Raw genomic sequence first — 144,179 nt, forward strand, 5'->3', positions numbered from 1 at the left:
TCAAATTTGGAGACTTATGATGAATGATTGGATTTAAATCTTAAAAACTTTCATTTTCCCCTCACTTTCCCTTTCTCCATCTCTCTCTCTCTCCTTCCGCTCAGCCACGTCTTCCCTCACTCTCACCCGATCTCCTCCCTCAAGCAGTCGTGCGCCACCATGCGGTGTCACCGACCACGTCACCGGCTTCCCTCACACCAGCGACCAAACCCTACCGTCGAAGTCCCTTGGCAGCTCCTCCCTTAGCCGCACGCGAGCAACTCGAAATGGGTCTCAACGCACGGGTTCTCTACCCTTGCGCCACCGCGGCTCAGCTCCTGCTCCACTAAGCACCACCACCGAGTTCCCCTCACGCTGTGGATCACTTCCATGAAACTCACCACCCGTAGCTCCTTCCTAGCCCCACCACGCAGCGCCTCTACACGCATGGGTTTCTTCCCGTAGCGCCGCCATTAGCCAAGCCCACGCCATCGCCACCGCCACCGCACCGCCACAACGGCCTAGATCCGCCGCCTAAAGCCCACGACGCCACCACCAGCCTTCCACGACATCTCTCATGCTCCTCCATGCCCAGCCCTCTACCTCTCCCATTTTGTGATTTTATAAATTTGTACATTTTGTGATTTTGTAGAATTAGGATGATTTATGGTGAGTTTGCAATCATCCTAAGGTGATTTTGAGATGATTTCAGTGAGTTTGGTCTGTGCTTATTGTGATTTTGTGATCTATTGTTGTAGTTTTGTGATGATTTTGTATGGTGATTTTGTGATCTGTTGCAATGATTTTGTGATCTATTGTGGTATTTTGTGGTATTTTGTGAAGAATATTAGATTGAGGATATAGAGAGGGACAAAGAGGAAAAGCGTAAAATAAGAGTATTGTTCATCATACTGTTCATACTATTCATAATGCGATAGATGCTTTTAAGTATAAGGAGATATATATTTGTATACATATTAGGGAATGGCCCCGGGTATGTTAGTTCTGGGGTGCATCTGATATAATGATTTAAATAATAAAAATAAATAAAAAAAGTCAGTATCTTATTTGTTTGGAAAAATAAAATACAAGGTTAAAGAAAGATAAAAAATAAAGATTAAAAAAAATCTAAATTTCAGCAAAGTATGTGCATTAGTCTACATTATTATCTATTTACTCTCTATATAATAATAAAATATTATTAATTAAATATTTTTTTAATTTTTATTTTTATCACATTTTATAGTTCTACTAATTAAAATATTAATAATAATTATATTCTAATCAAATTAATAATATTCAATATTAATATTAATAATAATTAAATTCTAATTAAATTAATAATTAATATTATACATTGAGTGTTTTAAGTATTTTATTAGTTAAATTTACTTAAAGTTGAATTTTACAATGAGAATGCTCTAAAGTGTTTTTGTTCTAAAGAGTAGAGTCATTTTAATTTTTTTATTTAAAAAAATGAAACAAAAAGAAAGGAAAATGAGTACACTGTCAGAACAAAAATGACATGAAAAAGAGATGTCAATTCATGTGCGTCGCGGGGCTATTAAGGGCATTTTATGATTATTCATTAAATTTTATAAGAGAGTTACATGTCAAATGATCAATGATTATAAGGGTCTTCTGGTAAAACAGGACTTAATGGAGTTAATTGAAAAATAAGAAAAGTTAACAGAAAAATAAAAGTTACTATTCACAGTTAGATAGTCACTGATTATAATAGAGTAGATATATATATATGAGAAATTTTATTTGTAGTCCTCATTTAGAGATCACTACATGTGCAAACTTTTCATTAAATAAAAAAAAATATCATTTTGATAAAGATATTATTATAATTTTAAAAAAATTTAAAAGTAAAATTGACAAGTTTTACAATGTAATCATCCCATGTGGGGACTGTACGTAGTATTGTTATATATATATATCAATCATGCCAGCAACAAAGTCGTCACTGAGAAGATATTCATGCCTGAAAATTAAGATATTTCCAAGTGGTTTTCATATTGAAAAATGACAATTAAGTTGCTTATTAGCCTTTGTTTTTATAACTTTGTTTGTTTTATAAAAAGAGATATTTTGTTACAATTAAGTCGACATATAAAATTACTTATATTAGTGCACCATTTAAGCAATATGATTTGAGATTACAAAATCATTTCTCTTATAAAAATGTACCTTTCATTCAGAGAGTGTTGTAAAAGGAGTTCTCTCTCTATCAAATTAATTCACAGCTAGTACGTACTCAAAGTTAGTAATGGCATGATCGAGACACCCAAGGGTTACAGGTCCTCTGCTCATCAGTCGTCGGTATCACTGCAACCTCCAACTTGGGTTGGAGTAGTACTGGAGCAGACGGCGTTCAGCAATAATGACATGAAAATGCTGTATCATCATTGTCTACGACCGCCAGCAGCTTCTTAACTGTCATGATCAATTATTTCATCCCAACTAACAAATGCTGATGCACCACAACTCTCTCTCTCTCTCTCTCCTTTAGCTGAGTCGAAGAATATGAGACTTAAATATTCTCTTTAGTTTATCCCTCAATTTTCGAGCACTGTTATCATTGTCATGGAGTTTTTTTTGGAGGCACCGTATTTACCCTCTTATATCGTGTATTTAATTTCAATGCATGCATGATCTTTAATTTCTCTTAAAAAAAAGAGAAGAAGAAACAGATAGTGATTCTTTAATATTTGCACAACAAGGATATATATAGGAGTTTATAAGCTTGGAAATAAATGCTAATAACCTTATGATTCGTTTGTTGGCTGGGTTTATAATATTTAGATCTCAACTCAATTCTTTTGTTATCATTGACTCTCTAAACATGATCCATTCCATCTCATTCTACTTTTGAAACCATTTCATCTCATCTCACATTCAAAATACTATTCAAATATAAATATTTTTTAACTTTCTCAAATCTCAAAAAAAAAATTATATTATAACCCTCTTTTAATTTTATAATTTTTTATTCAACTTTTTATCTTTTCTTTTACAAAACCCCATAAAAATCTTAATTCAAATCATTTCATTATTATTCACAAATTCTATCACTACTATTGACATATTTCTCATATCATCTCATTTGTGTAATCAAAAGAGGCCAGGTTCAATCTGACAGAACTATAAATCTGGGAAACTATGAAATAAAGTTTGAGCTGATCGGGCATACATAATGACAATGAAATATACACACGTGCGTGTGTATGTACATAAACATGATGCTGGCCTATTTTCATGTGATCTCTGTTAATGACATGGTTGCGATATGTTCTGTTTTTCTAATCAAGCTGCTTAATATTGAAATGTAATTATAAGAGGTACATAATGTCTCATAGAGGGTTTTTGCCATTGACAATATATAAGAAACATCTAAGAATAGTATCAAGGAGTATACTACCAAAAGTTAAATTGATCGCTATCCATTGCACCACAGAGTGCGCACATCGATTTTGTTATCAATGAAGATTTTGACGGATGTCATCTATGATGAGAGTAATTTGCCGTATTGGTGAAGGCACCTCATTTCTATTTGTTTCTATGACAAATTGTGCATCACCTTCGACTATGAATGGGCTCTTTTGGAGTTGTTTTGCCAATTGTGGTGCTAAGAGAGCTATTAAGGCTTCGATTATGAATGGATTGGTTGTTAGAATTTCTTAGGTCCATATTTCCAATATATTGCCTTTTGAGTCTCGACACACTGCTAAAGACGAAGAGAATGAGTCTCTTATTACTACATGAAAAGAGAAACTCCATTGGTTCAGTGGTGGAGGTTCCCAACTTAGCCTTTGATGGACTTTTGATTTGTGCTCACATGCTTGTTTCTAGGCTTGGTATATATTTTCTAGCTGGATTTTTCTTTTCCTAAGTGAAAGGACTACATGATTGTGAACAATATCATTTATTTGCCTCCAAATAAAATCTAGCACTATTAATGCGAAAATATGGAATGGATATATTTATGTGGCATTTAGTCCCAAGATTGGTGCTATATTGATTATCATTTGCATCTAGTCTCACATTGAATTTTTTGACAGTAAGGCAAGGTTTAGTGGCCAGCTGCTTTGATGCCATAGTAAACGAGTGATTGGGATATACGAGTTATTGGACATTCAATGAATAGATGGATCATTGTTTCTTCTTTTTCATTGCACAGGGGGACAATTTCTAGGTTGAAGATTTGGAATAATGTTACTTAATCTTACCCTGGTGGGAAACATGTTCCATATTATTTTCCAAAATAGTAGCTTGTGACATCTGGACCTTTTGAAGTTATGTGGTAGGTAGTTTTCATGAAAAATTTCCCATTGTGGTTCGGATTCCAAATTATTGAGTCTTATCTTTGGCTACTCAAAGGGAGAGACATTTTATGGATTCCTATAATGCTATCTTGCTCAAATAGAGTTAGCATTTTCTCAATATTCCAAGAACAATGATTATTGGTAATGATATCAAAGACTTTCAGGAGTGGGTGTAGCTCATTCATTTGATGGAGAGGCATGGTTTGAAGTTTTCCAATGTTGGGATCTAAGGTTCTGACCATATATACGTTGACTAATAATCCATTGAAGATTTGATAACACTTGCCTTTTAAAAGTAGTTCTCTTGTCTTGAGAAGTCCCTTCCATAACCATGAGTTCGATGTTTTGGTTGTACATTCCAAAAATCTGTTGTATTGAAGTTTTTTTTTTTTTTTCCCAGAGGACCTCATGCCAGAAACCAATATTTGTTTGGCTCATTTCTCATCCCGTTTTTGCTAAAAGCACTAAGTTCAAATTCTCCATTGATCTCAAACCGTGCCCACTTGAATTTTTAGGTTGATAGATAGGTTTCCATGACTTCAAAGTCAGATTGTGTTTCTCATCTTTGGGGAAGCCCCACCAGAAATTTCTAAAGCTTGTATTCAACTACTTGCACATTGATTTTGGCAGCATAAAAGACAACATTTGATATGAAAGAATTGTACTTACCATTGATCTGGTTACCACTGTCCTACCTGCTTATGAAAGTAATTTTGACTTCCAACCCTCTAAATATTGTTGATTTTCTCCATTAAATCTTTGAAGCTCTCTTTTTTGGCTCTATTGAAAGAGGTTGGAAGTCATAGATATTTCATTCTAGATGAGGATGGCTTGTATGACAGTATTTGAGTGATTGCAGCTTTGATTGTGGGATTGGTTTTTCTAGTCTTGTTGAGATTGATTTTTTGTCCTGGCCAATCTTGATATTTCCCCAGATTTTTGGATATTACTTGAGCACTTTTTTCATTTGCATTTCTAAACATGATTAGATCGTCCGCAAATTATGATAGATAATAGATTGGGAGACTATTTTTATTTAGCCTAATACTTCAAATTTTCCTTGGACCTCTAATCTGGTTATTAGTCTGGATAGCACCTCCGTGCTTAAAATAAATAGAAAATGCAAGATGGGGTAACCTTGTCTGAGATCCCTTTGAGTTTTGAAAAAAACCTTTGAGTGATCCATTAATAAGGATTGAAAATGATGATGTTGTGACACATTCTTTAATCAAATTGATCCAAGTATTACTAAATCCCAAAACTTTCGTCATTGTGAACAGAAAGTCTCATTCTTTATAAACGAAAGTTTTTTTCATATCAAGTTTTTTCCATATCAAGCCGTTTGAAGAGGGAAGATAATGCGGGGAAGGGTGGTTTTGAAACGGATGGCGAGAATTTTAGTTATGATTTTGTAAATGACATTGGTCAGACTAATTGGTCAATAATGATAGGGTGAGCTTGGATTGGGAATTTTGGAGATGAGAGCAATATTTGTATGATTAATCTATTTCAAAAGTTTACCATTTTGGAAGAAATTTTGCACTGCATCGATGACTTCACTTTTGATAATAACTCAATAGTATCTATAATAGAGAGCAGTCATTCCATCTGGCCCTAGGGTTTGTCATTTGAAATTTATTTTAGAACCGCAAATATTTCATCTTCACTGGGTAGGCACTAAGGAAGTCATTTCCTGATCTATCACTTGCTTTTCGAAAAGATTTTCAAGTTGGCCCGTGGCTGTCGGGTTTGTACTAGCATATATGGACCGAGAATAACTAATGAAAGTAGATTCAATAATAGATTGGTCCATCGACCAATTACCTAGGCCCAATTTGATGGAGTCGATCGCATTGCTCCATCTTCAGATAGTAGTTGATAGGCGATAAAGTTTGGTGTTGAGATACGAGGTGGTTAGCAATGAGATTCTGAATCTTTAACGCCATAAGATTTCTTCGTTCTTCAATTGTTCTTGGAGTTTTTCTCTTGCCAGATTTTGTGAGGATGGGGTACTGCATTATACTTCAAGATGCTCACTTTCAATTTTTTGAATGTTGACTGGAAGTTTTTCAAAATGGACTTTGTTCCAATGTTTGAGTGCATCTTTTATGGCCCTGATTTTTTTGCAGAGTATATAAGCTAGAGTTCCTATGAAATGTTTGCTCCATGCTTCTTAAATTATTATTTGACTGAGTAGTTTATGAATCCAAAATTCCTCAATCTTAAAAGAATATGCCGGTTGCTTGTGAACTGTAGTTTTTAAAAGCAATAGATGGTGATCCGATGTCGAAGAAGTTAGATATTGCAATGTGTCGTCTGAGAATAATAGTCTCCATTATTGGCTTGTGATACCATGATCCAGTCTTTCACGTATAAGTATACTACCTTGTCTATTGTTAGTCCACGTAAATGAAGGGCCTATGAAGCCGATATCAATTAATCTATGACTTCCCATAAGATTCCTCAATCCTTCAGTAGAGGTGGATGTGAAAAGGCGCCCCCAAATTTTTCAAATTGGTTGAGTAGGTCATTAAAGTCACCTATACTACACCATGGTCCTAGGAATGCTTTGAAAATTAAATCCAAAAGTTTCGAAAAGCTTGCTTTAAAATACCACTGAGCAGGGGCATATACAAATGTAACTACCCAAGGACGATAGAGAGGATAAGAGTAAATCAAAATAGAGATAGTATTCATATTAATATTAGCAAGTTCAATATCTATACCTGGAAGCCATAAAAGTTAGAAAAAAGACAATTGGGCTCACTGTGTTGGGCCGAGAGATGATGGGCCTTGTGCTTGCCTTGTTTTGCCTGTTACACTAGTACTGCTGATGCATCCGTCTCCAATGTGAACACCAGGCAGGCTTCTTTGTAGCTGTTAAAGGAGATAAATTCCCTTCCTGAGGTGCCGAATTGGTTAGGGCATGCATAAAGACTATAATTAGCCCCCTTTGATGGGAGGTTTGATCTAAATCCTGCTCTGGTCGAGCTAAGGATGGTTGGTGCCGATGGATTGATTTCAAGTGAGTAAATATTGTGCAACAGTAGATCATTTCCACGTAAAGTTGAAAAATGCATCGGAATTGCCAAGTGCCAAGAGGTTTCCGACTATTGAACTGACGAGTGGTTCTTAAAAGCAAACCCGATGCTTTCATGGCTTTTTCCACAAGTGAGTTTCGTAGAGTTAATCACTGAAAATTTGTCATTCAATACATCTTGTGTATATTCCACCATTTTCCCTTTTCCCTTTGCATTTTGTGATGAAATTTGTTGATTCTTGATCTAAATGGTTGCTCTAGTTAAATGGGTCTACTATGAGGTTGGGGCGTTGAGATCCAAATGATTTTGTGGAAAGGGGCTATTGTGAAAAGGGGTTGTTGAGATCCGATTAGTGGAGAGGGACATATGTGGTCCTTCTGCTTAATTTGGGATTTGTGGATTTGTATGTGGGGTTTGCTAAGATAGGGACGAGTTGGGATTGTCAGCTTGAAGCCAGGTGCCAAATGGAAGATGTATAGGAATGATTTTTAGGAAAGTGCAGAAAAATCGAGAATGGCCAAACCTTCCCTAAGCATAGCAAAAAATCGACAACATTTCATATTTGAATGATACCCATGTATCTATGTTATAGGCTCTTGGGAGAGTGAAACCTTGTTTCAGTGGAATGGTGATGTCGATCTCAACTTTAATTTTGATAAACTTTCTGCATGTAATCCCAAATTGGGTGTCTTCTTCTACCTCTAGTAAGTTGTCCAAAACTTTCTCAATATGCGTAGCATTGTCATATGTCATATGGTCAAACGGGAGGCCATATATTTGCACAAAGAAGGTTGAATGGTTCAGAACAATTTCCTACAAAGTAGATCCTGGTGGCCATAGTTTAAGAATGAGTAGGCATCTTTTGAATTCCATGGGGCTTGGTTGAGAACTTTGTTTTTGTCTTGTGGGGACCGAAAAGTGAATAAAAACATATTTGGTTCCAGGTCTTCTATTAGAAATTTTTGTATGAAGTTCCATGCTGCTTTTATGCTTGCATGAATTACAAATTTGTTCAATGGACATGTTGCCACTAGACGCCCCACCAATGTAAGTTCTGATTTTTTTTCTTTTGCTTCTTCCACTACAAGTTCTAGGTTGAGATCCTGCCATGAGAGGGCTTTAGTTTGTGATATTATGGAATCCATTTCCATTCAGATGGAAATTGTAGCTAAGATCTTAGTTGAGATTTTAGCAGTGTAAGAAAGACTCCATGGAGGAGTGGGGATTCACTAGGGAGTGAGGAGAGACTCTAGAGAGAGTGTGGTTTCAACCACATGGCTACAGTATATAAATGGCAACTCATCTTTGTAATTTTGATTTCATATTATCTTTCAACTAAAAGATTTCTATTTATTATATTTTTAATTATTATTTCTTTCATGTCATTAAATGATACATGAATAAGTAAAAACTAATAAATAAATTTTTAATAATGGTTAAACATAAATGAAAATACCATCTTTAGCTAAACTTCAGTCTATACAATCATATGCAATTTGCTTGCTGAGCATTCACATTGGATTAGACAAATATCAAATTTAGCTAAAATTTAACCAATCTACCCATTAAAAGTCCTCCACATTGGATTAAGCATTGTTGTGTAAGTTTGGTTATGAGCTACAGTAACTCATGAATATATTTGTTGAGCAACAATAACTTAGCAATTGGGTTTTATATTATTTCTCTCTCTTCATTTGAATCCTCGCGAACAAAAGGCTCATCCCCGTGAAATCGCTCCCTGCTACAAATTCCTCTCCCAAAACCTTCCCCATAAAAACCCTCACCCTTGTGAAGCCCCTCTCGAATCTCTCCCCCGTGTCCTTGCCCCCGTGAAGCCCCTTTCCCAAAACCCTCCCCCTGGCCCACATGAAATCTCATCTCCTTCCCTGTCGTTCACTCCAACGTTCATCGACGGCAACGAGTCTTCATTCTTTGTTTTAGAAAACAAGGCTCTCCCCCTCGTCGACAACAACTCTTCTTTTTATAGCACCTCTTGTTAACCATTCATTGAGTACTTTATCTCTTCTCCCATCTCTCTCACCATTTCTTTCATCTTTTGATTTCATCTCTTTCTTCTATTTGATTAAAACTAACATGGTTATTTTTGTGATGTGTAGAGTTTCTTGATTATTTTCTTGGTTATTAGCAAGGTTATTTTTGTGATTTGTGGTTTGATAGCATCTGATAACATGTGGATGAACCCAGTTGCTAGGATTAGCCCAGGCCTTGATCGTGAAAAATGTCATTTTTAGGCCTTTAGCTTGGGATTTTCTTGCCTAATAGTGGAATGCCAACGCCCACCACACCAACAAATAGAATAATTGCAATTGAAATCAATTTATATCTAAGTGCTTGGCTTCTTTTGGTCTTTGTGGCCTTGACATTGTAGGTACAATCCCAAAAACTATAGTAGGGAGGAAAACTAACATAAAAACAAACATCTTTAAGATGTTAAAACAAACTCCATCTTTTGAGCATGGCACGAGAGAGAAGAAAAGGTAGTCACCAAAAAGAAGTAAATTATGATGGTGCAATTGTGCAAAGATGTTGGAAATGTTTGTTGGTGGATTCTTTGAGTAAGGCTCTAGTACTTGTGTTGTTATATAGAAAGTAAAAAGTTGCAAAGTAATGGGGTTTCTGTTTGGAAACATTGATAGGGCCTTGCATAAAATGCTAATGGCCTTGCATATTAATGGGATTTTTGCGAATAAAAAAAAGGTAAACTATAGCTTTGCATAAAATGCTAGCTTCTCAAGTTGGCTATGTGCGTGGTATGCATGTGGGTTATCAGCATATATATGAAGTTGGATGGCCTAACAATTAAGGAATATAACATTATGACATATATATTTTCAGGAAACTCAAAATCACTATGATTTTGCCTAAGTTCAATGGTTGTCATTTTGAAACTAAAAAATCTATAATTTTGCCTTAAGTTCTGTGGTTGTTGTTTTGAGTGCTATATCTAAAACTTTGAGTGACATGTTTGAGTGCTATAGATGTGGGAAAGCATGTATGAAAATTCAGCAAAGTTTGAGTGCTATAGGAAAGCATATCTAAAATTGTTGTTAAACTTTTATAGTGGTTGTCTACCATATGTTGATTTGTTATGCATGCTTTTTTTTATATAATATTTTGTGGGAGTTTGTGACTTTGTACAATGTTATTTTGTTGAAGGATGAACTCACAAATTGATAAAGATCATTTCTTCTCCACTGTCTTGCAAAGTGGTGGAGAAGGTATTAACAACCCCCATATGGCTAACAACTCTCCTATGGCTAGTGTCTTACATGATAATGTTGAGATCGAGAAACCTGAAGGGGAAGTAAGAGCATCAATTAAGAAATCCCAACAGGGTGTGTCCTTCATCGTAGAGGATGATAATCTCCTTGTATCAATTTGGCTTAACATTAATATAGACACTATCTAGGGGACTGACCAAAAGTCCACACAATTGTAGACAAGAATATATGAGTACATCAATAGATTTAAAAAACCTAACTTGAACGTTCTATAGTCTCGTTGACTAATCGATGGCCAACCATCAAAAAACGCACGAATTAAGTTTTGTTCTTGCTTGGCCCAAATTGAATCAGTGCATTCAAGTAGTACTATTGAACAAAACAATGTATGGTTATAATTATTATAAATTGCAATGATATACATCTTTATATATTCTTTTTATTATTTTTTTTAGATTGAGAAGGCAAAGATAATGTACCGATCCACACAAAATGCCACCTTTAATTTGGACCATTGTTGGAACCTATCGAGGCACAACCAAAATGGCAAGTGCATATGGATTATCTGTCAACATGGAGAAAAGGAAGCTGCTCTAGCATTCCATAGTCTATACAAATAGGAGATGCCAATATTTGCGAGAGCGTCTTTGTCAATGTCGAGAGACCACCAAGCAAGAAAGCTGAAGAAGAGAAAGCAAAATGAAACACAAAGAATCGTCACCTACTAATTTTATTGGTGTGTTAAGTCACATAGAAAGTGATAAGAAGATAATGATGATTGAAAGACGAAAGCGGTAAGCCAGGCTGATAGGGATAGGTCTGAATTGATACACCTTAAGAAGAAGAAGATGGAGATGGGAATCATGAGTTTGGATATTGATAAGATGAATGCAGTGCAACGAGAAACTTCAATACTCTTTAAATGTAAATCCTTGATAAGCAAAAGAATAGATCATTATCTCAATCTTAGTATATTTGGTGTTTATTTTTGTACATTGTAGTGGCTAGAGTAGTTTTAACTTTTGATGTCTTGATCTTTTGATGCATGGTTTGAGGTGTCGTAACTTTTGATGGCAGGACAGATGTGAAGTTTTTTTCTTTTCTGTATATGCTAAGTGTAGTGGCTAGACAGATGTATATGCTGATCTTTTAATGTATATATTGAGCAGTTATTTGGGGCAGCAAGTTATTTGGTTGATTCATAATGTATGGATAGATGTTGAAATCTATACTATTGGATATGAAAGTTCTGAGTTGATTTTCTATATATTTTGATATTTTGTGTTTGAAAATGAAGTTAATATATAGTTGTTTGATAGGTTTTATGTATTTTGATGGGTAGATTGTTGAAAAGAGAAATACTTCAATTACAAAGAGAATAAATAAAAATAAATTTATAAATTGACATAATTTAATTCAGTACGTTAAATTATAAATTTGTTTTTAATATAAAATAGATCTAATATATCATTTAAATTTACGTCAATTTGTAAATTTATTTTTATATAATTTTTTATATTTGTAATAGTTATACAAATATTTTAAAAATTAAAAAATAATAATACTTACCTATTATAGCTAGTGATACGACAGATCACAAAACACGACATCCTAGAGAAATTCTGACAAATTTTCACGTTATCTTTTCCGCTTGGTAGAGAAAAAGCTGTTTAATTCTCTGTTTTTTTTTTTTTTTTATTTAAAAAAATGTCAGTAATTCTCTTTCTTTCCAAAAGCGTCATTAGTATTCCAAAGAACTCTGTCATAGAATCTGACAAAAATGGCGCAAAATCATTTATTTGATGTGTGGACAAACAAACCTCAAGAAGCCCAAAAAGCATCATTGTTTTACTCTTTTGAGGAAAACATGCCCTAATTCACATAAAATACAAAATTGTTATGATTAGATAAAAGGCTAAATTCTATTCAGAACTTTAGCTACAGCCCACATCAATGCTAATGCAGGGCTCTCTCTCTCTCTCTCTCTGTGGCTGGTTCGACTTCGCTCCCCTCCAGGAAGCGTAGAACTGCAAACACGCAGATAGCGTGCTGTCCTATCCATTCATTCATCGTAGAAGACAGAAAAGTGAAATGACATGGATACTTTTTCACCTGCAACACAGGCACGCACTTTCCGCAGTGCAATCAATGAAAATACTCTCTCTACCTTTCACAAGCTGGACAACAGGAAGCTAGGATATAAGGCCAGCCATGGCCGCGCAAAAAGAGAGGGGCAGTAACAAGATGCCCATTGTTCATTAGTACACGATCATAAACAGGCCTGGGGTGACCTAGCTCCCTCCCTGAGATTCTGAGCCCACTTCATATTTTTCATACTCAAGCTAATGTATTACGTAATTTCTTATGTATTGATTACCTCGGCACCATATTTACCTTTTTTTTTTTAGTTTCTTTTATATCTCTCTTCATTACAATATCAACCTTTTCACTTCAGCTATAATGATCATTCACTTACCCAACTCTTACATATCTACTACGATGATATGACCATTTGTTGCATAAAAGACCCTTTGATTTTCATTTTTCAAAAATTATTTCAATTCTCACTTCCCAAATGCTCCTCAAGTTCTACTTCAATGGTAGTTACAGCATAAAAATCAAAGACTTATTTATTATTTACAATGATTTCAAGAAACTTTTTCCGCTCGAGGTGCTAGCATGTATAGCAGCTCAATCCAAGTCCAAAAGAAATGAAAAGCTAATGTAGCTGACAGTCTTTAACCTTTGCCAATTTGCACTTGCCAAATAGCAACATTACAGTTCTAAAGCACGTCTATTTACAATCACAAGGAACAGAGACTGACGTAGTCACCCCCCCCCCCCCCCCCCCCCCAAGAATATATATATATATATATATATATATATATATATATATATATTCAGTACGCTCATATCACGGTGACTTACCATGAGTCCTATTCATCAGCAAGCTCTCTCACTTCTACACCGCAATTTCCATGCACCGGTATTCACAAGATTCTCTAAGCCTGGACTCTCTAGCTCCCCCCACTACAGCATAATCAGCACTTTTTAGTTTCAAGAAGTTAGCTCTAAAAAATGCACTATCAATTAGCCAATATGTCCCCCCCAGCACCAAAAATATCGACCCACTTGCAAACAAACAGACAATAATAACGAACAGGAAACAACAAGTCACGGCCATTTTTCAGTTTTCTGCAGAATCCGAGCTTATTACAGTCCCTTCACCTTCTATAGACGACACGGGCAATTTACTTCCTGGGCTCAGCTTCTTCACGTCCAAGCTGGAGCAAATCAAGATTCTTCTCACCATGTTACAGAATTCCCTGGAAGACGGTAACCAAATAAAAAAGGCTAGATTGAGGAATGCGTCATAAGAGAGAATTCCATAACACCACATTAGAATGAATCATACTTTAATTTTGTGACCGAGAAGAACATTAGAGGAAAATGTAGTTTAGAAACTTCCAAACAGTGACAATATTTTAGTGTTATTTTATTTTGGAACAGATAGTGTTGAAGATAACTTACCGCCATGGATCATCTCCCATGAGCATCATATCACCTTCGTCATCAGTATAGACAATTTGCCACTTGTCACAGGGGCGAAGCTGTCCCTTGATGTCAAACATGTCCTCAAGTTCATCTATAAGCTGACTATATCCTTCCAACATGGTTAAGTCCACAGCACGACCAACAGCAACCCCCTGCATTTGAACCTTTTGCATATTTGAAGCACAAACACGTTCAGAAAATAGCAGAAGGGGCTATTAATCTTAAATATATTTATCAAATGCTTAAACAATTTCCACTCAGTACCTTGGTGCGACTTCTGGTTGAAGTAGAGCAGTTTTGCTTGCTCTCTTTTGGCAGTAGTACTTGCAGCTGTCCCAGTTCCTTTTCTTGTGAACATTTTGAGAGATCAGACTTATGGTCTGAATCAGTAGCTGATGGGGTACTACGTACTTCACTGGATCCATTTGGCATGCTAATTGGTTGTGCAGTTGCCTTCATCATAGGAGTTGAGCTTGTAGAGTTATTAATCAGCTCAATACCAAACAATCGGCACCCAGAAGCAGTGTCAGCTCTCTTCTTCGCTTTCTCAACAGTGTCAGGCAATGGGTCATTGCTCAGCTTTGATGAGTGTGCAGTTGAGAAGCCTGAGAGAGAAGGCCAACCAGACACACTTTTGCGAGCATCCACCGCATCCTGAAATTGATGGCCGGTGACAGATGTATGAGAAGAAAACCAGCTTCCATCAGTCTGAGTCCTTGAAATTGGGTTGCTGTTGTTAATATCTGTCTGCTTGTGATGCCACATAACATGATTTTCACCCCTTTTGCCTTCAACCATAAAATGTGTCATTTCATCAGACTGCACCAATGCAGGATTCCAGAGAGTTGATCCAGTCAAACTAGTATCATCTATAAGTTAGAGAGAGAGGACTTTAGAATGTCACCAACTCAACCTAGTACAGAATAAACGGAATGAGAGTAAAGAACCAAAAAAAGGTTTATCTCACCAAGATTTGGAATTTCAATAGGTGTTCGAGGCCTTTTGCTCTTTGCCGGAGAAAGTTGAGCCAGGCTTGCAGGTACTGAAGGCACAAAGGGCTCTATCTCCCATGGTGAAACCCGATCTGGTCTTGGAATCGATGCTGGTTCATCCCATTGAACCTAAAAAAATAAAAATAAAAAATTGGATTTCCATACTAGTTTGAAACAGTGGACAACGAGGGAATAAAGAAATTACTTTTAGAGATCGCCATCTCGAACCTTCCCAACGAGAAGAAAAACCTTCAATCCCAATTATTGTGCCCAAAAACCTGATCAATTAAAAATGCAGGACAAGAATATTTGAGAAAAAGCACACAACAAACAAACAAACAGCAATTGCATATTGGAAATATACTACCTTCTCTCTGGGGAATCCTCTACCTCAAAACTCATCTTAAATCTCATGCCAACTCCAAACTTATTGTTAACAGCTTCCAAATACTTATTCAAGCTTATTATGAACTGGCTTGTCCTGATCATTTTAAACAAAGCAAATGAAATCAATGATAAGATATCTTACAATAATTTTTCTACATAAAATTCTATTCAAGCACGTCCAAAAGAAGGAACATATCACACATACCTTGGCTTGTAAAATACTACAAACATAGTTTGGGTTGCAACAGCATGAGATGCAGTTGCAAGCACTCCTAAGTGCATGCTCTGACTTGAAATCACCGATGATGGCATGCTGCTCTGTTGACGGGCAAGACGCCTCACCCCAACGCGCAACTCCCCATTTTCTCCCCTAGACGAGCAATTCATCGATGAGTTACATATATTACATTGGAACTACATTTTTTTTATGACATGGAATCTCAACATGGCAGGATCCTTTGGACCCACCCATAGAGAGTAAACCTCGGATATATGACCCCAGCCTCCAAAACCATCGATTAGGTAATCTAAGGAAAAAAAAAGGCATTTACCTCAGAAATACAAAGGAGTCCCCAGCAACTAATCTCTTAGATGTCACAAAAACACTCCATCCCGTGGTAAGCAAGTGTCTCCGTGGTTGACCTGTTCATTGAATTAGAGACAGAAGAAACATGAGTGAAAATAAATTATATTGTTTGATTTTATTTTATTTTTTTCCAAGCAGATGAATAAATTGTTGCTCTGGGTTGGTTTGAACAACTCGTAATGAGTCAATGAAACCCCCATCTCTTCTAAAAATAATGGAATCTCATCCCAATCACAAGGGAAAGAGTAATAAGCTTAATCAATTACCTCTGAAAATATGCTTAAAATGCCACGCATAACCATGAAGATCCTTAGCAACCAATTCCTGAGTTGGGGTCGACTGGGTCATGTCCTGAAATAGATCCATAAACGGAAATCAAACATTGAAACGAAGAAATTAAAAGCAAACCTATTAGTACAAAGAAAAACGTTACCAGAGGAGGAAGGCATTCTGTGGCATGTTTGCGTAGAACAGAAAACCCGCCATGGGTACTCGTATCAGAAGCTGTCAAAACTTTGCAGAACGAGTGAACCGTAGGTCTTGGAGGTTCAGGAAGGCAGTGATCAGGACTTGTAGGCTCAGTTTGCTAGACATATTTCAACAAAATTGAAATCATTCAAAAAATATAAACGCAAAACAAAACTCTGTGCTGCCCAAACATTGAAGTATGTAGAAATCAGAAACAAACACCCCTGCTGCTTACATCTGCATCTGGAACTAGAGTAATTTGTGCATAAACCTCATCTGTTTCTTGCTCCGCCTAAAAAAATACAGATAGAAACAGGAAAAATAAAATGAGTTTTCCTATGCAGCAATTTTCACAATTTATTCCAAAGCTCCGTTTGGTTGTTGAGAAAAGGCAGGAAATAAAAAGAAAATATGATATTTACGTTGGAATTTTGGGTTCCAATTTCTTGAGACCCCATAAAACTAAAATCCAATTCAAATGAGCCAAACTCAACTAATAGGTCCAGCTCAACTCGGTTTATCATGTTTAATAAAACACATCGAACAGAAAAAGTTATAGCCCTGACAGCTACTTTATTTCCTTCATGTTCCCATGGCCAAACAGAAAAACCGAAAAATAAGGGTAATAGTAAAAAAAATGACAAATCGAATAGAGAAAAAATACCAGCAGATCAACGTTGAGAATACGACAGAGAATCTTCGAGGGAAGTTGAAACAGTGGACTCCTCTGATCCAGCTCCTGATTTGTGGATGCCTCCAACTACAACCACCGGAAAAACAGCATTTTTCTTTTCAGAATTCAGAACACACTCAAAAAGGAAAGCCTCAGCAGATACCAACTACAATAAAAACAAAACTAACTTTGTCTCTCGCTCTCTCGCTTCTTTTTTTCCTATCAAGCACCTTTTTCCAGGAAAAGCATTCGCACACTTACTTGTTCCATGTGCCCCTGTGGAAAATAGAAAACCCTCTCGCCGGACCGAGGCACGTCCACGAGGGGGCCCGCGCAAGCCTTCCATAACTCCGCATACAGATCATCCCTTCCACAACCTAAGAAGAGATCAAAGGAAGAATCTTCACATTTTACCAGTAAAATAAACCCCAAGAAAATTTGAAAAAAATAAATCCAACGGCCATTTCACCTTCCGCCGAAACATTTGACTGCGAAAACGACCCGTCCCGATACGCCATCATTGAAACCCGAGTCAAATACACAAAAGCTCACCTAAAAATCTTTCCGACACCCTGAATCCCCTCACTATATACAAATAATAAACCTCGATTGCACCACTAAATTTATGATCACTCCCAAGCCGTTAGCACGAATTATTACAAAAGCTCCGACTTTTCGCTTCCAGCACGGCGCTTTAAAACTGAGTCACAAGCGCTCTCTCTCTCTCTCTGTCTCTCTTTTTCTCCCTGTAACGACTGCAATCGAAACCGTAAAGCAAAACCACCTTCTACACCCTGGGAACCGTTACGAAACCACCTTCGGAGCTAACAAAACCACACACTCTCTAGAAACTCTCTCTCTCTCTCTAGAAACTCTCTCTCCCTCTCGAACGCAAAGCACTCTGTGTCTTATGGAAAAAAACGGCGTTACAGAGAATCGTCCAATACCGCCTTGCGCGCGTCTTATTATACGCGACTTTAGTTGCTGTAAACTGTGTATCTCTCTCTCTCTCTCAGCTTTGTATCTCTCTAACTTAACTAACCGTAGTAGGGATATAACCGGAGGGGGCGGGTAAACGGGACGGCGAGCGTAACGGAAGCTTGGGTCTGTCTAACCCCCAGGTTCCAGTCAGTGCCGTGTCATAACGGCTGGGCGGGTATTTTTAAATAATTTTGTTGGTGGGTACGGAGCATTGGGATGCGTGAAATTTGGGGTTGACGGAAGACGTTTACTGCTCACGTTTCCGTCACCGTTAGCTGCCGTCCCTGTCGTTGTCTGCTTCGAAACAGGCAACAGGGTTGGCTCAACCCCAACCCGGCAGAGTTTCTTTTTTTTTTTATTTCGGAATTGATAGTTTTATTTGACCTGCAGGTTTGGTTATAATTACGGTGGTTTGCCATTGGATTACAGGGACCACACAAACACGTGGTAAGCGTTGGATCTTCGTCCTCGCTTTTCTCTCTCTGCACCAAACAATCCGCTTGCGGTCCCCGTGGTCGTCGTCTGCCCACGTCAACTTAGTACCACTTGGAGGTCCACGTGGTTAGGTCTCGTGGCGGCCATAGCCACGTGTATGGTTGATTACCGCCTATTAGCCTCCACGTAGTGCTTTTCCTGCTTTCCTCGAGCTGACCCAATCATGACACTTCGTGGGACTGTACAAGAAGGGGAGAACCGATCGAACCGTCTCAAACCGGTCATCTAAACTCGAAACCGGCCGAAACCAGCGTAAAACCGGCCGACGAGCAGTTGAATGTGCCAAAAATCAATGTCCAGCAATTCAGTCATGGCTTGATTATAGGCCGAATCGTTGAACCGACCGAATTAATAATTTTTTTTAAAAATTATACATATATGTAACGACGTCGCATCATTTTAGAACTCGGTATTTGAAAAAAAATATAAAGACCCAAATAGCGTCATTTCCCTCTAGGGTTTAAAATTTCAACTTTCTTTCTTCTTCCTCGTTTCTCCTCCTTCTTCTTCATATCCCACACCGCTCCCATCGTCTCTCTCTCTCTCTCTCACTCTCACATCGAGGCTTCGCAGTTCGCACACAATGGTAGGATCACATTTGTCGCAACCGAAGACGCCGACGAACCGACCATAGTTACGCCAAGACCGATATCGATGGTTTTCTCCCGTTCACCGACAGGTTTCGGTCGAGATTTTCATCATTTTAAGGGATCGGTGCGGTTTCGGTTTTGGACCAAAACCGCACCGATACTTTCGCTTTTCACCCGTAACACTTTGAAGAAACATGAATTCTATTAGTTTTAAATAGAGAAATTTCTTATTAAATTTTATAATAAAAATATAATTTACCTAAAATAAAAGTATAAAAAAATTTATTTTTTATTAATTAAGCCACTTTTTTACAAATAATTTATATGAAATTTATCTATTTAAAATTTATACCTAGCATTATACCTTGAAAGTTTTATTGCAACAAAAATAGTATATATAAGTATTAAATCATATTATTTAATTTAAAATATAAATTTTAAAATTTGGTTTTTATCGATATAGAAGATATGTTCTACACAGGATTTGATAATAAAATAATGTTCTACACAGGATTTGATAATAAAATAATTCTTACTATTATTTTAAATTATCATCATCATCATCTTGATAATTATCATCATCTTTTTATTATTTTTTTATCCAAAAGTTATAAAAAAACAAAAAAAAAACAAAATAATCATAGTAGATTTTCTCCCATCCTATATTTTCAACTAAAAAATTATATTCATCATTTCTCACACTATATATTACATTTTTTTTATTTTTTTTTCTCTCTTATCAAATGTATAGTATATAGATAATGAGTAGAAAAAATTCAATTAATTTTAGAAGAATAAAACTAAAAAAATTAAAATAATAAAAAAATTATGATATATAATATGTGAGAATAATAAATAACAAATCTAAAGTATTTTCACGCAAATTTCATGAGCTTGGTAATTATGAAAAAAGCAGGGTCCTATTCATAGATTCAGCCATGTGTGGAAATTGGAAGGTAGGTCTTTCAAATATTGTAGTTATCGAGGTTTCATTGGTGGACCACCTCCAAATTAAGTAGATTTTCGTGAAAACATAAGTAAAATATATGTGATAATTTATCATACATATATATATATATATATGTATGATCATGCGATGTACAAATGTGCACATGATATGTGATCCACATTGACTTTTTTAAGAGGTTTTTATCATGTAAACTCTACTAACTACGTGCATCATCATGATCACTTTGTATGCCTCTTAATAATTACCCTTTTTGCTTGAAACGATATGATTGATGTTTAATCTAGATCAAATACGATGTATTAATAGTTTTCACACAAACGATAATACTATTTATGCTAGAAGTTCATTGTTTCATGAAGTTAGTTCTTTTTAATTGTGAATTTTTATTTATTAATACCATAAATTTATAAACAATTTCAATAATACTCTAATTTAAGATGAAAACTCGATATAATTAATAAGATAAGATCGAGTAAGTCTATTTTTTATCTAAATAAAAATGATATGATATATATATAGAGAGAGAGAGCTTTTCACTCACGTGCCTTACACTCAAATATTATCTGCTAAATTAAATAGTTTCGCATCCACCGTGATATTCTTTGACCGAAAAGAATATCCATTTTGAAAATAATTTAAGGTGACGAAGGTGAAATTTTGATTTTATAAACTTAATTAAAACAGCTAGCTATATATATAAATATATATATATATATATATGTCTCATATGATCACATGCTACCCTGTTTATATTGTTTCATCCATCTGGTTTTATACGCTATATGCACCGACAGTTATTTAAAAAAATGGTGAGATATGGTGTACGTACGTGTAATTGCTTATCTATCTGGTTTTGTACCGTGAAGCACCCTTAGTTATAATTTATAAAATTAAACACTTTAGGCACTTTTGTTTTTAATTTATTTTTAAATGTCTAACATGACCAGTCCTCTGCCTTGTCTCAACAATTTTTAAATCTTGATGCGATGAATATGTTGAAATGCATGCATGAGTAATTTGTTAATTTCTTCTATTTATAATTACCTGTGATTAATAAAATAAAATGATAATAATTAATGTCAGGAGAAGTACGTATATATGTGTATATGTACGTACTTAGATTGTTTATGTAATTGATATATATACACATACATACATATATATATATATATATATACACATATCACTATAAAAAATATTATTTGTAATAAATTATTTGCAACAAAAATAATTATTTGTTAACTTTTTTTTAACAAATAATCATTTGCATTGCAAATAATTGACCATAAAATATTATAAGCATTTTTCTTAGTGTTACATATATATATTCATGCATCATCGGTTGTTCTCCAACTTATAATACGTTTTGTTCTATGTTTCTTAGAGTTTACGATGATCACGACATGTTTGTATCGTATTATACCCACGCTTTGTGTTGGTGTTTGTGCTTTCACTACACCTATATATATTATATAAATTAATAAATAAATTTATAAGCACACATAATATAATATAATTAATACTAATAAAAAAAGTTAATCAGGGTTGCTTGAGATGATCAGCCAATATAGGAAGTAGCTAAACTCGTATATATAGAAAATATATATTTAAATTAGTTTATTATAAACACATGAGTCCACGAACGTGCAAGTTGACCATATAGTAAAATGTACGTAAAACCAGAATATATATATATATATATATATATATATATATATATATATATATAATAACATTATACGCCGTCTTACGTCGGATTAGGTTGCTTTTGCCTCCTTCTGTGAAGAATACCATAAAGTAGTAGTGTTGATTCAACGAATTTGGGACTGCAAATTTAACAGGCTATTTGAGTTGTTATTCTTTGTACTTGTTGATGAGTCTAGTCGGGATTAAGTAGAAAATTGTAAGAGTATCGAGTTCAATCAATATTATTAGATACTAGCAACACTCCCGCTAGCTCAAATTATACTTCATTGGAGATTTATTATGCGCATCAATTACTATTTACTCACATACTCTACACTTATAACTTTTTTATAAAATATGAATACGTTTTTCATAAGATGTGGCAGGAGGTGTTTTTCATAGAATATGAGGTGTAGGATGGTGAATAGTAATTGATGAGAATAATTTTTTTTGTAAAAAATATCGCTCGCGAGACATCACAACATCCAGTTAATCGCATTGCATAAAGAATTCGTGAGCCATTTAACTCAAGCGAAAATTGTGACATTACTTTCGTGGAATATTGGCTCGATCGAGCAATTACTATCAAAATTGATCTCGGTCTCCTACCAATAAAGATAAAATTTGTTAATCCAACTTGAGATTAATTAATGTAAGGTTTCGGCCTATCCCTACTTTGCATCGTTCTACCTTAAGCAACATGACATTGTCCCCTACAAAGAATATATGATATTTTTATACATGATCGATGGATACCTACCCCCACCACTTTTTATAGTCGATGTTCTCTCTCATAATTAGTCACCCCATTAATTTAATTAAAACTTAGGGAGATCAATAGTACTTATTAGGATAAGTGGGATTGAATTCATTACAAGAAAATTACTTATTTATGTCCAACTATTTCTGTCAAAATGAATATATTTTCGTCATAAATAGTCATTATCGTTGCAAATAATCCTTATCTAATGTTGCAATTTTAAAAAATTATATGATTTATATTAATTATAACTAGGTCCTAGCTAGTAGCTTGGTAGAACATGTAGAAAACACATGAGCTATCAAGGAAGAAGAACGTTGTATACTTTCATGGAAAATCTCTCCTTTTTTTTTCTTTTACAAGTAAGAAGAAAAACTAATTTGACGGAACATCTTGAAAAAAAGAAAGGAACAATTAATTATAAAAAAAAATGAAGTTTCATATCCATGATGGCCGGCAGGCCAAAGAATCCAACAAGCACACCACGAATCAATATTAATTTTGGAAGAAGATGCAGAAGAAGAAGACGAAGAAGAATATGCTTGACCGTACAGATCATGCATGCACCATGCATATGTACTTATACTTAATTTTGGGTTTAATTATATATAGAGAATTAAGTTTTATTCTAAGTTCCAGTTAGTTGGAACTTGGAATATATAAAGGAATTAGTATTTTATTTTATTTTTTATTTTTTCTCTCTGAATGATGAAACGTCTTTCATTAATTCGAAAACAACCGTAGCACAAGAGAAACAGAAAGCAAACTATTATTAGAAAATACTAGGGACGTAGAATTAGTAAAGGAATTAGTAGTTATAGATAAGAATATTCTAAAACGTTTTCATTAATTCTGTCAAATATTATTTTTCATATTGACTTCTGATCCCATCTTTGTTTTTCATTTATTATTTTTCATATTTTTAAAAGGCTAATTAATATTTATTTATTTATTTTCAACTATTGCACATGCAAGTTGAAATGATCAAGACACAGTTGGCCGGCCTCCTACATTGTATCATGCCTTTAATGGATTTATTATATATATATATATATATATATATATATATATTTATATGATGTCCTTTTATAACAATGCAATTAACCAAACGGTGCTTGATAATTAGTTTTTAATTAAACAAACAGGTGGCCTGTCCTACTACTTTATTCACTTTTCTTTAAAATAAATTAATGTGTAACGCATGAAACAGCACTCTCAATAGGTTCTTCATCCTATCATTTAAAATATATCACCAAAATTTATTTTTTTCTATTTTATATATTAACTTTTACAATATATCATACATCAGCTTATTTAGTTTTTCATCATATCATTTAAATATTATATTTTTTAATATTTTTTTATTCATTTCAAATATTTTCTCTAACTATCAATAATATCTTCACATCTTTTAATATTTGTAATATCTCCCCATATACACAGGTGCAATATCACAAGTGTTTTTTGCCTATGTCAAATCCTCCTCCACCATGTTTGAGACTCTGAAGCTTTTTCTAGTTATAAGAATGCATCATTGGCAAATCATATTTTAAAGAAGAAAAATACGTGACCATCCTCATCCCTCCTTAAATCTAACAAAAAATTCTAAGTATGCGACTATTTCCAAATCTGAAGAAGAAAAAATTCCAAAAAATATCAATATGCTCAAAAATTTAAGATTTCATCTACTAAAAATTATCACATAACTTATTCGAAGGAGAATAGAGAGATTGAGACGGAAGAGGTTGAACCATACCCAAAACCCACTCGGAATAGGAGTTGCAACAGAGATAGATGGAATATGATCAGAAGGCAACTGTGGAATGATGCTTGCACTGGAAAGGAAGCAGATTTGAAGATTAGCAGAAGGCAACTCTTGTGCGATGGAAGACGAGCAGAAGGCACCTGTGAGGAAGGGAAGGCGCGAAATAACCGGATGGAGTATGAAAATGGGCTAAAATGAAATAAATTAAAACACGATAGGGAAGGGAAAAGTACATAGATGAATGAGAAATAATTAAAAATAGATTTACAACTGTGAACAGTTACGCTAGATGTAGCGGTAACACTGTAGAGAAATGAAAATTACGGATGAAATAGATCATTCGTTAGACGGCCCTTTTTTACTACTTTCTTCAAAATATATAGAAATAAGTGATTTAGATAAGCCGTTGGGAGTGCTCTTAATTTGTAACTACGAATGATCTGTAAAATGAGAAATGATATTTATAATTTTAAAATGTTCAAATTCTGCACATTCTATTTAAGAAAAAGTGGATAAATCTTAGATCTATGTGAAAAATTTATTCTTTTAATGGTGAATCCTATTTTTTTAAAAAAAAATTAGCAAAAGATTATATATAATATTATTTCAATAAATTATTCGATGTCCCTTTTCATCGAAGTCTTGGTATGATTTTTGGACAACAATAAAGAACATTAGAAATTCGTTGAGTCCATGTCAGCAAGGTTCCTTAAAAATAAATAATTAATTAACTTTGTTCCAAGCGTTCAACTTTTTATTTTTTATTATTATTTTAGCATTTAAATCAGAGAGCATGGAAGAGAGCTAGCTAGCAAAGTCAAATTAAACCAATTAAGGCGGGGTAATGTGTGTGTTTGCCTGTCCCCCGTGCATAATTAGGCTCCATATATATATATATATATATATATATATATATATAGTAGATTTCTTATACATATATGATTACTTTATAGTCCGACATCTGTCCATTATTATTATTATTATTATTATTTTGGATACAATAATTGAAGTATTGCTTTAAGGTAATGGGATAGAATTAATATTATAAAAACTATATATTAGGGTTAGCATAATTTGGAATTTTGGTGAAGGGGTGAAAAATGAGTGGTAAACCAATTATTGGGGGTCAGGATGCAATTACTATATACTTAAAACATGAATTTCGGATAGAGAAAATATATTTGCATTCGTGACTTGTGCAACCGTCGCATAATCGCTTTAAAAAAAAATGAATAAATTATGAGACCCACATAAAAAAATTAATTTTTTAATAATAAACCCATCTTTTTCAAAATAATTACGTAACGTTTACATACTTCACAATTATATGTAAAATTATTTTTCAGATGTTGGTGTAGCTTATAATAATAGGTTTTTTAGGTACTAAAATTTGCCTAAAATTAATTACAATATTCAAATGGAAGAATGAATTCTATAAAAAAAAAAAAAAAAATCACACTTTTTCTAGTGAGAAATGTTCTGAAAATAATTTTATAAAAATATATTTATAAATTAATGAAAATTAATGTAGTATGTTAATTATAAAATTATTTTTATTATAAAATAGATGTATGTATGACATAAATTTAAGTCAGGTCATGAATTTATTTTTTATAAAATATCTTTATAATTATAATAATTTTTTAATATTAAAATAATATATAGCTTGCAATCTTGGGAGCTGAAATTGAGAAATAGTTTTAGAAAAGAGTAGAAAAAATAAAATAAAAAAGACAAGGCTGTTCTTGATCCCTCAACGATCACCAATGGAACATGCTACGGATTGCCCCCACCATACCCTCAGACCTGGAATGCTTTACTGTCGTCACTACAGACTAAAGACAAACAGTCTTTTCACCAAACCAACAAAAGAAGAGAGAGAAGGAGTTATTTAACAATTTCTTTTTTCTAGTAAGAATAGTTTAACAAATGAGTATTGCAACCTTTATTTATATTTTTATTTATAAAATTGATTTTATTAGTTTTCTTTTAAAATTTAAATTTTAAATTTCAATCTTTAACGTATCATTAACTAAAATGGGAAAAAGTAAATTATTTTATAATCTTTTTTAAATATATTTAACATTTTTCTTAACAAATAAGCAATAAAATTAATGAGCATTGGTCCTTGGTGGGGACGAGTGATGTGTGTATGCAGACACCATGCGGAGACCAAATTGCAGGTGGAGGTGGGTGTAACTTTGCTGCTTACTCTAATTAATCTGCACAAATTAGAGGCCTCATTTGCATGAGATTATAAATAAATTAACTTTGCAAATGAAAGAACCCCAACTAGCTAAGATGATTTTGAGCCACTGATCTCTTTCTTCCTTTGCCCTTTTAATTTTACCCATCTAGGATTAATTTGGCATTGTTTAGGCAGCAGTCATGGCATGTAGGGTATCCCACAAAACTTTATTATTTCTAAAAGCATGCCCGACTAATTAAGGATAAGGAGTAGTTTATTCTGGTTGGGGTACCTTCAAAAAAAAAAAAACCCTTAAAATGAAGCATTTTGGGTTGGAATCCATGTGAGGACAATCATGCTCAAAAGGGGCAAAAAAATAATACTGTATTGCTTGCTTTATGGTCTTAGAGGCTACCCTTCACTTCACAATTGCCTCCGGGGTGGCTGAGTGGGACTTTGGTCCCCAAAGGTAGAATGATTTTTTTACTGTCTTTTGACTCATAATGTTTTAGCCTTTGTAAGCCGTTGGATGATCTTATGATTAGGAGTTTCTTTGCTTGATGATGTCATGATGTGGACCTAGTTTTTTTTTCATTTCATAATTCCTTTAAGCTTGAGAACTTCTGGACAGGGTGGACACTCATAATTTCCCTCCTTATACAATTCCTCTGCGGAAGAAAGGACACATCTTTTTATTAGAGACCAGATGGGTTCTTGATCCGGCACCTTATAACGTCCACATTCTCTTCTTCGTTTTATGGGTAGGCGTAGGACCACAGCCCAATCCGTTTTGGATTTACAATTCATCTTAACTCATCTTAATTCATCTTATTATTATTCATTACTATTCATCAACTTTAATTCACAAGTCTCACTACTATTCGCAATCCTTTTCATTACTATTCATAATTCATCTCAACTCATCTTCGAATTCAAACGAGGAAGGTTCATGCATACAACTTACAAGACTGATTTTCCTATGATCTAGTCCTGTATGCATGCTTGGATTCAATTATATTAGGTTGTCCGTGTTTGCGGAGCTTACGACAACTAAGACATTAGAGATATGCTTTTTTTTTTTGTATTAGAAAAGAGTAATGCTAGTAATTACAAGTCGATGTGGAGAACACAACATTCGATATTGACATGTCATAGTACTTTGATTTATAAAAAAGATTTAATTTTAAGTTTCTATTATAACTGATCAAACTATGTCAATAATGTAGAATATTCTACGTGTGTTCTTTACACCGGCTTGTAAATATAGTTTTCCTTGAAAAACACACAAAGATATACTTGAAAAATATATATATATATATATATGAAAAGTTTATATATATATATATATATGTAAATTAGTCTTTTATAATTCAATCTCATATCGTGCAAAGGGTGTTAAAGAATCCCTCGTCCATTGAATCTTAATAATATATATATATATATATATATATATATATATATGGCAAACGTGCACATTGGGAGATGGTAGTTTTGTTATAAAAATAAAAATAAAAATGTGATATATTTTAAATAAGTAATATTAATTAGAGGTTGTTAGCATAAGTTACAGTACTTAATATAAGTGTTACGAAACAGCCTCGTACTGTTAAATCATGAAATAATTCAAAAAGGGTTGCCTTTAGCCCTAGCTAGCAAAAACCAATATATATATATATATATATAGAGAGAGAGAGAGAGAGCTCCATTACAGAACCTGATCATCGATCTGGGACATCCCAAGACAGACATGACTAGGTTAAACTAGAACCCATTTCTTTCATGCATGCACCCTCTTGCTTTTCTGATCATAATTAGGTACTGGGACCCTTCCATTTTAGATGCTAAAAGAAAATGAAAAAAAGGTAATGCAATATATCTTAGGATAATGTTGATGGGTAGCACATGTTTTTCTTTTTAGTTACTGGTACGTACGTAATTAGTTACTAGAGTTTCAAACGGGATAAAGCCGTATATTGTTATATTCACAAGTCGGAGTGAAAAACACTTCATTCGTATTATTAATGTATCACGATTTGATTCAAATAAATTTCTCTTTATTGGACTTTTTTTTTTAATTGTAATCTTCTAGTTTCATGATCTTTAACTTTGTCTATGAATTTTCAGAGTTGTGTAAAGAGCATTTTAATATATAATATCTCTAACTGTGGTGTCTAATGTATTAATGCATGGAAATGGCTCAAATAAGAGGTTGTTTCCTTACAAAAATTAATACGAAACAAATAATATATGTTTGAGACAGAAAAAGTGGAAAGTGGTTATTATAAAAAAAAAAAAAAAAAAAAAAGTTAAAAAAAAAAAGTGTCAATTTTTAATTTGCTAAATGATGACCTTTATGTAAAGAGTTAACAGTAGTTACAACATTATTAATTAAAAGTACATAAACTCTTGGTGATCACTATGTGTGGTGTACAAAGGATGCGTATCATATCAAGTGGATTAATTAATTAATTTTGTCCTAATACAATTCTTAATTAATTTAGGTGTTAAGTATTGAAAAATACTAAATTTACAACACTGAAAAATACTATATTGCATTCAACATTCCACCTTCAAGTTGTTGGGATCGATATATGCTTAGTTTCTTTCTCAACTTCTGTAAATCTCTTGCTGTTTTTCCGAGAAAATCTATGATTCCTTCCATGGTTGTTGAAGCTAGAATGTTGAACAAAGAATTCAGCTTGTTGTACGTGTTGAAATTCAGCTTGCTCTCTTTTGAGTTTGAAAAACCAATTATTTTAAGCAAATCTGGTCATGATTGTGATTTAATATTGTAAACAAAACTTCTCATGTTGTCTTGTCGTTAGAACCAAGGACCTTACGAAGGTATGCCGTGGGGATGATGTTAGCAAATGTTGTCTCAAGCATGCAAGGAAATAATTCCATCATTTACTTGGACTTGAATAATCAATCTTTCGGTCAAATTGAGGTTGATTGCTCAGCTGTCCATTAAGCATTGGACCAACTAGGCAATTTCATGAAAAGGACTTCCCAAGTTTCAATTGGGAGTTGAAAACATCTTGCAATGGACATTCTGTCATCTCCCTCCAATATTCCATTTGTTTTGTAGTTTCTGAAGCTGAAGGCCTGAATGAATATCATGATCATGATCTGATTTTCTTTTTTCTTAGATCTTGTTTGTGGGGTCTAAGGTCAGGGATGTATTGGTTTCTTCAGTACGTATTTTGTTGGGCAGTGCAAGTGGTGAGCTTTTTCTTTGTAAATGGACACATATTCTAGAGGTATTGTGATGTTATTATATCCCCCCATGAACCAATGTCGTTAAATTTAAACCCCTGCAGTTGATGTTGAGCTTAGTTAATTTGGTAGGTTTGCTGGTCCTCCACTAGTACCTTGTCGTTTTATGTTCCTCTATTAGCCTAACAGTTGGAGCAATTGTGAAATTAGGATTTTCAAAAGCTAGTAGCTCAACCAGCCTAAAGCTCTCTGCTTTATTTTTTTAATGTTTGCCTTGGACATGTTCAGTAAACAGTTTACTTCTGTTCCAGCTTCATTTTTTTCAGAAATTTGTTTGTTGAATCTGATAGCATAGCAGCTTTTTCTATGCTTCACCTTCTGTAATTTGTGGCCTCAAAAGTAATTACCGCTAGCATAAAAATTGTTAGAGTAATGTTAAATACAGTTTTAAAGTCGCTCATTTTGAAAAAAATTGGATAAATCCGGGACACACATGAAAAACGTGAATAAATATGACAGAGTATGCAAGCTTTGCACACTTCTCTTGAAAAAAGTGAGTAAATCTGGGACACAAGTGATATGCTTGGTTTGGGTTCCTCTGTTTTCAGACGCAAGTTCCATAGGTCTGAATCAAGTTGGTTTGGTTTCCCATTTGGACTGGAAAGGAAAATCCAAGGAAAGAATGATTCATAAAATAACAGTTAGCAGACTGAAGTATTCATGCATGACAGAAAGCCTGAAAAGTCAGAAGAGAATATATACACATCATGGCGTAGAATTGCAGTAAATAAACTCAGTATCTTTCAAAGGCATATTCTCACAATTTAAACATCTGATTATGCACCAATATTGTAACAAAGCACATGATCCTTCAGCTTTCAGGACCCTTTTAATGTGCCCAAAGGATGAGAGAGAAAAAAAAAAACAAAAAACAAAACACATTAAAAGTCATGTCCCTAATGATGGCCTAATCTATTGATATAATCATAGTATAAACATAATTAGAAGGAATCTAATTATATTATAGATCGAAAGAGATGATAAGAGGAACTAAAGTTGCCAGTGTCCCAACATCAAGCTCATTCATTGCTGGGTCATATTCAGCAGTCGGTACAGTAATCAGCACCAATGCTAGTGGGTTTACTAACTTTAATGTCCACCTAAAGAGCTGGATAGATTAGTTTAATCTAGTGCTCCGCTATCAACATGTAGAAGAAGCTAAGCTAGCTCAGGAGCAACTTCAGCCAGCAGAGGACATTTTTCTTCAAGAGTGAGCCTTTGACAATTCCTTTTTAATTTGTGGGCAAGTTGCAAAGGTTGGATTGCAAAAGTGGAACTTGCTGGGATGCAATTCTCTCTAGCACAATAACATACTTTCTTAAACAATTGGTAGTATCTGAAATCAGGCAAAATACACTTTGTAGCGAAATTTCGAGGTAAGCAAAGGACAACACACAAGAATGGCCAGAGAAGTTTTATTGGATGATAGTGCTTTTATCATATATTTCATTTGTGTTGGGAAAAAAATATGGATAGCTTCCAGATTATAGAAGGTGGAGAGATCGTGTGACGAAAGCTGATGGAAGATGATGGCAGATTTCAGGAGGAAATCGTTAAATGTAACTAAAAATATACTTTGAACAAGTTACTCCAGCATAGCTTCAAAAGTCATCCTTGTACCGATTCCAACTTCAAAATGCCAGACTTTGAAGTCAAATTCCATGAACTCCCCTGGCATTTCCCAGAAAGAATGTCGAAAGAAGCACTATGTTGGGACCCTCTTTGACTAATCTCACAATGAACAAATAAGAAAGTCAAGCAAGGGTCTTGGACAAGGCATAACACATTTGTAGCAGTGAATTAACTGGATCCAATCAATGATATCTTTTACTCCATACAACGGTAGTCACATCTCTATATTTCTGAGATAAATGTCAAGAAAAACGAAGAGAAAAATGGCAGCACCTTTTTATTCACTGAAACAATTACTAAATCTGATTCATCCAAACAATCATGAAATCTATAAGCAGAGGTAAAATGTAAACATTGCCTTCAAGACTCGTTCCGGTGTGTGCTTGATTCCAATACAAAGACATAACCCTCCTTTATGATGATTCCAATTAGCTTTAACAACTCAAAATTGATGATTCCAACAATGAAAGGTGAAGAGAAAAGGCTAAGGTTAACTTTTTTCAGGGTGTGAAGGGGGCAAAGACAACCACCGAGTTGTGCCCGCCAAAGCCAAATGAGTTGGAGATAGCTGCAGAAAAATTAGAAATTTTGATCGGTCAACCTTTGGATGGATGTACCATTATGTCATCATTCAGATACTAAAAGCAGAAATTGTTGAAAAAAAAAGGGTTTCTTGTTGCTCTGAGCAAACACAATTCCCCGGCAACATGTGTATATATATTTATATATATATATATGTGTGTGTGTGTGTATTTCAATTTTAATTATTTAGTTTTGACCCACATATATATACGTTTATATGGCAGTAGACATACCAACATTAACTTCGTGCTTTTTCTTCATGTTTGGGACGGTATCAATTGTGACAGCAGGCTCCAAGTTCTACATGAGTAATATAAATATATAAGCATGAAATGCATTAAGAAAACTGTTGGAATTAGCTAAAAGGAGGCAAGCGAGCGTGAGAAATGAAGGACTAAGATTAGTACATCTTGGTTAATAGTTGGATGCACCCAGCCAGTTCTGATGGCTTTTATAGTTGCGATAGCCTCTAATCCACCGGCAGCACCAAGGCCATGTCCAATCATTGACTGAAACAGGAAAAAAACCGTTAATAAGCTATGTTGTAGTTACACCACATCATTTGGTGAATCAGACCTCATTGAAATTCTTGAACTGGTTTGCATGGCATAGGATTTAGGTTTCTTGCCTTAGTCCCATTCATCTTTATCTCCGACGTGTCCTTGAAGACCTTCTTGATGGCACTAACCTCAGCCAAGTCCCCTGCTAGTGTAGATGTTGCATGAGCATTCACATAGTTCACCTACAAGTCAAATATTGAGAATGTTTTATCACATTTCTAATCTCCCTTATAAATGGTATATCTGCATATAAATATGATGAAAACTTTAGCCTTGAGATCAAGGACTGCTTTTACCTCTTCAGGGGAAACTCCAGCATCTTGTAAACTTTTCGTTATGCAAGATGAAACTCCAAGGCCATCTGACCTAGGATCAGTCATGTGATGAGCATCACATGTTATAGCACCTCCCAAATACTCCGCATATATTTTTGCTCCTCTTTTCATTGCGCTCTCCAAGCTCTCCATAATCTTTTTTGGTTTACAAAAATAAGTATTCTTAGCAATATAAGATTGGATAAATTATTGTTAAGGCCAGAAGAAAACTAAGCTAAGTCATGTTATACTTAAAGAACAGTAGATTCTATAACTACCAGAACTCCAGCTCCTTCTCCCATAACAAAACCATCACGATCCTTGTCCCATGGTCTGGAAGCTTTATGGGGTGCATCATTCCTCTGAGACAAAGCCCGGCAAGCTATGAACCCACCAACCCCAGTAGGAATGACAGCAGCCTCGGTCCCGCCAGCTACCATGATATCTGCCTCACCTCTTCTAATGTGATTCGCAGCTGAAAAGAAGCAGTAATTTGCAGTTGCACAAGCAGTTGAAATGGAGTAATTAGGTCCCATCAAACCAGTGTCTATAGCCAGCAATGCTGACCCCATGTTGGTGATGGAATACGGAATGAAAAATGGTGTGATCTTCTTATATCCCTTTTGGATTAGAGCTTCCACTCCAGCGGAGAAAGCTGTTAAGCCTCCCATGCCTGATCCCACTAGGACTCCAATTTTTGTTCTGTCCATCTGCAGGGCAATAAAAAGTGAAAATTGTTATGCTTAATGTAAAGACTGGTGAATTATAATGTGCTGCTTACAAAATCTGACCAACTTTTTCAAGAACTTCAGTTCCAAGGTTGGCATCTTCAAGGGCCCTCTTGCCAGAAACTAAACAGTACCGCCAGGAATCATCAAGCCGGCGATCGTTCTTCCCATCAATATAGCCTTTGGAAGAAAATTCACGAATCTGACCTGCAAACCGGACGGAGAATTTTGAAGCATCAAACCTGTCAATTAGGTTAATCCCACTCTCTCCCTCCAGAAGTTTGTTATAGAATGCATCAATGTCACTGCCAAAAACCGACACAAGGCCCATTCCTGTTATGACAACACGTTTTTTAGGATCTGTTTCTCGTTTGGGAGCTGAAACTGTTGAAGCCATGGACTTGATTGTTCTGCATTTTGGAGCTGAGAATGGAAAATCAAAATCAAGCTAGTATTACCACAAATCAAGATGTCAATGTTGTATTATTGAGTACTGTACATACTTAGCCATTTAGACAAACTAAAAGAAAAATAAATCAAAATCAGCACTTGAAGATATAGCAACAAGTGACATCTAGAGAGAACATTAAGGGATCAATAACTGAAAATCTATGTTGCTGTACCTCCTGGGTTTTCACTTCTGATCAGGACAGAGGACAATGTTATGGGTTTTACTCAATATCAGACACATGTTAAATTACATAATTAGAGTGGTATATAAGTTTCACCTAGTAGACTGACCAAAGTACAATTCAACAGGACCTTAAATTTTAACAATGTATTAGAGGAAACAACGCATGAAATAAGATATCATCCACTATAAACTATAACAGCCCTCACGCCTAACAGTTTGGCTTTAACCTCAGCCCGGATAAGGGGTAAAATCATTCTCCACGGCAGCTTCCCATTGCCTTCTTTTTTCTTTTTCTATTTTGAAAGGAGCAGGCTCATTTGGTTGTTAGACTACACTCAGCTCAGCTGAGTTCAGTTTAAATTTAGACCTCTTCTAACATCTAAATACTCAACTCTCAAATTACTAAACTCATATCAACTCAAAATCTCTTTACACGGGGACCCACAACTTTTTTCAACTTCTCACAAATACATCTAAACTCATCTTAGGTGGGCCCCACAGAACTCACTCCATCATCTAACATGCCTAGCTGACCACTTCAAATAATGCGCAAGTCGAAGTTGAGTATCATTGATAACCATTGCTTTCTAAACAAAACACTCGTACACCCAATCATTTCTTATATTTGATATTAAAAAAGAAAACAAGTCTTTAGGGCCAAAATGAGACTTCAGATAGTATTACATCGAGTATGCTGTGTACCATATTCTAATCTCACTTTTATCCAACTGTGTTGATATGACATTATCCATCAACCTTTGAATTTGTTATTTTAAACGAGAGTTTATTAATGGTTGATGGACAATACCATATCCGCATAGTGTGATGGGAGCGAGATAAGATAAGAATGTGTCATATAGCATAACTCTTTGTATCTTTGTCATGGTGTGTTTATGTTTGTGTGCAGAGTGATGTTAGGGTTGTTGACTATGTTTGTAATCTTTTGATTTCTTTTGTTATTTTATTTTCAGTGAATTTGGTGTTGTTTTAGTGTGCTGCAGATCTGGAAAGCGTTTGGGTGTATGAAGAGCTACACCAAAGGCTAATAAAAGGCCTGAATAATTCATGTGCAATGATAGGGTGCATGAGTTACTTTATAGAAAACAATAGGAGTCTGACGTGTTACCCTCCATTGATTGATGTAGAGATCGGCCTCTTAGCCTCTAGGATGTAATCTTAAGATAAAAGAATAAAAGAACAAAACCAATACAATAGGCACTTTAAAAGGAAAGGGAGAAAAACACAAGGCACCAAAAGTTACAACATTCATGGAAGTCTATATTGGTCAATTGAGATTAGACCCGGAAAGGAAGGTTTGTAAGCCAAAGCAAACTCGTTTATATCTTTTCAATAGCTTCCCTACTTTGAAACATTATAACGTTATACATTATAACATCTCAGCCAAAATTCTAAAAACAGGAGAATCATAGGCTCTTACCCGGAGTAGAAATGAACCAACTTGATCTCTGCCTAATTTGAGCAGTCTGCATACTATTTCCAGGTCTGAGCCCACTGTATTGAACAAGAGAAGCTCCATTACCTCCTGATTCCCTAGCTCTGAGCAGCACCCCTGAAGAACAAGTACCAGCAATGCCTGCCATCTCTCTCTCTCTTCTTTTTCTTTTTCTTTTTTTTTTTCCTGAAAGCGGTAGGATTTGACAGATATAAAGAAAGTGAGAGTACTTTGGGTTGCCAGTGGACTTTTCTTGTTTTTGGCTTTGTAATTTGTTTCGTTGGAGAGTCCGCCCCCTATTTTTTCTCCCCTTTTGTAAGGTAATGAAACAAAAGCTTGGCGATTATAGCAAAGGAATAATAGGCTTTGAATTTCCCTCATTTTCTTTCAGCCGCTGAACTACCCCCAAACAACCACTTGGTTGCAGAGAGAGAGAGAGAGAGAGAGAGAGTCCCACGATGGCCGTTGTTCAATGCACCCAACTGTTTTTGAGGTTCCTTAACTGTCTGTCTACACGTTAAAGTCACTTCTAGACTTCTAGTATATAAGGTATCCGTACAATTGAGCTTTCCCAAATCCCACGTATATACGATTGACCCGTCTGCTATTCTGTACCTAAATGGTTGGGCTTTTATTGGGTGCCAGGTCCACTAAACAATTGGAAGAGGGGTTAGGGAATTAGTTTTATGTATTCTGCTATTTACATATTATTTTTTTATATATGTAATTTATTATAGTAAATCAAAAAATTAAGATATTAATATTTTCTTTGTATTAGATGATGTAGAAGCGTTTCAGGCTAATACTGCATTGAGTGTGTCAATAAATAAGTTTGTAAAATAAATTTAATGCAATATGTCAATAAATATGCTTACAAATTCTTATTTTGACTTATTTAGATAAGTTTGGATAGTGAGGTGAGATAAGATGAATAGAGATAAGTAGAAAGTGTTTCTTAGTCCAAACCTAACCTAATATCTTAATCGAGATTACAAAGGAGTTTCCCCCTACTATTAATTAACATATTGTTCATGCACTGTTCATACTTCTTTTAGAGATCTCCCTTATGCATAGTTTATGTTTTTCTAGGATCCACCTTCATTTCATTTTAAGCTAAGATTATGGTGGCCTATTTGAGGATTGAGGAGGGAGTTTAGATATCCTCAAAATAGCAATCTCCTTTGAAAGAAGTAAATCGAGTCACTTTCTTGAATTGTCACCTTAATAAGGGTGTATATCAATTTACAATATTATCTCGTTACAAGAATCACTCTCTCTCTCTTTCTTTTTTCTTTTTAATTTTGTTTATGTTGGGGAATCTCTTCAAGGTAGGGCCCTTTGGATCCATCCCTGCAGAGTGAACCTCCCTACACTACACTCTCGAAAGTTTTCTAATACAAAACTAGTTAAATCGCTGACTTTTCACTAAAGGTGTAGTCTAAAAAGATTGTTTGTACTCATGAGGTGTTAAACTTTAAACTTTAAAAAGAGTGATACCCAAGACAAAGACCTTCACCACTTGTATCAATCCCTTAGGATTTGTAACAGGAATTACTTATCATTACGTAACTATGAATAGTTATTTGTGCTTTTTTAAAGGAATTTTACATATACAAGAGAGAATAATTTTTTGTTAGTCTATAAATACAGAGTCCCTAGATCTGGATGAAAGAAAGTCCGTCACGAAAGAATTTTCTGTAGGTGGGTTTGAAGTGGGCTGCGTCGGTTTGAAGGAGATTTTGTGAAGAGAAGTAAGTTGCGCCGATTTGAAGGAATTTCCTGGTTGCAGTGGCAAGGTCTGTCGCGAAGGATTCTTTTCTTTTTTGTAGGTGGGTTCCCAGTGTTTCATCTCTTCCACTATGGTGTGATGCAGTTCAAAATATTTCTATGGGTTTAGCTGACGTGTTAGCTTTTTATTGGCTTCCGAAAAACGCACAATATAGAGGAACTGTTAAAACAAATCATCTCTACGATTTGAATTATCCAATAAACTTGGTTGGCTAGGGAAGAAAATTAACCACCTAAAAGCAAGATTATAAGTTAAATCCACCATATCTCTATTTGCATCTTTCATTTTCAAGCAGAGATCTAATTAGAAAATGCTCACATTTGCATCTTTCATTTAGCTTTGAGTTTGATTCTGACTTTATTGACTTCCTAAACTAAGTTAAAGAGAGCTGTCTTTAAGATTAGGCTCGAAACTGTGTAACTCAGGAGTTCACGCCCAAAAGCAAATTTACGAGGCCCAAAAACTAACTGCGTAAAGGAAATCGACGATGGAGTGAGTGAAGGTGTTTTTCATGGATTTGAGTAAAAGTAATGGTAGATTGAATCATAGATTATGAAATTGTCATGCACTTTTTTTTTTTTTTAAAAATGTAAGATATATTATTAAAAAATTAATTTTTTTTATTATTAATTTTTTTTAAAGAATATGCTACACTTGCATACTTTATAATTGTAAATATTATTTTTTAAATTAATTTTTTTATATGAATCTCATATTTATTTAATTTTTTAAAAAAGAGTGTGCACCCCTTACACATTATATGATTACAAATATAATTTTTCATAATTAAATCGGCAAAATTACCATTAGGGATAACTCAAATGGCGAGACCATGAGAGAGAAATTGTCTTTCTTCTACACTTGATCTTGACGAATTCCCCCTTTATCGAGTTTCTCTCTATTGTCGTGCGCTTGCTTGTAGCTGTTTGATCAATACCATAGTTATTATCATAAACATTAGGTTTCAGCTTTCACTTTCTATATTCGGCTTAACGGGTTTATGAGTGAGTTTATTTTATAAAAATAAATTTATAAATTGACGTGATTTTAGGTGATATATTATATTTATTTTATAATAAAATTAATTTTATAATCTAACATACTATATCAAGTTACTTCAATTTATTTTTATGAAAAAAAAATTATATTTGAAAGTCGGTGCAAAGCACGCACTCCATTTTATTAACATAACAAGACTTGATTTGTTAGAAAAATTTAAAATTTAAATGTCTTACAAATCAAATCTTGCCATGATAATAAAACAGAGAGTTTGCTTTGCGGACTGACTTTAAAGTAAAACAACTAATTTGTAAAATCTCAAAGTATCTCTTTATATTTTAATCATAAAAATAAAAAGTATTATATACTAGGTTCTCACGTATAACACTTATGTCTATTCTATATTAAAAGCGTCAATGTTAAAAGGAATAGTATTTTTTTTGTCTTCCTTTTTGTTCCTATTTTACCCTTGTTATTTTAGTAATTTTGCCCACCGCCTTGCTCACTTTCTGGAAGTTCAAAGGCTTCCACTGGCTTATTCAGTTTCTGTAAATCATGTTTATGCTTTCTATTCTTCTTCATCGACTCTGTGAAATCGCCGAGTGTTCTTCTGCTACTAGGATTTCGGTAAGTGACTCTTTCTATTATTTAGATGATTTATAGACTATGTAACTAGGCCAATAGTCCAGATTCAAATTCTATGTTTTTGAATTACTTCGAAGGCATATATTCATAGAATTGGACTATGTTTCTTTGAATTGGGCTTCCACGCAGGTTAGCCCTAGTTTTTTTTTTTAAACATATTCCTTTCACATATTTTCTCTAATTTAAATGATACCTATTATTTTCACATACATTAAAAATATTATTTTTACATACACTAAAAATATTATATGTGAAAATACATAGTATCATTTTCTTTTTAAAAAAACTTTTGGGAGGATGCAGAGAAATAATTTTTCAGCTTTTGGCCATGCTAGAGTCACAGATGATATCCATCAAACACTTTTACCAACTGTATATAAATATGTTGTTTTTTTTTTTTTTTTAAACATGTTGTTAAATTTCTTAAACATTTTTTTTTATTACAGAGTCATTAAAATGCAATTCATTCACCATTAGGTAAAATTTAATTTTTTTTATCTCTTCCAAATTAATATTATTTCATTATAAATGTTAGTATATTGCATGGATTAAAATTTCCATAAATATTTAGTATTTTTAAGAAATTATATATATTAGTATAATTGACTTATAACGTAGGATTTGTAGGGGTATTGTTTTCAGAATAAATAGAACAAATATTTATGCCGACATTCTTGTGACCCATCTATTTGAATGACTATTTATTCACTCTTTAGATAGTGAAAATATTTTATTTTAATATTATAAAATTTTTAAATTTTTATACAAAATATAATAAATATTTCTTTCATATTAAATCCGATAATTATATTTTTTAATCTATTTTGTGATATTTTCTGCTTCTACAAAAGATTTTATATATTTTAGTAGATTTTTTTTTTTCCCTTCCAACTGGGCAAACGTGCGTTTGATCACCACTAGTCTATTCTAATACATCGATGTGACAGTGATTATTATTTTTGATCAGTTCTTATCTTTTCAAATAAAGAACATTACATCAATCTAATTATGCACATATAAATCTAATTATGCAGACAGTCTCGATTCTGAAATGGTCCATTAACAAACGTGGCAAAAGAAGAGGTCGTGTGTTCGAGAACAGTCTGACAAAAATTGGGCCGACAAACCCAAGTTCCTCCCCACCCCCCAAAACCCAGTCTATCTCTCACCCTATATCCAACTGCCACGGTGCCACCTATTACTATTCCACACTCTTGACGCGTCCTCTCTAACCTTCTTCAAACTCTTCGTGCTTAAGCAAAAGAGTAACAAAAGAAATCAACACAAGTGTGAACAGAAAGGCAGACAGGTACCACCTAGACCTTCTAGAAAGCGCACACAAAAAAATCCAGATGAAGAGTCGCACAGTGCCATCCACTCTCTCACCGAGTCACCGTTTTTCCTTCTTAGAAACGCGGTTTGCCGTCATGATCACGACTCGTATTCGCTCAACTGAGGAGAAAAAATAAAATAAAATAAGATCAAAACCCTTTAATGGACTTTATTTGTTAAATTGCTCCATGTTTGGACATTTCTACTTAGACAAATTCACACGCCATCCCGCTGTGATATTTTGCCCCCTTTTTCCTCGAAATTTCCCTTTTCTCAGACCGTAATCCCTTCCTTTTATTTAACTGCCTCTTCCCCACCCACTTCTACCCTCACACTAAATTAGTTCTTCTTCTTCTTCCCCAACACTTTCAGCCTAAATTTTATATTTTGAAGTGTGTAAATTTTGTATCTTGTAACATCCCAGATAGAGTTTTCTCGGTTGTTTTGAAGGGATTTGGGGAGATTTTTGAGTTAGGATGGAGAATAACCAGCAATCTTTTTGGCAATTCAGTGATCAGCTTCGGGTACAGACCTCGAATTTGGCGAATCTCTCGGTGAACGATTCCATTTGGAGCTCTAATCTCGGCGCGAAGAGGCCTGAGGAAAGGAAGAACTTTGATGTAAGGGTTGGTGGAGAGGTTAACTCTCTGAGCAACTTGAATTCGAACGGGTCTGACTTTAATGGGTTCAATGATGGGTGGAACAGTCTCAAGCCTAAGGGATCTGATTTCAATGGATTCAATGATGCGTGGAGCAATCTGAAGCCAAAGGGGTCCGATTTCAATGGAGTCAATGATGGGTGGAGTAGTCTGAAGGCGAAGGGGTCCGATTTCAATGGATTCAATGATGGGTGGAGCAATCTGAAGGCGAAGGGGTCCGATTTCAATGGATTCAATGATGGGTGGAGCAATCTGAAGCCGAAGGAGTCTGATTTCAATGGGTTCAATGATGGGTGGAGCAATCTGAAGCCGAAGGAGTCTGATTTCAATGGGTTCAATGATGGGTGGAACAGTTTCAAGCCAAAGATGACTGATTTTAATGGGTTTAATGAAGGGTGGAAAACGGGGGCTATCAGCACTGGAAATGGTCCAGTTTTTGGTGGATCTCAAAAGAGTGCTGGGATTAATGGTGGGTTCACCAAGGGTATTTATTCTAAGCCTGGGAATCATATTTATAACAACAATAATATTAACGTGAAGGGGCACAAGAATGGTGGTAAGGGTGAGGATGATCATGGAGGAAAAGCTGGGAAGAAGAATAGTAATGGTAACAAGAAGAATAATGGTGAAAATAATAATGATGGTAAGAGTGCTGTGGACAAGAGGTTCAAGACACTTCCACCATCCGAGTCTCTGCCAAGGCACGAAACCGTTGGCGGGTATATCTTTGTCTGCAACAACGATACTATGCAAGAGAATCTCAAAAGACAGCTCTTTGGTATGTAGCCCTTCTCTTTCTCTAGTTTTTGCTGCAGAGATTTGTTTTGATTGATTTTCTGTATAAATTTCAATTTTTGCTTGCCCCTTTTGTCAAATCAAGTTTCTGGGTGCTTGGTTGAGTCTGTATATTCACCTGATTTTTAAATTTAAGATCCACGATTATGAATTGTCTCGAGCACATGAATTCTGATCTTCAAAGAGAGATTAGAGAAGTTCGAAATTATTGGATCACTGTCTGTGTCTAGGTTGCAAATGAAATTAAATGAATATCCTTTTTCCTTGGGTGAAAGAATATCCTTTCATATAAATGTTATTTTACTCAAATCAAATTGTAGGAATTAATCCAGTTTTTTCTCTTATCTCTCAATTACAAGTTTTTTCTTGTATTTTTGTAATTTTTTTTAAATATCATATCAAGTTTGGAGGCTTATTTTTTTTAATTAGCTTTTTATTTATTTGGTTCTAAATTTGTGCTCCAAAATAATTCCAGGTCTTCCTCCACGTTACCGAGATTCAGTTCGGGCTATAACTCCGGGCTTGCCACTCTTCCTTTACAACTACTCCACTCACCAACTCCATGGAATTTTCGAGGTTCGTATCTCTTTTATTAACATGAAATAGTCAAATTCATTTTCTTCTTGATTTTGGGTTTGTAATTTTGCCTAATATCAATGTGTTTTTTTTCAGGCTGCAGGCTTTGGAGGAACAAACATAGATCCAACGGCTTGGGAGGACAAAAAGTGCCCTGGTGAATCGCGCTTCCCTGCTCAGGTATGAACAGTGAAGAACCCCCCATTTGCATGGTTTTCTTTCTTGATTGCAGAATATGAAAGATATTTGGTTATATATATACATGATATCTGATATTTACTGCTATATGTATATATACGTTTGTGACAGGTTCAAGTTCTTACAAGGAAAGTCTGCGAGCCATTAGAGGAGGACTCCTTCAGGCCAATTCTTCACCATTATGATGGCCCTAAATTCCGCCTCGAACTCAGCATTCCAGAGGCTCTCTCTCTCCTGGATATATTTGCAGACCAAAACGCTTGAGCAAAGGATTACTATATATATAAATATATATATTACTATATATATAAATATATAAATATATAGATACTGCTACACGAGTAAAGTAAAGATAGTGAAAAAAGAACAGCAGAAAAGAAAGCTGGTTGGCTGTGTTGTGTTGTATCTTGGAATTTAAAGGGAATTTTGGAGAACAAATTCAGTTTAGGACGGTTGAATTTGATGCAGCCGATATATATATATATATCTGTGTGATTTGTAAGCTGGTTTTTGAATAGAGGCTGTTAAATGTCTGTCCTTTTTTGTTGTTCTTGCAATTTTAGTGTATAAATAAAGCACAAGTGATCGATACAGACGAGCTTTATATATTATTGGGTGCTCATAATATTATATAGAGGATGCTGCATGCATTGAAGCTTTAGTACGAAAGTTGAGCTGCTGATCCATTTGCATATGAAGAAGCTTGAGGAAGGACAGAGAATTTGGATGGTGTTTGGTATGATGCTTCTTTTTTAAGGAAGAGTAATGCTAGATGTAACTGCACACCTCAAGAGGAAGTGACGTTTGAGCAATTTCTTTACAAGCCAAAGTGTTCCACCTTTGGTGAATTGGCCATGCATTGCTAAGTAATTATTTGCTTCTTAATCATCGATAATAAAGTCCGTTTAGAGTTTAGAGTTTAGAATTTGAATTGAATTGAGATGAGTTTAATTTTAAATATTTAATTTTTAAATTATTAAATTTATTTCAATTCAAAATTTATTTATACATGAAACTCATAATTTATTTTTAACTCAATCTTTAAGATTATACGTGAGACTTACGATTTTTTTTAACTTTTTATAAATATATTTAAATTTATTTTAACATATAAAAATCTAAACTTATGTGGGTATATAAAATTCACTTTATTATCTTAACTAAGCTAAACATAACAATCTATTTTTATGGTATTCCATTGTCAATCTTTATATACGTGTTCAATACAAACGATCTCAAACATTTATAAATAAATAAATATATATATAATTAATTGTTAAGAAAATTTTCACAAAATTCAATGAATCCTATCACGTTTGAAAATGTCAAAAAGCTTTTTCTATTTTTTTTTATCTGTTTATAATTTGAATATATTTTAAACAGGTCTCACCATTTTCACAAAAATCCTATAAAATTTGTCTTTATAATTTTTCTAAAAAAAACTACACACAATTTTCAAGAAAAAACCTAGTCAAAACATGCATCTACTAACTTAATTAATCCAAGAAATTTTAACATTTTTAGTAAATTTCTAACCATTTTGATTGTAACCATTGGCAGACATTATTATGAAGCTACTTTTTCATGGGATACCTTTTGCTTCGAGTCAAAGGTAATTAATGAAACTTTCACTTATGGACATATAACCCGACAATGCTTTGAGCTAAAAACACGGGCGCATGATGACTTGTGGGTAAACCAAACTAAGATTATCACCGAAAGGAAACCAAATAATGAATTAAAATTTAAAAACAAAATGACTAATGTGTTTTTTTTAAAAAACTAATGAATCATTGTCATGTTTAGATTGAGAAACACTCTCAATCAATTCCATCTCATCATTACAATTTTTTCAAATTCTCACATAAAATATAATAAACTATTCAACTTTTTCAAATTTTAAAATAATAATAATATTAAAAAATAATATTTTAATAACATTTTATTCAACTCATCTAAAACTATCTCATCTTATCTTTATCTCATCTCATTATACAAATGACCTCGTATCATTAACTTTGTATATTATGTATCGATCGTATTTATTGCTATAGATTATTCCATTTTCAATTTCGTTCTTGTTTTCGATTTATTTATTCCTTTGCTGTTCATATATACCCTAGTCGATGCAAGAAAAATTAAACTAAATTGTTTTCTATTCTTAAATCGTTTTAATTTTAAATTAAAGCATTAGTTTTAGAAGTCTTAAACAGAATAAATTATTTTAATATGAGATGCATCAATTAAATTATCGGAGTTATCTACACATAAAATACATTAATTTATATTGAGAAAATAATTAATTTGTTCAAACTTATATCTTGTTCGGTAAGATAATAACAACCACATGTCCGGCTACTTTTTGGATAGGGATAGGTGGGAAATATGAAAAGCTCTTGTAAATTTCCTACCAAATACTTTGAGAAAATTCTTTTATAAGTTTACATGTTTTGTCAAATTACAGATGATTCCTGGGGTTCTCGTGTTGATTGTGTCCCTTTCTCTCTCACTAATATATATATATATATATATATATGAGTAATGCTACTTATCATTTCAACTTTCATCATCGCAACTTCTATCATCTTATGATGTGACATTAAGTGATTGAAAATTATTTATTACATTTCACTTGTAAACCTGTCATCTAACGCCACATCATGGGATGATAGAATGATGATGAGAGTTGGGATGATGAATAGATTTTTTTTATATATATATATATGAATAAATATAGATAGAAGCCACTATTGGAAGCATCCATTTTGCACACATGATGTGGTATCATCTAGACCACATATCTCCCCAAATGAGTGTTGGAAACAATCAACTAGATGCAGTAATGCAGTGAGTGTAAAGTGTGTACTGCTACAATGACTTCTCTCTAACATTACTCTATATATATTAGTCTGTATTCTAGAAGTCTCATCATGCCAGCTTCTCTGTGGGTGTGTCCAAACCCCCCACTTGAGTCCGTGCAGTGTGTAGTCCATTTTCCCAATTTGACTCATTTAATCATTATCACACACTCACTTTATCACCCTTCTTTATGCTTCTACTTCATTTCTATGGTTGTCTTTCAAAACGTAGCTGTTTGATAGTAAGTTAAGAGGAGGAAGAAAAACCAGAGGAACCATGACTGGCTTTCTATTCTTCAACGATCAACTCTCAAAGCGTACGTCGATTTTCGGTCTCCATTTGTGGGTTGTGCTTGGTATAGGTGTAGGAGCAGCCATTGTTCTCATACTTTTCCTTATATCTCTATGGTTCACGTCCAAACGCAAGAGTTCTTCTCCTTCTTCTGCTATAAGTAAAAAGAAAGCAAGTTTAATTGTAGAACAATTAGCTAAAGAAAGAGGAATAAGAAACAGAGGGAGATTTGAGACTTCGTAGGAAAGAAATTCCATTCCAATTTCTATATCTTTCTACTTACAAGGGGTGGCTGCTTATGTACAGCAAGGGAATAACTAACTCTAACAAATCAGAGAATAAAGGAATATACAGCTACGTAACAAACTGTAAAGTTACACAAATGTACATGACAATTCAATTACAGAAGGCCCTTTTGGTAATTCAGATGGGACATTGTTACAAGCTTGTGAGTGCATATTGTAATGCATGAGACTGCAGGTCAGATGTCCTCTTGGTGGTGCGAGCAGTTTCATCTTTGATGATCTTGAGGAATGACAGTAGAGCTGTGCTGATAATGATGCTCTAATATCCCCCCACAAGGTAGAGAATAGATGTTGTTTATTCCCATATTGGATAAATGAGAAGATAGAATGTATGAAGGGAGAGATTTAGTGAAAATATCAGCTAACTGTAAATTAGTAGAAACATGTGTAGTTCTGATACTTCCTACAAGAAGTTGATCTCGGATTAGATGGCAATCCACCTTTATGTGTTTTGTTCTCTCATAGAAGACGGGATTACTGCTATGTGGAGAGCAGCCTGATTGTCACAGTACATATCAATAGCTTGAGGATGAGGAATTGCAAGATCAGAGAAGAGGTGCCTCAACTAAGTGAATTCAGTGCATAGGGAAGTCATAGCACGATACTCTGCTTTAGCAAAGGATCTTGAGACCATGGTTTGTTTCTTTGAGCACCATGAAATGAGAGAATTGCCCATGAAAGCATAGTAATCAGTAACAGATTTTCTAGTGTCAGGGCATGATGCCCAGTCTGAGTCACAATACCCTTTTAAATGAATGAATGAAGTAGAAAACAGAAAAATACCTTGGCCAGGAGCAGTTTTAAGGTACCTTAGAATTTTATGAGCTACTGCAAGGTGAACATTGGTAGGTGCATCCATGAATTGGTTGAGAACTTGAGTAAGATAATTGATGTTTGGTCTGGTTAAAGTAAGATAGAGAAGCCTGCCAATGAGTTGTCTGTATGGGGTTGGGTCAGATAAGGGGGAACCAGTGGTTTTGCTTACTCGATGATTTTGATCCATGGGAATTTTGTAGGGCTTAGAAGCTAAGTGACCTGCATCAGCAAGTATATCAAGTGTATACTTTCTTTGGCATATGTGGATGCCAGTAGGGGACTTGGCAACTTCGATGCTTAGAAAGTATCTCAATTGACCGAGGTCTTTAATTTTGAAATGATGATTCAAGAAGGTTTTTAAGGAAGAAATAGAATCAAGTGAGTTGCTTGCAACCACTATGTCATTTACATAAACAAGCAAAGCTGTGAAATTTGAACCATTGAGACAAGTAAAGAGGCTATAATCAGCATTTGATTGCGTGGAGCCAAACTGAATAAGGAAGGTAGAGAACTTGTCATACCATTGTCGTGAGGCTTACTTAAGTCCATAGAGACTTCTAAGCAGCCTGCAAACTTGTCCAAGGTTACCCTTTTGATAGCCGGAAGATCTTGTCATATAAATCTCTTCTTGGAGTTCTCCATTGAGAAAATCATTGTTGACATCAAATTGGTGGAGGTGCCAACCTTTAACAGCAACTAAGGCAAGGATGGTTCTTACTGCGAAAATTTTAACCACTGGAGAAAAAGTTTCATGGTAATCCACTCTTTCTTGTTGAGTGAATCATTTGGCAACTAGTCTTGCATTTTTCCTTTCAATAGTACCATTGGGGTTGTACTTGGTTTTGTAGACATACTTGTAGTCAATTGGAGTTTTACCATGGGACAGGTCAGTGATAACCCAGGTTTTATTGAATTCTAATGCATCAATTTTAGCTTCCATTGTCTGACACCAACCAGGGTCCTGAACAGCTTGTCTATATGTTAGTGTGTCTTGTATGGATGAAATGGAAGTGGAAAATAAAGAAAAACTGGATGATAGACGATCAAAAGAGGTACCTAATGTCATGTCTTTGGATTGAGAGGGTGAGATGGAAGATGCTTGCTGGCAGTGAAACTCCTGGAAGTAGTGGGGAGTTGTTTTGTTCTAGTGGACCTTTTGAGTGGTGGTGGTGGTCCTTCTGAGGGGGTTAGAGGTTCAAGATGCAAAGAAGAGAGGAGGGGAGGTTCAGGAATCTATGATGATGGGGAAGGAAGTTCTGAAGGAAAGGAGGGGGTTGAAGGTTCAAGAGGGAAAGGAGAGGAGAGTGAAGTTTCAAGAACCTGTGAGGATGGGGAAGAAGAAGGAAAAATAGGTAAAGGTGCAGAAGGAAGAGTTGATGGTGGTGAAATGAAAGTAGGCGAGTAAGATGGAATATGTAAGGATGTGTTTGATGGTGGGGTGGAAGTATGCAATGGCTAGGATGAATGATGAAACGGAAAAGGTGCTCATAAAAGGTGACATCTCGAGAGAGAAAAATTGATTGAGTGTTGAGATCAAGTAGCTTGTATCCTTTTACCCCAAAAGGATAACCAAGAAAGGCACATTTCCTACCTCAGGGATCAAATTTCTTTTTGTTTTGGAAAAGAGTTGAGGCAAAACAAAGGCAGCCTAACACTTTCATATGAGAATATGTGGGAGAGACTTTGGAAAGGAGCTCAAAAGGGGTTTTATTGGACAAAACAAAGGTTGGAACTCGATTAATAATATATGCTGCAGTAAGGATACAACCAGTCCAATATTTATTTGGAAGATTGGATTGTATTTTAAGAGCTCAAGCTATATTTAAAAGATGGTGTTTCCTTTCGGCAACCCCATTTTGTTGGGGTGTTTCTACACAAGTTCTATGATGGATAATTCCCCTTTTATTAAAAAATCCTTCATTTGAAATTCAAGGCCATTGTCACTTCTAAGGATTTGAACCTTTGTTTGAAATTGTGTGTTGACTAGATTACAAAAGGACTCAATGCAGTGTATAGTTTCTGATTTAGCTTTGAGTAGGTAAATCCAAGAAGTTCGAGAAAAGTCATCTACTATAATTAGAAAAAATATGTGACCATCATAGGATTCAATGGAATTGGGATCCCCTATATCACAATGTATTAGTTTAAAGATGGTCTTACTTTGATGGTTGCTTACTAGAAATGAGAGTTTATGATATTCAACAATGAGACACACATGACAAGGATTTTCATGAGAAATGGTAAATGTGTGATTCTTAATTGAAATATCTTGAATTATATTTAGCTTTGAAATGGGTGTATGACCCAATCTACAATGCCAAATATCTGAAATGTATTTGGCATTTCAGATAAGAGAGAGAGAGGAGCGTTGGGTAGAAAGGGAAATGAGAATAGAAAAAATGTGATTAGATACATGCATGCCTATTCTCTCATCCACTAAAACCAATACGTGCCAGCACCTCATTCACTGGTATAAAAATGAGTATCACACCTGACCGGCCCCAAGCGTCTCCATAAAAGTAAATTTACAAACTGATATGGCGTCATATGATATCTTAGATTTATCTTTACAATAAAATTAGTTTTACAATCTAACGTATCAGAGCAAACCATGTTAATTTGTGAACTTATTTTTATAAAATGTTTTTATAGTTAAAGTATTTCTCCAGTTTTTTTTTTGTAGACCAACGACAAAAATTCCAAAATAATGGATCAATTTATTACAGGATTTTTGAAAAATATTTCCCAAATATTTTATTCAATACATTTTCCTAGCCAAATAACAAGTGAAGCAACATTCACTAGCATTTAAATAAAAATGAATTTTTCTATTCATCATCTCACATACCACACTTATTTTTATTTATTTTTAATTTTTTTTTGTTTTATTCCTCTTAAACTAATTGAATTTTCCTACCCATCATCTATACACACACATTTCATAAAAATAAATAAATAAAAATAAAAAAGCATGTTTAGTATGTGATGTGGAAATTATGAATATAATTTTTCAATAAAAATTGGGCAGCAAAAGTGAGTTAAGATCTTTTAAAAAATAAAAAATTATATTCATTATTTTCATACACTACACGTCACATTCTTTTTCTTTTACTAAATATGTAGTATATGAATAGTAAGTAGAATAATTCACATTAGTTTAAAAAGAATAAAACTAAAAATAAAAAATAAAAAACTATATTATGTTGTATGTAGAGATAATAAATAACGAATCTCTTAAAAAAAAAAAAAAAATGTTAAGGCTGGGTCCCTTCTCCTGGTGGTTAGAGCTCCCAGAAACGTTGACCAAACTACAATTCTACGAAGACTTGGTGGTGTTGCATTTTTTCAACGTATCTTCACGTGTTGAGAAATCCATATAATATAATTATATATGTATATATTAATATACATGGAAAAATATTATTTCCACAGAAATTTTCTATGGAAAATTTATACCGAATTGTATTTTATTTATTTTTACCTAATAATTAAGAATATATATATATATATATATCCTTTTCTGACCGTTTATTCTCCAACTTGGCCAGCCGGACTTGATCAATTGTCGACGTTAATCATGTATATTTCTTTTTATAAGAAAAGAAGAAAAAGAAAGAATCGATTGTTTCAATGAAGATCGGTTAAATTAATTTGGATGTCAACATCACTTCTACCTATCTCAAACTAATTATTGAGGAGATTTATTATTATGTTAATTTTTTATAAAAAATTAAATTCATATCGACTTATTTTATACATTCAAACATATATCTTAATCTATTTATAAATAAGATTTATAAAATATTACTATTCACGTATCAATTCCAATCATTTGAAATTACATCACCATCCAGTTTGCAGCCTGAAACTCAGCTAGCAACTCCGAAACCCACTCTCTAGAAGCACCCAAGCTATTACTTGCCCAATCTTCTTTATTGGTTCGTTTCGCAGTACTGAAAAAGACCAACAACTACATCGCATTCTTCATGTACTCAATCTCAAATGTCCATTTGCCTATAAAATAAAATAAAACAAAATAAAATAAAAAGAAAAGAAAATTGTTCTAATACCAGTTTTCTGATGATTAGCCTTATTTAGGGTTATCTGATGCATGATGGCATAGACAGGGTTAAAAGTTTTGTTAGGGTCTTCTGGACATCGGATGGCTAGTAGCACACTGTCAGCACTTTTTCATTCCCCTTGCCGACCTGCTGCTTGAGTAAGGGACGAGATAAGATCATTACTGTGTTTGGATATTAAGCTGAATTGAGTTGAGCTGAACTGAGTTCTTTATGAATAGTAGTAAGTTGAGATGGTTGAGTAAATTTTGTGAGATCTACTTAAGATGAGTTTATGTGTATTTGGATGTTAAGATGAGTTTAGATATATTTATAGGAAGTTGTAAAATAAATGGGTCTCACTATTAAATTTTACTATTCATCTGACATGGTCTGAGTAACTGTCGATGCCAAAACCTGCGAAAAAAAAATCCTGACAAACTGCACTTGTAGCCAGACCAGCCAAATAGAAAAGTGATAAACAATTGAGTTGGACCCCACGAGAGATGGAAAAGTTGTACACAATGGAGAGAAAAGTAAACTGATAGAGATGAAAAAGTAAGATCGAAAATTAATGTTTGTCAGTTGTGGATCTTGCGGATGAGTTCAGTTTTGGACTCTATTTAACCGTGTAAAAACCTGCGTTTAGATGTTCAACTCAGTCTAAAAATGAAGTACACTAGACTGAGTTCTACAATCAAATGGGGTCTAAGAAGATGCAAACTGTGTTCATAGCCCCAAACAATGTGGGGAACATGGTTAATTTTGTCCTATACCATAAATCACAGCTTGTATTTTGTCTTAATACTCTCCCTTACACGTGTGCTAGATTTTTCTAAATGAGTAGGTCAACACTTGAAATATTTAATTAAATAGATAGAGAGTAGAGTGAGAATTCGAACTCATAACTTCTGTTTTGATACTATGTGAAATCACTACTTGTTCTAAAAGTTTAAACTTATGAGAATGTATAGATTTAATTAATTATATTTTATATTAACAATATCAACAAACACATGATAAGATTTTCCGTTGAAGTACATCCAGATCAAGCTTTTTACATTAAACCTTGTGCATTTCATGCATTCATAAATAACCTTACATTTCATTCGAATATGTACAGAACGAAGTACTTAAACCTACAAAGATCCTGAGTATGAGCTAAAGGAAATAGTCATTTTTTATTTTCCTTGATCAAGGCCCTTGAAAAGTTTAGGCAAGGTCGGCCTCCAACCCATTCCCCAAGCCCAAGCACCCGTCGTCTGCTTTGGTGTTGGGCTAGCAGAGCTTGCAGCCATCCTCATTCTCTCGATCAAAGCCTCAGTGTTCACTTGCTCCGACAGTATTTCCTCCAACTGTTTTGTGTCAATCACCAACTTCACTCTCCAAACTCCATCTTCAACCGATGGCAGCACCTCAAGAGCCGATCCATCTGCCAAATTCTCAGCAACATCCGTTGCTGCACTCATCGACCTCTTGGCTTGCATCCACTCGGCCTCTAATTGCTCGATCGTCTTTGTGTTCTGCACTTGTTCTTTGACTTCCCTGTTGCAAAGCGCACACTCCTTAACAAGTGGAAGTAGATAGTACAATTGGCCACCGATTAGGCAATCGAGGTCCTGCACGGGTGATGACGCATGACCCTGCCGGAAAATGCCATATCCCGGGTGATCGTTAAGGATTTCTCGAGCTGTAATAGGGCCTCTGAATTGTAATACAGCCCCAGTATCACTCAGAACCCTTATAGAGTTGCAACAATCTCTTGTGACCCCTTTGACAGAGCAATTCCCCATTGCCAAAAACTCCTAAACTTTTTAGGCGCAACCCAAGTTTTGAATTGTATTAAAGTTGTGGAATCTGAGAATGCAGCACTTAGATCAGGAAATACAATTTGGGGTGTCAGAAGCGACACATGAAGCCTGCCATTTTTTTTTTTCAAAAACTGGGATCGGCGCCACGTGAAACTGGACCGTTGGGACAATTGTTTAAGCTAAGTTGGAATGATCCAAGGTAAAGGAACAGAATAAAAGGTAAGCTAGCAAATTAAATAATTGCGAGGAAAAGACATTTGAGAAGCAGATCCGTATATATATTCAAATTTATTGGCCAAGGGTCGTGCCAACTTGTCTCTGATAGATTCCATTCTAATCCAATAGCTAGGCATCTAAGTGTTATTAACTTTACTCATAGGTTCGATGCATCAGCATCGATCTACACTAAACTTCAGATATATTATATGTACATACATTCACCTACAAAAGTTCACGTTATCAGCAGTAGGCAAAATAAACTGAAATCACGGGGTACACATCCACAGTACTTAAAAGGGTGTCTTTTTTAACTCCTAAAAAGATGGCTATACTCATAACCCAAGGAACTCGCTTTCCACCACCTCTAATGGCTGGAAAGAGGCATGCTTCTGCTACCACGTAAGATAGAATGCTTACGTGGTAGCTGTACTTTGTATGGTTCAGATGAACAGTGGGCAACCTAAAGCTCACGTGAAATAGAGTGATATGTGGTCAAAGTGTTCAGATTCCATGCAAGTCCAAGCCGTAGCAGGAGTACTCTAGCTAATTCCATTGTACCAATATGCAAAGAATTAGATTAATATCAGGAATATGCTTTATCATTATTTGTGTTTTAGTACCAAGTTAGTGTATTTTGTTTAGGAAGTCACTTGTAGTACTTCTTTGAGGAGTAGTACTCTAGAACTCTTGAGAGTTCCAGAAGTATTATTGGGAGTTTTGGGTCTATAATTAATATGTATTTTCTAATTAATAATTAATCTATGAGAATCATTATTTTCCAAAGTGTGTATATATATATATATATATATGCCTTTTATTACTAAGAAATAGTAATTTCTAGCAAAGTGAGTCAGAAATATAATCATAGCTTGTTACAGATCCCATTGAAGTTGATCCGAAGAGGCGAGACTCGATCGAGCAAAGCCAAGGATATAAAAGGCTCCGCCCCGCCCCCCCCCCCCCCCCCCCCCCCCCCCCCCCCCCCCCCCCCCCCCCCCCCCCCCCCCCCCCCCCCGAACATAAAAGCCATAAAAAAAAAAATATTTGAGAGAACAGGAATGTTCAAACAATAATGCTACAAACAGTGCATGCGTGAATCCTTTGCTGTTGACAAAAAGAATTTATTCATTAATTTGCCAGTCCCAAGGTGGCCGACTCCTTGGCTTCATTTCAAGTTGTTTACATGAGAAATTCGAATTTAAAATAATTGAATATTCAAAAGTGTCCCTAACAAATTGTTAGAGAATGCTAAACTAACCATGCATCACACTCAATGTTGGCCTACATAATTTGAACAAAACTATCTATAAGCTTGAAGCCTCTGTCAAATATTCTAACATGAACATTAATAATCAGATCGTCAATATATATTCAATAATCCACGAGAATAGAAGAATAACAGTTCAAAGACGTACCTTCATCTATCACATGTCAATGAAAAATTTGACCTAACTATGAGAGAAAGATCATCTTAATAACTTAACCTCACAAGTATCTCCCGATGGCTAGAGGTTACAGTAATGTTATAGGTGAGAACCTTTAACCTCTCAATACTATTTATAGATTTTTGGACATCAAGAAATCTATAGACTTTGTGTCTCACTGTGATTAGATATAGAGTTAATCTTATCCCATTGTAACTCATCAATTAAGTGATAAATATTAAACTATTCTAAACCCATAAGGATATGTGTGTGTGAGACATAGAGTTTAAATAAAATTCTTACATTCTCCCACTTGGCCCATCCACCTATAAAATAATATTTTCCGTTCATGAGTTTATTACAGGAAATTAACTATACTGCGCAAATCCATTTTCAGAAAACTTTCATAGCTCAAAATACATTGCATGAATTCTGAAATATCAATGTCAAACCAGCTACCAATGTAGGTCATAGCGATCCTCTGTAATATGACCAACAAATTCCTCTCCATGTACCGCAACATCAATAACTTAATTCAATACGATCTTTAATTAGGATGATTAAGGCTAATACTGTAATGCATTAGGTTCCAATTCATGTCTATTGTAGATATTATCTTGTCATCATTCATCCACACCATTTAATGTGCATATAAAGTGGAAAGGTAAGAAAACAAAAATAACCATAATAGATATCTTTCAATGTCTATTAAGAAAATTCTCAGCATATCAATGATCTCTTTAACATATTTACATAATGGGTATAAGCATATGACCCATCTTTTCAACATGTTCTTTAAAGTATAATCATTAACACACTATTGTTATTGACATATTTGTTTCTGTACTTTCTCTTTAACACTCAAGTATTTAAATTTTCATTAAATACTTAATATTAGAAAAAAAAATATTCTGAGGAATTCTTGCAATACTTTCTTAGCGGCTTGGCTATAAGTTGACAATTCTTCGTCTTAAAATACATTTCCTTAGTAAAATACCATACATTGTGGCCTTAAAGCATACCGCAAACTTAGTCCCCATTGCACATGAAGCAATAAGAGATTTGTCTCATATTTTTCTATAAAATAAATTCACTAAATAGAAAAATACATAACCATAACTGTATTTTTCATCATTAGAGCAATCCCACAAAATAGGGTCTAAATATCTAATTACCTTAAGAGTATAAATTCTTCTTAAGATAACATTATAGTCTTTAATTTCTTGCAAATAACCTTGTACTTTTTTTCACAGATTTTGGGTCAAACATCTTTAGGTTACTTTGGCAACCAAGAATGCCAATCGAAAAATTGATATTCAACCTTATACAAGTTTATGCAATTATCAAATTTATTATAACAATCATATACATAATTTCCTTAACAACCTAATCTATTCGAAGACACTGTAAAATACTAAGCATGTTGCATTTTATTTTAAAAGCATCTATTGAAGAATAATTCTTCATATAAAATCTTCCAAAACTCTATGCAACCATACTAAGACAATCCTAATAGTCATCGTCTTGGTATTAAAATTCAATCTCAATTACGAATGATGTTTCATTCATAAATTTTATTTTAAAAGTTATTTAGATGTTAAACTACAAACCACAGTTCATATTGGCCAAAAAGTCGTATACATGCATGACCATAAATATAAATATACTCCCATTGATCTTAGGATATATACATTAATAATAAGTATTTTTCTTAAATTTAAAAACAGTATTGGCATTATCAAATTTCAGATATCAATTTTAAAAAAATCTGTTACCTTTTCTAAATAATCATTTTATTCGTTTATTGTAGACTTCAAACTTTCACTCTATAATTATTTCCACATCTATTTGATGTAACTTTATACTATAATGAGCTACTAATGCCATAGTGATTCTTAATGAGTTCTTTCGGGTTTATTAGAAATCTATTTCTAATCAATGCTCAATTCTGAATGAAATCCTTAATTACAAGTCTGACTTTATATCGTTCAACATTACCTTTAAAGTCAAGATTTTGTCTTCAACACCTATTTACATTCGATTTTTTATACATTTCAGACAATTTAGACAAAATTACAGATTTTACATTAATTTATGAATTTCAATCACTCTTTTATGCATCGATTTTTTACAAAATCATTTATTTCTATAACTTGTGAAAAAATATGTGAACCTTCATTTATTTCAATGTCAAATTCAAATTTTGTGAAAATATACCACGTAATCTAACCAAAAACCAAATCAAGAAAATCACATGAGGTTACCTGTTCTGATGTCTCCATGGCCAATTTTTTAGTGGTGTTTCTCTGATGAGGTAAATGATAATTTGCTTCTTGTTTCATGTTATCATTAGGATGATCATAAAATGAACTATAAGCATTTTCGAAGTACAAGAATGCACTTCACAACAATCGCATCTCTAATTTCTATACTCCCATTGATTTTGCCAACCATTAGGAATTTGATATTTCAATTTTCTCAAAATTCAAATTATGAATAGAGACAGTATAACTTAAATCATTTGGATTTTTCTGAGTAATCAATAATGTACCCATTAACAATTATATGATCCAACTTTCTTTCATTTGGATTGTAAAGTCTTACTTTAGATTGACAATTCATAGATGTATATGCTTTAAATCAAGTATCCTATCACTCCACAACTCAAAAATAGGTCTTTGAGACTATTTACTAGGACCACAATTTAAGATATATACTATTATTTTTAATAATTTTAATACACATCTTTTTAAGAAGTTAACAAAATATGTCAAGGTTATGACCTGATTCATAATACTTTTCCTGGTACTCACTATTTTAATTTAATTCGATGATTTTCACCTTTTTACCTGGTTGCATTTCCTCCTCGTGAGAAGTACCTTAAGAATTACTAATGGCATGAGACTTTTCATGTAATAAATAGATACATCTATACCAAGAAAATCATCTATGAAAATAATAAAATACTTATATCTATCAAACATTATAAAGAAAATGTTTACATGCATCTATATGCATTATCTCAAGAAATTCTTTATTCCTTGTGTCACATTTTCTTGATATGTTTAATTTGTTTTCCTTCTATATAAATCAACACACATCCTGAGATTAGAAAATTTAAATGTAGAAAATATTTTATTTACTAACCTCTACAACTTTTCTTGAAAATATTCTCCAAATTTTCATGTCACAAATTATGTTTCAAATTCTATGCTACAAATTGTAAAACTTTTTCATAAATTTTTTTCATTTGGTTCCAATACAAGCCTCATGAGTGAAAGAGAAAAACTTCTAACAAAATCACTATTATGAAGGCATGACAAATAAAAATTTTATTGGAATGAAAAATAGAACAAACATAAATGGCATTTTGAAATAATTTAAAATTTTGAACATTTGTTCGAGTTCAACCACTAAAATAAGTATAAAAATTTATAGAGTTTGATTTGAAACTTATACAAACAAAATAAATATGAACGTTTGCACTCAAGCTTAATCTAAAAATAATGTATAAGCATGTATAAGATCATATTCGAAACTTATACTAAAAAAATTTACCCTTCCCTTCGAATCATGTCTTATGCTTAGGGCACCTTCATGTATCATTGTTTCTTTCAAAATTCAATTGATATAATTCTTATATTTTCATTATCATCATTTCCTTTCTTTTCCAAAAGATACATTGTTTTTTAATACAAATTTACAAAATCATTCTAACAATCATACTACGAACTCGTTCATATCTCATTACTTTAATGAAATAATAATGCATATGCACTAAACCATTATGTACAAAACAAGAATATTTCATCATTTCCATTCCTAAAGTTCAAAGCTTGATATGTAGTAATTAATTCCATCTTCTTAAACATTATGTCTTTCTAACCCTTATCACTATTCTCAATAATAATTAATTTTAGACTTAAAATAAGTAAAAGATGGTCTAGGAAAATAGTCATTCCCAAACAAGACCATAGTGAAAATCTGATATGCTTATATTTCTCTAAACAAGAGTCCATTATGTATAGAAAATCTTATAAAGATATTTGTATACTTACTGCAAGAAAAACATTTTAATTACATTAATGCTTTGAGTTCCGCACTCATAAACAATAATAGAATTTAAACAATTATGAATGAACTAATAGTGTCATCGAGATCCCTCCTTTGTGAGTGAATCCCAACACAAAAATGTACCCTCTAATTTTAAATTATGTGGATGAACTAGTTGTCTCATCAAAATTTTCATTTTGAAGTAAACTCTGACATACAAAGTGTTCCCTTCAACCTTAAATTATGTGGATGAACTAGATGCATCACAAAAATTCTCATTTGAAGTAAACTCTAGCATACAAATTGTTCACTCTAACTTTACTTTAATGAATGAACTAGCAGTGTTATCAAAATTCTCATTTGGGAGTAGATCTTGATACACAAAGTGTTCTTACCAGTATTAAATCTTTTGGATGAATTAATTGTATCATCAGAACTCTCATTTGGGAGTAAACTCTGACATACAAATTGTTTCGTCTACCTTACTTTGATGGATGAACAAGTAGTGTCATCAAGACCCTCATTTAGGACTAGATCTTGACACACAAATTGTTCATCTCAACTTTAATTTCATGGATGAACTAGTAATATCATTAAAATCCTCATTGGGAAGTAAAACTTGACACACAAATTTTTCACTCCATCATATCTAACTTACTATGGAATTAATGTTTTTTCACCAAAATTTAAGAAAATCTTATACTTTTGGGCCACCAATCTTTTATTTAATTTTGGTATAAATTATTTGCCCCATATTGGATAAACAATTATATCTGGCATAATAACAGTAATTTAAATAAAATCCAAAATAATTCATACATGTATTTAATAATAGGAACATGCATATAAAAGGAAAGTAAAATTTCAGATTTTTTTATAATTAAATAATATTATAATAATAATATTATAATCTGAACTGAACCGGACCGGTCTAGTAAACCAGGCTAAGAACCGGTTCAGTTCATTGGTCAAACATAAGTTGACCTGGGTCGGGCCTACTGTTCAGGCCCGATACCTTCCCCTACTTTTTTTTTTTTTTTAGTTTTCTAATAGGCTTGGCCCGTTTCTTTTCTCTTAGACTGGGCCAAGGCCCACGACCTTGGCCCTATACAAATCAGAAGAAACCCTAAACCCTAGGGTTTCTTCTTCTTCTTCTTCTTTCAAAAGTTTCAGCACCGCACGCTATTGGCCTTCCCAGCGCCGCACGATGTTGGCTTTTCCACAGTTTGGACGTCGTCGGTGAGGGGGATGGCAAGATGTCTCCGTCCTTCTTCCGCCACCGACACCTTACTCACTTTTTCCTTTTTTTTTTTTTTTAAATATCATCATGCGGTGGCCACTGGGCTTTAAAGCCCTTTGTGCCGCCATTATAGAGGAGTCGCAGAGGATCTCTATCCTCCTCCCTTCGCTAACAACCCTCATCCTTGTGCGGGCTTCAAAATTAGGCAGGGACAACGCTGATTCAGAACTTCACAATCCCTTTGCGCTACCCTTTACGCCGCCAAGTTGCTAGCAAGGTGACACGGCCACCTTACGCTGCACGTTGCCAACACACAGCGACTCCACCATTATCCATGCACGACAGTTTCTCAACCCCTTTACCCAACAGAGACACAATACAATAAAAGGGAGAAATAAGAAAAACTCAAAAATGAAACTCATACATGAATCACTGTGTGATTTCTTCGGATGGAAACACATAATAGTTGCTCAAAAACCACCATCATAAATTTATTTGTCAGACTGAAAGAATATAGTGTTTTCAGTCTATCACAATATGATAAAATCAATAGAGACACGAAGGCACATATAAAATTAAATAATCATATATTTATTGTATATTTTATTGAGATCATAAAATATTTGTAACCTGGTGCTCTGATGCCATGTTAAATATTCTAACATGAATATTAATAATCAGATATTCAATATTCTATAATCCACGATAATAGAATAATAATAGTTAAAAGACGTACCTTTATCCATCACATATCGATGAAGAATTTGACCTGATTATGAGAGAATGATCACCCTAGTAACTTAGCTTCACAAGTGTCTTCCGATGGCTAGAGAAACAATAATGTTGTAGGTGAGAACCCTTAACTCCTCAGTACTATTTATAGATTTCTGGCCATCAAGAAATCTAGAGACTTTGTGTTCTACTATGATTAGATATAGAGTTAATCTTATCTTATTGTAACTTATTAATTAAGTGATAAGTATTGTGTTATTTTAAACCCATTAGAATATAGGTATGTGAGACATAGAGTTTAAATAAAACTCTTACAGCCACCTCTCTTATTATTTTGTGTTCCATACATGAGACACACATATTTTTCATATCAATTCTGCTACATGTACTCGGCATTGGGTATTTGTTGGGGAATCGGCTGACGTGGTACTACGTCAACTGATATTATTTGAAAAAAAATAAAACAAAACAAACAAACGATTTTAGAAGTAAAGGAAACCCACCATCCCAGCCAGCGCCAAAATGGGTCTCAGAAGCAAATCCTTCATCCAGGTTGTATTATTTGGGTAAAGTCTCAGAAGCAAATCCTCCAACCCACAATTATGCAAAGTGGCTACCTTCTTCCAATTTTTTTATTTTTTATTTTTTATTTTTATCTTCTATGGCCTAGTATTTGAAACCACAGAAAGCCATGGACAAGTCAAAGAGTTTCATTCAAAATCTCATCAAGGCTGCAGAAGATTCAATCTCAGGCGACAAAAGCCCCATGTCTGTGGAGAAACTTGCTCCCGAAGCCGAATATGTTCTGTAGGTATATGAAAGGGAGTGCTGCGTTTCAGATGAGAAGATGAAGATGAGAAGCAAAGGAGAAGATGCAAAGGAGAAGATGAGAAGAAGAAGATGAGAGGTACCGAATTTGAATGAAACGCCCCGTTTCATTTTTACAATTTATGATGAGTGAGTCCCATTTTATAATTTATGTTGCAAATCAAATGGGAGTGCTGCGAAAAAAGTGAGAAGAAGATGCGCAATAGATGCAAAGAAGAAGTGAGACGAAAAAAATGGGTCTGCACCCAGAACCTGATCTTCGTGTTCTCTGTAAGAAAGGAAAGCTTGCTCTCAAAGTTGTGCTCCTTCGGTCCTTTGTTTCATCTTCGTGTTTAAATCAAATCGTAGTAGTTTTGGGTATAAACGAAACGCCCCATTTTATTTTACACACGTGGATGGCCGTGTACTCCGGGTCCCCTAACCCCGCGTGCAAGTAGGTTTTTTCTTTTCATATTCCCTCATAAAACTCACTAAAATCAAACGGATCAAACCAAAACATCCATGAGAGGGACAGAAATTCATCCACTAACATGTCTGAGCCCAAATAGATCAGACCGAAATCAAAATTTCAGTCCATCTTTTAGTGAAATAGATCACGGTTATGACAACAATCTATTTCATGTGTAAATAAATAAATTTATAAATACATATTTTCTTCCGATAAGATCAATGTCGCATTGACATCATTGGCTGGACATGACTACATATTAATTTCCTTCCATCAATTTTATACGATTGCGTAAACATTTTCTAATGACCACCACCACTCTGGGGTTACTTGGTTGGAATTTGACAGACAAAATATCCATCACCCTCAGTATCACCTCCAAGCTAAAACCAGCCACGGCCATATATGCAAGCAGCTACCCAAAAAAAATATCGAAGACACACGTGTCCAAGACTCAACTTGCATGTTACAACGTGGCAACTATCTAGAGGTACACGCCTCGCAGTTTCATGTACCACCACAGAAACATCCCGAGGCTTAGAACACAAGTCTCTTCTTATCCACCATCAAAGCCACACAAATTGTGCTTTAACAACATTTTTAAAAAAAAAATTGCCTTAAAAACACGTTCGCGCCTACTATATTCATCTACACGTAATCCCACCAACAAACCCAGCGCCAGAAAAATGGGGTGTGCCTCCTCGAAACTTACCAAGGTGACCGTCGATGATATCTACCGCCCAGCTCCCGCGAGCTTTGCGGTCTTCGACGTCAACGCAGTCGAAGAGCCTTGGCTCAAGGTGGACCATATGCAGCAGGAGCACGAAGAGAAGCCCACGCACGTACCGGCTCCGATTCTGGAGAAGCTCAGTAAGTTCGAGGCCGACGCTCCTCACTCCTGGGAGGAAGTCAGCAAAGCCTTGAAGTTAGAGGACCTCAAGAAGCAAAAACCCACAATTGTCGGCCCGCCTGCAAAGCCGGAACCGGAAGCAGTTCCCCCACCGGTGCAGGATAGCACGACCACCAATAAACAGACGCCTCGTAAGAGCGCCTCTTTCCACACGCTCGAGGAGCTCGACGCCAAGCTATCTCCGAAGCCGACTAAAGAGTTGAGGAAAGCGGAGACGATGCGGACCGAGTCGAGAAGAACCGAGCCAAAGCAGAACGAGGCACGGACCGAGTCAGAGTCGGAGGGTTTCAGGCCCAAGCCCCTGAAGGAGAACATATTTATATTGAAGGACAGGCTAGAGAGGGAAAGGGAAGGAAAGATGGCAAACTTCGATAGGATCAAGAGGGACCCTCTGAGTGATTTTCAGGAGAAGTGCCCGCCGGGGGGCGGGGCCGACACAGTGGTGCTCTACACGACGTCACTACAGGGGGTCCGGCGCACGTACGAGGACTGCAACCGGGCGAGGGAGGTGCTGGAAGGGCACGAGGTGGTGTTCGACGAGCGGGACGTGTCGCTGCACGGGGAGTTCCTGAACGAGTTGAGAGAGCTGTTGGGGGAGACGGCGAGAGTACCGAGGCTGTTCGTGAAAGGGAGGTACATCGGGGGAGTGGAGGAATTGGTGGAGCTGAACGAGGCGGGCCGGTTGGGTAGGATACTGAAGTCGGCCAGAGTGGAGAGAGGGGTGGGAAGGCAAGGCTGCGAGGGGTGCGGGGGCATGAGGTTCGTGCCGTGTTGGGAGTGTGGTGGGAGTTGTAAAGTGGTCAAGGATGGGTCGGAAAAGAAAGAGCGATGTGGTCAGTGCAACGAGAATGGCTTAGTGCACTGTCCAGCTTGTAAATAATTATAAAAGTCGATGGAATTAAGTACTTCTGTTTTTTTTTTTTTTTTAATCCATTTTGGGGAACTTGAGTGGAAAGTGACTATGTTCTGCATTTGAGTAATGAATTTTTTATTTTAGATTTTGTTATTTTTAATCATATGATCAATTAATGTAGTATATTTTAAGTGATTTCATATATGTAAAATCACTTGGAATGTATTACATTAATATGATTGAAATGATAAAATCTTCAATAAAAAGCATTTATCTTTAGATTTTGAGAGTGGGGCATCCTTGTATTATCTATTCTGTGTTTGGTCTATAGCTGAAGTTCAATATGTATACAATTTGAAACATGATAATTAAAAAAAGCTCTCTAATTATCTCTTTTCCGTCATTCGCGCAATATGACATCAAGTATATATTTAGTAGATAAATGAAATTCACCAAACACGCCTTACATACACATTTTTGGATTCTTTTACATGGATTACCGTGCCAAGAATGAATACATAGGGGATTTTATTGGAAGCAAAATTGAAAAGGTAGAAGAAGTTGATATTGAAGAAGGAGAAATAGCATGTGGAGAATTCATGCGAGTGCGGGTCATAGTTGATATTACGAAACCTTTACTTAGAGGAAAGAATATAAATTTTGCAATAGCTGCACCAAATTGGATTCATTTCTTCTACAAGCGACTCCTAAACTTCTGCTACTGTTGTGGCTGGCTAGGCCATGGGCATAAAGAGTGTGAGCTATAGCAGACGACACAAGGTACTTTTGAAAAAGATGGATTCCCTTACGGACAGCGGATGAGGGTAGTGGGTAATGGAGGTAGTGGTGGGGAATGACATAATCGAAAATTTGAAACTGGACATTCAACTCCGGCAGTTGCTCCGGTGGTTGCGACGAATGATGTGAGAGGAATTTCAGTTGTACAATCTCAACCATCAAACATTTTGGGTGAAGTTGTAACAAACATTTTAAAAAATGTTGGGCATATCCCTAAAGGGAGGGCTGAGATAAAGGGAGTAAATATTCAATTGATGTCAAAGGATCTCGTAGAATCTGGAGATAGTCAATTTGAATCTCAAACTAAATGGTAAGCTGATGTTACATAGGTTATGGAGGATGTTGATGAAGGAAGGGAGAATTTTTCGGAGAAGGTGAAACATAATGTTGTGCCTTCCATGATGTTAAAAGAACCAAATATTGGGCTTCAAGACCAATATGGGCTTGTGGCTTATACAAATATTTGGGTAAGAATCCAAGAAGCCTAAGTATGCAAAAGCCTTATGTAATGGAAGCCCGAAAATGGAAACGAATTTCTCAGTTTAGCAAGTCCTTAGCAACCCAGAAATAGACATGCTACCAGAAGACAACTACCAAGAAGAGAAAAGAACATAGCGAGTTGGAGGATGGGAAAGGAAGAGTTTCTAAGAAGAACCAATCCCACAAAAAGCTTGATGGGGATCAGAGTGATGTGCAAAAGATGATATCGATGGTGGCTAAAACTCAGTCCTGCCGGGAGCCATGAAAACACTCAGTTGGAATGCCCGTGGACAAAGTAAGTTTAAGCTTGGCTTTGTTAATTTTTTAGCTGTTGATTGTGAAGGGAAAAGTGGAGGAACTGCTTTATTGTGGAAACAAGATGTAATCTTACCATCTTTAGTTACTTTAAAAATCATATTGATGCTTGTGTTAAAGATGAAGTTTCTAATAATAAGGAAGTTTTTTGTTGGTGTTTAATGGGTGTTTATGGGCATCCTGATACTAATTATAGACACATGATATGGGCATTGATTCATTCTTTATGTAGAAGAGAGGAGCCATGGCCCATGGATGGTCTTTGGAGATTTTAATGAAACCTTAGATTGGAATGAGAAATGGGGTGGTAGAGATAGGCCTGAGAAACAAATGTGTGATTTTAGAGACATGCTTAATGATTTTGCTTTAAGGGACTTGGGTTATTGAGGGCCAAAATTTACTTGGTGTAATGAGAGAGAAGGGAAGAGTTGCATCAGTGAAAGATTAGATAGAGTTCTAGCTAATTCACATTGGTGTGCTTGCTTTCCACAAGCAAGTGTTATTCATGGCTCTGTGGCCTTCTCTAATCATCTCCCAATATGGTTAGAATTAGTAGGGGGTTCTACACAAACACCAAGACAAAAACTGTTTAGATTTGAAGCCATATGAATTGAGGAGATAGGTTGTGAGAAGATTATAGAAAACTCATGGAGACAAAGTAATAGGAGGAATGATATGGAAAAGGTTAGGGAAATGATTACTAATTGCAGTAAGAGATTGGAAATATGGAATCGTACTACATTTGGAAGGGTCCATCATCAACTAAGAAAGGCTAAATAGAAACTTCAACATGTCCAGGAACGAGATCTCACTTATGGTGATAGAGATGCTCATATCTCAGCAAGAGCAGAGGTTCAAACTTAGCTGGAGAGAGAGGATATCATGTGGAGGCAAAGATCAAAAGCACTGCGACTGAAGGAAGGAGACCAAAACTCAAGATTTTCTCATAAGAAAGCTTCACATAGGAGAAGAAGAAGCAGTATAAAGAAGTTAAAATATGTAAATGGTGAATGGCAGGAAGGGGAAGCAAAAGATAGTATCATACCGGGCTATTTATAGGATTTGTTCTCAGCTTCTAAAGAGAGAGGTCCTATTAATTTTCTGGAAAGTTTGGTAGGCAAGGTGACAACTTCTATGAATGAAGAATTATCAAAGCCCTACACTATGAAAGAGGTGGTCGATGCATTGAAAGAGATGAATCCTACAAAGGCTCCTAGATCAGATGGATGGCCCCAATTTGTTTTCAAAAATTTTGGCATGTTGCTGGCAGATCAGTTATAGCAACAGTTTTAAAAGTTTTACAAACTGGTTAGTTTCCCACTATATTGAATCACATTTTCATTACACTGATCCCAAAGAAGAAAGTTACTGAGAAGATTGTAGATTTTCGTCCAATCAGCTTGTGTAATGCTATTTATAAGTTGATTTCAAAGGTTATTGCCAATAGGTTGAAGAGAATGCTTCCATATATTATCTTCGACTCTCAAAGTGCATTTGTGCCTACTATGGGTTTTGAGAAGAAGCTAATCAATATGATTATAAAATGTGTGACTACTGTGACTTTTTCAATTTTAATTAATGGAGAGCCAAAAGGGTCAATTGTCCCTAATAGAGGGCTGAGACAATGAGATCTTCTTTCCCCTTATTTGTTTTTACTATGCATTGAGGGTTTGATTTCCTCATTACAAAAGGCAGAGAATGATCATAAGCTCACTGGTATTAAAGTTTGCAGAAGGGCTCCTCAGATTAATCATATGCTTTTTATAGATAATAGTGTGATATTTTGTAAAGCAGATCTTGAAGAAAACATAATTGTTCAAAGGCTACTTGATACATACGAAAAGGCATTAGGATAGAAGATTAACAAGGAGAAAACATCCACGGTTTTCTAAGGAATGTGCCAGCTGCAGTGAAGGATAATATCTTGCATTTGTGGGGGGTTAATAATGCTCAACAATATAAGAAGTATTTAGGCCTACCTCCAATTGTAGGTTAATCTAAAATAAGGGATTTCTCGGAGATAAAACATAAAGTGTGGCACAAATTGCAGAGTTGGAAAGATCAACTTCTATCTCAAAAGGGTAAGGAAATCCTTATCAAAGTTATAGCTCCCTCTATTTCCACATATTCGATGAGTTGTTTCTTATTACCTGATACTTTATACAAAGAACTAGAATCTATGATGACAAGATTTTGGTGGGGTTAAAGAAAGGATGAGAGGAAGATACATTGGATCATTTGGGAGAAGATGTGTGAACCAAAGTCTAGAGGTGGTTTAGGCTTTAAGGATTTGCATACTTTCGATCTAGCCTCATTAGCTAAACAGGGATGGAGGATCTTGCAAAAAGAGAACTCTATGCTCCACAAAATCTACAAGGCAAGATATTTCCCATGAGGCAATTTTTTTCATTCTAATCTCAGCCATAATCCTTCATACACATGAAAGAATATGGACAACAAAGAAATGGCTACTTCAAGGATGTAGGTGGAGGATTGGTGATGGAAAAACTGCAAATTTGTTGTCTGAAAATTGGGTCCCAAGACATCCGAAGCTACAAAGGGATGGCAATGCTATAAGGGCAGAGAATGAATCAGAAACAGTGGATAACATTATTGATAGTAACTCGAGATGGTGGAATGTGGAGAAGATTAGAGCTCTATTCATTCCAAAAGTTGCCACAGACATTTTGAAAATTCTTATTTGTCCTGGAGAACAACCAGGTAAATGGGTATGGGCTTAAGAAAAAAGTGGAAAGTTAAGTGTGAGAAGTGCATATAGGTTAATAGAGGACTGTTCAAATGTAACTCAGGTGAGTGTTCCTCTGCTGGCAGACATCGATCACTATAGAAGACTATATGGAAGATGAAAGTCCCTCATAAAATTAAGGTGTTTGCATGGAGGGCTTGTAAGGATGGCCTATCCACTCAATTCAATCTTCACAAGAAGAATGTCCCAACAGAAGAAAAATGTTTTTTTTGCAATGAAAGAGTTGAAGACCTGCCTCATGCATTATTTTACTGCCCTAACATAAAGCACTACTGGAGTAGTTTACTGCCTATGATGGGTGAGATGGGAAGAGAGTTGTCAGTTATGAATGTTACTATGAAAGTGAAAGAGACTGGAAGAGATGAAAAACTAGCTGTACTTTTCCTAATAGCATAAGGCTTCTGGCTTAGGAGAAATAAGTTGGTGAATGACAAGATTCATATTGAGCCTAGACAAGTAGCTGAACATGCCTTATCTTTACAGAAGATGTTTATTGATATTAAAACTATGTCAATCAGTTAGACAAAAAATTATTGTTGTTGCAAGCCTCCTGAGACAGGTTTTCTAAAACTAAATGTGGATGGTGCATTGTTTAGTAATCTACACAGAGCAGGTGTTGGGACTGTCTTAAGAGATGATAAAGGAGACATTGTTATGGCTGCTAGTAAGGTGGAGAATAAAGTTGAGGATCCAGGACATTGAACTCTTAGCCATTTTCATAGGCCTTCAACTATGTGCTAACATGGGGATTCATGAGCTTATTATTGAGAGTGATTGTCTTTTGGTGATATAGGAACTTCAAAATGCAGCTGCATCATTGTCAATGCTTGGTAATTTGATGACAAAAATGAGGAAATTATTATCTTTGTTTGGTGAATACAAAATTCAGCATGTTGGTAGGCTAGGAAATGTGGCCGCCCATAGACTAGCTAAACATGCTTGGAATGTTGAAACATTAGAGATGTGGTGAGATTGTATTTTAGATTTTTTTTTCTCAAACTATATGGCTTGATAGATGTCTGTAATGTGTTTTTTTCATAAATGATATTGTTTTCCATTGAAAAAAAAAAAAAAGATAACATAAAGGTTTGAAGACAAAAGATTTCTTGCTATTTATGATTACTAATTCAATAGTTTTCATCTAAAGGTAGTTTTTGATTTCTCATTACTTGTCTATTTTACTTCCCCATGCACTACTTAATTCTTCTATCATTTTATTATTCTTATTTCAATAATAATAATAAAAGAATATTAATCTTTTTGTGGTAATTGACTCTTCGTTACCCTTTTAACTTCCTCTTCTCTTAATTATTCTATTTTAGTCATTCTTGTATATTGTTCGAATCGACTTACTAGTAGCAAGTAATTTTTCAATCATTCAATGTCATGGTGAAAAATTAAATTATGAAAGATGATTACAAGATTTAAGAATAGTAGGGAGAATTTTAGTCTGCGTTTGGATGTTAAGGTGACTTTAGATGATTTGAGTTTATATGTGAATAGTAGTATTTTGTGAATCCTATTAAGATGTGCTTGAATGTAAATAGGTTGAGATATGTGTTTCATGAATGTATGGTATGAAGTAGGTTGAGATTGATTTAACTTTTGAGTAATACTATATATAGTCATGAGTTGTGCAAACGGTACGCAATACTCCTTTTGAAAAAAAAAAGTAAGATTTACCATTATAAAATTAATTTTTTCATGTGAGTCTCGTATCACTACTATTCATTACTATTTCACTATTATTTATAAATTATTTCATTATTAATATTCATAAATGATTTGAGACAGTACTATTAACATCCAAACGAATTAATATCCAAACGTGTCCGTCATCTAATGTTCACTTAATTTGCTTCGGACGACATCCTACGTTTTCTGAAAGTACTCTTAAATATTCACACGTCTACGTATGTAGCAGGAGTTGGGTTTTATTACAACAGTACTTACCGTTTCCGTTATTTATTCCTACTTGAAGACAAACACGCAAGGTAGTTGTTCTTAACTACAATTATGATATCTCATTTAATGGTCATGATGAGATCGATATATTAACCTCAATCGCTAGATTTATTTTTTTATTATTCACATAAAGAACGTACACAAGATTTCCATATTCAGAATTCATCATCGTCTTCTTCCCTCCCTGTCCTCACCTCCTCTAGTCTGTTTATCTCAGCTTCTTGAAAATCGACAAGATCAGAAACATGTTATTTTTCTTCTCCTTCTCCTTCTTCTTTTTCCTTTGTTTTCTTTTTCCTTGTTTGGCCGGACTGGACATAATTAATATATTAATTCATGATTGAACAGCTTGTTAATGATCTTCTGCATGCTTTAGGGAAAGTTCAAAAGGAAAAGGGATAAGAATGGTTGCCGGAGCATACTACATACCAAAGAAAAGACCAGGCTCCACAACTGATCAAGGCGAGGACGCCTACTTCCTCTGTGAAGAAAAAGAAGCCATTGGTGTGGCCGATGGGGTGGGTAGCTGGATCCTCCAGGGCGTGGACTCCGGGGAATATGCCCGGCAGCTCATGAATAACCCTTTCGAGGCTATCCTATCAATGGAGCCAGACGACGGAAACGTTGATGATCGGATCATGAAAAGAGTTTTGGATCAAGCTTTCTCAAACACCAAGGCCAAAGGGTCATCAACGGCTTGCATAATCAAACTTATAGACAATGTACGTCATGTATAATTCAAATAATATTTGCAGTCAGCGTAAATATAAGATTCCCAAGAAAATATTAACTTTTTTAACGACGAATCCACTTATTTTTTAAAAAATTAGTGTGTTACGCTTACACAACTCATAACTATATCTATCATTTCTTTTACTTGTTTAAAACATAATGCTAATAGGCATATAAATGTACTAGCTTGCTTGGTATTTTTTTTTTTTTTTTTAAAGGAAAGTAATAACAGATAGTGTTCTTGTTTTATGCTGCAGCGCTTGCATGTAGCGAACTTGGGAGATAGTGGATTTTTGTTGATTAAAAAGGCAGGAGATATGCATAAATCGGAGATTCAACAACATTATCCCAATTGTCTATTCCAGCTGGGACAAACAAATGATACCCACGTTTCAGCACTGGTGCGTACATCCATCCTTCAGTTTCCTCACTCTATTTTAGTTTTATCATTGAATTATGTTATGTATACGTTTCACTTGTCACGAGGTTTATTATAATTATAAAAAATTCAAAACATGAACGTACCGATATATATATATATATATATTTATGCAAAATGATATGGAGTTCGCATCATTAATGTCCTTGGTGTGTATTAATGAACAATGAGTTAAGTCATGCACAAAAGAACTTCGTAAAAGTAAACTCATGAAAAACTAACGTATTTAATTTGACGTGATATGTAAGATTATAAAGTTATTTTTATTATAAAATAAATCTAACTAATCACATAAAATTACATTAGTTTGTAAATTTATTTTTGTAAAATCTCTTTCTATATGCTGTAATTCTCTTAAACAAGACAAGTTTTCTTTATGATTTATGCTCTCTCCAGTGAGATGTAACGTTGTAATAGTAAGTTCATTTTGGTTTATTGAAGTTGGAAAATTTATTACTGGTTTTTCCGTGAATGGTTTAGGAATAAAATAGGCACTTCAGCTCCAACTATCTGTGATTCCTCTCTTTTTTTTTTTACCTCTCTTGAGCTAGGTCTATGATCTGGTGTTCCCGATAATCAGTAGAGGAATCTCGTTTGATTACACAGTTTAAATGAAATAAGTTAAGATGTTTTGTAGAAAGTTAAATAAAATATTATTATAATATTATTTTTATTTTGAAATTTGAAAAAATTAAATTATTTATTATATTTTGTGTGGAAGTTTGAAAAAATTATAATAATTATACGAAATAAGATGAGATAATTTGATTTTATGTAACCAAATCAACCCTTAATATAGGAATAATTGGGCCTTATTTCTTTATAATGCAGATATTTACGATCGAGATAGAATCAGGAGACATCCTAGTAGTCGGCACGGACGGGCTGTTTGATAACATGTTTGACAAGGAAATTAGGGATGTTGTAAAAATGGCGGCTGAGGCGGGATGCAATCCATGGCAGGTGGCTTGGGCGGTAGTCGAGCATGCTTATGACAAATCCATGAACAGAACAGCCTATACACCATTTATGCAAGCTTCTTTAGCCTCTAGAAGAAGATTTTTAGGTGGCAAAGTCGACGATATAACTGTTATCGTTGCTAATATTGTTGATTCTTAGGTTTTTTGCTTTGTATGTATTGATATCTTCCAATCATTGGGAGATAATAGCAATGAAAATTCTATAATTAAATCGGTATCAATGTTACTCTTAAACAGTACTGCCTGAAAATGAGCAAGAGTTTCACCATTGGAATGGAATCTTGCCATAGGGATTGAAATCCACTGCTAATATCAACATAACATATGTTTCAATCTTTGGTTGCCAACACACAAAATAAGGGGTAAAAGCGAAGGAACAAGAGGAGAGACAACAGAGATTGCTGATTCATTTAAAGCTTTAACATATACTTCATAATTCAGATTGTCTACATGTCCAAAACGTGCACAGGCACTATAGCAGTTCCAGTTCTGAATAAAATGTTCTGCCACCTTGAAACCCAGATTATGCCTCAATGGCAAAGTTGGTTCAAAAGAACATACTGATGACATTTTCACATGATCCTAGACTCCATCTTCCTAATGGCTTTCTCGATGTCAGGTACATTCTTCTTGAAGGCTGACCATTGCTCCTCTGTCAAGCTTATTCCTGAAAGGACAAGAGAAGCAGATATTTTGTACAATCTTAGAATATTAACCAACAAAAAGAAAAAAAAACTTGAATTTCCAAAGATTAGAGGAAGAGCACACCCAATCATTGCCTGCAACTTAACGTATCACATAAGCAAGAAGTAAATAATCAAAGATGGTACTAAAAAACACAAAAAAGGCAAAAAAGGAAACCAACCAAGGCAAAATATGGGAAACAAATAAAAAGATTGCGAAGGACCAGACACATGCATGACTTATGTTATGCATTGAAATTTATATAGTATATAAATGTGACATGAGTCCAACGAACACCTAAAACCAGATTAACATTCCCAAATCCTCCAAACTCCAGTGACCCTGTTTGCTATTTACAAATTTCATAATTTATTTTTTTATTGGCACTGAGTGTCCAGAACAAAATCCCAACTAATCCCAGGAGTGCATAGGCCCACCACACCAAGGAGCTTCCCGCAAGTGCATCTCAGGTAGTTCAAGGGGAAATTCCTCCAATTCGATGGCCCTTAGAAATTGTTTACATCCAAAGGTTCAGGGAGCATACCACCAAAACCAGGGCTCTTATCACTTGAGCCAACCCCAAGGGATTACAAATTTCATAACTTATAACCAGATATATAGTTCAAGAATACCACTTTTAGCCAGAGTTGGTTCAAAAATCTAGGTCACAACAAAAGGTAGGAAGTCTTTGTTGACCTTTCTGTTGATCCTCTTAATTTCCATCATCAAGATATAGCAAGTGCTTTAACCACTAGCAACATAAAAGCAAGGTCCCCATCTTCTTTGCCCTAGCCACCATTTCATATAAAACTCTGCGATTCACTTCTATTGTTCTTCCAAAAAAGTATCAACATCAGACAACAGTTGTGCAATGACCATTTAGAGGACAACTTCTATCATTTCTACCTTCATAACCACGACCACCAACACCAATACACTCATTCACAGTAGAAATCCTACCTTGTAACCAAGGTAGCCAAAATGAGCACCAACACTAACACGCCCTCCCTTCCCTCCAGCACCCACCCTCAATCGCTTCAAAATCACAATTACACTATCACTAAAACGTTAATACGATTAGAAGACACAAAAGTTTGAGGCCTCGTTTGGTTACACATATGAGATGAGATGAGATGAGATGAGATGAGAGTTAAAAGTTGAACAAAATATTATTAGAATATAATTTTTTTAATATTATTTTTGTTTTAGGATTTGAAAAAGTTGAATTATTTTTTGTATTTTATTTGGGAAAGTTGTACTGATTAGATAAAATGAGATGGTTTGTGAAAACAGACTAGGCCAGTCTTAAGAATTTGAAAACATCTCCATTAGCAAATACAACTATAAGGAAGCTCAAAACCCCAGCTATTTCCACCTCCCCATTGTCCACCATAATCACCAAAGTCTTGTCCAATGACTCAACAACATTTTTTCTTATATAAACTTGTTGTTTAATAACTTGTTTTGCATACAAGGCATCGGGAAAAAATACCAATATTTCACGAAATCATAAGCAAGCCCAAATATAAAGATAACCGCCTAAGTCTTCCAATTAAACAATGAGTCCAAATTCTCAGCGATGGTTTAGAACGTGAAAAAATAATATAGCAACGGAAACAGCAAATTTAACCATATAAAAAGAACCTTTAGAAGTAGGAAGCTCTTTGCCATCTTTTTTGTAGTACTCCCTAATGGACACCAAAGTTTTTCCCCGGAAATCTTGGATCGTTACCCTTCTCTTCTCTGACAACTGAATCAAAACCCACAGACAAATTATTGAAATGATGATAATAATTTTTAAAAATAAAAATATAACTTGTTTCACTTAATTTTCTCTTTTCGTACTCTCTCAGCAGACAAACAGAGCATTAGGATCTTCACAATCTCACCCTACAAATGATAAGATCGCCATCATCATCGTACTCCTTACGGCGCTCTCCTCGTTCTTCTTCTACTTCTTCCTCTTCTTCTTCTACTTGTTGCTCGAGGAAGGACTGGACGATCTGCTTGACAAATGCCTTGTAAGGCGGCTCGGAGAGGTCGAGGTCGAGCTCAGCCGATGCCTGCTTGCGGATCTTGTGTTCCGTCATCTCCTCCATGTCGGACCCTTTGAGAATCCTCCGAACTGTATTTTCGATTCGCTCCTGGATTTCGGGCTCCATTTTTTCAAGGTCTCTGACAGCGCGAGAGAGAGAGCTTCCTCTGACTGATGGAACTGTGGATTCTAGCTTCAATACCGGGAACTTTGTCTGTGTTTATCCATGTCCAAGGGGAGAAGGAAAGATACAGTGTAAAGGGCCTATCGTATGTGATGGGGAACATGTAAAGAGTATCCTCCGAGAGAAGGCAAAAAATAAATTTTACAAACTGATTTTATATAATTATTTTATAATAAAAATAATTTTATAATTTAACGAAAACATAAATTTATATCAATTTATATAATTATTTTGTGATAAAGTATTTTCAACAAAGATTAATTGTTTTCTTAAAGGGGCATATCATATTTGAAAGAGTAATTAATTGGTAAATATAAATCTTAGACGAATAAGTTTCATGTCATTTTTTCCAACAAAATTAGACACCCTACAAATAAAATTACTATGTGACTTTTACTTTTTTAAAAGGATTTTTTATGAGATTTGTACGCTCTAATTTTAATAATTTTATACAACTTTCTTTATAATTTTTTTATAACCAATTCATATGATATATCCTTCATTAAAAATACTAAGTTTTTTATTTGAATTCTTAATTTTTAAATAAATACCACGAAGTTATAACAAGAGTGTAAGAAAGGAATATATATTAAGAGGCAAATTAAATTAGTTTATTTTCGGCTTAAACATCAAAAGAGTAATGGCAACTTTATTTATTTTTTCATTATCTTCTCATTATTTTATGATGTGATAGTAGATGATTGGAGACTATTTATTATATTTCAGTTATAAATCTATCATCTAATACTATATCATGAAACGATAAAAAATTAAAGAGAAAATAAATGATGAGGAAATTTATTATTTTCATTATAACAAAAAGGCCAAACTGAATAAAGGTGAAAAAAATTTAAAACCTAAGGTTCCACCGAGATTTGAACTCGGGTTACTGGATTCAGAGTCCAATGTCCTGACCACTAGACCATGGAACCTTCATGCCTGTTGGAATTATTTAAATAAGTTTAAAGCATATCATTTCATCCGACACCAAGGGACGTCACCGTCAGGGGATTCGGCTGTGAAGACAGAACGGATCATCCACAGACATGAACGCACTCCTCGTTCATGGCTAGGGTTGATGGGGTTCGAATATGCAATGTGGAAACTGAAAAGGATAGTGATATGGATATAGGCTTGGTTGCTGGAGACGACGACAACAACAACATTTGAGATCCAAATCCTTCGCTAAGCAATATGAAATTATAATGTATAAAACTCATTTCCACTTTGAGCAATAAGTTCCTTAGAACTCTGCGTAATTTAATCCCCTAAAGCTCCGATACTCATTCCTATTGAAAAAAAAAAAACGATGCAAAAAATGAAATGGGGGCGAGAAAGAAAAAAAGGACGACCCTTTTTTTTTAATCACAAAACCACCAAAATTGAGGCTGGCAACTAAAAAGGATGATCTAAAGAAATCATGATCGTGAAATTTCAAGCAAGTTGCTCCAGCCAACAAATACCGCCATTTTTGTTTTCTTTTGGTGACCTGTATTTAATATCTCGTTGGTATCATCACTTCTTTTCTTCTGTTATGCATGCACAATTTGAGCATCCACCTCCATCGAGCTGTGATGATGCACCATGTACCATCGCCCATTATGGAGCTCAAAGACATTAGTCACGTTGAATGGCCCAGCATCAATGTCAACGATAGTTTTCATGGTAACCCAAGCCATGTCTGTCAGAACCCGTGCGCGTACATCCCGAACTTGAAAGTTGACACCGTGTTCCCAATTAAATGCAAGCTGCCAACTCTGTATTACAGCATTATACCTGAAGGAGGAAACAATGATGACTTAGCTCCACTACACTTCCAATCAAACAAACACTAAAACCAAACAGTAGAGATCAGATAAAGTCTCAAGATGCCGGGAAGCAGCCAACAGATTTTGCATGAATGAAACCCTTCAACGTGTACTAACCCCTTTCACTGTTGAGAGCAACATTTGCATTCACAGTGCACAAACCTTCAACAGGTTTTGGCACGTGTGAATGGAATTTTGGGTTCACCAACTGAGCCAGCCCACACTAGCAAAGGCTATGTCACAAGAAAGAGTCGGTTTGGATTGAGAGATGAGTTGGATCTTCATTTAACTACTATTCACTACTATTCACAAATTCAACTCACAACTCTCACTACTATTCACAAACAATCTTAACTTATTTCATCTCATCTCTCAATCCAAACGGATATATTGTTGCCGTAGTAAACCAATCAAGAGAACTGCATCTGGAAAAAGGAAAAAACAAATATGTATTGTGCACACTGCAACATCATCCTTAAATACGGTGCCACAAATTAGCTAGACTGAAACAGTGGCACATTCAAAAATCTCCAGTACATATCCAACTTAGTATGTAGACAATTCATTTTCACGGAAACAACTATCAAAGATATATATAATGGACATATCTGGTCAATATATTTGATACCAACAATAATTATGCAAGCATACAACAAAAACTTAGACCATATGAGCAGCATATAAGCTAGTAGCACGAACAGGCCAAACAGCTTTAACAAAATAAAACAAAATCTATCCATCATTGATGAACTTAACAAGAGGTACGATTTAGGAAACTATATTTTCTGTAAGCAAAAATAAAGCATCCTAAGCATATATTTCAGTAAGGTAGCCTAAATACCCTGAAAAGAGTTCTCCTGAGGCGTGAACGCACTTTACATAATCTGCATTTAGCCAAAAGTGACTCATTGCTGCAACAGACCTTTCCTTGATAATGTTAAAGAATTCGGCATTATTACGAACAATGGCTCTGGTAGCAGCATAGTAAGCCTTCCACCCATTTGCAGGTGTCACGCTATCCTGTTCTAATGTAAAGTCCTGAAAAGAAATTGAGAAACAAAAAGTTCATTGATAGGTCCAGAGTCCAGAAAGTGATTCTGGATAAGCAGCACATGACACGTGAACAGCATATAATGGGCAAACGCAGATTTAAGCCTTATATTGCAATCATGACATCCAACGAAATCAAAACCTGGCAACTACTAAGGAAATCCCTATTAAGCAGAAAACATGGTGTTGCATAGGTGTATAATTTGGAAATATAATGACAAAAACACACTAATAGTGACATCGATCTCAAATCAAGATGGAACGATCCAAAGGCATATTCCACTTCAGAGTTCAACGCCAATCCACATCCCAATTCAAAAAAACACAACAAAGTTCTTTTGAGTATTCAGTTTGCTATAGGGTTCAAAAATGATTTGAGCTGTTCCCGATGCAGTTGAGCACGAAAAATTGCTTCTAAATAATCCCCAGTGCTCCTCAACAACCAAAAATCATCAACAAAATGAGTGATTGCTCCAAATTCCCGGGAGATTCTCAATATGTAAGTAAATATCATCAGCAAGTTGATCATTACAATAAAAGTATCATTACCTTGTGATAAAGCGCTTTCCAAGCATTGTCATCGTTGGCGGCCTTTCGCATGAGCGAATTGGTCATCGAGAGGCGGCAGAGACTCGGATAGTCTAAGTAGCTCAGCGCGTGCGTGGTAATCTCCGGCACCAGCTGCTCCATCATCGAAGCGCCCGAAAGCCGATCCGCCACCGCTACTGAAGACGCCTTCTCGACCATCTGCGCTGTCCCACCGTTCACGTACGGAGCACCCGTCGTTGCCGAATCCGGAGCCACAAGACCAGAGTTACAAGAGCAAACGCAATTGCAAACCTTCTTCGGAGACGCGGCGGAGTCCCTACCGTCCGATTGGGGAGTTTTTAAATTGGGGAACCGGACTGATCGGACGGCGAAGCGGGCGAATAACAGAGAGAGCGCGGTGACTGTTGAGGCTACAAGGAACGGTTGGGATGAGACGACGGTAATAAGAGTAGAGGCAATCTCCATTGATAAGACATGAAAGCTAAGATTACAAAGGACATGAAACCCTGAAATAGATTTACAACGTGCGCCACCGTTTGAGAAGAGAGTACGAGGTTTCAGTTTTCGTCTTCGTCTTTGAGAAGGAGGGGGTATATTCGGGATTTCGGTGGTTCTCTGAAACCCTAAAATAGATTTTGCAGAGGACGAGGAAGACGGTGGTGGTTGGATTCTCCCTGCGTCCTGACTGACCGACCGTGTACGTTTTAGTACTTACTGTTAAGTTTGTGGACGGTTTCGTAATTTCACATCTCTTAAAACATTTGACGGTTGACTCCAAATACACCGGAGCCGCAAACGATAGTCGTTTAGAGCACATCTACAAAAGCTAAACAACTAAATTCATCCAAGGGTAACAAATATGAAAGAACAGTTTCAATTGTTTCTGCCAAAGGCCAAAAACAATATCAAAAGATTGTAAATGTGATAACTAAGCTGTTAAATAAATTGAATTTCTAGTTACATTAGGAGAGAAGTTGGGTAATTCTGAATTACATACAAAAAAATAGTTTTAACAGCTCTTAACATACTGATGACATTCAATCTAAACATCCATATTACTACTATATGTGCCAAAATTGCATCTCTTTCTTTGGGGTGTGCTGGGTAAGGATGCCAATGTAGCCTTTGTTGCATGCTCTGACTGAGGAAGTAGGAATGCCATCTAGCTGATATTATATATAGAACTGCACCTGTATCTCAGTCTATACCAAGCATGAAACTACACCTTGTATCTCGTCGACTAGGTTTCTCCTTGTGATGTGGTTAGCCTGGCAGCATACTCTAACTCGAGCTTTCGTTCTTGCTTGACGAATGGAAGGCTTCCAGGATTTTCCTCCTCCAAAAGATTACTTATAGGCGTTTGTGGAGGGTATTTGCTCACGATGAAATCAAGTTCTTCCCCACTGATTTCTTTCTGCTCGAGAAGAACCTGAATGCCAAATCCATGGTGAGAACACAAGTCAGTTACGTTGCAGAACTACTATACGTTCATGAAAGGTAAATCAGTATATTTTTATGCGAATTACAATATGCATATTTAACCAATGATTAAATTTTATTTTCAAATTATAGTGGGTGCATGTTTGACACCAAATTACCTTCACAGCTTTGAGCAAAGCTGCATGGTGCCTCCTAAGCAAAGAAACCGTCCTTTCATACATGTTCCTTATCAGCTCTTCTGTTCTCTGTGCAATTTGATCATCTAAATTGAAGTTGACAGGGGGTTCAATCAGACCATAGTCATCATAAAGTGATCCTTCAAAGTCCAGCCTGGGTCCTACAAATTTAACACTCTTTTTCCAAGGTGGTGGTTCCCCATGTATGACCATTGGATTCTCCAAGTTCCATCTGTTGAAGAGGAAGAAAGGAGGTATTAGAAAATATCAGAGCAAGCAGAAACTTAAAGAATAAAAATATGATTGAGGGACCAACATAGTTAAAATTTTACGAGCAAGCCAAGATGCATCTGCAAGGTAGCTAACTGATGCCCTCGATGTGTCCCGTCCATAGATGACCTCTTCAGCAGCCCTCCCTCCAAGTAAAACCTAGACAATGAGATCAGCTTGGTTAAAAAGATGAAGCCCTCCAATAAGAACTATCAAGCACAAAACTGGCAAAATCTGAAGTGCACCTGAAGGCGATGCAGCAGTTGAGGCTGGCGTTCAAATATGTACGATTCGTCGTCAAGTCGATGAAATACAAGTTGAGATAATGTCTGCACATATCAGTTCACACAAGTAAACCATGAATAACAGGTGAAATAAAGATATCTGATTCAAATCCATCTATGAAAAATTAAGTAACGAAAGCAATGCACCAAAACATCAAATAGTGAACTTCTCCAAAAGAAGATTGGTAACAAATATAAACTTTTTTTTTTTATATAAGAATAAAATTTTATTACAAGAACAATAGGCATAACCCAAGTAAACATAAAGTATTACCAAATATAAAGTAAAAAGTAATCCTATATTTTTCATTTTTGTGGATAACCAGTGCTGCAATACTGTACAAAGGGGCCATATGGGCATTCCCAATATTTGCATTTGGGGAGGTTTGGATAGTGAGTTGAGATGAAATGAAAGTTAAATAAAATATTGTTAAAATATTATTTTTGTTTTGGGATTTGAAAATTTTGAATTGTTTATTGCATTTTGTGTGGCAGTTTGGAAAAGTTGTAATGATTAGATAAGATGAGATGAGTTGAGAGGCTCTCTCAACCCAAACCACCCTAGTAACATATATTGTCTAGCTGTAGTCCTCCACTTAGTACAGATGACATCTATTTTTTTATTAGTTACAGATGGGCGCAATGACCACAACATGAGCAGCATACAAACATGAGGAAATTTTTGTATAAAACAGAGGATGATGTAAATAAGGGGATAGAAGAGGACCTGACCACGAGGGACAATTGAAATGCGATCACAGAATTCAACTTTTGCATTATCATATCGTCTCAGCAGATGAGATGTCATTGCGACTCCCACTTCAGTAGTAGCCCTACGACATTGTCCCTGATGACCTAACTCTATTCCAACACGTTTGGGTCCTACCGTAAGTCTGTCAACTGCATCATCCACGTCTGACTGAAGAATTGACTGATGCCCTTTCCTGACTGCCACGAGAGCAGCCTCTTGGACCAACTGAGCCAACCTTGCTCCCGTCCATCCTAGTAATTATATACATGGTTTGAGATGTGGAAATGCAGACACAGCTAAAACACCAGAGAGAAACGCATACCAGGCAGGTTCTGTGCACAGATGGATAAATCAACAGTCTCTGACATTTTCACTTTGCTTGCATGAATTTTCAGAATATCCAATCTCCCTTTAGAATTAGGAGGGCGAATTCTTATCTAAAAGAGAGAAAACCCAAATGATAATAAACAGTTAATGACTATTTGATAGAGCTATCACAGAGCTTACGAAAAATCAAGCAGAAAACTGAATCAATCAAATAATCACATCCATATTCACCAATGACTCAGTAAATTGCTTAATAAATAAATAACTGTCGTTCATGATAGATCCTGATCCTGCCAACAGCCGGTCAAGTACATTGCATTACAGTGTCTGACACAGACACATACTTGTAGAAATGACAGTTTATCCTAACCCCCCCCCCCCCCCCCCCCCCCCCCCCCAAAAGAACAAAATCTCGATGCCTGTCTCGATGCCTGCAGTTTCTTTTCATTCTCTTTTAAAGCAAGATAGATCAGCTAATAATGTTTTCCAATTCAGTAATGAAGACAAACCTTGCGATCAAAACGGCCAGGTCGAAGAAGTGCAGGATCTAACAAATCCCTACGATTTGTAGCAGCTAAAAATATAACACCTTTACCAGTATCAAACCCATCAAGCTCTATCAAGAGTTGGTTCAATGTAGTTTCCCTCTCTTGAGTGGCCGCATTATAGAGGTAGTCTGTAGATTCCTTGAAAATTCCTTGACGCCTGATCATAGAAAAACAAACACATGATTATTTGTTACATTCATGAACATGTCTTTTTCCTCTCTCTCTCTCTCTCTCTCTCTCTCTCTCTCTCTCTCTCTCTCTCTCTCTCTATCTCTCTCATGAACACGTCTCTTGATAGGTAGAACTTTGCACCGTTCAGTATATAGTTAATATGGCAGCCATTCATAATCTTTCATAAAATTTGTCCAGCTTAGATCATGCAACATTCTAAGAACCCCACCTTATCTACCCTGCTCAAATTGTAAGGACAGCATCACCTTCATATCACATTAAATGAAAATGGATGGTACCCAGTTATCACATGACCCTCAATCTTTTTTTTAATGAGTGTCTATCACATGAACTTCAATCTTACGTTTGGGTAGTGAAGAGATCTCAGACATTCTGTGAATAGTAGTGAAAAAGTAATGACAGAATATTCAAACAATCCTCATTGGACTATAGAGGTAGAAATGAGCATTCATTAAGTTACTGTGTTTATCAATATATACCCACTCACACACACACTCCAACTAAAATTCCGTCCACAAGCACACACGTGTCCATACCTAGTTGCCAATGCATCAATTTCATCAATGAATATAACCGATGGTTTATTTACCTGCACGGGGGGAAAATATTTTTTATCATTAAAAAAATACTTCCAAAGTAAGCACACGTGCTAAGCAACTCTGCAATGATAACTAGAAAACTCAATTCTGCAATGATTACTAGAAAACTATACCGCTTACCTAGAAAAATAAGTTATAATATGCCACCAACATACAGGATGATTCTGGTGTTCTTAGGAAAAGATAACACTGCCACTTCTCGTTGATAATTCTATCCACCACTTATAAAAAAAAAATAATTCTATCCACCTGCCTTCATAGGCACGCATGTGTGCAGCACACACTCATAAAAAACTAAACTGAAAACTTTGCATCTCTATATCTGCTAACCTTCTCAATTTGTCTTGTTATCTTCTTCTTTTTTCTATATTTTTCTTCAACCAAACAAAAATTAAATTGTTTTGACAAAGCCTTCTCAAATAAAACTAGCAAAATAATAACAAAAACTCTACGTGGAGTCACTTTTGTGTACTCCTCGCGCACTCCACTAATGTGATTGGCTGCGTCACTTTTTTTTAATATAAAATAACTGTTTTGACCAATCACATCAGTGGAGTGCGCAAGGAAAACGTAAAATTGACTATATGTAGCAAAACTCGATAACAAAAATAATAATAATCACAAAAAAAAAAAAACAACAATAATTAAAAGAGGCCACCGGCCCTATCTACTGTAAACATATCCACAGATTTGCACACAATAAAGCAAAATTGCATGCACTTGGTAAACAACGTTTAAAAAAATTCAAAAAACTCAGTACTTGTGCTTTCCAAATTAATCAACATATTCAGTTGGTTTTTTTTATTGGCACCAGGTGTCCGTAAACAGTGTCCCAACTAATCTCGGGGGTGCACAGGCCCACGGCAAAGAGTTTCCCGCAAGTGCACCTGAGGTAATTCAAGGGAAAAATCCCTCAGTCCGTTGGCCCCTAGAGATTGTTTGCACCCAAGGGGATTTGAACCTTAGACCTGGGGAGAGCATACCCCAAGCACAAGGCCTTTACCACTTAAGTCAACCCCTAGGGGAGCATATTTAGTTTGTTACTTGAACTTATGCTTACTATCTACCAAATCGCCTTTCAGCAATACAATAACCACCCTTGGCATGGCCAACTTAATTCCAAACCAGCAAAATTCATCAGTCCTCATCTCTTTACACTAACACCAAACCAAAGTGATTATTCATGCTTTCTTGACTTACCACCATGATGAAGGGAAAAAAGATACAATTGATAGAGCTTTGAATTTCTGTCACTGTTACATCTGTATCACATGCACTTCGTAAAGTTCAGGAAATGCGTCTTTTAACAACGCATCACCACAACAAATTTCATGCCAAATTCGTGTGTCGTCCCTTACCTCAAACCTAATAAATTTGGAAAATTTCTCCGACCACAAATATCTTCCTTAACTGACCCCATAAGGACCTCTTTACTACATTGAAAAGCCACCCTAACCAGGAAACCCTCTACTTTGCATCCACCACCCTCCTTCATAGATATACCTCTCCTTCACATAACGTCACAACCATTTTCCAGGTAAGGATTGATTAAAAATCAGCAGCTCTCTAAACCCCAAATAAGCATATTAAAGGACCAAGTTTGGAACATATGACATGAACCAAAAGGACACAATCACAATGAGGAGCCACAAGTCACCAAAAAACAAATCAAAATTTTAAAAAACTAAAATAAAATTCACAATCAGGACTATAACTCACCTTGGCTCGCATAAATAGATCCCTAATACGAGCAGAACCAACACCAACTAAAACTTCTACAAATTCAGATCCAGCCATTTGGTAAAATGGAACACCAGCTTCACCAGCTATGGCCTTAGCAACAAGGGTCTGTAAAAGTATGTGTAAGCTTCAGAATCTATTTGCCAAATTTAACCCATACAGTTTGCAAAACCAGAGGATGATAACTAACCTTGCCACATCCAGGGGGGCCCTCCAAAAGAACTCCATGTGGAGGTTTTATCCCCATCTTATCAAACAGTTCTGGGTTCTTCAAGTACCTCACCAACTAGTCATCAGAATGATAATGATGTTATTAAAATTATCATTTTTCATTATCTATGATTTCAGATTACAGGTAAAACAAGACAAAGAAAGATTCTCCAAAGATAAAGAACTAGGAAATTAGCACAAATCCTAACTGAACAAACTAATATTTCATGAAAATTAAATACAGAAAAAAGGCAGGCAAAGGAAATGTTTTCATGAGAATGTGAAGAAAAGGTGTACTTAGGCGAAGCCTTTTATATCAATAAAACTTTACTTTTACTTATTAAAGAAAAATTGAAGAAATGAAGATAGCCTTCACACCTATAAACATAGAAGTATAATTTTACACTTTGGAACAAAAACTTTCTTCAGGCTTTTATGCATTTTGAAATAATGCAACCGAAAGAAACAGAAAAATTGAGTAACAGTGGTTAAAAATTACCACCCTTGGGCGTAATATATATATATATATATATATATATATAGATAAGAAAAGTATAGGTGTAATATCACAAGTTCAAATGGCAAAGGTTGTCAACCTCATGATGTGAACTTCATTACATCACACAAAGGGAAAAAATAATGCTTTTACTTTTATTTTCTCTTTTTAATAACATTCTGAAGAGCCCAAAATTTCTTCTCAGCTCAAAGTAAACAGATAAAGCAGAGAGCAAAGGAATGGAAAGCCAGAATGTTCAGTTATTGTGTTCTATTCTATGAGATAAGTAAATACAAAACCTCTTGGAGTTCCTCTACTGCCTCATCTATCCCTGCCACATCACTAAACTTAACTCCAGTTGAACCCTGAAAGACCATCATTCCAAACATGGAAATTAAGAACATCAACCGGACATTTAATAAAATTCAAAAGATGTGCAAAGGAGTGATCCTAAAAAAACGAAGTAACTAACATCAACTCGAGCTTCTGCTTTTGATCGTGAAAAATCAATCCCTTGCCACAGATCCTACATATAGAAGACACGGTATTAATTAAGATCCTTTCTGATTTAATCCACAAGCTAAAATAGTCCTGTAACTAACAGATGGAAGATGAAAAAAGAAACTACAAAAATAAGCAACATTTACCCACTTCCTGAAGTTCTTAGGTCTTCTTGAAAGTGTGAAACGGACAAGAAGGACCATAGTCAAAAGGACAATCAAAATTGGTTTTAACATCTCGAGGCTAGCAGACACACCGCCAAAAGTGTAAAATTCAGAGATCTTGGAGAAAACCCCTCCATCACTGAAAAGATCAATAACATTATCCCAAACTCTCTCAAAAATTCCCAATAAGAGACCAAGAAAAATCTTCAGAAATGGTCTGACAATAGGCCATACAACAAATACGGTTGCTGCAAAGATGAAACTGGTAACAGCAAACACAGCAGAAGCCAGAAACCCCCCAATAACAGCTGCTACAACAGCTATTGCCACTGTCAACATTCCAAGCTCTACCATCATTCTGCTAGACACAGAAGACGCCACTGGATGAGGGTACTCTGGTACTTTTCCCATCAAATACTGCAGCAATAGATTCAAGAAAAACGTCAAGGCAGCAGAAGGATCTCCCAACTTTTTAACTTATTGTATGGTGCAAATGTTGTGTCAACCGTTTTTTTTTTTTTTTTTTTTTTTTTGTGTCAACCGTATTGAAAGAGTAGAATGATCTAATACATCAGAGGAAATATAAACAAACTCTCATTCTTCATATGAAATGAAACTCAAACAATCAACAAAATTTCTTTTTTTTTAACAAGTAAGAAGTAAATTATATTCATAAGAAAGAACTAGGCATAGCCAGTGTACACAGGAAGTATACAGAAGAAAACACTTAGATACATTCTAAATTAAGGAAAGAAAGTCATGGACATTGTTTCCATCAAGTAAAAGAGTTGAGAACCAAAGCATTAAAGTGCACAAAATTTCTAAAAGTTCATGGCCAAAAAATGAACATATGATATTCAAGCTTGTGAATAGATTGAGATTTTGAAATAGAACATTTGTTCATCCTTCCTTGTATTATTATACATTTGCATTGAACTTCAGTTTGAAATTTCAAACTTATTTGCCTTCTTTCTTTTTTTTTTTTTTTTTTTTGATTGGCACTAGGTGCCGGGAACAACATCCTGACTAATCCATTTAGTGCACAGGCTCTCAACAAAGAGTTTCCCGCAAGTGCATTTCGGGTAATTCAAGGGAAAAATCACTCAGTCCAATGGCCCCTAGAAATTGTTTGCACCTAAGAAGATTCAAACCTTATGCAAGGATCATACCACCAAAACCAAGGCCTTTAGCACTTGAGCCAACTCCTAGGGGTTTTTGCCTAATTTTCTCTTTTATGAAGTTCGCAATTGTTGAAACAATGATTACTCACAGGCCATTTTTTAAAACCACTAGCTATTTGGTCCATAGGTATTACTAGCAAGTCAATGTCTTGGGCTATGCCTTCTTTTCTTTTTTTATAAATAGAACTTCTTGATTGCCTGTAAAAAAAGAATAGCAAGTCAATGTCGACAAAGTAAAAAATATATTACCGTAGTGTGCCTCTCAGTTTCATATAGCGGACCGGTGTACTCCTCCAAAAGAGCTGCACTTTCATTCTCATCCAGCCTCATAACCCTGCAGAGTCACGAAATAGTATCAACAAGCACAAACTATTATCTATAAAGAACAAGTTAATTGGTGGATAATCTTCACCATTTAGTTCTATGCAAGCTCTTGTCACCCGCTATTTCTTTCAACTCCACAATGAAATTCCTGTAACGGTTACCATATGGCATACCGGTATCCTCCTTTGAAGTCAACGACTTAACTTTATCACTCCTCATCGCTTTCTGAAAATTCTCGAAGCTCATTCTTGGCAACAACTCCAAATCCCTATCGAACTTCTCCTCCTCTGACAATGCAGTCCCAAACATTTGCTCGGGCACATAGAGCTTGCCTCTATGCTCCCTCAGAATATCTTTCAAATACACAGCCTTATCCTCTACTCCAGTCTCATTTCGAGCTTCCTCGCTCTCTTTCTTAGACTTCGGCTTCAAATTCAACCTTTTCGACAATAATTCAATAAAATTCAATTTGGAATTCCTGCTCAAATCCTCCTTTTCTTTTAAAGTGTAGAACTTTTTGCCAATTCGGTACTTGGGCTCAACCTGGCTTGGGTTATCCTTCAAAACCCGGGTCACAAAATCATCCTTGGTGGTTGCGCTAGCCTCACCGACCTGTGACGAGGACTCCGACTTTTTCTTGCAAAAGACTGTGAACGAACCAAGAAGAAATCTCGAATGAATTGGATTTTTTCGAGTGAAATTCGAAGTTTTTGGGTGAATCAGAATGGGGCAAGAGACTGGGTGTGATCTTCTGAGTTGGTTGCAGGGTTTAGGGAGGTGAAACCTATGGTTAGAGAGAATCTCGATGGAGGCCATTGCTTAAGCTGAATTGGATTACTATGGGTTTATCAAATTAAGGGTTTTCGAAGGGTCATACCAAGAATGCGATACTTTGTGCTCATTTTCATTTGGGATAGAAACGGAGAAGGAGAGAACGAAATCAGGGTTTATGATAGCTGGAATGACCAGCTACCATACAACATTGTCTCTGCAGACTGTTGGAATTGAAGATTGGCAGAGGGTTTTTGTTCCAGTTTTATCCGAATCCAGCGTTTTCTTAGCGGGTTTATTATGTGTGTACTTATTCTATTTGTTTTAGGGTTTGGAGTGCTTGGAATTTTCGCTCATCCGATACCTATTTATGAATCTATCGGATTCGAATTCGGATTTTTTTTATTTTTCAGATAGAGTTGGAGTTGGATCATCCGACTTTGATATTGTAAATATTCTTATAAAAATATGTATTTATCTATATATTTATCATATATACTAATATAGTTATATAGGTATAAGTAGAAATTCTATAATTAAATTCAATAATATATTATTATGAACTAATTATTATAAAATAATATACTTACACTATAATATAAATAAACTAACCATAGTTTAGTATATATAAACATTCTAATATTACTATCATATATAATCAAGTATAGAAATAAGTTAGACATTAGAATTTTAATAAGTCTAGTATAATAAGTTAATAACATATAATACTAATTTACTAAAGTATAAACATGTAATTAGACACTAGAAAGTCTAATACTATAGTATACATGTAGTTATACACTATAGTATAAATCTAGTATAAAAATAAGTTAGAATAGAAGTAAATTAACAATGAATGATTTAGTTTTTAAATTTTTGAAAAATTTGAAATTTGAAAGCTCATAAAAAATTCTTTTAAAATGGGTTAAATATGAAACTAAAAAAAAAAACAAAAGCTGAAAACTCAAATCCGACTCCACTTCAACTCCATCCCAATAAGTTGAAGTTGAAATCGAATCGGAACCTATACAAATTAGAGTTGAAGTGGAGATTTGAACTCCGAAGGCAATGCTCACCCTTACTTATGAATTCTTAAACTTGAAGTAAACGGTGCTAATATTATTACATGGCAACTCATGCATGTGTAAAAGAAAAAGAATGCTAGTTAAGAGTTCTTTGCCCATTACCATTGTGCAAAGCTGCAAGATAGAGCTCTCCTACCTTTTAAATTTAAGAAAGTTATAATGTTTAGGTAATAATTAAATAAAAATATTAAAATATTTAAAAATAAAAAATGTTTATATTTGAATAATATTTAAAAATAAAACTATGAGAAATTTTGACATGAGATTGTTTATGTTCCTAAACATGGGCTAAGTCTAGGATAATGCATATTGAGTAATGTTAATATAAATTTTAGACGTGCAAGTCTTGAGCCAGCATCTCTTTAGTGGATTTCATTTTTTTTCAGTGTATCTTATATTTTCTTCAAAAGATTTGCTCCATACTTAATTTGTGCATATTATTCTCCAAATGGTAAGTTCTTGTTTTTTTTCTTTTCCTTAATATTTCTCTTTTATCGTTAAAAACTAATATATTTTTATTTTTTGGTTTTTTTGTTTTCCCATTTTTAAAATTTTTGGATTTTCATTATTTTTATCTTAATGTTTTTAGGATTTTCTAATTTTCTATTTTTGTTTTCTTGAGCACGGTGCATAATCTATCATCACTCGCATGACAAGCGTGTCATGATCTATAGTAAGCAACATTATGTCATAATTTGTTGATTTTTACTAATTTTTCATTGATGAAAACATACAACATATACTAAGAAACAATGAATGACCTCAATTTTTATGAATAAGAAAATTTTATTAAGACGAATAAAATGACAAAGTTGAAGAGTACAAGAAGCGTACAAATGTTGAAAGCTAGTTACAAGTAAGGAACTAGGGAGAAACAAGAAAATCGTGAACAGTTGTTCCATTAAAGACAATGGCCGAAACCCAAAAAAACAAAGTATTAAAAAAGAAACATATAAGTTTGTCCACCAAGCATTCCTTATTTTCAAAACAACAATTATTCCTTCTGACCCAAATACACCACACAAGACATAAATGGATCATATTTTAATAGCGACAATTTGAGAGTTACCTCTTAAATATCTCCAACAAATAAAAAGATCCACCACCCTCCTAGGCATCACCCATGCCACTCCAATCCTATTAAACACCTCATACCAGAACTCTCTTGCCACCTCACAATAAACTAACAAATGATTCACTAATTTGTCACATTTTTTACACAAGTAACACCAATATATGAAAAATAATTCATGCTTCCTGAGATTGTCCAAAGTCATGATTTTTCCCAAAAGAAGCATTCAAACTGAAGAACACGACCTTTAAAGGCACATTGATCTTCCAAATACGCTTCTAAGGAAAAGAATATCCTACATTCAGACTAGACAACATCTTGTACATAGAACAAACTGAAAATTTTTTATTACAAGTATGAATCTAGACCCTCTTACCCATCTCAACATAGCTAAGATGTGTAGCATACAACAAGCCAAACAAATTTGAAACTACATCCATTTCCCAATCATTTATTGCTCTAGTAAAATGTACATTCTATTGAGGTGAACCACTAAAGCAGTCTAAGCCCTCAACCACTAAAACATTCAGATTTTGAGTGATGCAAAAAGGCCTAAAAAAACAAAAATAACATCCCTACCACCACACTAAGGATCATGCAAAAAACTTATTATGGAACCATCACCAAAGACAAAATTAACATGTTTGGCAAAATCATCCTTACCACTCCTAATATTTTTCCATGCCCTCACACTATAAGTACCTCTAACCCCATTAGACCACCAGCTTCCCCAAAGTACTCTCATATTTAGAATCAATCACAGCCCCTACAAGGACTTACTATCTTGATTATACCTCCATAACCACTTCCCAATAAAAGTTTTACTAAAGGTCCTTAACTTCTGAACCTTACTCCTCCACATAACAAAGGGGTACAAATCATCGCCTAACTAACCAAATGAAACTTGACTTCCTCCCTGATACCTCTCCACAAGAAGTCTTAAAAAATCTTTTCCATACAATTAGCCACACCAATTGGAATGGGAAATAAAGATAGAAAGTAGGTAGGAAGATTAGAAGAGTTCTTTTGATAAGGGTGATTTTTTCCCCTTTTGACAAATACAACCTCTTTCATCCTACCAGCCTTCTCTCTACCTTCTCAATCACCCCATCCCAAACCACTCTAGCCTTAGATGATGCCCCAAAGGGAGTCTAAGGTATCTTATCGACAAGGAGAAAACTTGACAACCCAGAATGTTTGCCAAACTTCTCATATTTCTCACCAGACCCACCAAAACCGTCTTGAATTTACCAAGATTTACCTTAAAGCCAGACACAATCTAAAAAAAAAGTAAGAGCACTCTTAAAGTTTGCACATAACCTAAATTTACATTACAAAAAAGTAACATATCATCTACAAATAAAAGATGAGAAACATTAATCCATTATAAAACCCTCCCACCGAGAAGCCTATCAACAAACCATAGTCAATCACAACTCCCAACATGTGGCTAAGAGCATCCATAACAATGAAAAAAGGAGGGGAGACAATGAATCTCATTTTCTTAATTCACAAGAACTATTGAAAAAACGTACAGGGGAACCATTCACTAACATTGAGAATCATGCAATTGAAATACAATGTTTGACCCAATTACACCATCTCCTCCCAAAGCCACATATCCCAAGAAGAAGAAAAAAAAAAGCTCCAAATAACATAATCATAAACCCTCTCCATGTCAAGCTTACGTAAAATACCCTGCTTGCCCAATTTATTTTATTATCCAAACATTCATTACCTACTAAAACAGAATCTGGAATTTGTCTCCCTTTAACAAATGCATTATGAGATTTTGAAACAATCTTCTCCATAACAGTGCATAAACGGTTGGCCAAGACATTAGAGATGATTTTATAAACCCCATTGACAATACTAATGGGACGAAAATCCTTCACATCAGAAGCTCATGCCCTCTTAAGAATAAATGCAATGAAAGTTGCATTTAGACTCTCTTCAAACTTACCAAAAGAGTGCAATTCATGAAACACCTTCATGATATCCTCTCGTACAATGTCCTAATATTCCTGAAAGAAAGTAATGGTAAAACCATCCGAATCAAGAGCTTTATCCTTGACCATCCCTTTTACAATGTCCCAACACTCAAGCCATTGAGCGCTCAATGAGTCAATATTATTAAGCACTAAACCATCCAGATTTGACCTCCAAATATACTGTCCCATAGGGAGTTTCTCGTAGAAGAGACAAATGTGCTCCTAGATGTTAGACTAATCAGGAAAACAGTACCACCAACCTCAATCAACTCAATAGCATTATTCATTCAATGTGAATTTGCCACCCTGTGAAAAAACTTTGTACATTTATCCCATTTTTTTTTTATTGAAGTGCCCTTGATTTTTTCCTCTACAAGATCTCTTTCATCAAAATCACCCTCTCAAGTTCAGAACCAATAGTACTTTTCCTCAAAATCTCCGCTTCTGAAGGAGTTCTACCCTTCGCTCTTCTCTCCAAACCTTACAACTCCTCAAGAAGGGACTCCTTACGTCTATCCACATCACCAACAACTTGCACATTCCACGTCTTCAAGTCTTCTTTCATATCCTTTAATTTTCTAGCCAATATAAAACTTGAGGTACATTTCAACTGAGTCAATTGGTAGGATGACCAACATTGTTTCACCATGTTTTTGAAATCATTGGCCTTAAGCCACATGCTTTTGAAATTGAAATATCTTCGACTCCCCTGAATACCGCCACAATACAAGAGAATAGAAAATTGATCAAAGTAGATTTGAGAAAGTCTTTTTTGGTACACCTCGGAAAAGTGAGTCTCCCACAAAGGAGATACTAGGAACCTGTCCAAATGGAACCAAGTCCTATTGTTGGACTAAGTAAAAGCATCCTTGCAAGAGGTAGGTCTACAAAATCAAACTTAAAAATAAACTTCAAGAACTCCCTCACAGCCAAAGAAAAACTAGAATCCCCTGATTTCTTACTAGGGAAAGGAGTAACATTGGGTTTACCTCCAACATACCAAAAAACATCCCACCTACTAATAAAAAAACAACCTCTTCTCACAACAATCTTCTACAACTATTAATATTTGGGACATAATTCCAACAAGAGCCCATTCAAAGCCATCTACCACATTTCTAATATGGCAAGCTACTAAAAACTATCCCGTACACTCCAAATTCACCACTATCCTTATATCTCGCATCACCAAAACATCAATTGATGCCTCATTAGAAGCAAGAAAAGCACATCCCACATACGAACAGCCTTACAAACTTTTGATAATACTTCTATCAACCTATCTCACTTTAGTTCCTAGCAAATATACTATATCAACCTTCCAAAACCTTAACAAATTATTGATACAAAAACGTTTGTTAAGATCATTCAATCCCCGAACATTCCATGATTAGATATTGAGTTTCACGAAAACAGACTTGTCACCCTACCCTTGGATCTACCTTAGTTAACATTGCATTCTTTCATATCATAATTAATGGAACAAGTAAGTCTCTTTAATTCTCTGTCATGTTTTGAATCTAATTTTGTAGATGGAGAGCGACTCGACTCAATAGCAATGAGAAAAGTAGCCTAAAATTGTTCTTCAAAGCCCTCAAATGAAATACCCACTCAATTTTGAATTTCTTTTACTTTATCAAGCACCCATTTTGAAGATGTCAACCCCATATCAGAATGCGAATACAAGGAATATAAAGGTACATAGTTAAGACCCTCCCTCCATTGATGCCCCCAAGGTTCTGTATAATCCCCATTCCTAATCACTATTTACATTTCCTCCGACCTCTTTTCTCCCCTAACCCCCCTTATTCTTCCTCATATTGCAGACAAGAAGGAAGAAACATAGCTTACATAAATCATTTCCTTCTTTTCCAAAAGACATGAAAACTGGCACATCTAACCCCACCTCTATGTTATAACTTTCCAACACTTCCCTTACTCAGGGTCACCTTCTGACAACAAGGAATGACTTAACAAAGTATCGGAATGCAAAGCTCCTTCTTTGTCCACTCTAGGATGTAACAACAGTGCTGTCTCAACGCCATTTATCCTTACAGGAGCAAACACAAATGATTGGGCACAATATGTAGGCCCCAAAACAACAGACGAAGTAATCTCTGAAGGGTCTATCACCTAAACAGGAATCGAGAACTCCCCTAGAGGATTTATCAAAGATGAACCCCTCGAGACCTGATTCCTAATGCAACTATCATTCTCACTAGATATCAGAATACTGTGCGGAAGCTCAGAAGCCACTGCTGATATGTTCTAGGAATGTTCCACCACTAACGAAGGAGCAAAAGGCATTTTCTGGTGGGCATTCGAAGGCTAGAACCTGTGGCCCAACAAAGACTCATAGACAGTGTTAAACCACCAATGTGAAATGGGTTGGGCCAACTTCAACATAACAAGCCCAACTTTCTCATTTCCTTTATGATTAAGCTCGACCTCACTTCTAACAATTATGCCCAACCTTGAGGGCCCAAAAGTCTCTGAGGGATGGCCCATCAATAACACATGCCCAACAACCTTAGATAGATCATGGGCTCCCCAACTTACACCCACAACAGAAGAGTGACCCACCTCCAATTCCAAGACCAGACCCTTATCTATCATTAGCAAGACATTATTAATCTTTTCTTCGAGCTCCACTAGTTCCCTCGTTATTGGTGGAGATCCTAAATCATTATTTTAGAACATATTATAAATTTTCATTATAAAATAAAATTTGGAAATTAACCAATTTATTAGTCTTCCCAACTCTAAATTCTGAAAGTTCAAGGAATGATATTTGTCCAAAAGTTATAAAAATTCCTACATTTAGAAATTTGTTTGGCTACATAGAAAACCATTAATAGGGTGCATAAAATGAGAATAAAATAATGAATTAAATGCCTTCAAGATAAATCTATTGTGTTGGAATCCATCTCGTGTAAGAGTGACAAACTTTGTTATATAAATATGCATAAGTAACTTTTAATTTTTTGAACTGCAGAATGCATCTTCAGAAGAAGTCATCTCTTTCATTTCGAGCACTCCACCCATACTTTTCAAGATTGTTTTTGTTTTTCTAAAATAAAATTACAGTAGAGATTCAAAAAAGATCTGACAAGAACTTAAAAATATTAAGTGAAAGAGAAATACTGCACAAAGAGAACTTTATAATATTTAAGGCTATGTTTGAATTTCTTGGAATAATATTAAATGTTTGATAAATATTATAAGACCAACTTTATGTGTGTATCCCTCTTATTTGATATATTCAAATCCAAGTAAACAATTAAAAAATCTTAATCATCATTTTTCCACAAAACAATTAGATTTTCTTTTTTTATAGGAAATATTGACTTTATTGATAAACTTCAAGAAATGAAGGGAAGAATATAAGATGGATAATCTTCCATATCAACCAAATCCTCTTCTAAATCAAGAGAGTTTTTAGCTAAAAAGTGTGCAACCCCATTAGCAATCATTTTAACATATCTAACATTCCAACTAGCAAACTTAGATAATTGAAATCTGACTTCAGAAATCAACATCCCAGCACTATCCCATCTTTCTATTTGTTGAGAAATACCCCTAACTACTTGAAAAGAATCTCCTTCTAATATGAAATTTTGCAGACCAAGCTCAGAGGCAAATATTGCAGCTTGGAAAGCTCCAATGGACTTTTCCAGGAAGGGTCTGGAAGAGTCCATTGAAGCATGCTCTCTTCATCCTCTGGATAGCCATGACATTACCATCATGATCTCGAACAACAATTCCAATCTCAATACTGCCGCTAGACTGAATTATAGCAGCATCCCAATAGATTTTATAAAAGTTTGCTAGAGGAGGTTCCCCTTTATCTATCACAACATTTGTCACTCGAGTCTTAGAACTGTTACTAGACTGCAGCTCCTTAAAATCTTCCAGTAATTGCTTAGCCTGTTGTGCTACCAACAAATGATGTAAAAATGAACCCTTGAATACCAACTCATTTCTTCTTAACCATATCTTCATTGTTGTCATGGCAAATACCTCCATGGTCTGCTGCTTAGTTACTACACTAAGGCCTTCAAAAATTCCTCTGAAACTGTCTGCACTGAGAGTGCTCTTATGAAAAGCAGCTGGGCACTGACTTCACACATCTATAACTGAGATATAGCTCCACAGTGCATAAACCATAGACTCCTCTTCTCTCAGACAGATGGGGCACAATGGAGACTCAACAATTTGTTTCTTGTACAAGTTCATATTAGTGGGCAAGGACTCTAGGCAGGCTCTCCACACAAAGACCTTTGTGGCATTGGGAACTTGAAACTTCCAGCAGCAGGTCCACCCAACTTCCTTAGAGGTAGCTTTTGATGATTGCCCCTTTGGCAATCCATTGAGTTCCTTTTGTAGATGGTAAGCACTTTTAATTGAAAGTTGGTCATTATTTGTGCATTTACATAATAGCTTGTCAAGAGATCCAATAGAACTGATTGGGATCCTTTTAATGATTTCTGCTTCTCTTCTTTCAAAAATTGATTCCACAAGATCCATCTTCCATTGCTTATCTTCATGGTTAATGAGCTCTACCACAATCGCATTTGCACTCAAAATCTATACTATACTTTGAACTTTAAATGTTAAGGATTGAGGCAGCCATCTATCCTTCCAGATACTAGTATCTTAACCATTATCAATCCTCCATAATGAGCCTTTTTCCACTAATTTCCTTACTACTATGATGCTTCTCCAGATAAAAGAGGGTCAAGCCCCAAGCTTTGCTTGAAAAAATGATGAATTTGGAAAATACTTTGATTTCAAGATCTGTAAAGCAAGTGATTCAAGATGTTGCCCCCATCCTCGCTTAGCTAGCAAAGCCAAATTGAAACTTTTCAAGTCATGAAATCTCAATCCACTTGCAGCCTTAGCTTTCCCCATTTGACTCAATGAGACCCAATGCACTTTCCTTTCATTTTGTTGTTGTCCCCATCAGAACTGGTGCATCACTTTATTGATCTCCTTAAGTAAAGATTTTGGGAGTTTAAAAAACCTAATGCAATAAGTAGGTAGAGCTTGGATGACAGCCTTTAAGAGGATTTCCTTCCCTGCCTGAAATAGAAACTTTGACTTCCAATCCTGCTCTTGATTTTGTCCAAGATGCTCTTGAAGGCTTTGTGTCTTGATCTACCAATGAGAGTAGGTAAACCTAGATACTTTTTAAAAATGGATGTAGATCTAACTCCAGCAATGCTAATGATAAAGTCCTTTGCATCCTTTCTGGTATTGGCATTGAAATGAATGGAAGTCTTCTCTTTATTAAGCTTATGTCCTGAGATAATTAATTTTCTTTTATGGAAAATAGACTGCATTCATTCATGAAAGTGAAGTTACAGTTGTGACTGATACATACATGGAACCATATTGCAAGCCAACTACTCACGGTTGGGCTCTACCAGTACACAAATTCTTTTGTGACTGGTATGGTCTTAACTTCTAGAACTTTCTACAGATAAACCGTCTGAGAGACCACATTCTACCTAAAACAGAGATTTCAAATCCCACCTTTTAGAGGAGGAGATGACTTTCATTCTATGGACAAAATGTCTAAGAGACTATTTCGTTTAACAGAAAATGTAAATGATACATAGGAAAATAGTGAAATACAACTTGAAAAGCTATAGATCCATATTTTCAATCTTAGAGGAAATAAAAAAAGCAAACACAGGGACTGTGGTGGCACGCGCCACCGTGGAAGTACATCACATGGTTGAGTATAAAGAAACCGATGGCCCTAGTCCCATAAATGTCGGGCGTGGCGGCAGTAGAGCTCCCCTTATTGTGGCGCTTGGATGTCATGCACATACTTTGGACCGGGCGTGTGGCTCACATGCTGCTTCGTTCAACGACATTCTTTGCCCGTCTAAAGGATCAGTGCCTTGAGAATCTTGTGGTGGGGCGCATTGGTTGTCAAGCTCTGGATAATAACAGATCAGCATTTTGCCCTACTTTAAAAGAAAAACACAAAACCAAAAAAAAAAAAAAAAAAAACTAGAGAGATGATGGATGGGGGAGGGAGGAGCCGAAGCTCCAACTTCCCTCCTCTAAAAAGAAAAGAGAAAGAGCGAGAAGTCAGATAATTAATGAGTGGTTGGGTGAGATAATAATTACATTGTCACAAATTAAAATATGGTGTCTAATTCTGATAATTAAGAATAAATGCTGCGGAGGAATATTCACATTTATATCTCAAGTCAAGACTAAAATATACGGTATAAAATATGTGTGTGTTTAATAGGGAAAAACGAGAAAATGTAATTAATTATTATTGTTTTAAGGGAAAAATAGAAGAATGAATGCAGTTTGGTCCTTTGTTTCCAAGCACCAACCGTCTTTTAGAAAGTAATAATATTTATGACAAGTTGGACAGTGACCCATTCCGTCTTCTTCGAGAAAAACTCTCCAAGAAAAGCATATCGCTTTTAAAAGCGTTGGGAACTTAGGATCCTGATCTTTTTCTGCTGTCTACTACTCCATGTTTAGTTATTTAGAAACAGAGAAGCAAAACCGAATGAAACAACGAAAAGAACCGTGTAAGAAATTCACATCAGAAGAAAGTGAATGATTTTTTTCCCCCAGTTTTTTGCAGTTTCTTTGGCATGGTTTATTTGTAGCATATAATATCGCAATTTTTAATGGAAAGGGATAGCTTTGAATGTGTGTCGTCTTTGGATGGGATCGATGAGGAAGAGATCCAACACGACCATCAGTTCGAGTCCTTGCTGAAGTCCCGCAACAATGTGGTCCCGCCGGCACCCTCTCGGAGCACTAGCGTCCATGAACTTCTCGAATGCCCCGTCTGTACCAACTCTATGTACCCTCCGATTCACCAGGTGTGTCTCTTTCTTCTATTACATCAAGGGGTTGCTTTGTGATTTGGTTCCATTTGGGTGATTTTGGTGTTGTAAATGATTTTGAAGTTGAATTTCATCTGATGGGTTTTGGTGATTGGAAATGTAAAATTCTGATGCAAGTCTGTCTATAGAGATGGTGTGTGTGGCACGTATTTGATCAGTTTTTTTTTTTTTTCTTATGTAAAACTCGTATTTAAGTTTTGGGTATTTTTTGTTTTGGGGGAGTTGGCGAACCGGGTCTAGAAGTTTCTGTATTTGAAGCAAATGGTATGATTACAGAATGGATTTTGAGTCATGGCTCTTGGCTTTCTGATATTCTTTTTCATGCTTGATAGATTTTGAGATTGGCTGAGGTTGTGGTTTTCTTTGAATGTATGGGGTGTCTCTGAGCATAGAGGGCTGGGTTGAATTTCTTAGATCTTCTTTATTTTGTTGCTGCGGCCAGCTCTACGTCGCATTTGGGAATGCAATTGATGAGAATTAATTATTGTAGGATCATTTTTAGTTTAAATTTTGTTCGAGATAGTAGTTGGGCTTTGTGAGGCAGAACATTTATCTCATTCCCATTATTTGTGTATTTATCTTTATCTATTTTTTTCCTACTTCATTCCAATGTGATATTTTCTTTTCGCTGAATCCAGATGTATATTTACTAGATATTAAGCATATCCCTGACATTAGTTTCCATTTGAAAGGGGATGGAGGGGCTTTTCACTGGGAAGTTATGTTCATGATATGGCTGATATACTCTGCACAGTTGACACAATGATTAACTTGTATAACCTTAACGTTTTAAACAAATTTGGGAATCTTTTTCATACCTGCTTCAGTTATATAAGCACATTTCATAATTATTTAGAGGACTGTTGAGAGTAGATGCTATATATGATCTGTTAAACATGTCTTTCACTGGCTTAAGCACTGATAATGGTATTGCAAAAAAAGTTGGCCTATTTTAATTGCATGTTTTGAAGTTTCCTTCTATGATGTAACTTTTTATTTCTGAGCAAAATAGCAGTACAAGTCTTAGGATGTAACGTATTTTAAATGTTAGCATAGTTTCTTGCTTGGTTGGAAGTAGTTGATTTCTGCCTTTATACTTTTGCAGTGCCAGAATGGACATACTCTGTGTTCTACCTGTAAAACTAGGGTACATAACCGGTGCCCCACTTGTAGACAAGAGCTTGGAGATATTAGGTGTCTGGCATTGGAGAAGGTGGCAGAGTCACTTGAACTCCCCTGCAAGTATGGCTTCTTGGGATGCACAGAGATTTTCCCCTACTACAGCAAGCTCGAGCATGAGGCTCAATGTAGCTTCAGACCATACAATTGCCCATATGCGGGATCTGAGTGTCCTGTAGTTGGAGACATCCCTTTTCTTGTAGCCCATCTGAGGGACGATCATAAGGTAGACACCCATGTGGGCTGCACATTCAATCACCGCTATGTCAAGTCCAATCCCCGCGAGGTAGAGAATGCGACTTGGATGCTTACAGTAAGTACTAGTCAAGATTCTTTTTTAAGTTTCCATTTGGAGGTTTATTTTTCTATATTTCAATTTGGTAGATTTTTCTTCTGCATCATAGAACATTTGCAGGCCCACAGACCACATGCTGGTTTATAATTTGGTGTAACACAAAGGATAATGTAGTCAGAGGTAATAGGATGAAAAATGGAATATGTGACAAAAAAATACAATCAAGCATATTATATTTCTTAAACTATTGAAGCCACTAGAAGAAAGATGAGAGTTTCTAAAAGAACTAAGCAAATAATTAGAGGACAAGGATGCTTGCTGTTCCTTGTTGTTGTTGAGGTTAAGAAAGGAAAATCTAAAAGGAATAATGCACTGGTGGTTTTAAACAATGGCTACCAAGGGGTCGTTAAATCCTGGATTTTGTTCTAATAGCCAATGAATGTTGGGATGGTAGACTTAAGTCTGGCGCTCCAGGGATTATATGTAAGCTGGATATGGAAAAAACATATGATCATGTGAACTGGGATTTTCTCTTGTATTTAATAAAGAGATGTGGCTTTGGGGAGAAATGGTGTATGTGGATCAAATGGTACATCTCAAAGGCAAGATTCTCAGTTTTGATCAATAATAATCCAGAGGGTTTTTTCAACAGCTCTCGAGGCCTAAGACAGGGAGACCCCCTGTCCCCTTTACTTTTCGTTATTGTCATGGAGGCCCTGAGTAGGATGTTGTCGAATGTGGTTAACCATGGTTTTATGATTGGTTTTTCAATAGGTGATCCGCAGAGGGGCCTTATCTCGGTTTCCCACCTACTATTTGCAGATGACACACTAATTTTTTGTCATGCAGAGCAAGACCATCTTAGGGCTCTAAAGGCGCTTCTCCTATGTTTTGAAGCAGCGTCAGGCTTGAGAGTGAACTTCAATAAATCAGAGTTAGTGCCCATTGGGACTGCTAGTACTACTCGGCAATTGGCTAGCACACTTGGGTGTAAGGTCGCTTCTCTCCCTATGACTTATTTGGGACTACCACTAGGGGCTGCTTCACAAGCTTTATCTATTTGGGATACAGTTATTGAGAAAATAGGGTGGAAGAGACTATATTTGTCGAAAGGAGGCCGGGTGACTCTTATCAAGAGTATGCTCTCTAACTTACCTACCTATTTTCTGTCTTTATTTCCAATTCCAGCTAGCATGGCGGTGCGGATTGAAAAACTTTATCGTGACTTCTTATGTAGTGGGATAGGGGATGAATTCAAGTTTCACCTAGTCAATTGGGATAAGGTGTGCAAATCAATCCCTTCAAGTGGATTGGGGATAAGGAATTTGAGAACCTTTAATCGGGCACTACTTGGGAAATGGCTTTGGAGATACAATTTGGAACCGGAAGCCCTATGGAAATTAGTGGTTGATTGCAAATATGGTAGGTTATGGGAGGTTGGTGTACTAGAGAAGGGAATGGGTCCTATGGGGTGGGGGCTTGGAAGCATATAAGACGTGGGTGGGAGGTGTTCATTCGACATACTAAATTTATGGTGGGGGAAGGTACCCGTTTAAAATTTTGGAGGGACATTTGGTGTGGGGAGGAGGCTCTAGCGGACGCTTTCCCATCTGTTTTCCGAGTGGCATGTGATCAAGAAGCTTCGGAGCGGATCTCATGACTCGTTCAGGGGACCAAATCTATTGGAATGTCACTTTTAGTAGAGCAGCTCAAGATTGGGAAATAAATAGTTTTGATGCTTTTTTTAGCCGAGTGTATTCTTTGAAGTTATATGGTTTGTGCAAAGATAAGCTATGGTGGACCCCTGCAGGTAAGGGTACCTTCTCAGTTCGTTCCTTCTATAAGTCGCTTACTTTGCTCCCAAACTCTCATTTCCCTTGGAAAAGATTGTGGAGAAATAAGGTACCTCCCAAAGCACTTTTTTTCACTTGGATAGTGGCCTCGGGTAAGATTCTGACTACTAATAATATGTGGAAGCGCCAGGTAATTATTCCAGAATGGTGTTGTATGTGCAAAAAAGCTGGAGAGACAGTGGATCATCTTTTATTACATTGTGAGACAGCTAGAGACTTATGGAGCGAAGTGTTCAGTCGGATAGGGTTAAACTGGGTGATGCCTGCTACAGTGGTAGAGTTATTGGCTAGATGGGTAATGTCGGGTTGTGCACCACAAATCAAAGTTGTGTGGAAGATGGTTCCTATTTGCATCATGTGGAGTTTATGGCGAGAGCGTAACGAGCGGACATTTGAAGACAAGGAGCGGACAATAGAGGAACTTAGAGCTTTATTTTTCCGCACCTTATTTCTTTGGGCTATTGCTGTAGATTTTAATGGCCTAAATGTACATGATTTTCTTGTTTCTTTTATAGCAAACTAGATAGGTTTTATCTCTTGTATACTTCCTTGTGTACTTGGGCTTTGCCTATTCCTATTAATACTACCGTTTACTTATAAAAAAAAAATGGTTTTGCCTGTATGTTATATAAAACTTCTCTTTCAATCAATACAAAAATGCATAACCTTGGAGAACTCCAATCCATGAAACATGTTTTGACCTTGGGAATGGTAACTTTTTGGTGCTACTGGCATTTGGTACGAAGTTTTCACATTCCTAAGTTCTGAACCTTTCTTTTCTTTGTCATTTTTTTCTCAGGTTTTCAACTGTTTTGGTCACTACTTCTGCCTGCACTTTGAAGCGTTCCTGATTGGCATAGCCCCAGTTTACATGGGATTCCTTCGTTTCATGGGTGATGAAATTGAAGCGCAAAACTTCAGCTACAGCCTGGAGGTTGGGGCAAATGGCAGGAAGCTGATGTGGGAAGGCACTCCACGGAGCATTCGTGATAACCATAGGAAAGTCCGAGATAGCCATGATGGTCTAATAATTCAGCGAAACATTGCACTTTTTTTCTCTGGTGGAGACAGGAAGGAGCTCAAGCTCCGGGTTACTGGACGAATTTGGAAAGAACAGCAGAATCCAGATGGAGGGGTTTGCATACCCAATATCTGCAGTTGAGATATTTTGTTCTCTGACCATCTTGCTCGTTCCTGTTTGATGCGTTGCTGGCTTGCTGCCTCTTTATGTGTCAAATGTACATCAAATTTTTCTTTATTTTGCTGCTGTTTTCAGATACTGGATGGGTCATGAGGAAAGTTTATGGATACTGGAGTATTCGGCTTTTGTAATTCGTTCAATAAAGCTGCTCTAGTTTTTTTTTTATGAGAGGGATATTACTTCTACAACTAAATTATATGTCTTTCCTTCGCGTTGAACTTTTGAAACAAAAGGATTTAACATGATATCAGATTAGAGGTTCTAAGATCTAATTAGCTTAGCTGTTACTTCCCTTTCTACTAGTTCTAAATTTCGCTTAACTCCTTATTTATCAACAACCTCATCCCTCACCGAAGATGTTCTTGAAACTCGAAACACTACATGGAAGAGCTCATTCAATAGAGATTTTAATTGCAATTTCGTATTAGATTGTGTTTTTTGGAGCACAAGCACACCCGCACCAAGCAACGGAGCAACGACTCCCTGACTTTAATATACAACTGGTCCTAGATTTGCAACATACGGGAAAGTAACTCAATTTTTAAATATAATTTATTTATCTTTGAGTTGATAAGTTTAACTTAATTAGATAGTAAAAGATGTGGTTATGTACATCGTATTTAATATTGTCTGTACATTATTAAATATTAAGATTCGTTTTATATATCTCTCCTTCTTAAATCGTTATTGGAGATAAAAGCCAAGAGGGCCATATCATTGACTTAAATATAAGCTTAGGAGTTGGCACATACAGACACAGCAACAAGTCATGCAGACGGGAGAAACCATGAAAGTGAACAGATTTTGACCCGTCTAAGAAAAGACCATGCAGGCGAGGTTGGTTTATGAAAAGAGCTCTTGATCATGTTCTTCGACATCAACTTTAGCAATATCCATTGAGACTAATTCAGATTTTATTTTGTCATCTTCCAATATGATTTTAGTTTTGATTTTTATTTGTCTTGGCTTGGGTCCTACACCCATATTTGCAGCATCTCTTTGAAGCATCACGCTCATAGAAAGAGTTTTGTATTTTGTCTGCAAAACAGGCTCTTTAAGCAGTTGACTTATTTTGTACTGTCGTGCTTCATAGTTTTGAAAGCATAGAGTGGGTCAGTTTTTAAGAATTTACACTTCAGGCAACTGTAAATTTACAGGTGACCTCAGAAAAAGAAACCAGAGTTTTAGCTGCCGTTGAACTATTTCACCTTAACAACACTAAAGTTCGCAATTACAACAACATTTAAATTTACAGCTGCTAAACCCCTAAATAGTAATCCTATTTTACGTTTTTAACAGTTGCAGTCAATGAAATTGAGGCCCTGTATGATCTATTCAAGAAACTAAGCAGTAGTACCATACTTAATGGTGGTCTTATTTACAAGGTATATTCATCAAAGTATTTGCTTTAAAGCTGTTTATTTGTGCTTTTTCATGAGCTAGTGTTGGCAGCTTGGTACACGTTGAACTCTGGAATTAATATAGTTGAAATTTAGCGTAGGCTTCTTAGCTCTCTGATTTGAATTTAAGGTAACTTGTGTATTTGTGTGCTAATTTACTTGACATTCTATGTTCAGGAAACTTGCATTTTCTTGTTCTAGTTTTAATCTTTTAAATTGCATCTTCACATTTTACGTTGAGGTCATCTGAAATATTTTGACCTTTTGGAGGGCAGCTGCAGTAACAAATAAAAAAAGCCCTATAGTTTGAGTACTTCATGCGATCACAAGCAATGTACCATCAAAGTAGCTGTATCTGTGTGTCAAAGAAATCCAACTTGTCAATATCCTGAAATTTGAATTGAATTTAGAAGTGTCTAATGGATCTAAAAGTCTTATCATGAACTAAAAGAACTGTCAAATAACTTTGTAATCATCTGCTGTGGCTTGATGCTGCTCATCATCACTCAAATCAACTTTATGATTGCCCAGTTTCCAAATCTCGGGGCAGCTGATATTATGCAATCTGGCACCACAATTTATTGCAGGGATTTGATCTGTTTAATGTTAAGTGTAATTGGGTTATTGAGTTTGAAGAATTTGTTCAGTCTTTATAAACATCTTCCACCCAATGCACCTGAAGCAGTCAAAATTGCATGTACCCCAAATTTTCATGAAACCTTATCGTTCTGTTCTATTCTTGATGTATGTTCTAGGAACCTGAAAGTATATTGATCTTAAATGTAGATATGTAAATATCCCCTGCGTTATATGATATGCATCATTTTTACACAAAAAAATGTCCCCTGCTTTGTCCATTACTCCTATGAATGCTAAGATGGGAAAAGATTTTCTTGCAGTTGCATTTAGATTGTATGATCTGAGGCAGACCGGATACATTGTATGAGTACTGAAAACTTTCCTCTTTACCTCATTGTTTATTTGATAAGATTGCAAATTGCTGTTGATGACAACAATAGTTGCCAACATCTTCCACGACATTATTGGTCAATTCTCACTACTTTTGTCAAATAGCACTAACACTTGAAATGAGTTGAGCCCATCCAGGGAGGATATCCCCAGTTGGACAAAGTCTCCCTTCAAATTGGATTGGAGGAAAACTCTTCCAATGTAATCTACTAAATTGTCATGTCCTTTCAGCATGTGAGAGACATTCTTTTTAAGGACAACGCTTTCCTATACGCTATATTGGAGGAACACCCCCCCCCCCCCCCCCCCCCCCCCCCCCCCAAACTAAGTATTTTATTTATTTATTTTTTCAATGTATCCTCACTTGAGCATTTCACAAACATTTACCAAATAATTCTTACTACTACCTAAAAATAAATCTCAAAAAACACTTATTACTATGATAAAATGCAAATATAGGGAAATGCTTTCTGAAAATGTTGACGAAATTGAGTTAAAAGTTGCTACACTTAAGCTTCTAAAATCCTAGGAAAAATATATGAAGGGACCTTTTTTTAATATATATTAGGGGCATTTTATTAACATTATATGTGTTTCTATTAAAAATGATTGAATTCTATGAGTTGTGTTTTGGTGATACATTTAAGAATCACGTGGTAATTTTGGGTGGTAAAATGTGCAATCCCCAGACATTCCTCATGAAATAGGGGGTAGATGTCATCAGGCTGCAAGGTCATTGGCCCAGTTTTTATTAGCCTTGAACTCACAATATTCATGTGAGTTTTTTTAATAATCCAACAACTGCATTTTTTATTCTCTCGATTATTGCCATGGAAGTTGAAGGAGATGGTATTGGCTCTTCCGACCGAATCTGATGATATTATGGAAGCGAATGTCAATAAGGTGTGCTAAACTTCATAAATTTCTGTGTTTTCCCCATGTTCTCACTTATTCTTCTATCGAACTTTCCGATTATGGTGCAATCTGTTTAGACAATGATGGAGTCAGATTGATCATGAGGAGTGGAAGGAATTTGTAGCTAAGAATCCACCCCTGAAAAAGAACATGACTCTTCCATTTTTAAAGTGCGCCCTTCCGTTCTGTTCATATCATTGTACACTCAACTTACATTAATCTACCTCAGGAAATTTTATATACACGTATTGTGTCACTAACCATATGTTGATACAAGAAATTCTATGAAGAAGTTTGTTGACAATGTTAATTGTTAAAGTCCCTTTCTTTTGTTTCATATGTTAACATCCTTTCCTTTTTCTTCTTCAAAGAAAACCAATAGATGGTTTTGTAATAGAATAAGCAGTTTACAGAAAGGACTTTCACCAACAACATGAGCCAATCATTTTAGATTGCTTTGCTGCTGAGATATATATTTCTTTTCGAGATATTTTATTATAAGTGCATAGTTTCATATAAGGTTTACATTTTCCAGGGGCATAACCCTGGCATTTCCCAGCTTTCTGATTCACTTGGAATTTGAAGAGGAGAAATGGTTGCTGAAATGATGTCCGACAGTATATAAGTTGTTTCCTGTTAGACGCTCAATGCATCAAGGGACATGTTCTTTGGAGAACTTGGAGCAATCGTGGTTGCAGCTGAAGTGGCAACATAATATATGTTGCATAGGCTGGAGGTTGCAAGATTTCAAGGTAAAAGATGCAAGGTTTTATAGCACTTTTCCCTTTGATTGTTGAGTGAAGTCATGTATACTTTCTGTGTACTTCGATAAAATCCCTTCGTATCATGAATATGAGTATAATAAAAACTCCCAGCTCCATTTTATTCTGTTACATTGTGAATATGAGTTCAACAAAAACCCCCAGCTCCGAGGACAGCTCCACATCCACCACTTGGTCTTTGTAGATGATAGCTTGCTGTTCTGTCAGGCTTTAATCTTTGGAATGGAGTAGGTTGCTCAAATTATTGGAACTCTATGAACAAGCTTCGGGACAGAGGTTGAACAAAGACAATACGTCCATATTTTTCAGCAACAATACAAGGACAGCAACCAAAGACCTTATCGCAAGCATTGCAGGAATTAGATCCATAGGTTCGTATGAGAAATATCTAGGATTACCAGCTTTGGTAGGAAGATCCAGAGACAAGGTTTTTAAAGGTATCCTGGATAAGAGTGAGGAGTAAACTAACTAACTGGAAAATGAAGTTTCTCTCACAAGCAAGGAAAGAAATCCTCATCAAATCAGTAATTTGGGCCATCCCCACATATAGCATGGGAGTATTTAAACTCCCTAAAGGCCTGCGGCAGGAAATCAATAAACTGATGAGAGGGTACTGGTGGGGACAAATAGGCCAGTAAAGAAGAATGCATTGGATTAAATGGGACCAAATGGGGAAAGTAAAAGCTATAGGTGGACTGGGATTCAGAGATTTTGAGAACTTCAACTTAGCAAGGCTGGAGCATATTACAGTTCCCAGATTCACTTGCTGCCAAAATCTTAAATTAAATTACTTTCCTAAAACTGAGTTTTTTCAAGCAAAGTTGGGCAGCAACCCCTCCTTTGTATGGAGGAGTATTTTATCAGCTCGACCTTTGCTTGAGGAAGGTTTACTATGGAGGATTGGCAATGGCAAATCAGTGACAATCTGGTTAGACAAATGGTTGCCCCAACCAACCACATTCAAACCACAAAGAAATCCTGGATGTAGAAGCTAAGGTTGCTAAACTTATAGATACTGATACGGTGGCTTGGAACCTAAACTTAGTTAAAGAAGTGTTTTCAAAAGAAGAAGCAGATATCATATGCCAAATTCCTATAAGTCATAGTAATAGGCCAGACCAAATTATGTGGAGGTGCACTGCCAATGGATTTTTTACTGTAAGAAGTGCATATTATCTTCAAGTTGAAGTACAAAGAAGATCACAAGGCCAATGTTCACAAAGCACTTCAGACAGGGGCACCTGGACCAAGAACTGGAAATTGACACTCCCACCTGCAGCCAAAATATTTTTGTGGAGAGCCTGTCTTAATGTCTTGCAAATGAACATGTTCAAAAAGAAAATTGTGGACAACCCCCAATGCTCTCTCTGTTTACAGGAAAATGAAACCACTGAACATATATTATGGGAATGCACTGCTGCTAGTGATGTCTGGGGCAGTGCTCAAAGAAAATCCAAAAGAGCAGGTTCTCTCACAAGAGCCTTAAGGAACTCATGGTTGAAACATTTCTAAAGCTAAACAAGGAGGAGATGGAAGGACTTGCAGTCATACTATGGAAACTGTGGAGGAGAATAAATGAGTTTGTATTTAAAGATACTCTCACTCACCCAAACTTTTTGTTGCAGAGTGCATATCAGCCGCTGCAAGAGCTTAGAGAATCTAAACATGGGGAAACCAATCAGCCAGCACCTACTACCAATTGAGTGGAAGAATGGGAAGCTCCTCCAAGAGACTTTTTCAAGATCAATCTGGAAGCTGGGGTACACTGCAAGGTAGGTATTCGGATTGTTGTTCGAGATTGGGAGGGCAAGGTTTTGGCCTCAATAAAGAAGCAGCAAGACTTAGTCCCAGACCCCCTAGTAGCAGAAACTTATGCAGCTCTTCAAGCAGCAATTTTTGGTGGTGAACTGGGCTTGAGAAGAATAATATTAGAGGGAGATGCAAGCAAAGTTGTGAAGGCTGTCCAAAGTACTGTGGAAGATTTGAATTGTTTTGGAATGCTAGTATCAGACATCAGACTCCAGCTGCAAAATTTTGAACACTGGTCAATCAGACACATCCATAGAGGAGCCAATATAGTTGCTCACACTCTAGGCAAGAATGCATTAGGCATTACAGATTTTATTGTTGACATGGAGGAAACTCCTGAGTGCATTCAATCTCTGTTACAGAGTTTTTAATCGATGAAATTTGCATTATTGTCAAGAAAACAAACTCCCAGCTCCATTTTATTCTGTTACATTGTGAACTAGTCAATAGAGAGGAAAAAGATGAAGTTGGAGAAAGAAGTCCCTGTAATTTGCCTTCATTTCAGCTCTCTGCCTCTCTCCCTTCCTTTAGTCTTGTATTTATCTTGTACCATCACACTTTTTGGAAAGCATTTAATACGTAGGCTTCACCGTTGGATTAAGTTGAGAAAATTTGATTCTAGATCTTTGAATGCACGCCAACAACTGTGTGTGTGTGTGTGTGTGTAACCTTCAAGTACACGTTAAGAGCTCCAATAATTCAACAATTCAAGAATCCCATGGATTACAAATAACGCAACGAAATCTTGTATTCCTAGTCTGATTTGTCAAAGTGTTCCAGACCACAAGAATCACCGCCAAATCGAGAATTAAGCATCGTGGAGAACCTGCTAAGCATCGGGTTCGAAATTGGTGGGAACATGATCAGCGGGGTAGCAAGCCACTTGGGTGCACTAGTCGCCTTTTTTGCCTGTCACTTGGCGAAAAACCTTTTGATGTTCCATATCATAATGATAAAATGATATTGATGAAACATAAAAAAGAATGGAATTTTTGCTCGTGTAAAAAAAAAGCAGATGTTATAGATGATTTCTTTACAGTAGGATAGCATTTGTCCTGAAAGGCATCATCATCAAATCACTGTGCTGAATCAGAAATAAAATAAAGAGTAGCGGAGACTTTCAACCACGGATAAAACACACAAGATATTTAACAGTCGCACGTTAAGCCTTTGTTGGTAGTCGGTGAATGAAACCACGAAATCACAGCAGCATTCTTTCCAGGTTTTCCACAAAAGAAAGCCATTTAATTAACCTTGAGGGTTTACAATGGGCTGCATTTGCATGAAGCAGCGACTTAAATGTGAAGAGCCAGCTGTTCTTGCCTCTCAAACTCCGTGTAAGTCTCACTTCCTTTTCCTTTACTTATTCTCAGGTAGGAATCCCCTTCCTGGTTTTTTCTTGTTAAATGCAACTGTACGCCTTATATTATTGCAGTTAACGTGACCGAGATTGAAACTTTGTACAAGCTGTTCCTGAAACTTAGCAGTTCTATAGTTAGTGATGGGGTTATAAGCAAAGTAAGCTTTTCACCCATCACTCTCAGAACCACTTCATATATATACGTATGATCATGCTCATGTAGGCTAGATTACTTCATAATATGCAGATGCAACACGAGTTGATATGAAACTGGCAGACCTGTTCAGATAACTTTGTTTTTTTTTTTTCAACTTAATTGTATTAACCTTGACTATTTGAGTCGACTTTTTATTACTAGAATACTTGGAAAAGTCTTTTTCATATGTTAGTATATATTCCGAACTCACTTCCGAGTTTGCAGGAAGAGTTTCAGCTTGGATTGTTTAGGAATAGCAAGAAACAAAGTCTCTTTGCAGACAGGGTCAGCTTCCTGGCTATAAATCACAGCCATTTCTGCCTTTTGTTCTTAAAGTTCAGATTTTTTTTGAAGTCATCCTAATCTCTCTTTTGTCATTTTTGGGACATCCATGTTTGTGCATGCCCATCCAAACAGATATTCTACTTGTTTGACTCGAAACATGATGGGGTGATAGAATTTGAAGAGTTTGTTCGATCTCTGAGCGTATTCCACCCAGAAGCATCTCAAGAAGAAAAAGTTACTTGTATGATTTATTTTATTTTATTTTATTATGACTACATATTTTATAATTTTGTATTTGCTTGTGCCATTATAATTGTGCGTATGCCTTGAGACTGGACTAAAGCTTTTATATGATCTGATGTCTCAGTTGCATTTCAAATATACGATATATGGAAATCTGGCTTTATTGAACGCGAGGAGGTAAAGAGTGATATTTTGACCTTAATTCTTGTTAGATAACATGAAAATCTGAAAAAGCTTGTAAACTAACATGGTTTGTAAACTAATCTGTGTGATTGATTTCATGCAAGCATGATTAATTGTAGAGTATCTTCAAACTGTCATGTTGTCTAACAAAATGAGTGCCATACACGTTGATGAAAAGGTCAAGAAAATGCTCTTGGAGTTTCTGAAGGATTCAGATATGTTCCTTTCTGATGATATCATTGAATCCATTATTGAGAAGGTATGCGTTGCAGTTAGATGGCGCAACATCATGTAAGGCCTCCATGTAATTATGTTGTCACTAACAATATCTTTCTTTTGGTAACTGTATAGACATTTGAAGAAGCAGATATGAAAAGAGATGGAAAAATTGACATGGAAGAATGGAAGGAGTTTGTGTCTCGCAATCCATCCATACTGAACAATATGACCATTCCATATTTAAAGTAAATACCTTTCAGCTTTGCCTTTCTAAATGTCTTTGCATCATCTTAGATAAGGCCTTGACAAGCTGCAATAGAAGGATATGGCCTTGACATCTTTGTTTCAATCGCCATTTTCATGGTTCGATTTCAACCATTTTTTAACTTAATATCTGCATAATTTTTTTCATTGCAGGGACATCACAACTGCATTTCCTAGTTTCCTGGTGAGATCAGACTGCGAAGATGACAAAGAATCTCTATAGAGAAAAACATATATTCCTTATCATTGTTTGCCAATGTATACACGTAATCAATCTTACAATCCAGGTCAAGTCCTATTTAGTTTTCTGGCCTATTCTGGTTAGTAATAGAAGAGGATATATAAACCAGGTATGATTTCAGAACCAAATGCTTGTCCATATGTTGAGCACTTTGCCATACTTGAAGCTTTTTGAGTTGGATCATTTTACCTTCGGAACTCGAATTACTATATCCTCCAAGTTCATGGGATTAGCACGTTTTTGTGTTCATACCATTCCACATTGTCTGCCAGTATGGCATCCACTTTTAGGAACAACTAGAGAAAAAGAAAATGAAAAAATAGAATCAATCATACATGACACAAGGTTTATGTAATTTGATTTTATATCTACATTTACAAAATTGCAGAAAATTTTATTTCAGATTATAACAAAAGAGTACAACAGCGATACAAATTAGGAGTGTAATCAATCCGGTCTGGGATCACAGACCGAAAATTTCGGTCCATCCTTTTTCCAGATCAATTACCCCTAAGGACCGGACCGGACCATTAGCAAATGGTTACTAACTTAGTACTTTAGTAGAGTATGTATCTACATATAATAACATATATTATTTTAAATTTTATATGGTCAATGTGATAGATTAGAAAAAATTACATAATTAACTTATATACCTATTATATAAATAATATATACCTATATATTGTAACACCCCCTTCCCATAGGGATGTCACGTGTTTTCATGAAAATAACCCGATAAGAGATCTCATACTTAATAAAATAAAATTCATATTTATTTCATAAAAATAATTATTTAATAAAAATATGTTTCCAAATAATATTAAAATTTAAATGAAACAAACTGAATAAATTCATATCACAAAAACAATTTATTCTAAGAAGTCTGGAATTTAATTGATTGCTCCATCTGTAACACCCCACTTCCCACGGTTAAGAAATGCGTCATTTTTTTAGAAAATCAAGGGAACCAGAGTTCTACTACTGAACCTAACTTAAAAATAGATTTGTTTTTATTTTACAAGAAGCGTCAGGTACAAAGATTCCTTATAATAAATAGAATCGTTTTGAATTAAAATACTAAAATCGTAAATGAGAGTGCACGAAATCATTTATTAAAATCTCTCAAAGTCTGTGTCATCAATAAATCATAACTTAAAAAATCTGTACATGATCCAGGTCACTGTCACACCTATCTGGACTAAATCTTGTCCTACAGCTTTACCTTCATAAATATTCTAATCTGGAGTGGAAAATATAAAACAAACTAAAATGAGTTGATGATGCAGTAAGAAACCATCATAAAGTAAACATACTCAATATAAGGTTTTTCATAAAATATTTCATCCTGAGAACTTAAATCATAATTGTTCATACGTATGCTACAACATGCATGACTTATCTTGGCTAATCTTACTTATCTTACTTATCATATTGGCCCACACACTTAACTATGTGTGCAAAATTGTAAACCAGCCCCACATCCCGCAGCCACAAGGGGAGCTGTTAATAGTATTCTAACATATTATAGTGGACCATGCTTAGCTCTGTAAACTCCTTTAGGTTATGTTTGGATGAAAATGTGAGATGAGATGTTTTAACTTTTTTGGGAAGAGAGATATGGTGGGCCCTAATTAATGGATGAGATATTTGTGTAATTATGAATATGTATTTGAAAAAACCTTCCTACAGGTGACACCGACAACTCTCATTTATCGGAGGCCAATCAAAACTTATCATGTGTGTGGTACACGAAAGAACTGAGGAGGCACATTAGACCAAAACCCTCCCTCCCTCTAAAGCCAAAAGGCTCTCGATCCCCCCCCCCCCTCTGCTCTCTGCTCTCTCCCTCTCGATCCTGCTCTCTCTGCTCCCCTCCCTCTCTGAATCTTCAAGACTCCCTCTCTCTCTCTCTGCTCTCGCACTCTCAATCCCACTCTCTCTGTCGATCCCGAAAGGCGAAAACCCTCATTATCTCTCCTCTCTCCGTCTCTCTCCTTCCGTCTCATGACCTGGGAGTGACCTCTGAGACCTACAAAAAAGACATCGAGGTAGACGCCATGAAACCAATTAATCCAATTACATTTAGATAGAAATCAAGGATTAGAGAAATTGGTACCTCCTCCGACAATGAAGTTGCAATACAGAGTTTCGGAATCTTAAGTCAGGGTTCTTGATATCGTGAGGGAGAGCGAACGAGAGAGATCGAAGTAGAGAGAGAGAGACGAAGGATAGGGGTTTTCGGTCTAGTTTGGAGCTCAAGCGGGAAGGGATTTTTGTGATCCCCTGCTATACGCCCTACTTGATTTACAAAGGAATACCTACGTGGCAGCTTCGAATTGGTTTCCGATAAGTGAGGTTTTTAGGTGACACTGGTCCAAATAGGAACTGTATATATTTTAATGATTCTATTTATTTCAAATTTATAGATAGAAATTACCAAAATTACTTTAATAATGGGGAAAAATCTGAAAAAATAATCTCCCACAATAACGTACCTTACACTATTTAAATAGGAAATTTGTTGATTTTCTATTTTAATGTATAAATCATTCCAAAAATAAAGAAAAAATACCATAAATTACAAAATAATGTCCAAAAATTTGTTGATTTTATAATAATGTATAAATAGATTTGTACATAGTAAAGGGAAATTACGCTAGTAATTATGAAATTTTAGTTCAAAGTTTTCTAGCATAAATCGTTTCGAATATATTTGAAAAATAATGTATGATAATAATTTATTTTTACGAAAATATTCATATATACGAAAATTTCTTCTAATGCATTTTTTTTTATACATATGAAAACAAATATCTATAGTTTGTGAATTGTCATAAAATATTACTAGATTTCAATTTTTTTTAATATCAATAAGCATTGCATGTTTTTCCCAAAAACTATACGTAGTAATTTTTCAATTGGTTGATCTTAAATACACAATTACAAAATAATGTCCAAAAATTTGTTGATTTTATAATAATGTATAAATAGATTTTGTACATAGTAAAGGGAAATTAAAGGAAAATTACGCTAGTATTTATGAAATTTTAGTTCAAAGTTTTCTAGCATAAATCGTTTCGAACATATTTGAAAAATAATGTATGATAATAATTTCTTTTTACAAAAATATTCAGATGTACGAAAATTTCTTCTAATGCATTTTTTTTACATATGAAAACAAATATCTATAGTTTGTGAATTGTCTTAAAATATTACTAAATTTCAATCTTTTTTTTAATATCAATAAGCATTGCATATTTTTCCCAAAAACTATACGTAGTAGTTTTTCAATTGGTTGATATTAAATACACAGTTCATAAACATGTTTACATGTCTTTAACAAACTTGCGAAATCTTTTTGCTCCAAAATTCAAAATACAATTAGAAATTATAACATATTTCATAATTTAGCGATCCAAACAAAAATATATATTCCATCGGCTTACATACGAAACATAAATTCATGATAAACAACAATGCAAAGAGACACAAATGAGACTTGTCAATATCATATTCATTGGCTAATTTGATGTGCCCACATCGGTAACACAATCGCATCCCTCATTACCCCCATTGCTTGGACCGATTCACTAGACATGTCCACCATATGAGATGATTCATCCGTAATCATATTTTGCATTGAAGACCAATGATTCAATTCACCCTGAATGAACTCATCTTTAGGCGTCACCATTTTAATCATGTTATATAGTGTATAACATGCAATAACGATCATGCCTTGTTAGGGGGTGATATCGAGGCATGGCATAGAAAATTGGAAACCGCCTTTTCAATACAGAGAATGTACGTTCAATAACGTTTTGTAGAAATGCATGACAATAGTTGAAATAATCTTTATACCCCCAAAAGCGATACACACTATAATGATCTGATCGGTGATATCTTTCTCGTGGATAAGGTGACATAAACATTTCTACGCAGGGAAAAGCCGCATCGGCAAGATAATAATAACATAACCATATTTTTAAATCAACCTAAATCAGTGACTTTTTGAAATAAATACATTTACAAAATTTCAAAAGACAACATTTTCTATTTATTCTTATAAATAAAATTTACCGCATTGTGGTCATGAGAACTGATTCTAACTTCGACTCAATGCATCCATGAAAATGTGTGCATCATGGGTTGTTCCCTCCCACCTAGTATATACATACAAACTTCATATCGAAATCACAGGCGCACAAGACTTTTTATTCAATCCGGCCATGTCGATTTTTAAATGTGCTACGTACATTAGCGGGTGCCACAGTTGAAATCATTGTACCATCCGTCGCCCCAAGACATTTATACAAAATCATTATCATAGAACGCATCTCAATCATAACAATTATATATTTTTTAATTAAACATAAAAATGGAATATAAACATTTAAAAGTCGGAAAGTCATTACCTCAAACCATGGATAATTTTGGAGATTTCCCGCAATCCAAGGATGCACCCTAGTTATATGTGTTGGCCTAATCACAGTTCTCCCTAACTCATGCAGCGTCGCATAACTGTCTTTACATGGCGGTTAATAGTCTCACTTGAATGTTGAAAACAATTCACAACGTCATGTTGACCTTGTGCATGACTAACAAGAAGGCAGAACATGACCAATGATTCCTCCATCGAGGTTCTCACTATAGGCTCCATAATTATAGTTTGTCGTAACTCATCGCATACATAATGAAATGCAGTAACTTCCATGCGAAATATTTCACTTCAATGGATGAGACGAACATAGTTTATATGATGTGGATGTTAATGCAAAATGGTGGAGGTCAAATTCCAATGCCCCAACACAATATAGGTATTTCGGGGGATCAATATATTCAGGTAGTTTTGAATAAGAACTCTTAGATCTGTAATGAAATATTTCGCATGGAAGTTACCGCATTTCATTATGTATGTGATGTGTTACGAGAAACTATGATTATGGAGCCTACAGTGAGGACCTCAATGGAGGAATCATTGGCCATGTTCTATCTTCTTGTTGTTCATGCACAAGGTCAACGTGACATTATGGATTGCTTCCAACATTCAAGTGAGGCTATTAACCGCCACGTAAAGACGGTTATGCATGCACTGCATGAGTTAAGAATGACTGTGATTAGGCCAACACACAAAACTGGGGTGCATCCTTGGATTGCGAAAAATCTCCAAAATTATCCATGGTTTGAGGTAATGACTTCCCGACTTTTAGACCTCGTTTGTTTTCAGGAAACATCTCATCTCATCTCACTTCATCATTACAACTTTCTCAAATCCTCACACAAAATAAAATAAACAATTCAACTTTTTCAAATCCCAAAACAAAAATAATATTAAAAAATATATTCTAACAATATTTTATTCAACTTTTTAACTTTAATTTCATCTCATCTTTGAAAACAAACGAGCCTTAAACGTTTGTATTCCATTTTTTTGTTTAATTAAAATATATATAATTGTTATGATTGAGATGCATTATATGATAATAATTTTGTATAAATGTCTTAGGACCATGGACGGCACAATGATTTTAGATGTGACACCCGCTAATTTACCTAACACATTTAGAAATCAATACGGCCAGATTGCACAAAACGTCTTGTGCACCTATGACTTCAATGGCCACGATGCACACATTTTCATAGATGCATTGAGTCGAAGTCAGAATCAATTCCCATGGCCACAAGACGGTAAATTTTATTTACAAGAATAAATAGAAAAAGTTGTCTTTTAAAATTTTGTAAGTGTATTTATTTCACAAAATCACTTATTCAGGTTCATTTAAAAATGTGATTAGGTTATTATTATCTTGTCGATGCGGCTTTTTCCTGCGTAGAAATATTTATGCCGTCTTATCCATGAGAAAGATATCACCGATCAAATCGTTATAGTGCGTATCGCTTTTAGGGATATAAAGATTATTTCAACTATCGTCATGCATTTCTACGAAACGTTATTTGAACGCACATTCTCTTTGTTGAAAATGCAATTTTCAATTTTTATGCCATGCCTCGATATCTCCCCACCAGACAAGGCATGATCGTTACTACATGTTGTACACTACATAACATGATTAAAACAATGACGCCTGATGATAAGTTCATTCAGAGTGTATTGAATCATCGATCCTCAATGCAAAATATGGCTACGGATACTGATGTGGGTGAATAATCTCATGTGGTGGACATGTCCAGTGAATCGGCCTAAGCAATGGGGCAATGATGGATGTGATTGCATTACCAATGTGGGCACATCAGATTGGCCAATGAATGTGATATTGATAAGTCTCATTTGTGTATCTTTGTATTGTAGTTTACCAAGATTTATGTTTCATATGTAAGCTGATGGAATGTGTATTTTTGTTTGCAACATTAAATTATGAAACATGTTATAATTTCTAATTATATTTAGAATTTTGGAAGCAAAAAGATTTCACAAATTTGTTAAAGATATGTAAGCATGTTTGTGAATTGTGTATTTAACATCAGCCAATTGAAAAATTACTACGTATAATTTTTGAAAAAAATATACAATGCTTATTGATATTAAAAACAACTGAAATCTAGTAATATTTTTGACAATTCACAAACTATAGATATTTGTTTTCATATGTAAAAAAAATGCATTAGCTATTTATGGTATCAATTTTTCGGAAATAAAAGAAATTATGGAATTTATTTTTAGAATTATTATCTACATTATAATATAAATAAGAAGAGATTTTCATATATCTGAATATTTTCGTAAAAATAAATTATTATCATACATTATTTTTCAAATATTTTCGAAACTATTTATGTCGGAAAACTTTGAATAGAAATTTCTTAATTATTAGCGAAATTTCTCTTCAACTTTCCTTTACTATGTACAAAATCTATTTATACATTTTTATAAAATCACATTTTTTTAAATATATTTTTTTTAAATCAAAATTAAGCTAAAAATCAATTTTTAAATATATTTTTTTTAAACACGCAAATATGTTCTTTGGTATTTTTTCGGCACTCCAAGACTTATTTAATTAAATCCATTCGAAATTATAATTAGAATTAGAAAATTAAAAAAAAATATTTGTTTTATCCCAAAATATTCGAGAGCTATTGAAATTATTTAATTCCAAACTTGTTAAAAAATCACTATTTTTTTATTTTTTTTACACGAGAACCTCATACTCCCCCCATTATAATTTTTTGCTTGATATTGTGCTTATACAAGTAATAATAGCCAATTTCCTTCTTCTACGTATATTTCCACCCAATTTCAACATCAGTTCAATTTCTAAGTTAACATGTTTGCGAATAAAAAATATTAAAATGTAACGTCATAAAACTAATAACTTTTTCCAAAACATCTGACTTTTGCCAATTAGAGTCATACATTATCATGTAATTTAATGCAAGAATCAATTCTCACTCCTATTCACCCACATGTTAAGTATGATTGAGTCCTTTGTTGCTGTCATGGCCTGTGCAGACGCAGATGACATATCAGGAGCACGCAACAGATGCTCTGGAGGATCTTCAACTGTCTGCCCCTGATAGCAATCCGAATTGGTAAACTTATGCAAATATTTATCATTTGACATAGTGTCGCGAATAATTTTATGCATGACACAACATTCAATGATAATATATCGCTGCTTGCAAAACTTGTACCCATTCATATAGCGCAATAACTTAAACCATTTATTTAGAACATTGTATGTCCACTCAATAACATTCAACAGGGAAGACTGCTGATAATTGAAATAGTCTTTGTGTCATTGAAATAAACAATAGCTGTGACGTTCAGACTTGTGATATCACACCCTCGAATACAGCGACATAAATCTCGTAATACACGAAAAAATAGAATCTACTAAATAATATCCACCTGACAAATATAAAAATTCCATTAATAATGTTTTCTTCAAAGATTACGAGATACCGTTTGTCTAGAAATTAATTAATACCTTACCCTCAGGAGGCCAAGGGAAATCGGTGTCTATACAATTCTACACATCTATAAATACTAGAACATTGTGGACAATGCCCTCCTACCCAGAGTATATGAACGTAAACATCATATTAAAATCACACGATGCGAGGACATTGTGGCTAACTCGATGATGCCGAGTTATATACGCATTTATTACATGCCCAAGCACCACTGCGTCAATAAAAGTCTCTTCGATTGCACCATAACATATATGCTCGCATGTAAGGAAATTTTGAGTTATGCATGTATAGTAAATGGGGCCGAGCACACTGCGATTGTGTCAACCATATATATATTTTTTTTAAGGAAGATGATGAATTTTCTTATGTCGAACCATGAATAATGCCGTAGATTGCTGAGAATATAAGGCGTCACTCCATCTCCTTGTGTAGGTACAATCACTTTAGAAGCAAGGCGACATAGTGCCTTTGTCACTTTGTATACATTTCAATTAACGGTTTCAAGCGAATGTTGAAACCAATCGCCTATGATCCGTTGAGTTAAGCCATGGGCGACGGTGTATGCAAACATTGCAACGGCTTCCTCTACGAAAACCTCTTTTGTCGAATCGAGAATGACATCTGCACGTAACGTATTACATAATACTTGGAACACATGTACTTCCATCCGAAATATGTTCAGACAATTTCCCGGGTGTTCATTGAGAATTGCAATGATATAATCTCATCCGTGTATCTCGATATTATGCTGCGGCATTCGCTTAATTGCTGGCACAGCGGATTCCTGTTTTGCGGCTGCCATATGCAAGGCTATGTTATTAGACCTTAAGGGATCATGTCTCTATCAATCTTGTCATTCCTCCCATGTCGGAGAGTGGTTGCTACCAGATGCTCCCTCTTTAGCGTTGTTTGCCTCCATTTGGGACTCATCATTTGGCTCGTTGTTTGGCTCCATGTTATACTCATCATTTGTTAAGTGCTATGCATGCAAATGGAGGAATGTATTTGGGCTAATTGTTTTTGAAACTATAGAATGGACTGCGAAAGTGTATCAAATGATGAGTATAACATGAAGCCAAACAACAGGTCAGATGATGAGCTCCAAATAGAGGCAAACAACTCCAATGAGAGAGCATCCGGTAGCAAACACTATCCAAAATGGGATGAATGACAAGATTGGCAGAGACATGATTCTTTAAGGTCTAATAACATAGTCTTATATATGGCCGTCACAAAACAGGAATCCACCATGCCAACAGTTGAGTGAATGCCGCAGCAAAATATCGGGATACGCGGACGAGATTATATCATCGCAGTTCTCAATGAACACCCGAAAAATTGTCTAAACATGTTTCGAATGGAAGTACATGCATTCCAAGCATTATGCAATACATTACGTGCAGATGTCATTCTCAATTCAACAAAAGAGGTTTCCGTAGAAGAAGCTATTGCGATGTTTGCATACATTGTTGCTCATGGCTCAACTCACCGGATCACAGGAGATCGATTTCAACATTCGCTTGAAACCATTAATTGAAATGTATACAAAGTGATGAAGGCACTACGTCGCCTTACTTCTGAAGTGATTGTACCTACACAAGGTGATGGAATAGAGTTTTATATTCTCAGCAAATTAAGACATTATCCACGGTTCGAGGTAACAAATTCATCATTTTCCTTAGAAAAAATACATGTGGCCGACACAATCGTAGTGTGCTCGGTCACATTTTCTATACATCCATAACTAAAAAATTTCTTATATGCAAGTATAGATATCACGGTGCAATCGACGAGACTTTTATTAACGCAATGGTGCTTGCGCATGTAACTAACACGTATATAACTCGACATCATCAAGTTAGCCACAATGTCCTTGCAGCATGTGAATTCAATATGATGTTTACGTTCGTATACTCTGGGTTGGAAGGCACTGCCCACGATGCTCGAGTATCTATGGATGTGTTGAGTCGTATAGACACCGATTTCTCATGATCTTCTGAGGGTAAGTATTCTCTATTAATTAATTTCAGGATAAGCAATATTTCGTAATCTTTAAAGAAAATATTATTAATAGAATGTTTATATTTTTCAGGTGAATATTACTTAGTAGATTCTGTCTTTCCATGTATTAGGAGATTTATATCGTCGTATCCGAGAGTGCGATATCACAGGTCTGAACGTCACGACAATCGTTCATTCTAAGGATATAAAAACTATTTCAATTATCGCATTCTTCCCTACGAAATGTTATTGAGTGAGCATTCAATATTCTAAAGAAATAGTTTAAAATATTGCGGGTACATGAATAGGTACAAGCTTTACAGTCAGTGATATATTATCATTGGATGTTGTATCATGCATAATATTACTCGCAGCACTACACCGAATGATAAATATTTGTGTAAGTTTACCAATCTGGATAATTATTAGGAGCATATAAAAATCATCCGGAGCATCTGTTGCATGTTCCTGATATATCATCTGTATCTGCACGGGCCGTAACAGCAACAAAGGACTCAATCGCACTTAACATATAGGTGAATAAGAGTGAGAATTGATTCTTGCATTAAATTCTATGGTATTGTATGATTCTAATTTGTGAAAGCCAAATGTTTTGAAAAAAGTTATTAGCTTTATGTCGTTACATTTTAATATTTTTTTTATTCGCAAATGTATTAACTAAGAAATTGAACTGAAGTTAAAATTAGATGGAAATAGATGTAGAAGAAGGAAATTGACTTTTATTGTTTGTACGCACACACTAACAATAAAAAAATATATAATAGGGGAGCATGAGTGAGGATCCCGAGTTAAAAAATAAATAATTTATTTATTTTTTAATAAATTAAGAATTAAATAATTTCAATAGATCTCAAATAATTTTGGATGAAACAAACCTTTTTTTTTTCTAATTCTTATTATAAGTTCGAATGGATTTAACAAATAAGTTTCAGAGTGCCGAAAAAATGCCAAAGAACGTATCTGCGTGTTTAAAAAAAATATATAGCCAAAAATTAAATTTTAGCTTAATTTCAATTTAAATAAAATGTTTTTAAAAAAATTGTGCAAAATTATTTTTAAAAGATGGCACTAATTTCTCATTATAATTCTATTTATTTAAATAATATATAAATAAAATCATCATTTCACCATCATTATTAATAACTTCTATCATTGATGGGGGACCCACACATTTTTCACATTCATATTCAAAAGTCAACAACTCAACATACATCCAAACAACTCAAAACACTCTCAATAGGACCCACAAATCCACTCCAATTTTTACTCACTATTATTCACAACACTTCTAAGGTATTCTCACTACCCAAACAAAGAACCTCCTTCTAGAACCAAGAGAGGCTAGAACACATAGAGGTGCGAGAGAATGTCCACGGAGTTGCTGTTTTCAATGAAGATCTTTCTATTTGTGAAGTTGACCACAAGCATAGTCACCAAAAGAGATGACTGGTGTGTTCGTGCTTCTTCTCTTTTTCGTCAGGCAATGGTCGTCCAGATACACTTTCTTGTACCGGACGCGCCCTCTTGGCATGTGCCTTCTTGTCAAAGGAGGTCAAGCCGCCACCAAAAAACCCCCTAACGATGGCTCTAATCTTGTCCAGGCGACTATTTTCGCGAGCTAGCATCCGGGGCGGTTCTTTAGAGGCTCTCGCTTCACCCGCCGTCACCTTGGACCTTCGCTCCTTCTTGGCCTTCCTCAACTCCATTCTCGTTCCCTTCTCTGGTCAGTATGGCGCTGGGGCACTGTTGGTCCAAATTGTTTTATACTAGAAATTTATAAATATTTTTAAAATATTATCAATAAAAAGACAACAATGTCATACTCACATTTTATTTCAATAATTATGTACATATTATTTATTAAATACTAAAAAAAAGATAATTGTGCGACAACAAGAACGAAAAATCCAACTGCCTGACCTCGTATAGTTATTTCACTTATAGTTTTTAATAATAAATAATAATTATTATGAGGCAAAATCCTCCGATGCAATTAAAAAATTCATTCCCGCGTTTTAGTATCCAAATTTATTTAATTCGACTTTCTTAGAAATAGTAAGAGCAATAATGAGTAAATTCATAAAAGTCAATATTCGATATTGCACATCAATTTAATGACGATGCAAGAACAGATGCATTTGCAATCAAAAACAACATTGATATTTGTAAATAATGTGTCTCCAATTTATGATCTATTGTTTCACGTAGACACACTATTGAAAAATCCTACACCATGTTAAAAATTACACGTTTTCTCATTGGCCAGTACTATGCACCCACGGTAGTGCAATAACATCCCTGGTTGCGACCATCATCTGTGTCTATGCAGTTGACATGTCAGAAACATGAAATTCTTCACTGGCATCATCATTGACATTTATCATGAAGTGTAACCATGCGAATGAAGTTATGTATCGTACAACATGCAATAACAATATATCGTTGCCTTGTTAGCATGTATTAGGGTATTGACTTCAAAATTTTAAAACGTTTTTTTAACATTCCAAAACTAAGTTCAATAACATTATGCAAGAATGAATGCCGATAATTAAATAAATCTTTATATCCTTGGAATGAACGACTGTCATGACATTCAGATCTGTAGTACATCACTCTTAGATACGGGGGCATAAATCTCTTAGTATAGGAAAATGCAGAATCTACTAAATAATAAAACCTAAGAATTTTATCCAATATTAATATTTTTATAGACATGCAAAAATATTATTGGATAAAATTCTCAAGTTATTATTTATTAGATTCTGCATTTTCCTACAATGTGAGATTTATGCCCTCGTATCCAAGAGTGAGATACCACAGATTTGAACGTCATGGCAATCGTACATTCCAAGGATATAAAGATTTATTTAATTATTGGCATTTATTCATACAGAATGTTATTAAACGCATTTTGTGTGTTAAAAAAATGTTTTAAAATTTTGAAATCAATGCCACAATACATACCAACAAGATAACGATATATTGTTATTGCATGTTGTATGATACATAACTCTATTCGCATGGTTACACCTCATGATGAGATCTTCCAAGCGTATAACACTCCTGATTTATATTCAGGTATGAATGTCAATGATGACACCAGTGAAAAATCTCATATTCCTAAATGTCAACTGCATCGACACAGATAATTATCACAACCAAGGATTCTATTGCACTACCTATGCGGGCACATAGTGACCAACAAGGAGGGCACATAGTACTAACCAACAAAGAAATGGGTAATTTTCAACATGATATAAGATTTTTCGACAGTATGTCAAAATAGAACAATAGATCATAAATTGAAAATACATTATTTACATATATCAATATTGTTTTTAGAAAAAATATTTTTAATTGCAAATACACGTGTTGCATCATCATTAAAATTGATGTACAATATTGAATATTGACTTTTATGAATTTATTCATATTATTATTCTTACTATTTCTAAGAAATTCGAATTAAATAAATTTGGGTACTAAAAATGCATGAATGGAATTTTTAATTGTATCGAAAAATTTTGCCTCATAATAGTTTTTATTTATTACTAAAAGCCATAAGTGAAATAACTATAACGGGTCAAGTAGTTAAATTTTTTCCTACTTGTTGCCGCACAATTTTTTTGTAGTACTTATAAAATATTATGTACACAAATATTGGAATAAAATGTGAACATAACAATATTGTCTTTTTATTGATAATATTTTAAAAATATTTATAAATTTCGAGTATAAAGAAATTTGGACCAAAAATTGTGGAAAATTATTTTTTACATGCATTAGGGGAAATTTTGTAAAATTTTTGTTATTTATTACTAAAATATTTAAATAAATTAATTATTCAATCATTACAACAACAAACCAATCATTGGTGGGCCCACATCTTTTTCAACTTCCCATAAACATATCTCGACCTATCTTACACATCCAAACACATCTAAACTCGTCTTAGATGAGACCCATAAAACCCACTCCACCATTTCAACTCACTATTAACCACACATTCCGCATTTTCTACAACATTAAAGATCTCAATTCCAGCATCTCCATATATGCCTATATATTTCTATGCTACATGTTTTGGACTGCTTGTGTGCATAAGTTGGCTGTCGGATAGGAAGTTGGAATCTAGGGAAGGTGCACTGCAGCCGGGCAAATAAAGTTAACAAAAAATATGGAAAAAGACAGGGGTTAGGGTTTTTTAATCACCTGCAGGTTGATATTTTCGAATTTCCATCCCCTATTTACACATTCAGTAGCTGTCATGTGCTAATGGGGGTTATGGTGTGAAGATTTGCAGAGGTGTGAGGAGCAGAATGCATATAGAAGGTGCAGATGTTATACAGCATACGATCAATCATTTTCTCACCTACAAGCCTGATTCCTAGATGTATACACACGACACAGCTGCATCCTGTCGGTAAAGCTACAGAAGATATGCTGCCAAGAATCCCAAATTTCTGTCACACTAATTTTTCTTTTTCCCTTGAAGTTCCATTGGTTGTAGGTTGGAGGGATTGATTATCTCAACAGACGGCATCGTCTTGCATAAATTGTGACTATGCAAGCAGTTAAAGAAATTTTGTTTTCTTGGTATTCTTGCAATGTATTTGTACAGATGCTCCCAATAAACACAAACTGTACATTATATATATATATATATACACACACATATTGGTCGATTCTATTTTAACAACACTTGCAGTAACTTTTGTTTCCATACTTGTGGGAATACATGCCCATTATTTTATAGGGTATGAAACAGACACTTGGAAGTGAAGTTGTATTAGTTACAAATATATCTCAGGATCTCTTAAGAACCAAAATTAGCTTCGTAAACCAGTCATGAGAAAAGCCTCGAGATGCACAACATAGGTTTCAAATATCTCATCAAAAATGGAAATTGGTCAAGAATCTCAGAAATGGGACTCGATTTATGCTTATGCAGAATATGCCCCAAATTTATCTTAGAAAAAAGACTTTGCCCTAAATTATTCAATTTTCATGCTGATTGATCAATTTCCAACTCTTCCATTAAAAAAACTCTTCAGACATGGGCTTTACATGTCTGTTCCAGAATATGCCAACTCATGAACAGATCTTTTGCAATGCATGAGATGAAAAAAATTTTCCCTCCCCATTATCTAGGGAAAAACATCCAATGACGATTCAATAAAACAAGAAGTTTTGTTTTAAAAAGAAATAATCTGATAAGCATTTCCTTGTTTTAAATGCATCATGTATGAAGGGACCATGAGATGGAGGGTTAGGAGCAATGCAGGTACGAATCTTAATAAATGCTTCTTTTCTTGTGAATCACAGGGAATCCAAAGCATGTCAAATGCACACGTTTAACATTCTTGGGTGTAACATAGCAAGGATCACTAGCAAGCATGCCAACCACATGCATTGACATATCAGGATGATATGCATAGCACTCATGGACTAGAATGACTAATATCATTCTGTTAAGAAAAATGGAATTTTTGGTCTAGGTACTCATTGATGCCATCGTCACAACTTTAAAAGCCAACAAACGCACCTATCAATTTCTGGCATAGTATATATATGAATTTCTTAACAAATAAAGCATCGAGGAAAAATACAAAAAGGGAAACCCCAATCCACAGAGATAAAAATCCTCAGAATTTGGCATGGAAAAGCCTAGAAAGTACGTGCGTCTCCCAACAAAGTAATAACCATGTTGCATTCAACACCATATTGAATTTCACCACCAAGAAAACTAGTCGACAGGGGTAGGAAGCCAAAACCAAAAATCAGTCTCATCAAGACAAACAAAATGCCACGACGATACAATACAAGGCTTCCTAAACTGAAAACAGCCCAAACAAAGACAACCCACCAAGCATCCAAACAACGCCACTAAGGCATAGGCAACATTAAAGTTCACTCCAGATGCACAAACAATGTTTCAAATAAACCCAAAAATGGACTAAGGTCAAGAAAAACACAAATGGGAGTCGATTTTTGCTTACCCGGAAGGAGCGAGTTCTCGGACCCGTGATTATCGATTTGTTGATTTCACGGCTTCTGCGGTCGAACTTCAACGTGGAGGTGCGCCGCTTGCAGGGAGTCGAGGTGGTGGGTATTCTTGCTTTGGGCATCTGGACTTATAATGGATTATACAATAGACAAACCCGGTCCCTTCAGGAGATTGGGGGAATCTCCCTCGGATAGCCCACGAGTAATGCAGATGGCAGAGGAGCCAGAAAACACAGGCACGGGTTCACAGTGGCCAAAGGTGAGAGATTCGCTTACCATGGGGCAGGCGTTCAGATTGTGACTGAGTTAAAACTGAGAGATTCGCAGAAAATGGAGCACGCGTATTGCCAATGGGAGCACGGGTTCACAGTGGCTGAGAGATTCGCTTAACATTAACGGAGGCAACGTGTGCTTTACAGTGGTGGTTGGGTGGTGAGGAGAGAGGATCACGGAACGGGATTAAGGATAGTCTCTGCTGCTGTTGGCTGAAAGGGTAGGCATAGCTGTTGGGGAGGAGCGTACACAAGGTTTTGTTCGGGTTGTTTATTTGTGAAAGAGGTGTGTTGTCAGTTTATAAATGTGAAAGAAAGTCTCACTCTTTGAGTTGGTGTTCAAGATCACTCAACATTAGTATCAAAGTCATAGTTTACCATCAGTCCACGAGAGAAATGGGTTGTCATTGCTCCAATCCAAGACTTGATCTCTGAGAAGGAGATTACTAGGTTATCCCACATCGGTAGTGAAATGAGCTAGTGGTCAGTTTATAAGTGTGAGGAAAAGCCTCAACCACTGAGTTAGCTTTTGGGATTGAGAGAGGTTTTGGGGTTGAGAGAGGCCCAAGACACCAAACAGGTTTTTAGGGAATAAGAATAAAGTGTGACGGGAAAGAGAGATATTTTTTCTTCAAAGATGCTAGTTGGCCACTTAACATTTAAATATTTTAAGTATTTAAAAAATATACAAATTTATTAATAGTAATTTGTATTACTCGCAACCTATGGGGCAAGGTTGTCCCCTTCCCTCACCCTGACCCCACATGGGCATGGGATTTTACCCTCGGAATCCTCCACCATATATCAGGGGCAGAGCCACCATCCGTGTGCTAGTGTGCGGGAGTGAACTCCCGTTTGTCCACAAAAATTGAAAAAAAAAATCAAACAAAAGAGAAAATAACACAAAAAATCACAAAAATAAACAATACACATCAAATCCACAACACAATACAATAAACAATAAGAGAGGTGCTAGGTACAGTCCTTGTAAGGAGCCTCCGTGCACTCCATTGTTTGTCCTTTAGTCCATATCAGCAGATGCAAATGACCAAAATGCCCAAAGTAGCAAATGACATACAATTTGCCTAGAAACCGAATACGGGAAGGAGCCATTCAATTTCATTTTGCCGCTCACCCAACCCGCGTGACCTCCTGTGTGTTGTGTCGTTTGAAATCCGGCATCATCCTTAGCTCTTCCACCACCACCACTACCATCGATAATGTAGACCCAGCCCAGCCCAGCCCACGCGAGGCTCCTTGTAATGGGAGTACTGTTCGAGTTGCAGCGTCGTGGTCAGCTCCTACACCATCGACATCGTCCTCAGCTCCTCCACCACTTGTGTTGTCCTCTGCTCCTCCAAATCATAAGCACTAATCTTCAAAAATCAACCCAAAGATTTATACAAGAGATAAGAATCAATCCAAAATAAGAATAGCACAAGCCGTCCCTCCCAAACAACAAGCATCAATCTTCCAAAAAATCATATACAACAAAAAGAGAATGTGAAAGTGCATTTTTTAGCTACCAAAAAGAATGGGTGCCAAGGAAATAAACAATAAAAAGTAAAAGAATAGCCGTGCAAATATTCAGATATTCAACAAGTCAAAAATAGAAAAAGAGTTTGGGATAGATTTGGATGACCTTTCACAGATTTTATTCATGGCACAGAGGAAGTGATAAAGGAACCATCGGCACAAAGGAAGGGAACGACGCACAAAGGGGACTCGGTTAGGGTTCAAACAAGGCTCAAAAAGAAAATGAAACGGTGTTCAGAATGCATAGTCTATCTAGAGGAAAACCACCATCGGCTATCTAGAATGTGTCGTCGTCCTTAAGAGGAAAACTTAATCTCAAGAGAAGGGGAAGTCCAATCTCAAGAGTATATGGGGTTCAGTCGCTCAAGAGAAGGGGGAAAGGAAAGGAAGAAAGGGGAAAGGGTTTCTGCATGAGATGACATCGTCTTTGCCTTAAATGAAATGGTCCATTTCAGCCACACTGGGCTTGTTCTTGTAGACCTCTATTTGGAACTATATCAAGAATTTCTCAAACAATAATAAATAAAAGATTTGAATTGGAAACATCAAAAAAACCTAAACCATTAAAAAAGACTCACGGATTCGGAGAGGAGGAGGAATTGAGTAGCAGAGGACGTCGACTACGAGAGGGAGAGAGGCCAACGACGGCCATAAAGAGGAGAGAGAGAGAGAGAGAGAGAGAGAGAGAAGATTAGAGAGTTCAGAGAGAGTTATTCATACTTAGAATTTGAATTTTATAAGAGGTATTGGAAGAACATCTCGTACCCTGTGTCAAGGGTCTGCATGATGCCCACAGTTGTCAAGGTCGTGGATTTTATTACAGCGTGATGCCTAAGGTGGCGCCATTAATACGATGTGGCTCCCTGGGTGGAGTATCGACAGTAGACAATTGATACAGTCACTTCTCGTCCTCATCATTAGAGAATGGAAGGTTTTCTGTGTTCTCAGTTTACTTGCCAATGTAGATCTTTTAATGTTAGGTGTCACATGAGAATTTCAGGGTCGTCGCACCTTGTCTATCCCCCTAACTTGTTTCTAGCGTGGCATATCCCTTTCTTCTAATATAGGTTATAGGCTAATGATTCCTGGGCCGAAGAGGGAATTGATCCCACCCCGTACGAAGAACCCAGTTCACGTCAAAGGCAGACGGTTGCCCGTTTGTAGCCTCGATTTTCCTATGTCAAATATTAGACCCAGCGATTTTTCTTTGTGTCCAGCAAGGGGTGGGAGTTTCCCGCCGAACAGACCACTTAGTAGGAGTTCCCTATATGCACTATCTAAGGGGTCGTGCTGGAGGACAGGGAGGTCCAACTGAAACCAACTAAGGAGGAGGAGGTTCGGTTGGAGATTGTCCAATCTTGGGTGAAGTTGCATCAGTAGGACGTTTACACCAACGCTCTGTTGGATGAAATTAGCATAGGGCAATACCTGGACCCCCAACAAGCACTCGCTACGACAATCATCGCATCCATATGTGGCCCACAACTCATCAGGATCGTAAAAGGCCCCAAGCCCGCTGCCAGAGGGGAAGGGGAAGAAGTCTAAGGCTTAGGAGTTCTGGGACAACAGCTTTGATTCTGCTCCACCGCCCCCTGCCCGGCAGTCTTCCCATGGCAGGCGACATTCCTCTGGCCTATCGAGGGGTCCCTTTAGTGCTCTCGTCGTTGTCTTTCGACCGGGACCATCAATGGCTATTGTAAGGGTTGTTGCATCCATCCCGCCATCTTTTGCTCCCAAGATTGCACGCCTCTCCTCCTAGCTGAGCAACACAGGCATTGGGGGTACATCCTAAAGGGTCTAGTACGCCAAGAATGGAAAAAGTTTCCCAGTTCATCTTCCCCCTTTGGTCTCCAAGGTCTTGCCATCTCCTACCCTGCCGAGAACCATGGGGAAGACAGAGGTCCTCACTCAGGCAGAGGAGGAGCTCCAGCTGCAATTCTACTGGGCTCTTTTGGAACCTACTCCTAGGGAGACCCAGGTCGTTATTCTGCCGACTGAGATCAACATAGGGATGATTCCTCTCCGGAGGTCGATGAGTACACTGTAAAGGGTGAGGGGTTTTCAGCTGCCGGGGAGTAGGCACACGGAGGCGAGGGTGAGGATAAGGTCTCTGTCCCTGAGTCCCCTTCGATTATTCTCCGGAGCATGAAGTCGCCTTGATGGAGGTGCCCTTGGAGGTGGCCCCCTCGACTAAGGTTGGGGCCTCGAACACCCTTCTGATGGGAGGGGGTGCAAGCTTAACGCTGGAGGTAATCCTGAAGGAGGGCGAGGTTCCTGCAATCGTGCCTAAGGCGAAGGTCGTGGTGGCGGCAATGGAGTTCAAGGAGGTCTTGGCGGTCCGACTTAGGACTGAGGCCAAGGTGGTGGCAATAGAAGTCAGGGTGGTCCTCGAGTCGCAGGAGAAGGCCAGGCAGTATCTCCTTGAGGCTAAGCTCTGTGAGGAGGTGTGGGATAATCTGTAGGGCTTGTTGGATCATCGAACGGAAGAGGTCGATGAGCTAAAGGAGTCAGTCCTAGAGCTTCAAGATGAGAACTCAAGGCTGATGAAACGGCACAAGTCCGACACTACATTAACCTCCAACAACTTGGGATAAGTCAGTTAACTCATTGCCACGTCAACGTCTCACTAGTTCCTGATCTTTTGCACGCTTTAACGAAAAATGAAAGAAAAAATAACAAAGAGAAAATGATAAAAGGCTCGTAAAGAGAGAACGTAATCTATATATATATATATATATATATATATTATACAACGGAAGTGTACATATATGAAAACAAATAATAATAAAGAATACTAATACAAGGAGACTAAAAACACAATCTCAACTAGCGGGGTTGTCCGGGAACGCATCCGGCATCAAGTCCTTGCCTATAAAGGTGCCATACCACAGTGTCGCCGAGTCTTAGGGAGGAGAGACAACAGGTCTAGAGACCTCAGATCATCCTACGGGTTCACCAACATATGGTCTCGCATCCTTGCCAGGCTCTCCGTGTAGCTGTAGGACCAAGCTCGATTGCTGACAAGCTTGACCAACAATAGCTGGCTATCCAGGCGAGGGACAACCTCTTGGATGTCGGCCAAGTCTTACCTTACATCCTTAATAACAAAGTTGTAGGTGGCCATTTGACACTACTTATTGGCCAGCTTAGCCTCCAACCCTTCTGCCCGCTATTTCTCTGTATGCGCCGTGACCTGGGCTAGAACAACTTCGACTTCTAGGTCCCACACCTTTTTGGTCCAAGACTCAAGGAGGGTCAACTTGCTCTTCAAGGAGTTGGCTCAAAAAATTATTCTGAAGCCAGTCATATGACTGAGTGTTGGAGTCGTGTCACTTCATCAGTTTTGAGTTCTCCTCTTAAAGCTCTCGGACCAACTCTTTCAGGTCGTCGATCTCCTTCGTCCGGTGATCCAGCAAGCCCTATAGATTATCCTGTGTCTCCTTATAGAGCTTCCCTCCAGGCGATACTGCCCGGACTCCTCTTGTGACTTGGCAAGGTCAGACCGAAGATTGGCCCTCTGCTGGCGAAGCCAGGAGATCCTCTTCTGCCTTCGTGGATGGCTGAAGTTCATCTTGACGAGGGTCTCCTCCAACTCCTCTTTCTCCTTTCTCACCTACCTAGCGTGCTGCCTAACCAAGTTGGCCAGATAGCGGAGTGCCCAGTTTTCCTCCTTTAGAGCCTAGTCATCCACAATGAGGGCCAACTGCTCCACTCCAGATCAAAGGAACAAGTCGAGTCAACAACAAGAGAAATAGATATAAGGGAGAAATGAGGAAGGGTATGCCAAAACTTAGCCTAGAGAAGAAGGCCTTGAGCTTTTCGATCACCTATTGGATGGACTCAGCCCGTGGAGCCTCACTCCCACCGGCCTTGCATGCCCCAACTGCAAGGAAAAAGAGAAGGCTTCAGAGGTAGGGGAGCCACCAAGACCCTCAGGGAGGCACCAGACGAGGTCTCGACACTGCCCGTTGTGTCATCCTTGGGCGCCTCAGCAACCTCCTCCCTGGCACCATCCCCAAGACTCGATCTGGCCTTGGCCTCTAGGGAGACCATGACAACCTCCACTTCCTTTTCTTTCGTCAACACCTCAGGGACCTCCTTGTTCGCCGATTTCACCACCATCTTGGCTTTAGTCTTAGGCTAAACTGCCAAGACCTCCCTAACCTTCAGTGCCACTACCACCTCGACCTTAGTCTCGGGTGGGACTGCTAAGACCTCCATGACCTCCACTACCACCACTTCGGCCTCAGTCTTGGGCGGGACCATCGAGACCTCCCTGACCTCCAAGAGTACCTCCGCCGAGGCGACTTCACCAAAGATTGGAAAACCTCTAACCGAACCTACTCCTCCTTAGTTGGTTTCGGCTAGACCTCCCTGTCCTTCAGCATGACCCCTTAGACAGTGCTTAATGGGAACTCCTGCCGAGTGGTCTGTTTGACAGGGAACTCCCACCCCTTGATTGACACAAAGAAAAACCGTTGGGTCCAATCTTTAACCAGGGAAAATCAAAGCTCCAGACGAACAACCGTCTGCCCTTGATTCAAACGGAAACTGTAGTAGTTCTCCTTCTGCCTCCGCAGGCTATAGGTAAAGAAGAATTTCCGAGTAGTGAGATTCGGGAGGTCTGGCTCAATCTCCACAACACTCGGCTCCAAACAAAGCAGCAGCACACCAAAATCCTCCACGCATTGGGGTGGAGCTGTGAAGGAGCCAGACGGAGGTAGTCCAACACATCACAAACCTATTGGCAACAAGGAAGCCGCAATCTGTTGGAAAACATAAAGGGTTATAACGCCACATTCGCGACGTAACCCTCTGAATCTATGACTCCTTGGCAGCAAAGTTTGTTTCAGAATAGTAACTAGTACAGTGTAATGGACTATTCCGTTTCGAATCAAATTTTGGCCGTTCCAATTTGGTCCGACCAGATTCTGATATTTTGGTCAAAACAAGAATTCAATCCAAAATATTTATAAATGTCGTTTGGGGCATCAGGCGATAGGCAAATGCTTTACTTTTTCTAAAATTAACTTCAAAGCTTGAGGCAATGGTCTTCACTTTTCTTTTTCTCGACAAGCGTTCCTTTTTTTTTTTAATTTGTAAACTTGTCATCTAGTTCTCTTTCTTTTATTGTTTTTTTTTTTAGAAAATTTGTAAACTTGACATTTAATGCTCTTTCTTTCATTTTTGATTTTTTTTTTTTTTTTTTTTTTTAGAAAATTTGTAGACTTGTCATCTAGTGCTCTTAATATATTTTCATAAGACAACAATGCACAGTAATTTTCTAGATCATACTAATCAAATTAGGATGATTTTTATTCCAAGCAATATTTATCTATCTATTGTAGTTAGGCTTCAACTTAGTCAAAAATAAGCTCCCTTTATTTGAGACTTAACTGTGAATGACTCACACTACTGCCCAGTAGTAAGTAGTATTAAGTGGCATGTATTCCCTATATGATCCTATTGTTAAAGCATGTTAAGACTTGTATTGATGTTATTTTATAATATAATTTTTCTGTATATATATATATATATATTTCTATATAACAACAATCCCAACACCGATCGGTACCTAAATATTCTATTCCAGTACCACAACCGGAATGGCCACTGGAACGGAATTCAAAAGTTTGCCTGGCGGGCCTCGGGAACCTCGAAAATGACAGAGTCAACAGCTCCAAAAGAGGCCCTTAATGACCTCAAAGTTGCTAGAGAAGCTTACAACTTCCAGCTGAACCCCTAGAAATGCTGGGACTCAATATGAACCTCTGGAGGGTCAACTTAGATGGGCGAGCAAAGCGTGAGCCCTGATCAGCAGCACTAGAAGTGTTCTTAGGAGCCGTGGAAGGTAGTAGAAGAAGCTGGTTGGAAGGGAGTGGAAATGAGAAGAAAGTAATGAAGTAGGACAGCGAGAAGAAAAGGATTCAAAGGCTCCGAGAGAGAGTGAAAGCCAACGGGCCAAGAATAGGGAGGGGTTGGACTTAAATAGGTGCCTGTGTGGTTTGGAGTCCCCAGGCAACGGACTGACACACGCACAACGAAAGGGAGACTGGTCAGGCGCAGATCCAGCAACATGCGGAACTCAAAACGATGCAAAAGGAGAACCTTCAGTCGTTACCCAAACGAAGGAAACCAGGCAGGTGCACTTAGGGCTGTAAACGAGCCGAGCCGAGCCGGTCTTTGGCTTGCCGAGCTTGGCTCGACTCAATATACTCGAGCTGGCTCGAGCCCGAGCTCGAGATTTTTTTTTATTCTTCGTTCGAGCTCGGCTCGATAAGCTAAACGCTCAACTCGAGCTTTTCCCACAAACGAGTTCGAGTCGAGCCGAGCTCGAGCTCGAACTGTGTATTTTTTTTAATAAGATTTAATAATTAATAAATAAAATAAATAAATAAAAAATAAAAATCTAATATTGAATTTATACAACTAACAAGTAGAACCTCTATTGAATTATAAAATTTTAAAAAATTTATAAATAATTAATATCTAACTAATTGATATTTATCCAAAATAACAATATATTATATGCCTACATATATTATTAATACATACACTTAATATGATATCATATATTTATTTCATATATGGTTCTCATATACTAGTATATAAAATTATTAAATTTTATCTACTAATTATTATACAAATTATAAAATATACCTATGAAGTATATATTCACTATATAGACATAAGTAGTTAGATTACATATTATATATTTAATTATAAAAGTCGTATGATTATATTATTAGTTACAACATATATATGTGTGTGTATATTTATCAATATATGAATGAATTTTAATCGAGTCAGGCTAACGAGTCGACTCGAGCATAAACGAGCGAGTCTTAGCCGAGTCGAGTCGAGTTTTGTCGGGTATGTGTCATTTACAATTCGAGCGGATATCTGCTTTAACGAACGAGCTTTTTTTTTCACGAGTCGAGTTCGATTTGAGTTTAACCGAGCGAGTACTGAGCGGGCTATTGAGTAGACTGGTTCATTTACAGCCCTAGGTGCACTCAAGTCCACATCCTCGAAAATAGAAGAATTCCAACCATACACATTCGGTAAAAATTGGCGGGATAACTGGTAATTATAAAAATAAAAATCGGTAAACCGGCCCGAACTGATTGATTCTGTCTAGTTCCAAACCGGTTCAGTTCGGTATCGGTTTCATCTTTAAAACCAGCTAGAACCAGTCTAGTTCCGATTTTCTTTTTTCTAGCACCGGATCTAACTGGACCGGACCGGTTAGTATATATATATATATTATCTTATATATAATTTTTATATTAATATATAATTATATATAAAATTATTTTATATTATATGCAATTAATTTTATATTTTATAGAAAATAATTTTACAAGTCCATATAATTATATTTTATTTGTTTATTTATTGTTTCTAGTTTTCTCTACAATCATACTTAGGAATAGATTGGACGCTATTGTTCAAAGTCTTTTCTCCATCCTAAAACTTAAACTCAATCTTCTTATTATAGTTTTACCTTTCGTCAAATTTTTTTCAACTTTAAAATTGTCTGCTTAAAATTATAGTTTTACCCTTCTTCATCCCAACAATTTTTGCAGCATTATACGTGCAAAAATACTACCATTTTCTCCTGTAGTTTTATCATTTTAGGGGATTATTCAAATTCCTGGTTTATCCTGAACTCTGCTTTAATGTTTTGTTCGTCAATGAAGAACCCTCAAGTCCCCCATTTACCCAAATAATCTCTCTTTTATCTGTAATAATTCTAAAAAGAAATTCCTTTTGATCTTACATATATTAAATGAATGAAGCTTTTGGTGCATGTTATTAAGGCTTGGAATTTACTAGCAACGGATCTGAACGGGTTAAGTAATCCATACATGAGGTTGCAACTGGGGGAAGTAAAAGGCGAGGACCAAAGTGGTGAAAAAGTGCGAAGGGGACGAAGCCGTGCGATAGGGCTACGAATGGGCAGCCGTGCAAGAGGGGACGAAGGGGCTGAAGCCATGCGAGAGGGATGCGAATGGGCTGAGATGGTAATGGAGGAATTGACTTTGTTCTAAGCAGCGGTGGAAAAGGGACGGAAGCAGATGAAAGGAAGGGGCAACGAGTAGGGGTAGATGAAATGGACTTTGCTTCTAAGCTGAGAGCCTTTCCGTAAAGGGAGAAACGAATTCGATAAACATTACGAGTGGGGGCAGCGATACACTCCATAATAGTTGTGGTGGGAAGCCTACATGTCAATTAACTATTGGCGAGCTATTAATTGGGTAAAATTGGATGGATCGGTTCTAATGTATTCTCTTTATTTGGTATCTATTGAACACTTATAAGTAGGGGTGGGCAGCGGGGCCCCGCCCCGCCTTCGTTAGGCGGGGCGGATCACCCCGCCCGTCAGATGCGGGCGGCGGGGCCACCCACCCGCATCTGGGGCAACATCCGGGGGCGGGGGCGGGCTGGGGTGACCCCCGCCCCAGATATATATATATAATTATAATTATATATAATTATATTATATACGTTATTTACATATATATTAAAAAAAAAAAAAAAAAAAAAGCATGAAACGACGTCGTTTCATGCCTGGGTTTAAAATTCCCAGACTTAAAACTAAAACCCAGACCCCCCTTTCTCGCCTCTGCCCCGATTTCTTCTTCTCACTCTCAGTCGCTCTCGCCTCTCTCTCTCTCTCTGAGTTACTTCTCGCAGCCGTGAGCCGCCGCCCGGTCCGTCTATCTGCATCGCCATCCCCTTTGCACGACTCGGACTCGCACCCGGTTCCTCTCTCTTCATCTCCGAAGGTAAGAAACCCAAATTCGACACTTTAATTTTTTTGTGATTTCATATTTAATGGAGATTGGAGGAAGGATGGGGTTTATCGGAGATGGAGGATGGGATTTTGTGAATTGTGTGTTGTGGAGTTTAGATTGTGCATGTGGTTTGATCTTTGAAATTTTGAATGACTCCCGTGACCCGTGAATTGTGTGCTGTGAATTGTTTTTTTTTTTTTGTTTGCATTATATAATGTGTGTAGATCACTGAATTTCAATATTATTGTGTCTAATTAATTCGGATTGGAGCCCTAAATTAATTTAGGGCTCCAATCCGAAACCCTAAATTAATTTAGGGGTTTAATCTTTAAAATTGCTATGTACTAGGGGTTTAAAAAATTAATTTAGGGGTTTAAAAACAGAATTTGATGTTCCCTACCAAATTGAACAAAAAAAAAAAAAAAGAATGCACTAGGGTATTTCGAAATTCAATATAATGAATTAAGATGAAATATATATATATTTATATATATATATGAAATTATGAATGTCAAGTGGTACTTTTTTTTATTCTACTTTTTTTTTTTATGTTCATTATAATTTATATAGTTGCTATGCTTATGCCTTATAGTCTTTCAAGTTATAAATATATATATATATATATATATATATATATTATGAATGTCAAATTCATTTGAACACAAAAGAGAATTTGCATAAACATGTTGTTTTAGTAAAAAGAAAGCATTTAGGGTGACAAGACAAAGCCCTCAACAAATTTGGAACATTCATACTAACACAATAATTATGGTGCATGCCCATTATCGATATGGACATCCATCCTTTTGTAAAGCGACCATAATCATTATTATCCATTCATATCAACATCTCATCCCTTGTTTTGAGTTGATTTCTAGACGTTTCATTTTTATTGTATTCTATTTAATTTCTTTATTTAATTTAATATGCTCGGATGTGATCATTTTTCTTAATATGTTGGTTCAAATTTGTCTGTTTTGAGTTCGGGGAAATAATTAAAATAGTACAATAAAAAATAACTAAAACCACTATAAGTCTTTTTATAACTTGAATAATTAATGTGTCTTTTTAATGCCTAAAATTTATGACTTTAAATTTTTTACAATTGTTTGATGAATTATATGGTCTAATTTTTTATTCTACTTTTTTTTTATGTTCATTATATATTTGCTATGTTTTCTATAATTTCAGATTTGTTGTTTGCTTGAGTTCATGGATATGCCAGCAGATTCTAGTGCGAGCTCTCCTTTCCAGGCCGAGGGCACCCCTACCCCTACCCCTACACCTACACCTACACCTACACCTACCCTCATACTCAAACCCCTACCCCTAGCCCTACGGCACCTTGCCCCGCCCCCAAGCCCAGCAAGAAACCTGCTTCAATAGTTTGGAGTCATTTCACCAAACTAGAGGGTGGTGACTCAAGTAACCCACAAACCAAGTGTAACTATTGTGGGAAAATTTATGGATGTCACTATAGGAAACATGGCACCTCACAATTAAAGGTGCACTTAGAAGAGCAATGCAAAAAAAGTCCAATATTAAGATCATTACAAGACAAAAGCCAATCTAGGCTAGAAATTGGACCTAAAAAAATGGCGGATGAGACTAGTGGGGGTGTAACTTTGAAAGGGTATACTAAGTATGATCCCGATGAGTGTAGAAGACACCTAGCTCGTATGGTCATAATGGACGAGCTACCTTTTCAAATTGTTGATGGGAAAGGGTTCCAAGCGTATTCTCGCTATTTGGAACCAAGGTTTAATATTCCTTCTCGCCACACGGTGGCAAAGGATGTAAAAAAACATTATTACATTGAAAAGGAGAAGTTGAGGGGTCAATTGGCGGATCAATTTGTTTGTCTCACCACTGACACTTGGACATCGATCCAAAATTTTAATTATATGTCTTTGACTGTGCATTTTATTGATTGTCATTGGACATTGCAAAAGAAAATTATAAAATTTTATAAAATCACCGATCATAAGGGTGAGACAATTGGAAAGGCCTTGGAGGCCGCAATAAAGGAGTGGGGGTTGACCCGAGTGGTTACAGTCACAGTCGATAATGCCTCGTCTAACGATATTGCATTGAGACATCTAAAGACCTATCTTAGAGAGGCAAATAAGACACTCATGGGTGGTGAGTGTCTGCATGTGAGATGTGCGGCACATATTCTGAATCTGATTGTCACTGATGGTTTGAGAGATCTTCATGACTCGATTGCTCGGGTTAGGACTGCTATGAGATGGGTGAGATCTTCTCCTTCGAGGTTGGACAAATTCAAGGTTGCTGCGAGATCTGCGGGCCTAACATCTAAGAGGGGCCTTTGTACTGATATGCATACACAATGGAACTCAACATTTCTGATGTTGGAGGGGGCCTAAGAATATAAGCTGGCATTTACATTATTGGGTGACGAAGACATCCAATATGTTAAATATTTTGATGATCACGGGGGATTGGAAAAACCCGTAGAGGATGATTGGGAAATTGTAACTAATTTTGTAGAGTTTTTGAGGCTTTTTTACGATGTCACCATGAGGCTATCTGGAACTTTGTACCCTACATCCAATGTTGTATGTCAGCAAATATGTAGGGTAAAAGAAGAATTAGATGACATGGTCGCGGGTGGTCACATTAGAATGCGGGAGATGTCATTGATTATGAGGACAAAGTACGACAAGTATTGGGGAGATTTAACGAAGGCTAATATTTTGTTTTATGTAGCTGTCGTCTTTGACCCGAGGTATAAGTTGGATGGCATGATATTTGGATTGGGCCTTGCGTACGGGCAAGTATGGGCAGAGCTTATTGCAGCAAGGGTTCGGGAATCCCTTACTAGATTATTTGATGAGTTTTCCACCCTGCGGGGTGGTAATATTGCGGCACCTACACCTACCCCCTCAGCCTCAGGCTCACAGTTTCCTGAAGTCGAGGTTGGGAAAAGACGTAGATTGGAGTGGGGTGAGAGGTATGAGCAGACCCCCTTCCTTCGGAGTTCTGTAGAGGCTCAGCCAGAGATAGACAGATACTTAGCAGCAGAGATTCTACCATTTTCACGAGATTTTGATATATTAAGTTGGTGGAAGGTGAATGCCGTGAAGTATCCCATTCTTGGAGAGATAGCCCGCACACTTTTGGCCATCCCTGTTAGCACAGTAGCCTCAGAGTCGGCCTTTAGCACGGGAGGACGTGTATTAAATTCATTTCGGAATTCATTAGCTCCTGCCATTGTGGAGGCTTTGATTTGCACGCAGAATTGGATCAAGGGAACTCCAATTCATGTTCCGGATGTTCTTGAGTATGAGAAGGCCGACGTCGAGGAAGATAGTGATGATCAGTTTGGATCTGGTATTTATTTTAATTTCATTTTCTAATTTCTTATTTTAATTTATTTATTTTCATTTAATTGGTATTCATTAATTTGATTTCAAATTTAATACTTATAGTGATACATGAGACGACGTCTACGGCTACCTCCGATGTAGTATGACTTTGTATTGGACCCACCATTGTCATGGTTTGCACAATTTCTTCCATAATTGTTTTTTGCATTTAAAATTTTGTTTCATCTTTATAACTTTTTAATTCTAATTTGTCTTATTTTTAACTTATTAATATTTCAGGTTTTATAACTTATTGACTTTTATGATCTTGATTTTCAGTCTCACAGCAATCGACATAACTCACCACTCAGTGAACTCACTGCTACGGCTCCACCCCAAAATCAAATTGATCAAATTGAAAAATTATGATTTTGTTAATTTATAATTAATTGTAATGTTGCTACAATAGTTAATTGTACAATTTGTAATATTTATTTCTTTTAGAGGAGTTTGTAATAGTGTAATAGTTTATTAGTTCTCTTAATTTGTATAATTGTAAACAAAATATTTTAGCATAGTGCCTTACTGCCTTAGTGATGATTACTACTTAATTAGTTAATAACGTAATAGTTCAATCTATGATTCTATATATATATATATATATATATATTTTTCCTGTTTTTAAATCTATATACTTTTTAATCTAAATAATGGGCTCAAATGGCCCAAAAACGAATTCTGGGCCCAAAGTGGCCAAAAAAAATGTACTGGGCCGAAGGCCCAGTATGGGGTGCGGGGGGTGCGGACGGGGGATCCCGCCCCCGCCATGCTGGGGCGGGGTCCGGGAAGAAATTCCCCACCCCCGCATATGCGGGGGCGGGGGGCGGGGGAGGGGTGGCCCCGCCCCGTAGGGGGCAGGTATCACCCCTACTTATAAGGGGAAAAAAAAAACTCAATTTTGGTTGATCCTTCCTCCTTCTTTTAATATGGCAGCTTGTAATATGGACTTATAGCATATTTTATATTTTATAGTAGATTTTTTTATATCAAATTTTTTGTTATATGAGATTTTATATTTTTATAGCAGATTTTTTATGGCAGCATATTTTTTACATGGAGCAGTTTTTTTATGGCAGATTTTTTTTTTTATGGTAGATGATTAAAACTAGAAAATCGAACCGAACCGGACCAAAACCAGTAAAATCGGAAGTACCAATTTAGGGGGTGTAACAGATGCTGTATCGATTCTTCAAAACTCAAAACCAATGTATACCGGTTCAATTCTAAAATTTGTTCAAATCCGGACCAAACAGAACCGGTTACACCCCTAGTAACTGGAGAGGGTATTCCCCTTCCGGCCCACTGGGTTGGGCCTGAG

The 144,179-nt window shown here is 36.0% G+C and overlaps 12 protein-coding genes, 1 long non-coding RNA gene and 1 other non-coding gene across 22 annotated transcripts; 6 read left to right on the forward strand and 8 right to left on the reverse strand.

Annotated features, from left to right (window-relative positions):
- Positions 1-13,477: 13,477 nt before the first annotated feature.
- LOC121234751 (auxin response factor 9-like) lies at positions 13,478-18,225 on the reverse strand. Of its 4 annotated transcripts, none has more exons than XM_041130834.1 (15): positions 17,724-18,225; positions 17,516-17,631; positions 17,246-17,341; positions 16,817-16,873; positions 16,547-16,699; positions 16,380-16,464; positions 16,079-16,169; positions 15,733-15,897; positions 15,508-15,621; positions 15,346-15,418; positions 15,116-15,269; positions 14,413-14,936; positions 14,125-14,312; positions 13,822-13,919; positions 13,478-13,626 (listed from the first exon to the last, which is right to left on the reverse strand). In XM_041130834.1, the coding sequence occupies exons 1-15, from the start codon at positions 17,773-17,775 to the stop codon at positions 13,556-13,558; spliced, it is 2,037 nt and encodes a 678-aa protein (XP_040986768.1). In that variant the 5' UTR covers positions 17,776-18,225; the 3' UTR covers positions 13,478-13,555. The 4 variants fall into 4 exon arrangements, with proteins under 4 accessions (XP_040986768.1, XP_040986766.1, XP_040986765.1 ...); XM_041130832.1 differs by having other exon boundaries at positions 13,478-13,623; positions 14,413-15,017; positions 17,724-18,224; XM_041130831.1 differs by having other exon boundaries at positions 14,413-15,017; positions 17,724-18,223.
- Positions 18,226-31,851: 13,626 nt separating this feature from the next.
- On the reverse strand, positions 31,852-36,366 carry LOC121234037 (3-oxoacyl-[acyl-carrier-protein] synthase I, chloroplastic-like). Its single transcript, XM_041129837.1, has 8 exons — positions 35,854-36,366; positions 33,849-34,204; positions 33,332-33,763; positions 33,036-33,209; positions 32,808-32,921; positions 32,587-32,688; positions 32,413-32,479; positions 31,852-32,165 (listed from the first exon to the last, which is right to left on the reverse strand). Exons 1-8 carry the CDS (start codon positions 36,014-36,016, stop codon positions 32,098-32,100), a joined length of 1,476 nt encoding a protein of 491 aa, XP_040985771.1. The 5' UTR covers positions 36,017-36,366; the 3' UTR covers positions 31,852-32,097.
- A 4,396-nt stretch (positions 36,367-40,762) lies between these two features.
- Positions 40,763-43,452, forward strand: LOC121234038 (DCD domain-containing protein NRP-B-like). Of its 2 annotated transcripts, XM_041129839.1 has the most exons (5): positions 40,763-42,070; positions 42,563-42,663; positions 42,760-42,843; positions 42,973-43,158; positions 43,189-43,452. In XM_041129839.1, the coding sequence occupies exons 1-4, from the start codon at positions 41,110-41,112 to the stop codon at positions 43,123-43,125; spliced, it is 1,299 nt and encodes a 432-aa protein (XP_040985773.1). In that variant the 5' UTR covers positions 40,763-41,109; the 3' UTR covers positions 43,126-43,158; positions 43,189-43,452. The 2 variants fall into 2 exon arrangements, with proteins under 2 accessions (XP_040985773.1, XP_040985772.1); XM_041129838.1 differs by having other exon boundaries at positions 42,973-43,452.
- Positions 43,453-46,881: 3,429 nt separating this feature from the next.
- On the reverse strand, positions 46,882-48,072 carry LOC121235515 (uncharacterized mitochondrial protein AtMg00810-like). The gene is made up of 3 exons (XM_041131859.1): positions 47,955-48,072; positions 47,707-47,849; positions 46,882-47,622 (listed from the first exon to the last, which is right to left on the reverse strand). The coding sequence occupies exons 1-3, from the start codon at positions 48,070-48,072 to the stop codon at positions 46,882-46,884; spliced, it is 1,002 nt and encodes a 333-aa protein (XP_040987793.1).
- Positions 48,073-52,201: 4,129 nt separating this feature from the next.
- On the reverse strand, positions 52,202-53,218 carry LOC121234102. The gene has a single exon (XM_041129915.1). The coding sequence runs from the start codon at positions 52,981-52,983 to the stop codon at positions 52,372-52,374; it is 612 nt and encodes a 203-aa protein (XP_040985849.1). The 5' UTR covers positions 52,984-53,218; the 3' UTR covers positions 52,202-52,371.
- Positions 53,219-62,556: 9,338 nt separating this feature from the next.
- Positions 62,557-63,995, forward strand: LOC121234844. The gene has a single exon (XM_041130967.1). The coding sequence runs from the start codon at positions 62,632-62,634 to the stop codon at positions 63,733-63,735; it is 1,104 nt and encodes a 367-aa protein (XP_040986901.1). The 5' UTR covers positions 62,557-62,631; the 3' UTR covers positions 63,736-63,995.
- Positions 63,996-70,162: 6,167 nt separating this feature from the next.
- LOC121235321 (probable protein phosphatase 2C 80) lies at positions 70,163-72,431 on the forward strand. Its single transcript, XM_041131660.1, has 3 exons — positions 70,163-70,280; positions 70,410-70,755; positions 72,036-72,431. Coding segments are annotated over exons 1-3 (636 nt in total). The 5' UTR covers positions 70,163-70,278; the 3' UTR covers positions 72,324-72,431.
- Positions 72,432-72,444: 13 nt separating this feature from the next.
- Positions 72,445-75,217, reverse strand: LOC121235323 (RNA polymerase II transcriptional coactivator KELP-like). The gene is made up of 3 exons (XM_041131661.1): positions 74,758-75,217; positions 74,513-74,618; positions 72,445-72,851 (listed from the first exon to the last, which is right to left on the reverse strand). Exons 1-3 carry the CDS (start codon positions 75,028-75,030, stop codon positions 72,757-72,759), a joined length of 474 nt encoding a protein of 157 aa, XP_040987595.1. The 5' UTR covers positions 75,031-75,217; the 3' UTR covers positions 72,445-72,756.
- Positions 75,218-75,947: 730 nt separating this feature from the next.
- TRNAQ-CUG lies at positions 75,948-76,019 on the reverse strand. The gene has a single exon. It is a non-coding gene; the product is annotated as a tRNA-Gln (tRNA).
- A 263-nt stretch (positions 76,020-76,282) lies between these two features.
- LOC121235675 (F-box protein SKIP8-like) lies at positions 76,283-79,205 on the reverse strand. Its single transcript, XM_041132037.1, has 3 exons — positions 78,495-79,205; positions 77,737-77,933; positions 76,283-76,863 (listed from the first exon to the last, which is right to left on the reverse strand). The coding sequence occupies exons 1-3, from the start codon at positions 78,957-78,959 to the stop codon at positions 76,620-76,622; spliced, it is 906 nt and encodes a 301-aa protein (XP_040987971.1). The 5' UTR covers positions 78,960-79,205; the 3' UTR covers positions 76,283-76,619.
- Positions 79,206-79,414: 209 nt separating this feature from the next.
- Positions 79,415-88,817, reverse strand: LOC121234552 (probable inactive ATP-dependent zinc metalloprotease FTSHI 1, chloroplastic). Its single transcript, XM_041130517.1, has 15 exons — positions 87,786-88,817; positions 87,623-87,707; positions 86,175-86,609; positions 86,000-86,053; positions 85,827-85,892; positions 85,012-85,107; positions 84,801-84,929; positions 83,019-83,071; positions 82,252-82,447; positions 81,738-81,852; positions 81,392-81,666; positions 80,626-80,709; positions 80,427-80,539; positions 80,093-80,342; positions 79,415-79,923 (listed from the first exon to the last, which is right to left on the reverse strand). Exons 1-15 carry the CDS (start codon positions 88,511-88,513, stop codon positions 79,735-79,737), a joined length of 2,868 nt encoding a protein of 955 aa, XP_040986451.1. The 5' UTR covers positions 88,514-88,817; the 3' UTR covers positions 79,415-79,734.
- Positions 88,818-99,016: 10,199 nt separating this feature from the next.
- LOC121235289 (E3 ubiquitin-protein ligase SINAT5-like) lies at positions 99,017-104,195 on the forward strand. Of its 2 annotated transcripts, none has more exons than XM_041131620.1 (3): positions 99,017-99,479; positions 100,609-100,995; positions 103,630-104,195. In XM_041131620.1, the coding sequence occupies exons 1-3, from the start codon at positions 99,282-99,284 to the stop codon at positions 103,990-103,992; spliced, it is 948 nt and encodes a 315-aa protein (XP_040987554.1). In that variant the 5' UTR covers positions 99,017-99,281; the 3' UTR covers positions 103,993-104,195. The 2 variants fall into 2 exon arrangements, with proteins under 2 accessions (XP_040987554.1, XP_040987555.1); XM_041131621.1 differs by lacking the exon at positions 99,017-99,479 and adding an exon at positions 99,543-99,767.
- A 555-nt stretch (positions 104,196-104,750) lies between these two features.
- LOC121235925 lies at positions 104,751-109,056 on the forward strand. Of its 4 annotated transcripts, none has more exons than XR_005934626.1 (4): positions 104,751-104,868; positions 105,331-105,416; positions 107,851-108,067; positions 108,282-109,056. It is a non-coding gene; the product is annotated as an uncharacterized LOC121235925 (long non-coding RNA). The 4 variants fall into 4 exon arrangements; XR_005934627.1 differs by lacking the exon at positions 104,751-104,868 and adding an exon at positions 104,875-105,188; XR_005934628.1 differs by lacking the exons at positions 104,751-104,868; positions 105,331-105,416 and adding an exon at positions 106,727-107,514.
- A 1,954-nt stretch (positions 109,057-111,010) lies between these two features.
- On the forward strand, positions 111,011-113,096 carry LOC121235924 (calcineurin B-like protein 7). The gene is made up of 8 exons (XM_041132365.1): positions 111,011-111,243; positions 111,342-111,424; positions 111,688-111,747; positions 111,880-111,988; positions 112,115-112,167; positions 112,352-112,432; positions 112,525-112,637; positions 112,810-113,096. Exons 1-8 carry the CDS (start codon positions 111,174-111,176, stop codon positions 112,877-112,879), a joined length of 639 nt encoding a protein of 212 aa, XP_040988299.1. The 5' UTR covers positions 111,011-111,173; the 3' UTR covers positions 112,880-113,096.
- The last annotated feature ends 31,083 nt before the right edge of the window (positions 113,097-144,179 follow it).

This window comes from Juglans microcarpa x Juglans regia, chromosome 6D, assembly GCF_004785595.1.
Source record: "Juglans microcarpa x Juglans regia isolate MS1-56 chromosome 6D, Jm3101_v1.0, whole genome shotgun sequence".
NCBI classification, from domain to species: domain Eukaryota; kingdom Viridiplantae; phylum Streptophyta; class Magnoliopsida; order Fagales; family Juglandaceae; genus Juglans; species Juglans microcarpa x Juglans regia.

Coding starts and splice junctions, on each gene's coding strand:
- LOC121234751 (XM_041130831.1), bottom strand. CDS start 17,775: ATGATGGCGTATCGGGACGGGTCGTTTTCGCAGTCAAATGTTTCGGCG. Junction 17,342..17,515: donor CACAGGGGCACATGGAACAA/GTAAGTGTGCGA, acceptor CGGTGGTTGTAG/TTGGAGGCATCCACAAATCA. Junction 16,874..17,245: donor TTCTCAACGTTGATCTGCTG/GTATTTTTTCTC, acceptor GTATTTTTTTAG/GCGGAGCAAGAAACAGATGA.
- LOC121234037 (XM_041129837.1), bottom strand. CDS start 36,016: ATGGCAGGCATTGCTGGTACTTGTTCTTCAGGGGTGCTGCTCAGAGCT. Junction 32,480..32,586: donor ATCCAACTATTAACCAAGAT/GTACTAATCTTA, acceptor TTACTCATGTAG/AACTTGGAGCCTGCTGTCAC. Junction 32,166..32,412: donor AAAGCACGAAGTTAATGTTG/GTATGTCTACTG, acceptor ATTTTTCTGCAG/CTATCTCCAACTCATTTGGC.
- LOC121234038 (XM_041129838.1), top strand. CDS start 41,110: ATGGAGAATAACCAGCAATCTTTTTGGCAATTCAGTGATCAGCTTCGG. Junction 42,071..42,562: donor TCTCAAAAGACAGCTCTTTG/GTATGTAGCCCT, acceptor AAATAATTCCAG/GTCTTCCTCCACGTTACCGA. Junction 42,844..42,972: donor AATCGCGCTTCCCTGCTCAG/GTATGAACAGTG, acceptor CGTTTGTGACAG/GTTCAAGTTCTTACAAGGAA.
- LOC121235515 (XM_041131859.1), bottom strand. CDS start 48,072: ATGGAAGCTAAAATTGATGCATTAGAATTCAATAAAACCTGGGTTATC. Junction 47,850..47,954: donor AACCAAGTACAACCCCAATG/GTACTATTGAAA, acceptor AAATTTTCGCAG/TAAGAACCATCCTTGCCTTA. Junction 47,623..47,706: donor AAAAGGGTAACCTTGGACAA/GTTTGCAGGCTG, acceptor TTCCTTATTCAG/TTTGGCTCCACGCAATCAAA.
- LOC121234102 (XM_041129915.1), bottom strand. CDS start 52,983: ATGGGGAATTGCTCTGTCAAAGGGGTCACAAGAGATTGTTGCAACTCT.
- LOC121234844 (XM_041130967.1), top strand. CDS start 62,632: ATGGGGTGTGCCTCCTCGAAACTTACCAAGGTGACCGTCGATGATATC.
- LOC121235321 (XM_041131660.1), top strand. Junction 70,756..72,035: donor TAATCAAACTTATAGACAAT/GTACGTCATGTA, acceptor TTTATAATGCAG/ATATTTACGATCGAGATAGA.
- LOC121235323 (XM_041131661.1), bottom strand. CDS start 75,030: ATGGAGCCCGAAATCCAGGAGCGAATCGAAAATACAGTTCGGAGGATT. Junction 74,619..74,757: donor GCGATCTTATCATTTGTAGG/GTGAGATTGTGA, acceptor GTTTTGATTCAG/TTGTCAGAGAAGAGAAGGGT. Junction 72,852..74,512: donor AGAGCTTCCTACTTCTAAAG/GTTCTTTTTATA, acceptor TTGTCCTTTCAG/GAATAAGCTTGACAGAGGAG.
- LOC121235675 (XM_041132037.1), bottom strand. CDS start 78,959: ATGGAGATTGCCTCTACTCTTATTACCGTCGTCTCATCCCAACCGTTC. Junction 77,934..78,494: donor GGAAAGCGCTTTATCACAAG/GTAATGATACTT, acceptor ATTTCTTTTCAG/GACTTTACATTAGAACAGGA. Junction 76,864..77,736: donor TCAGGAGAACTCTTTTCAGG/GTATTTAGGCTA, acceptor TTCCTCCTTCAG/GTATAATGCTGTAATACAGA.
- LOC121234552 (XM_041130517.1), bottom strand. CDS start 88,513: ATGGCCTCCATCGAGATTCTCTCTAACCATAGGTTTCACCTCCCTAAA. Junction 86,054..86,174: donor CTAAGAACTTCAGGAAGTGG/GTAAATGTTGCT, acceptor TTCTATATGTAG/GATCTGTGGCAAGGGATTGA. Junction 80,710..81,391: donor CAATTGTCCCTCGTGGTCAG/GTCCTCTTCTAT, acceptor TGATATGTGCAG/ACATTATCTCAACTTGTATT.
- LOC121235289 (XM_041131620.1), top strand. CDS start 99,282: ATGGAAAGGGATAGCTTTGAATGTGTGTCGTCTTTGGATGGGATCGAT. Junction 99,480..100,608: donor TGTACCCTCCGATTCACCAG/GTGTGTCTCTTT, acceptor ATACTTTTGCAG/TGCCAGAATGGACATACTCT. Junction 100,996..103,629: donor ATGCGACTTGGATGCTTACA/GTAAGTACTAGT, acceptor TTTTTTTCTCAG/GTTTTCAACTGTTTTGGTCA.
- LOC121235924 (XM_041132365.1), top strand. CDS start 111,174: ATGGGCTGCATTTGCATGAAGCAGCGACTTAAATGTGAAGAGCCAGCT. Junction 111,748..111,879: donor AAAGTCTCTTTGCAGACAGG/GTCAGCTTCCTG, acceptor CCATCCAAACAG/ATATTCTACTTGTTTGACTC. Junction 112,433..112,524: donor TTGAATCCATTATTGAGAAG/GTATGCGTTGCA, acceptor GTAACTGTATAG/ACATTTGAAGAAGCAGATAT.